Raw genomic sequence first — 142,761 nt, 5'->3', positions numbered from 1 at the left:
CGCGCTATATTTCGAGAACCCTTTGAGCTTTCGCAATGAAATTTTGCAAAGCAACTTCCTATGGCCTAAAGAAGAGCCCTATAGATTTCGAGGTGAAAAGGTCAAAGATCAAGGTCATAAATTCATAAATTCTATCTGTTTGAACACTTTCGTTCCCGCGCGATATCTCGAGAATCCTTTGAGCTTTTGCAATGAAATTTTACATAACAACTCCCTGTGACCTAAGGAAGAATCCTATTGATTTTAAGGTCAAAGTTCAAAGTCCTAAATTCATACATTCTGTCTGTGTGTAACACTTTCGTTTCCAGGCGATATCTCAAGAAGCTTTTGAGCTTTTGCAATAAAATTTTATTAATTTTATAATATAGCTCCCTATGGCCTCTCTTGCCCCTCTCAAAGTGTCCCGCCCCTTTTTTCTTATTTATCGTAATAAAAGTCGCTTGGCACAAGTTTTAGCACAGGGGCATGGGAGAGTTATTACGTATTATACAGGTTGTCGGTGGACTTTATATTCTAATTACATCTATTAGAACTGTTTATTAAAGGCTAAGTTAGACACCATGTATTGTGTAAAATTTTGACAATATCGAACTTGCATATAAACATTATATGTGACATAATGTTTGCATTTAATTTGCTGTTTAAACAAGTGCCTCCGTGGTCTAGGGGTTTGATTCTTGCTTAGCAATTGAGAGGTGCCAAGTCCAAACATATGATTAATATTCTATACAAAAAGAAACTTCTATACACATATTAAAGAATAAGCAATCAAATCTTTATATCCATATTGGCATTTTTTATTTGCTTCAATATACATGTACATGTATACATTTAATTATTCTACAAATCCAGGGGAGGGAATCCCCCCCCCCGAACTGTGCATGCCCTTTTTTCCCTAAGCGGGGGACACAAATTCTCTGAATTAGCTTGTCTTATATTAAGATTGAAAAACTTTTTGTCTTCCATTTAGGAAATAAAATTACGAATATTATAAGGTAGCGGATATCCTTTTATGGAAGTCTAGTAGAAATGGATAAACGCATTAAAACAAGAACTGCTAGTGTTTGTTAACTTTATGAACAGATCTAGTGTTATGGATAAGAAAAAGTGAAAGAGATATATTTGAATTGCATTAATGTTCGAAGTAAAATAATATGCAAACTTTTATATTTTAATTATTTTTTTTAATTATTCATAGTATAAAAACGTTGTGAAAGCTTAGTAGTACTTAGTATAGTATTTTATCTTTGTTTGTCATTGTTATCCTTTCATCATTTGGTGTATTTCTTTTTTTTAGAATAAAACGTGATGTTGTAAAATAAACAAGATGTGTTTGTGAAACACTGATGCCCCCGTATGGTAGCCTATGGCGAAGGTTAAAGTTTCTTAAATGCAAGTTAAACTCCAAGGTCAAGAGATCAAAAATGTTGTTTTCCAAGGAAAGGACTTGTACCAATGAAGAAAATGGGTCAAACTTTGAAGTCAATGTCAAAAATAGTTATACCCAAGTAAAGGCTTTGTCACAATGAAAACACATCTGAACTATGAAAGCCCTAGCACCAACTGTACAAAAGATATGGCCAGAGTTAATATTTACAGGAAATACAAGTGTGAAATAATAAAACCATAGATCCAACTAATCAAAAGTTATGGGCAAAATTAAAGTTTTTGCCTACAAACAGATTAACAGACAAACAGACGGACGAAGGGGGCAAAAAAATTTATACCCCCTAATCTTCGATTACCGGGGCAAAATTAAATTGTAGTAAAGTTTGAATATATATATGGTTGATAGACAATGAATTTTAGTTTACAAAAAGATTTTTTTTCGGCATCCTGCCAAAATACGCAATTCCTAAAAAAGTAAAGAATGGTCAATTATTAAATAATTGAAAGTAGAACAAAACATTTCATCTTTATAGGACACATACTGAATACAGAAAAGAATTGTTCTATAAGAACAACAAGTTTCTAATAAGAAACTTTAAGGAATATTACATTTTGCGTTATTACGTTTTGTGTTGATGTCAACGCAAAATCTAATAACGCAAAATGTAATAAGATAATTTTTGGATTATTATATTTTTTTGTTATTATATTTTGCGTCGATATTAAGCAAAACTCAACAATATAAATGTAAAAACACACTTTTTGGTCAGTTAGGTTGAGCATAATTTTAAGACCAATGATTAACCGCCACGGTAGCTGAGTCGGTGGAGCGCTCGTTCAATGATCGGAAGGTCGTGTGTTCGAATCACGGCCGTGACTGACCTAAGTCAATAAAAAATAGATAGCAACTGTTCCTTCGCCAAGTGCTCGGCACTTTGAAGTGAAAGTTGCGGGTTCTTCGGATGAGACTCTAAAAACCGAGGTCCCGTGTCACGGTAGGCGATGGCCGAGTTTAGGTCTAAATTTGAAGCCCTTCACCGATATATAGTGACATCTCTATATAAGCGAAAAATTCTCGAATGAGACGTTAAACAACAAACAATCAAACAATTAATCGCACCAATGATTATATATAATTGCTTTATTATAAGCCGTTTCCTAATTTATGAAATAATGCAAGTTCCATTTCAAGGGATCAAATACAATGTGCCGATTTCCTGGTTTTCAGAGATGACATTTTTTATTTCGTTGAAATGCAAAAGGACATGCCCATATCTTGTGTTTACGTATAATTGAGCAACTAGAATTTGATTCGCCAATTATATCATTGATTAGGTTCCACCGATTTTAAATCATCTTTGCGTTCAGTTCCACTAGTATTCAGTGGATATGCAATTTTATGATAGGAGCGTGCAATGCAAAAATTTACTAGGAAGCAAAAACTCAGAATTCTATGACACAAAGCTTTATTTATGCATAAACAAAGGAAAAATTATATAAAGGACCTCAAAGGCATTTCATACTCCTAACCGACACATCCACTTCGGCACAATACCTTTTTCATATTTTATGATATTAAAGATATGTTTAAATTAATTTTATGATGTTTTGCGTTGAACACAATACAAAAGAAAATATTTGTGTTGTTACATTTTTATTTTATTACATTTTGCGTTGCCCTCAACACAAAAATAAAATAACGCAAAATGTAATAAGCAAGAAGTACATTTTGTAGTTGTAAATATGTCATTTATTAATGACACAAAGGTAAGACATGAAAATCGGGAGATCCTGTGTTTTTCTACAATTTGTATATACACCTGGATTTGGATCTCCCAAAACTTAAAGGTACAGCATGATAGTGGTGAAAAAAAGGTGGCAACCAACAACAGGCCAACCAAAACCCAAATTTTCTCAAACACTTATGTTGAAAAATAAGGTGGTAACAAACAATAGGCCAACAAACAAATTGATAATAACATTATGTAAATTTACTACCAATGGGACGGTTGAACGCGGTGGTAGTGGGTATGTTTTTCTTTAAAAATTACAGCGTGCACAAACACTTGCAGCTTAAGCGTCTAACATTGATACTGATCACTTGATCCCACTGGAACTATTAACTAAACACCCCAAGATCCCTAAAACCTGAGACAATTCATTACATAACCTGCAAGTAGTTTACAAAGCCTAAGTTAACACATTACCTAATTTACAGATAGCTAAATTCTAAACACAAAAATGCAAAGATACATATGAATGCATAAAACATATTATTTCCAATTTATTTCCAAGATTATCGTATTATTACGTTCTGTGTTAATCTCATCGCAAAATATAATAACGCAAAATGTAATAATCCATAAACGTCCGTTTTTACATTTTGCGTTATTACATTCTGCGTTGATTTCGACGCAAAATGTAATAACGAAAGAGTAATAATCCCAGTTTATTACATTTTGCGTTGTTATTACATTTCGCGTTGTAACAGAGCTCACCAAATGATACGTCCGCTCCAATAGGAGTTTTCGTCCGGTCGAAGATGATTCTTTCAAAATATCATCGATATTCATTCGGAGTTAAAGAAGGAACTGCGTTAACAAAATGGATACTCCCTTTGACAAGAATAATGGCAAAGTCCATGGTTTGATACAAGAAATCCCAAATATCTTTCTGATCAAGACGTGAAATTAAAAGTGCACAAATAAAATAAAGGTTAAATATATGAAAATCTAATAAATTTTTAGTCAGTTGTATAGAAGAATTTCGAATAAAAGATGGATACTGGGAAACCCCGATTCCGATGGAAACGTAAAATATCAGGTGCTTATTATAAGGCAGTTTGTATTAAAGATTCTGTATTAAATAGCATAAATTTGCAAGAGGAATTGCGGATAAGGGATGTCCACCCCGAGTGTGCCGGATATACTGATGGCCAGATACACCAATCACTTTAATGTACATGTGCACACCCCCACCCACCCCCTCCCCACCACTTTTCAAGAGGAAGTAAAGTAAATGTTGCATGATCTTTTTGATATATAGTCCTTCCAATGATATGCTCAAATATTTCCTACATTTTTTATGTATGTGTGAATAACACTTTATATCGTTCTTCTCTTTCTATTTCATACAACTTAGCATAGCATTTCCATTGCTTACGATTAAGAAAAGCAATCTCCAATCATGCAAGACACTGTTCAAATAGAAACGTGAAATGAAAGTAACATACTTGACCTTTACGTCTTCTTTGATTGAAAAATAATTAGTCTTAAGGAGAAAAGGAGCGTATTTTCTCCGGAAATTGGGTGCTTTCGTTCGAGCGTACATTTAGATTTGAATTTTATCTTTTTAAAACTTTAAGGTGAATACAATGAAACTTTTTTAGCCTTTTTTAATCAGAGAAGACAATTTAATATGTTTAACAATATTTTGATCGGTAGTCAATCGGTGCCATTATCACAGGTGGTGCTGGGATTCTATAATTCGTTTCTGGTAACATAAAACATTTAAAATTTTAGATCAAGGAGGATAAAAAACTTAGTGTGAAGATTTCCTTAGGTCTAATTTGATCGTAAAACATCGTTTGCATAATTATCTTTAAAATATTTAGGTAAATGTTCGTAATTTATTACATTATGTAACTACGTGGAATGTATTTTGTTGAAACACGCAATCTCTTAAAAACAAACAAAACAAACAATAATATTCATAACTAATTTGATAATATTAACTTAGATAGCTATAAGTATCCTATCACGTACAAAGGTTTACTTTTTCATGTATTTTAAATGTTAACTTGTGATGAATAATATCGGCAGACAAAATATACTAACACCCCCCCCCCTTCACTTTTATTCGCAATTTTAAAAAAAAGTTTGACTCTAGAAAACTCTACGACCGGTCGAAAATGTATGAGAAGGGATGTCTCTTTCATAAAATATATCTTTCAGCCGTAGGTTATGTCGGTGCATTAAACTCGAAAAATAAGAGTCTTTTTCTAGGTTTGTCACAGTACTATATAGAGTTTGTTTTAGTTTTTTTTCTTTGGGGGGAGGGGGGGGGGGGTGTTCCTCAGTCTGCTTTAGGTAAACACTAGTTTTACAAGGATATACTATCGCAAGGTTTTTTTGTTTTTTGTTTTCGTCTTAATCGTAAAATAAAAAGAGGAATCTTTTGCATATGCAGAATCTGTAGAATTAAAAGTAAAATGTGGGTATGTTGGTAAAATTTATACTCTTCTTGTCATATAATTGCGATCATCCTTAAAATGGATTGCATCCCAATAAGATTACGAACCTCAACTGACGTTCGAAGTACAGGTCTAATGCTTGTGTTCTTATTGTTTAATTTTTTTAATTAATTTTTTCTTTATTTATCTCATTTCCTTTGAAGCAATATTTGCCGATAAAGCAATAAAAGCCGATATTTTTTAGATGGTTTTCTCAGGTAAGAGGAGGGACTTCGCTTTACATGCATGTTACCCCGAAGCATTGACGGTCGTACAGACCGTGCAGAGCACTAATCCCTATACACAGTATACATAGGAAGTCCATTGATTTTACCTGTACAGTTTGTCTGGCATACATTTCATCGGGATATCATTTAATTTCTATAAAATAATTGATTCTGATTGGATAAAAAATTCTTTTGATAACTGCATCAATAGAATTTGGAGTTCGCTTGCACTTAGCAGCCGGAACTACTTTGCCTGTCTTTACATGTGTATTTCCCGCTTCCAGAAGTTCATGAAGGAACAATTGAATACCTTTTCTCTAATAGATATATTCCTGAATTTCGAAACTTGTCCGTTACGTTCCTGACTTATTGTCTACTTTCGTTTCTTTTTGAATTATCCCCCTTTGCTAAACAAATCAGATCGTCTGCATGACAACAATACAGTAATGGGAAAGAAGGAAAGAAATCAGCATACCTATGTTAAATGTTTGACTTTGAGATAACTGGTATGAACAATAGAACTGTGAAGAAATGTTTTTATGCTACCAAAGCGGGGAAATGCCGTTAATCTGTTAATTCTTAGGAATCGAATGTTCGAGAAAAACGACACGGCATGAAGGGCGCTGCATGAATGAGGACGGAATTCTTTCAATGTTAAACAGTAGGCAACAGACTCTTTCAGATTTTACAGCATGGACAGGTTGTGTTACATATTTATATGTTCGGTTTGAAATTCAGATGAAGAGATGCGCAAATGAAATTCAAAATTTCTGTGACCTATAGAAAGAGTTGTTAGGATATCTGAGTAGCATCCCTTTAAATTTACGAACCGGGGAAAATATACCCATTGGGATATAGCAAAAAATTAATAACACAACAGGTAAGTTTTTTGTGTTAAAGAACTGTTAATTATTGTTAGAAAAGGTTGGTAGTGACACGACAATATTTGAGAACGTTGTTTCTTCGTTAGGCCTATAGCCATTTTGAATTTCAGCAACATTGTTGTATATATTCCTACGCACTGTTTTTGATGCGTAAATTTTATAGTAAACTGAGGGAAAGTTTCATTTTATTATTTTAAAATCATAATTAAATGATAAGAAATGAATGTAATATTTTTTTTCTTTGACCGACGTATCAAAGAAAAAATTTGGACGGAAAACGTTTTCATCAATGCGCTACGCGCATTGATGAAAACGTTTTCCGTCCAAATTTTTTCTTTGATACGTCGGTCAAAGAAAAAAATATTACATTCATTTCTTAAATAAAATTAGTAGATCTCTACATCGATAGAAAATATCAAAGTAATAATTTTATATTCATAATGAATATCAAAGGAAAATCCCAAGGCTTATCGATTTCTTTGAAAATATTTGAATTGTACTTTATATCGAGTTGAGTTTATTGTAAAAATTTATTGACTTGATGTAAATCTTTAAATGTAAGATACTCATCCTCACCTGTTTCCTTCAATTTTTAAAAAAATTTTCTTATTATTGTAAAGAACCTCGATCACAGCCATATTTAAAGTTACTTCTAGAGCTGAAACTAATGTTCGAATATTCGTGAATAAATAGTAAATGGCGAATATTCAAATGGAAATTTAGCATTCAAATATTCGGTATCATAATTAATACTTCAATGTTTACTTTGTTGATTAAACTATATTAGTAGTTTAACGATAAAAAACTTATAGTATTAAAAAGGACTTAACGCTACTGTTTCACTTGAACTGTCAACTACCTCTCGGGATTTTATTAGTTTTAGAAAGTACCGGAAATATGATTAGAAATTTAAACAAAGAATGCATGTAATTTTTCTCAGTGTAAATCCTTTTGAATATACGCTCAAGGTATTTCATTTTCATATTGAGTGTAATTCACGCCTACCAATTTCATCACTATCGATTGCATGGCCCCGCCATTTCCGTGTGGTTTTCTATCACGGGCGTCACTAAATCACAAATGCGTTTTCTTTTAAAAAGAAATAATCCTAAAAACTAATTACTGATTTTAATCTTTTTGAAACATGTTTATTTACAGACTGACCTTTTAAAATGTTATAAGCATGTTCAGTAATGCGTAATGTGAATACCCCGATAACGCACGAGGACTTTCGCACTTCCGACTTTTTCTACAGCGTATGTCATTCTAACTATAAACTGTGACTTTTCCATGCATAGATTTTTATAAATTTTAGCATGTAAAGATAGTTTCCCATTTTAGTATTACACACTTTCCCACCAACTAACCTTGCGTGATAAAATAAGGTCTATACTGTAAATAGAGCGAGATCCGCACCACCGAAAAAAATATCGTCTGTTTTTCATTTTCTTTGAAGAGAAGCTTTAACAATGGGCAGTTTAACATCAAGTAACTATATCGTTTTAAATTTCATTAATATATACGTATACAAATTTTCTTTGGTCGGCAAATGGTATAGGTATTATAACATTTTAAAAAGATATAGTTTAAAATAATATCGACGAATTTTAAATAATTATAACAATTTTAAACAAAATCCATATTTGTTATTAACATAAGTATTTCTATCTAAAAGTATTTGTAACACTCCGCTATGGCGGTAGCAGCCCACGCATCGAGAAATGCTGGGTAGGAAAAAAATACTCACAATGACTTATCCAAGTCTCTGTTTCAGGTATTTTTTTTTATCTTCGAAATCTCCGATCCATTACACACAAATAGAGTCGTGTAAGCAGCTTTTCTGTCTAATTTCATCGTTATTTTTCGCCATATCTAAAAAAATCTCCTACGGGTGAAAATAAGATTTCAGTCACCTACGTAATTATATTGTACATGGAATCGAAATTTACTTATTAGAAAAAATGTTATTATACACAAGCATGCTTTACTTACTGAATCAATATAAGATAAAATTTTCTTGAGTAATCAAGCTAAAATCTTTTGATATCGATACGGGTTCTTTATCACGCTGGTAAATATGCGGTAAATATTAAAAGACCGTAAGATAATTTAACGGTCGCCACGAGGGTCAAACAAGATTAACAAGTTATACACAGGGACTAATAATTAAATGTCAATCAATTACAAACACGCAATGATGGACCTTTATTCAATTCACTTGACTGACGGGGGTATATAGACCAGGTAAATTTGAAGGTGGTGTTTATTTCCTCGGACTTTAAAGGTTATTAAGGCCATGGCAACATTTAGCTAGCCGCTTCACAGTTGCTGATCTTGTGAAAGCACAGTTACGCAGGAAACAGATATAGCATTGACAAACAAAATTCAGTTACAGAAACAAGTGCTAGCAAAATAAGTTTCAAGTGATAGTGTCATAAGTTTCTCGAAAATAATCTCCCTATATTATATATATAACACAGTATGATCCAATATTGGTGCACTCATTAAAATGATGATGTAAATTCTGTTTGAAAGATAATTTTTGAAAGAAGACTTCTGTAAAAAAAAAAAAATGTACATGTATATATAAAAAAGATGTGTTTGTGAAACACTGATGTTCCCGTATGGCAGTTCATGATTAAAGCTTTTCAAAAGTAGATCAATCTCCAAGGTCAAAGGATAAAAAATGTTGGTGCCCAAGGGAAGATTTTGACACTATACTAGTCACCCAGGGAGATTTATTTGATGGTTTGACCCAGACTATGGAAAGTTCATGGGGATCTATCAACCGATCGTAATGAATGGGAGGTGGAGATGATAGTGATTAATTACGTCTAGACCGTAGCTAAGTAGAGCAGGAGGAGTTAGGGGGAGTAAGGGGAAACAACAGAGTATATACACGGGGTAATTTAATAATTAGTGGATTTATATTTAGAAATTATCTTTAAGGAATGTGTTATGGGATATTTGTTTTGGAGAATTTATTTAGAAATTGTTGTTTAGTGAATTCTTAAAGTGCCTTTCATTCATTTACAGTTTCCTTTTACTTTGTTTTAATATCTATATTTAATTTTACTTTAGATTTTAATAAACATTTTTAAAATGTTACTGTGTTTTATTACAAAGAGGAGGAAATTCTGAAATCATAAATATGCAAGGATTACCAAATAGATATTTTGCTGACATTGTATTTTAAACTACGTAAATATTACATAAAAGGAATTGATTTAGACAACTCGAAAAAGCTACACTTTTATGAACAAGTCTTGAAAAAATTGTGTGTTCAACGACTTGGTACATTTTAGCAAGACGATCCATCAACAATTCCTCATCAGTTCATCTTTGCACTGCATTTAATGAAAGAATACAAATGATTTTGAATGCCTGACGCAATTTCAGGCATTTTGCCCAAGATTATCCGATGTAATTTCGTTTTAATTTGTACGATACATTTTGAGTATGATAATACACCAAAGTGTGACGTGATTAGGATCTAAGCCTCATTTACAAATCTTTTTCCATGATAAGGAATTGAGTGTTTCTCAAGCGGAAATTTATCAATGCCTTTTCTTAAATCGGGGAGGGAATTTCCATCAAACAGATATTTTATAATACAGGTTTGTCATTTCACATTTCACAAATTCACTTTTCATATAAAATTTTCGATTTAAAAAAATGTAATTTTTGACTTGTCTAGCATTCATAGCATTTCACATTTTTAATTTAAAAACTCTTTTTTGGGAGATTTATTTTTTTTCCCCATATTTAACAGTAAAATGTTTCCTATATTCTTTTGCCGTCCAGGAACTTCTAGAGCAACATGGTCGTACTAACGTAATAAAACATATATAAAATTCCTGCTTCAAATAACCACGGGTGTTTTCCTGGAGGACAACCGCAACTGCAATTAATCGGACATTAAAAAAACTTCTTTTTGTATCAACAGCCTAAAAACGAGTTATATATTTTCACTTCAGTATATATTCCATATAAACTTTTCATACTAATATGCTGCTCTAGAGTCGATAGATTTTTTTCTAAATGCTTACGCTAAACTTTCAGTACACTAGGTGTAGATATGTAAAGTCATGAAAACGGTTCTAATGTATTCTTACGTATTAATCACATGTCAACATTTGCTTAAACTACGTTTAAGCACGCTTATGAAAAGTTGTAAAAACATTTGTAACGTATTTAAACGCAACTTTTTTGGTTATTGGAAGAAAAACTTCACAGAATTCTTGCATAATATTTTCTCTTAATATATCGCTACATAATACATATATGTAACATTATGTCTGAAAAGACTGAACTTGCTTAGTGAAGCTAAGTGTGTTACATAAGAGATCGAGATTAAAAAGAAAACATGCTTGTTATCATAAAGATTTCGTGGATTATGTAATGTGCAGTTTTTCAAAATATTTGCAAAATATCGATTATGCAATTTTTAAATCTATTTTATAAGAAAATTAAATCATGTTTATGGCCTCCATGTAAATCAATTGATTTTTCAATTATGTTTTTATAATTCTTAAGACGTTATTGAATAGTAAGATTTTGAGCAAAACCTCTGGCCGTTCTACGGTAAAACACTCTTGGCCAGATGAACCTGGATTTATATCCGTTTTATATTATATCACCCCTGGCTATTTTAACCGGTCTTTTTGTACGATTTATAACGTTAATGCCGTCAAAAGGATATTACTCTTCTGATATACGAAAGGAACATATTTTTCCGATATTGTGTTTTGATTTGCTGAAATATGCCTTGAAATACGGCTAAATAGATTAGTTATTTAGTACAAATTTCTACATTTTTATTCACATTTATCCAAAAAATTGTATTCTTTGGGTCCTCGCTCCCCGATTTTAAAACGTTATTTGTGTGCAGATTAACTCAAAGAAACGATAACAAATTTGAAAGAAATGGAGAAAAGGCTCAGATTATTAAAACTTAATTTTAATATATATATATATATTTAAGGAATAACTGTCTAATTTTTTGGATTCATGATGTGATCAATCGAGTGGCTTGCGTGATAATTTGCATAAACGCCGAAGGCGTTTATGCATAAAATTATCACGCAAGCCAATCGATTGATCATCGTCATGAATCCAAAAAATCTGACAGTTATTCCTTATATTTACATGCTCCTGATTCTGCAAATTCCCGTGCTAATAGCCCCGCTTCTGTCTCTATTTGTCCCGCCCCGCACGTGATTTTTTTTTTAACCGCGCCTATCGATGAACCAGTAGATTTATGTAGAAATAAAGTATTTTTACAATTTGTAATTTTATCTCTGACAAAGACATTGGAAATGTAAATATATATATATATATATATATATATATATATATATATATAATTGTTTAAATGTTGTGTTTCATTGTCGTTTCAAACCCAGTAACAGTAGGTAACTATGATAGCATAGTGGTGTACGCTACCTATCCATGACAACGAGGAGTCGATATGATTTCGATCGATCTTTGCCAGGGCGTTTATTATTATTATCAAACAAACAATCTAGTCCTTTGTCAGTTTGATTTAATTTAATACTGATTATTTTTTTTTTAAATTAGAAAATAAAATTAACTTTTGAATCGGTTGCATTAAAAAGCATTTACATTTATTCCAAAAATTATATACATTTGCTTTTATCTTATAATATGAATGCTGGTTATTAATCATGTGATATGTTACATATTTATTGTAAATGTTAGGACGTTAATGGTAACCAGCAACAATTCTTTATGATAAATGTGATGACTTTAGTTTTTCTATTGTGAACTTTCCTTATTTATGTAGCAGTATATCTTTATCACATTCATATGTAGTTTATGTCTCCCAGTTCTTTGATACACAAGAGCATGCTCTACGTAAGAGCAATTTCTAAGAGGCAAGCTATTGACAAACAAGTTGCTGAAACAAGGATATCGACAGTCTCGTTTGAAGTCAACATTCCACAAATTCTATTGTCGATACAATGATTTTGTCAGCAAATACAATCTATCATTAAGTCGCATGCTGCCCGAAGATTTTCATACTAATCGTTAGGCTAAATTATGTACGGATTTTCCCCTTTGTCCGATTACAGCATGGAGCACGCGACGGGTGTGACCGGTCGACAGGGGATGATTACTCCTCCCTGGCACCTGATCCCATCTCTGATGCTTTTAGAGGTCTGTGCTTGCTCCGTTTACGATTTGTATTGATTCACTAGACTTTTGAGCTTGATTACTGTTCGTTATCTCTATATTTCACCTACTAATGTCCCTATGGCTTATTAATATTCTTTCTCCATATGACCTCTAGTTTATTATAATATTGAATACATAAATGTCCCTACATTTTTGCAAATGTACAAATGTAATGATTTATACACAGATATCCTTTATTGTATTTTAATAATTTATACACACAAAGTCCCCTGAATTGTGTAGTGATGATTCAAACGCACATGTCATCGATTGATAAACGTTCCACTCTTGTGTAAGATATGTATACACTTTAAATTATAAAACATTTAAGTGCCTATAGAGACAGCGACCCTTATCACTGGTGAGGACAGTTGTATTTAGTGAATAAAAAGCACAGAAGAGATTATTTTATATATATTTTTTTAAAGTCCTCGTTTAGATACAATATTTCAAGAACTTGTGTGTCAATTTTAATGAGGTCCCCATTTGTGCTGTAAAAAGTACTTGGCTTAAAACTTCAGATATCAATATATTCTCATTTTATTTGTCACCAGTGTTATACATGTATGATAACTAGTATTTTTGGTAAAATGTCAATGAAATAACGAAAATAAAGAAATTCCCACTTTAACACAGTCTTTAACCTCTGTACCCGTTTGGCACGCTTCACATGTGTGTGGGGGGAGGGGGTTGTTGTTGTAAAACGATTTGGTACATTACAGCAAAACGATACATCAGCGATGTCTCAATAGTTCATATTTATACAATACTTAATAAAAGAATACAAATGATTGCCTCACGACATTTCAGGCTTTTTGCCTATTCAGTTATCCCATGTAGGTATGTTGTAATTTGTACGATACATTTTGAGCATGATAATTTAAGTGTGATATTAATAGGACCTAAACCTTATTTACAAATCTTTACCATGATAAGGAAATTGACTGGTCTTTCAACCGGAAATGTATAATTGCTTAATTACAAATCGTAAGTCACGCGGGAAGGGAGTTTCCATCAGAGACAGATATTTCATCATACAGGTTTGTCTATTTTATATCCAGATATACTTTTCATATTAAATTTTTGATTAACATAAGTGTATTTTTTTTTTACTTTTTTAGCATTCATAGCATTTAACATTTTTTTTTTAACAAAAAAAATCGATCTTTTGGGAGATCTATATTTTTATTATTAACAGTACAATGTTTCCTATATCCTTTCAACGTCCAGGCAGTTCTAGAGCCGCACGGCCGTAAAGTTACATAAACGTAATTAAACGTATATAAAATTCCGGGTTCATATATATAGCTAAGGGTGTTTTCCTGGAGGACAACCGTAACGTTTGTTTGTTTTGTATGTTGTTTAACGTCCCTCTCGAGAATTTGGGTTTTAAAAAGAAAAAAAAATCTTTTTACGTCAACAGCGTAAAACGTGTAATATATTTTCATTTCACTATATATTCCATATAAACTTTTCATAATCATACGCATTAATACGGATGTTCTAGAGTCGTTAGGTATTTTTTTCTTCTAAATGATAACGTTTAAATACACTACGGTGTAAAAATGAAAAGTCATGAAAACGCCTCTAACGTATTTCTAACGTAATAATCACATTTCAATTATTGTTTAAATTTCATTTCAGTACGCTTATGAAAAGTTGTAAAAACAGCTCTAAGGTATTTAAGCGCATTTTTTGGTTATTGGAAGAAAAACGACACAGTGTTCTTGCGTAATATTCTCTCTTGATATATTATTAATACATTACACTACGTGATACATCCATGTAACATTATGTTTGAATAGATTGAAGTTGTTAAGCGTAGCTTAGTGTGTTACATAAGGGATCAAGATTAAAAAAAAGAATGATAAACATACTTGTTATCAAAAATCTTTTTTTTTAATTATGCAATATGCTGTTTTTCTAATTATTTGCAAAATATCGATTATGCAATTTTTAATGTACGAGGGTTTTCCATAAAGTTTGTGGACAAATGCTATAATTTTCTTAATAAATACAGCACTGCCAAAAGTGGATGTATTTTAAAAAGAAATTTAAAACATGTAAATCTGTACTTTTTTTTAAATATGCATTCCGTCCATGTAAATTTGCGAGAAAAAACGATTGATTTTTCAATTATGTTTTTTTAGGGTCTTCCGTCTTCAGCGGAAGACCCTTCTATTATTCTTAAGTTTCTTTTTTACCTTTATTATTAAGGTATTATTGTTTTCGTTCGGTTTCTTTTTCCCTATTATTATTATTATTATTAAGGTCTTCCGACTTCAGCGGAAGACCTTACTGTTATTCTCAGGTTTCTTTTCCACTATTTTTATTGGGTTTTTTTTCCTACCGATTTTGTGCACGCGAGTTCTCGGAAACGGCTCGCCCGATTTTCATGAAACTTTCAGGTCTGATAGAGAATAAGAAAATCTAGATATATATTTTTTATTTTGATGACGTCACTTCCGGTCCGGAGATTTTCGAGATTTGGTGATTTTCGAGGGTTAGTTTGTCCGGGCATTTTCAAGAAAAGCACTTAACACAGGAACGTGAGATTTTCAGTGATGATAGAGCAACATATGTAGATTTGTACTTGGATGTTCATTTTTACCCGAAATACCAAACATCAACCTCCGCTACAGCCCAATTTTTTATCTTATTTTTCCTACTTGTTAATTTTGATGCCTCCTATCTCGCTTATTTCTTAACAGATTTTAATCAAAATTTCAGAGTTTATAGACGTTAAAAAACTCTAACAGAATGATATAACATCAAGATCCACTCCCGCTTTCGAGTTATTTCCCTTTAAGTGAAAATTTAGGTCTTTAATTTGCAGACAAATATTCCGAGACTACAAAAGTTGGAACATAAATACTACTGAATATAAGAAACAGAAGCAATGAAGTTGTGAACATTGCTTTTTGTTTTTTGATTTCTGCGTTCAAACTGCCGCTAGATAGGGGTCAAAAATTAGGACGCATAAAAGAGCAAAAATTGACACATGTTTTCCTTTGTATCTTTTAAATAAGAAATATTTTATTAAGACATGTAGAATAAAAGTTGTGTACAATTTAATTACCTTTTATTTGACACCACTAAAAAGGAGCTGGCCCCTTAAATTAGGTATCTATTGCCCTTGAAAGTTTTTGCTTTTTTAACTCAAAAACGAGAAAATATTTCGATATGGCTGTCGATAAAAAGTTGTTCCTTTATACCTTCTTTGTCTCATGAAAATATTATTTTGTTCGAGTCTTTTGTATGGTACGGAAAAAAAGCTAGAGCCGTAAACAAGGACCCGTTTTCATTTGGCTAGTACCGTTCACGGTAGCTCAGTCGGTAGAGCGCTCGCTTCGTGATCGGGAGGTCGTGAGTTCGAATCTCGGCCGCGACAGACCTAAGTCGATAAAAAATAGGTAGCAACTGTTCCTTCGCCATGCGCTCGGCACTTTGAAGTGAAAGTTGCGGGTCTTTCGGATGAGACCTTAAAAACCGAGGCCCCGTGTCACGGCAGGCGTTGGCACGATAAAGATCCCTCACTGCTCAATGGCCCTGAGTGCCGAGTAAAGGTCAAAATTTGAAGCCCTTCACCGGTATATGGTGACGTCTCTATATGAGTGAAAAATTCTCGAATGGGACGTAAAACAATATACAATCAATCAATCAATCATTTGGCTAGTGAAGAAGAACTCTTTATGCGTATAACTGAAATAAACTTGCCATAAATAATATATCTTTCAACGCTGTATCCTATTTTTTTTTAAATTAGGTTTTAAACGTGCTCTTTGGTTCCTATTCAGATTATTCGGTGACAACTTTCACTTTTTATTGTGTTTTAATATAAAGAACCTTCCAAGAGAGAAAGAGAGAAAACTGTACAAAAAAAGAACAAGTATCTTTTCTTTGTTTAAATATGAAAGCAAACAATATAAACGCGAAAAAAAACTTTTAATAGTCAAATAATTCACAATCATTAACTGCGTGATTCTTACATTCACCTGAACCCCAGATTCTATTCTGTTTACCGTAACGTAACCCATCCCTTGGTCACGCGCAGCCGAGAAGATCTAAAGCGATCCAACGCGTGTGAACCATCGACCCACAGTCGTAAACAAAATAAAATCTGCGTATTAAGTCTATTTTGTAAACACGACAATTAATGGACAATTATTAATATTGAATATTTGAGATTATGTTGGTTTATCTTTGTTTTAAATTTGATCATGATACATGTAGCCTTAATCCAAAACGTCTAGCCAGGTTTTGTGTTTGTTTACAATTACGCAACCATTCCTTCGATCGCTTGTGGTCAAAGTAGTCCATCGTGTGCATGTTAACCAGTGCGCAGTCATCAAACATTGTTGTTCTAAATCTTATTTACAAACACAACGACTTAGGGAAAATATTATTTTCTTTAAGTAAATCGAATCTTTCAAATAAATTATCTTAATATCTTAGATTTGATTTAAGTACAAAACGCTAAGCATTAAATCAGTCTTAAATTTGAAATGTTCGTTATCTCCATATTTCAATTGTTTTAACGTTACCAACAATTTATTTCCCAACCGTGTGTAATTTTACTTTTAATTTGGTAATTCATTGCGTATGGACTAGCGATCTGCGGTTACTTTAATTTAACTATTAAATGCACAAGCTTTGCGCTTTCTCTACGTTTTGAAACAGTAAATTAATCCGTTTTCAACACAAATATTTCCAGTCATATTTTTTTCATCACAGGTTTTTTTTTCATGATTATACCAACTTTAAACTTTTAAAGAGAATCTTCCGAATCATAAGGGTGACCAGTCTTACTTCAAAAATGATTCGCTATTTTATTGAAAAGTAAACAATGAAATGGATTCAACATTAATAGGTAACTCCGTCACGTGGCGAAGGTCTGAACTTCATAAGCGACTTCTGTGTTGCACTATGCCTATTTATATTACAGGGTTGATAGTTAATTTTAAATAAAATACATCAGGATTTTAAAGCAATGAATTTTGTTTTTATACTTAATTCAAAACCCGTGAATGATATTTTTTAAGTATAGTATGCTAACATCATAATTTTGTTGTTGGATTAAATATCGGTAGCGGGTTATACATGTAGATAACAATAAACCTATATCGTATGTCCAGAACTGTAAATTTCAGAATGCATATAACATTTTTTTTTTAAATATCAATTGGAACGGAAAAGGTACACACTGGGAAAATTTTAGAATCATTTGAATATCTAACTGCAGAACTGTACATGTAGCTTTCCGAGAAAAAAAAATAATTTATTGACGGACCGGAGTCTCTGGTCATCCATCCCATTTTTTTTTTCAGACCAGTGAACTTCAGTGCAGCTACTGAATATCACAAATTTATCATTCTTAATCAATACACTTTGAAAACTTTATTTCAATTATTAAAATCATAATCGGCAGCCTTTGTTTCATAAACTATTAAACTATTTGTATCGTTTAACGTATAGAATTGAGTATTTTCTTTCAAATAATTGACTTGTAACTTACGTACATTACCTTTCTGGGTTAGTTTTAAAAAATACGATCCAGAGAGAGAGAGAGAGAGAGAGAGAGAGAGAGAGAGAGAGAGAGACATTTGCTCGTGCACATATATATCAGATAGTTCTGTATCAGATATTGTTCAATTTTCTTAATTTTATTTACCATATCAATCATAATCTCTCTATTCTGTAAATCTATTTGTTGATTATTTTCAACTTCAATCACAATATGTAGTACTAAAATGAAGTCCATGCACGGGTGCTTTTGTACACCTGGAAATATTTTTTATTTAATCGTTCGTCCATGCTTTCCTTCTACACGGAAAAAAGATTAATTAATAAATTAACCGAACGAGGTTGAAAAAATGCCAGACTATTTTTTTTCTCAAATTAACTGGATTGAATATACTTTTTTCATTTCACTGTACACGTGTCCTGAATAAAACTGCGTGGTTTGGGTTTGTCAAAGTGTTTTTAGACCGAGATAAGTCAGTCGCAACTTCTCGGGCCTTTCTAACTAACGGAAAAAAACTTTGAATGTATTATGTAGACTCCCCCCCCCCCTTTTCCAAACTTTGAAATAAATGACTATTGAGTTTAACTTTATTGAATGTAAAGATATTACCTAAAATATACTAATTAGCTAGAAGGGACTTTCAACTCCGTCTATCCTTTATAAATAGGAAGCGACTCCATCTTGTATAAAATTTCAACATCCGGTAATGTTAAAACTTTTCCGACCTCTGACGGAAACGCCCGAGACGATGCGATTGCGGAATCAGGATTTTTAAACATCTTCATTTGATAGTTTCGCTTATTTTGCACTCCGGGGTTTTTGAAAAAAATGTGTTGATCGACATCCAAATAAAATGGTAATTAAATAGAGTGCCAAATATATCATGAGCGAAAATTTGTTTTATAAAAAGTGGTTCTTACAAATAGATCTATACAAGTAGATAACCCTAAATAGCTACAAATTTATTTGTTTTGTCTATAACAGATGTTAATTTAGTTCTTAGCTGGCATTAACTTACCTATATAAATAAATATAAAAGCCATGTAATTGTAACCAAATATTCCGAAGCAATCATTCATATTTATAGGAGTGATAGTTGATTAAATTTCCTCTCATCAGTACACATGTACGTATCCCCCCCCCCAAATAGATAAAATGCTTCCCTTCAGAGGCGAAGTTTTCAATCATTTTTTTTTGGGGGGGGGGTCAAAACGTCGATCTTAAAAAAAAATATTGAATATATAGAGAATAATACATGGCAAAATCTGTATCACACCCCATATCAACCCGAGACTCCAATATCAGCCCGAGGGCCGAAGGCCAGAGGGCTGATATTGGTCGAGGATTGATATGGGGTGTGATACAGATTTTGCCATGTATTGTTGTTTTTATTATATATTTGAAAACAGTGTCTGAAAATCTTAAATAAACTTGTCAATTAATTACCATTTTTTAAATAATCGAATGTGTTCTGTTGTAGTTGAATTTCCGTTTCTCATTTTTTTTTTCCAAATGCAATGCATTCGGCGATAAGAAATGAAATAATTATAAATTGAACAAATAATTATTTTGAATAGCATTAAGATATCTGATGAACTAAAATTACAATTTAAATAAACTTCATTAACAAATAGAAAAAGATCCGAGATACTCCAAATGAAAAAATACAGAAATGTTCCGAAAAGGTGTAATAAAGGGTGTGATAAAGGGTGAAATAAAGGGTGCTTATACAGGGTGTGTAATACAGGGCGTGTGCCTGAGTTCATATCAGGGATGCAAAAATCCTGTATTATATAACAAATATATAATAAATAAAAATAATTTCAATTTTTAATCAGTACCCCATCTCTCATGCCAAAGGCTAAGTAAGATTTTTTGCTCATCATTTGTTTGTTCTCCGACTTCGATGTTGGCTTTCTCAGTGTGAGCATAATCGACGTTGTAGCTGTAAACCTGGTACTTGTAATTTTTTTCTCATTCTTATCTTTTCAAGAATCACTGGGTCATTACCAACCAAACGTTGTTGATCAAATGAATGACCACATTCTCTTCCAACATAAGATAATTAAGAAATACAAGCATTAAAAATTGGAAAGGATCATTTAAAAAAAATTATTCTCTAGAAAACTGTGGGCCAGATTGAGAAAACATACTTATAATATCTCCCTGAAATAGTAAAGATTAATTTTTTTTTTTAGATCAGAATGTTCAAAATTTAACATAGGAATTAATATCCCCTGCAAACGTGTGGGGAAGGGGAGGGGGGATTAGGAATCATATTGTCCGTCTGTCTATCCAAGTTTGCCCAGGCTATGATTTTTTGGATTAAATGGAAGCTCATAGTTGTTACAAAGATTGCCAATGATCCTAGGGTGTGTCGTGGTCTTGATCCAAGGTCATTCCGGCAAATTCAAGGTCACTGGAGAAAGAATAAATGTTTTGTCCGAGCCATTTATTTGTAATTGAGAATCACTGGAAGCTCATTCTTCATACAGAGATTGATTGTGGCAAAAAGGTTGCTTCGACTTTGACAAAGAAAATTGTATGATTACGATCTAGGCTGTAAATTTTTAAGTTCGTACTTGGTACAAAGATTGCTTATGGTCCGCTGGCTTTAGATGACTTAAAATAAGGTTATTTCAGCAAATCCAGGGTCACTGGCAGAAAAAAAATTATAAAATGCCTGTCTGGGATATGAATTTCTAAGGGGGAATCACTAGAACCGCTTTCTTAAAACAGAGGTTGTTTGAGATTGATTGTATGTATTGACACCGATCAAAGGTTATTCCGTCAAGTTCAAAGATACTGACAGGAAAAATTGATTTCTATTTCATGCTATGATTTAGTAATAGAAAATCACTGGAAGCTCTTACTTGAAACAGAGATAGCTTATGAACGGAGGCTGTGTCATGACCTTGATCAAAGGTCTTTCTGGCAAGTTCAAGGTCACTTGCAGAGAAATAAAAAAACAAGTCCAGGCATAATTTTATTATTTTTTTCCCTACCGATTTTGTGCACGCGAGTTCTCGGAAACGGGTTGTTTGATTTTCAGGAAACTTTCAGGTCTGGTAGAAAATAAAAAAAATGTAGATATATATGTTTTTATTTTGACGACGTCAATTCCGGTCCGGAGATTTCTGCGATTAAGTGATTTTTAGAGGTTCACTTTGTTCGCTCTAAAAAGCACTTAAAATAGGAACTTGATATTTTCAGCAATGATAGAGCAATGTTCATAAATATGTACTAGGTAGTTCAATTTTTCCAGAAGTACCGCACTTTGACGCTCGCTATGCTCCAAAAATATTCTTATTGAGAATATCAAAATTTTTAGCATTTTTTCAAGAATATCTCTTAACTTGTAAATAGTTTGTTAAAACATATAGAACAAAAGTTATGCAGAATGGCAAGCTCTTTCATTCGATATCAACAATTAGGGGCTGACCCCTAAAATAAGGGATCTACAGGGGCTGAAAGTGTTTTCTCAAAATCTCAAAAACTATTGAGAATTTGTGATACATCAAAGAAGCAAATTTGTTCAAAATGACAAGTAGAAGTGAATAAGATTGTCAAAAGTCGTCAAATTATGTCACTTCCGCCCAAAACGGAAGTAATCAGAAAATGCATACTTTTGGCGTTTCGACATGTTATTGGTTAATTTATGTAACCAGAAGCGTCCAACCAAATTTATCATCCCTCAACATCACTTCCGGTCAAACCGGAAGTAGCCAGAAATAGCCTATTTTGCTGGTTTTGATGCAAAATTGTAATTTTAAAGTCACTGGAGACGTCGAAACTCCTTCCTTTCTCTTGTTGACGTCACTTCCGGTCAACACAGGACTGAAGACCTACTCGTTGCTTTGCAACGAGCTTTGCTGTAGTTATTATTATTATTCTTACCGATTTTGTGCACGCAAGTTCTCGGTAACGTCTTGGCCGATTTTCATGAAACTTTCAGATCTGGTAGGTATTGATCTGAACCTTATTGGAAATTTTTTCGTTGATGATGTCACTTTTCATCTCGAAATATTTAGGATTTTCTGATTTTCAGAGGGTCGGCTTGTCCTGGAAACTCCTCCGAAACGACTTAAGATATTGAGTCAAGATTTTCAGTAAAGGTAGGGGAAGGTTTGTAGATTTGCAGGCAGGTGTCCAAATCTCTCTAGCGCAAAAGGCGCCGAAGCTCGGTAGGGCTCAAAAAATGTCTCAGAAACAACTCACAAAGTTTTACACCTTTTCTTTCATATCTTCATACATGTTAAGAATTTGTAAAAACATATAGAAGAAAAGTTGTGCAGAATGATACGACCTTTCATTAAATATCAAGAAAAAGGGGCTGACCCTCAAATTAGGGGCTGAGAGGGGCCAAAAGTCTTTCATCTTTAACTCTTTAACGATCAATAATTTGTAATACATTACTGAAGCAAAGATGCTTATCTTTACGATTTACAACAATATATGATAAGATTCTGATCATATGTTACGTAATAAGGGGTCACAAGGGGCTAGAATGCTAAATCTTTGACGCTTTATATCTCGAAAAGTGAGAATATATTGATAAGCAATACTGAACAAAAGATGGTCAGAATAATGTTCTAAACAATATGCACCCTTTTATTTTTTGTCAAACGGCCCCATTAAGGACTTGGAGGGGAGGCCCCTAAATATTTCAATTCAGCATATCTCCACAACGAAAAGAAATCTCTGAATAGTTGTTGAACAAAAAGTCTTCAAAATCACAAGACCTTTCATTTGATATCAAGGAAAAGGGGCTGACCCCTCAAATTAGGGGCTGAGAGGGGCCAAAAGTCTTTCATCTATAACTCTTTAACGATCAATAATTTGTAATACATTACCGAAGCAAAGATGTTTATCATAACGATTTACAAATGTATGTGATAAGATTCTGATCATATGTTACGTAATAAGGGGTCACAAGGGGCCAGAATGCTTAATCTTTGACGCTTTATATCTCGAAAAGGGAGAATATTTTGATAAGCAATACTGAACAAAAGATGATCAGAATAATGTTCTAAACAATATGCACCTTTCAGTTTTTGTCAAACGGCCCCCTTAAAGACTTGGTGCGGTGGCCCCTTAATATTTCAATTCAGCATATCTCCACAACGAAAAGAAATCTCTGAAAATTTCTTAAACAAAACGTTTTCAAAATCACAAGACCTTTCAATTGATATAAAGAAAAAGGGGCTGACCACTCAAATTAGGGGCTCAGAGGGGACAAAAGCATGTCTTCTATAGCTCTTTGATAACGTTATATAAATCAAAAGAATGAAATCTGATTAGGGAAGTCTGTATATTATTATCTTTTAACAAAGATCATAGTCAAAATCATATCTCATCTTATCGAAAAATCGGACGGAAGACCTACTCGTTGCTCGCAACGAGATCTCATCTAGTTAGGGTCTTCCGTATTCAGCGGAAGACCCTTCTATTATTCTTCGGTTTCTTTTTTACCTTTATTAAGGTCTTCCGACTTCAGCGGAAGACCTTACTGTTATTCTCAGGTTTCTTTTCCACTATTTTTGTTATTGTTTTTTTTTCCTACCGATTTTGTGCACGCGAGTTCTCGGAAACGGCTCGCCCGATTTTCATGAAACTTTCAGGTCTGATAGAGAATTAAAAAATCTAGATATATATCTTTTATTTTGATGACGTCACTTCCGGTCCGGAGATTTTCGAGATTTGGTGATTTTCGAGGGTTAGTTTGTCCGGGCATTTTCAAGAAAAGCACTTAACACAGGAACGTGAGATTTTCAGTGATGATAGAGCAACATATGTAGATTTGTACTTGGATGTTCATTTTTACCCGAAATACCAAACATCAACGTCCGCTACAGACCAAATTTTTATCCTCTTTTTCCTACTTGTTAACTTTGATGCCTCATATCTTGCTTATTTCTCAACGGATTTTAATCAAAATTTCCGAGTTTATAGACGTTACAAAATTCTATCAGAATAATATAATATTTTTCCAAAAACCACTTCTGCTTTCTAGTTATTTCCCTTTAAGCGAAAATTTAGGGTCTTTAATTTCCAGACAAATATTCCGAGACAACAAAAGTTGGAACATAAATACTACTGAATATAAGAAACAGAAACAATGAAGTTGTCAACATTGGTTTTTGTTTTTTGATTTCTGCGTTCAAACTGCCGCTAGATAGGGGTCAAAAATTAGGACGCATGAAAGAGCAAAAATTGACACTTGTTTTCATTTGTATCTTTTAAATAAGAAATATTTTGTAAAGTCATGTAGAATAAAAGTTGTGTACAATTTAAATACCTTTTATTTTACACCACTATTGAGGAGCTGGCCCCTTAAATTAGGGACCTAGGGCCCTTGAAAGTTTTTGCTTTATAACTCAAAAACGGGAAAACATTTCGATATGGCTGTCGATAAAAAGTTGTTCCTTTACACCTTCTTTGTCTCATGAAAATATTATTTTGTTCGAGTCTTGTGTATGGTAGGGAAAAAAGCTAGACCCGTAAACAAGGACCCGTTTTCATTTGGCTAGTGAAGAAGAATTCTTTAAGCGTATAACTGAAATAAACTTGCCCTAAATAATATATTTTTCAACGCTGTATCCTAATATTTTTAAATTAGGTTTTAAACGTGCTCTTTGGTTCCTATTCAGATTATTCGGTGACAACTTTCTCTTTTTATTGTGTTTTAAAATAAAAAACCTTCCAAGAGAGAAAGAGAGAGAAACAGAAAAAAGTACAAGTATCTTTTATTTGTTTAAATATGAAAGCAAACAATATAAACGCGAAAAAACTTTTAAGGGTCAAATAATTCACAATCATTAACTGCATGATTCTTTCATTCACCTGAACCCCAGATTCTACATAATGTATTCTGTTTACCGTTACGTAACCCATCCCTTGGTCACGCGCGGCCGAGAGGATCTAAAGCTATCCACCGCGTGTGAACCATTGACCCACAGTCGTAAACGAAATAAAAATCGGCGTTTTAAGTCTATTTTGTAAACACGACAATTAATGGACAATTATTAATATCGAATATTTGAGATTATGTTAGTTTATCTTTGTTTTAAATTTGATCATGATACATGTAGTCTTAATCCAAAACGTCTAGCCAGGTTTTGTGTTTGTTTACAATTACGCAACCATTAACCATTCCTTCGATCGCTTTTGGTCAAAGCAGTCCATCGCGTGCATGTAAACCAGTGCGCAGTCATCAAACATTGTTGTTCTAAATCTAATTTACAAACACAACGACTTACGGGAAAATATTATTTTCTTTAAGTAAATCGAATCCTTCAAATAAATTATCTTAATATCTTAGATTTGATTTAAGTACAAAACGCTAAGCATTAAATCAGTTTTAAATTTTAAATGTTCGTTATCTCCATATTTCAATTGTTTTAACGTTACCAACAATTTATTTCCCAACCGTGTGTAATTTTACTTTTAATTTGGTGATTCATTGCGTATGGACTAGCGATCTGCGGTTACTTTAATTTAACCATTAAACGCACAATCTTTCTCTACGTTTTGAAACAGTAAATTAATCCGTTTTCAACACAAATATTTCCAGTCATATTTTTTTCATCACAGGTTTTTATTAAGGAATCACTGTCTAGTTAGTAGAGTATGCCAGGGCATCAACGATAGTTGGAAACGTGGGATAATTTGCATAACGGGCGAAGCGACTCCATCTTGTATAAAATTTTTAACATCCGGTAATGTTAAAACATTCGGGGTTGTTTTTCCGACCTCTGACGGAAACGCACGAGATGATGCAATTGCGGAATCAGGATTTTTAAACATCTTCATTGGCCAGTTTCGCTTATTTTGCACTCCGGGGTTTTTGAAAAAAAATGTGTTGATCGACATCCAAATAAAATGGTAATTAAATAGAGTGCCAAATACATCATGGGCGAAAATTTGTTTTATAAAAAGTGGTTCTTACAAATAGATCTATATATGTAGATAATCCTAAATAGCAAAAAATTTATTGGTTTTGTCTATAGCAGATGTAAATTTAGTTCTTAGCTGACATTAACTTACGTGTATAAATAAATATAAAAGCCATGTAATTGTAACCAAATATTCCGAAGCAATCATTCATATTTATAGGAGTGATAGTTGATTAAATTTCCTCTCATCAGTAAACGTATATCCCCCCCCCCGGAAATAGATAAAATGCTTCCCTTCAGAGGCGAAGTTTTCAATCATTTTTTTTTGGGGGGGGGGGGGGGGTGAGCGTCAAAACATCGATCGAAAAAAAAAATTGACTATATAAAAATAATTTCAATTTTTAATCAATACCCCATCTCTCATGCCAAAGGCTAAGTAAGATTTTCTGTTCACAATTTGTTTGTTCTCTGACTTCGATGTTGGCTTTCTCGATGTAAGCATAATCGACGTTGTCGCTGTAAACCTGGTACTTGTAATTTTTTTCTCATTCTTATCTTTTCAAGAATCACTGGGTCAGTATCAACCAAACGTTATTGATCAAATGAATGACCACATCTTCTTCCAACAGAAGATAATTAAGAAAGTAAGTAGTAAAAATTGGAAAGGTCAGTTGAAAAAAAATATTCTCTAAAAACCTGTGGGCCGGAATGAGAAAACATACTTATAATATCTCCCTGAAATAGTAAAGATTTAATATTTTTTTCAAATCTGAATGGGTGTTCAAAATTTAACATAGGAATTTATATCCCCCGCAACCGAAGTGTCTGGGCCGGGGGGAGGGGGATTAGGAATCATATTGTCCGTCTGTCTGTCCGCTTGTCTAGCTGCCCGTCTGTCCCTCCAAGTTTGCCCAGGCTATGACTTTTTGGATTAAATGGAAGCTCATACTTGTTACAAAGATTGCCAATGATGCTAGGGTGTGTCATAGTCTTGATCCAAGGTCATTCCAGCAAATTCAAGGTCAGTGGAGAAAGAAGAAAAGTTTTGTCCGAGCCATTTATTTGTAATTGAGAATCACTGGAAGCTCATACTTGATACAGAGATTGCTTGTGACAAAAATGTTTGCTTCGACTTTGACAAAGAAAATTGTATTATTACCATCTAGGCTTTAATTTTTTATGTTCGCACTTGGTACAAAGATTGCTTATGGTCCGCCGGTTTTAGATGACTTAAAATAAGGTTATTTCAGCAAATTCAGGGTCACTGGCAGAAAAAATTGTAAAATGCCTGTCTGGGATATGAATTTCTAAGGGGGAATCACTAGAACCTCTTTCTTAAAACAGAGGTTGTTTGAGATTGAGGGTTTGTCTTGACACTGACCCAAGGTTATTCCGTCAAGTTCAAGGATACTGACAGAAAAAAATTAATTTCTATTCCAAGCTATGATTTAGTAATAGAAAATCACTGGAAGCTCTTACTTGAAACAGAGATTGCTTATGAACGGAGGCTGTGTCATGACCTTGATCAAAGGTCAAGGTCACTTGCAGAGAAATAAAAAAAATGTCCAGGCATAATTTTATTATTGTTTTTTTCCCTACCGATTTTGTGCACGCGAGTTCTCGGAAACGGGTTGTTTGATTTTCAGGAAACTTTCAGGTCTGGTAGAAAATAAAAAAATCTAGATATATTTTTTTATTTTGATAACCTCACTTCCGGTCCGGAGATTTCTGCGATTGGGTGATTTTTAGAGGGTTACTTTGTCCGCTCGTTTTCTAAAAAAAAACACTTTAAATAGGAACTTGATATTTTCAACAATGATAGAGCAATGTTCATAAATATGTACTAGGTAGTTCATTGTTCCCGGAAGTGCCGCACTTTGATGCTCCGAAAATAGTCTTATTGAGAATATCAAAATTTTTAGCATTTTTTCAAGAATATCTCTTTACTTGTAAATATTTTCTTAAAACATTTAGAACAAAAGTTATGCAGAATGGCAAGCTCTTTTATTGATATCAACAATTAGGGGCTGACCCCTAAAATAAGGGATCTACAGGGGCTGAAAGTGTTTTCTCAAAATCTCAAAAACTATTGAGAATTTGTGATACATCAAAGAAGCAAAATTGTTCAAAATGACAAGTAGAAGTGAATAAGATTGTCAAAAGTCGTCAAATAACGTCACTTCCGGCCAAAATAGAAGTAGTCAGAAATGCATATTTTTGCCGTTTTCGACATGTTATTAGTTAATTTATGTAACCAGAAGCGTCCAACCAAATTTATCATCCCTCAACATCACTTCCGGTCGAACCGGATGTAGCCAGAAATAGCTTATTTTGCAGGTTTTGATGCAAAATTGTAATTTTAAAGTCAATGGAGACGTCTAAACTCCTTCCTTTCTCTTGTTGACGTCACTTCCGGTCAAAACAGGACGGAAGACCTACGCGTTGCTTTGCAACGAGCTTTGCTCTAGTTAGGGTCTTCCGTCTTCAGTGGAAGACCCTTCTATTATTTTTCGGTTTCTTTTTTACCTTTATTAGGGTCTTCCGTCTTCAGCGGAAGACCCTTCTATTATTCTTCGGTTTCTTTTTCACCTTTATTAGGGTCTTCCGTCTTCTGCGGAAGACCCTTCTATTATTCTATTGTTGATTTTTCACTTTTCTTTTTATTATTATTATTCTTTTTTTTTTTCCTTACCGATTTTGTGCAGAAGATTTCTCGGAGATCGCTCGATTGATTTGCTTCAAATTTTCAGGGTTAATGCGTTGCTATCTGAAATTTATAACGCCAAGTCAGTTTTTGAAAAATCACTTCCGGTCAGAAGTTATTGCCCTTTGATCGATTTTTAGATAGACCTTGTGTCTGCACAAAAACTCAAGAACGACAAATGCTAGAGTGTTGAAACTTTCAGTGGTGATAGAGGACATGTTCTAGATGTGCACCTTGGTTTTCAAATTTTCCGGAAGTGCGAAGTATGGAGGCTCGGTAGGGGTCGAAATTTAGGACGAAAATTTTGAGTGAATTTTAGAGACATTTCTTATAATAACATTTTAAATAAAAATATTTTGTTAAAATATTTTGAACAAAAAGTCTTCAAAATCACAAGACCTTTTATTTGATATCAAGAAAAAGGGGCTGACCCCTCAAATTAGGGGCTCAGAAGGGCCAAAAGTCTTTTATCTATAACTCTTTAATGATCAATATTTTCTTATAAATTACTGAAGCAAAAATGTTCATCTTAACATTCTGCAACTATATATTATAAAATTTTGATCTTATGTTACGTAATAAGGGACCCCAATGGGCGAGAATGCTAAATCTTTGACACTTTGTATCTCGAAAAGCAGAAATATTTTGATAAGCAATATTGAACAAAAGATGTTCAGAATAATGTTCTAAACAATATACACCCTTTTAATTTTTGCAAGACATCCCCATTAAGGACTTGGAGGGCTGGCCCCTAAATATTGTTATTCTATATATCTCTTAAACGAAAGGAAATTTCTGAATAGTTGTTGAACAAAAAGTCTTCAAAATCACAAGACCTTTTATTTGATATCAAGAAAAAAGGGCTGACCCCTCAAATTAGGGGCTCAGAAGGGCCAAAGGTCTTTTATCTATAACCTTTAAATGATCAATATTTTGCTATAAATTACTGAAGCAAAAATGTTTATATTAATATTTTGCAGCTATATATTGTAAAGTTTTGATCATATGTTGCGTAATAAGGGACTCTAATGGACCAGAATGCTAAATCTTTGACACTTTATATCTCGAAAAGGGGAAATTTTTTGATAAGCAATATTGAACAAAAGATGATCAGAATAATGTTTAAAATAATCATACTTTCAATTTTATAGACAAATATCTCAGTCAAGATCTTGATTAATCTCATCCAAAATCGGACGGAAGACCCACTCGTTGCTCGCAACGAGAACCATCTAGTTAAGGTCTTCCGTCTCCAACGGAAGACCTTATTGTTTTCGTTCGGTTTCTTTTTCCCTATTATTATTATTATTATTCTTTTTTTTTCTTACCGATTTTGTGCACGCGAATTCTCGGAAACTACTCGGTCGATTTTCATGAAACTTTCAGATCTGATAGATATTGATCTGAACCTTATTGGAAATTTTTTGTATTGATGACGTCACTTCCGGTCGTGAGATATAGACAATTATCTGATTTTCAGAGGGTCGGCTTGTCCTGGTAATCACTCCAAAACGAATAAAGATATTGAGTTGAGATTCTCAGTGAAGGTAGAGGAGGGATTGTAGATGTGCTTTTTTGCGTCCAAAACTTTCCAGCACAAAAGGCGCCAAAGCTCGCCTGGGCTCGAAAAATAGGCTCACAAGCATCTCGCAAAATTTGACAAGTTTTCTATCATATCTTTATACCTGTAAATATTTTGTTAAAACATATATCACAAAAGTTGTGCAGAATGATAAGTGCTTTCATTTTATATCAAGAAAAAGGGGCTGACCCCTCAAGTAAGGGGCTCAGAGGGGCCAAAAGTCTTTCATCTATAACTCTTTAACGATCAATATTTTGTTATACATTACTGAAGCAAAAATGTTTATCTTAACAATTTACAACAATATATGATAAGATTCTGGTCATATGTTACGTAATAAGGGGTCACAAGGGGCCAGAATGCTAAATCTTTGACGCTTTATATCTCGAAAAGGGGGAATATTTTGATAAGCAATACTGAACAAAAGATGGTCAGAATAATGTTCTAAACAATATGCACCCTTTCAATTTTTGTCAAACGGCCCCATTAAGGACTTGGAGGGGTGGCCCCTAAATATTTCCATTCAGCATATCTCCACAACGAAAAGAAATCTCTGAATAGTTGTTGAACAAAAAATGTTCAAAATCACAAGACTTTTCATTTGATGTCAAGAAAAAGGGGCTGACCCCTCAAATTAGGGGCTCAGAGGGGCCAAAAGTCTTTCATCTATAACTCTTCAACGATCAATAATTTGTAACACATTACTGAAGCAAAAATGTTTATCTTAACAATTTACAACAATATATGATAAGATTCTGATCATATGTTACGTAATAAGGGATCATAAGGGGCCAGAATGCTAAATCTTTGACGCTTTATATCTCGAAAAGGGGGAATATTTTGATAAGCAATACTGAACAAAAGATGATCAGAATAATATTCTAAACAATATGCACCCTTTCAATTTTTGTCAAACGGCCCCATTAAGGACTTGGAGGGGTGGCCCCTAAATATTTCCTTTCAGCATATCTCCACAACGAAAGGAAATCTCTGAATATTTCTTGAACAAACTTTTTCAAAATCACAAGACCTTTCAACTGATATCAAGAAAAAGGGGCTGACCCCTCAAACTAGGGGCTCAGGGGGGCCAAAAGCATGTCATCTATAGCTCTTTGATAATGTTATATAAATCAAAAGAATGAAATCTAATTAGGGAAGTCTATATATAATAATCTTTTAACAAAGATCATAGTCAAATTCATATCTCATCTTATCGAAAAATCGGACGGAAGACCTACTCGTTGCTCGCAACGAGATCTCATCTAGTTATTATTATTTTTATTCTTTTTTCTTCTTACAAATTTTGTGCAGACGATTTCTCGGAGATGGCTCGTTCAATTTCATTCAAATTTTCATGGCAGATGCGTTCACATCTGAAGTTAATTCCGGCAATTCCGTTAAGGGATATTTACTTCCGGTCGGAAGTTATCGCCCTTTAATCAAAATTTAGAGGACCTCCTTGTCTGTGATGGAACTCAAAAACGGCTTAAGCTAGAGCGCTGAAATTTTCAGTGATGATAGAGGACATGCTGCCATTTTGCACCTGGGTTTGGATATTTTCCGGGAGTGCCTAGTATGGAAGCTCGGTAGGGGTCAAAATTTAGGACATGAATCATGAGTTAATTTTTGAGACATTTTGTATCATATCTTTTAAAGTATAATTATTTTGTTAAAACATATTGAACAATATTTGTGCAGAATGGCAAGATCTGTAACATGATATCAAGAAAAAAGGTCTGACTCATCACATTAGGGGCCGATAGGGGCCGAAAGTCTTGAATCGATAACACTTGAACAAGCAATATTTTTGTATACATTACTGAAGCAAAATTATTTATCTTAACAAACTACAACTATATATTATGATTTTTACGTCATATGTTACATAAATAAGGGCCACAAGGGGCCAGAATGCTTAATCTTTGAAGCTTTATATCTCGAAAAGGGGAAACATTTTGAAAAGCAATATTGAACAAAAGTTGTTTAGAATGATGTTTTCAACAATGTGCATCCTTTGAATTTTTCCTAAACAGCCCCTATAAGGACTTAAAGGGACGGCCCCTAAATATTTCAAGTTTACATATCTCGAAAACGAAAAGAAACTTCTGAATAGTTGTTGAACAGAAAGTCTTCAGAATTACAAGACCTTTCATGTGATATCAAGAAAAAGGGGCTGACCCTTCAAATTAGGGGCTCAGAGGGGCCAAAAGTCTTTCATCTATAACTCCTTAACGTTAAATATTTTGATATTAAATATTGAAGCAAAAATGTTCATCTTCACAATCTGCATCTATATATCTTAAATTTTTTTTCAAATATTACGTAATTAGGGGCCATAAGGGGCCAGAATGCTTAATCTTTGACGCTTTATATCTCGAAAAGTGGAAACATTTTGAAAAGCAATATTGAACAAAAGTTGTTTAGAATGATGATCTGAACAATGTGCATCCTTTGAATTTTTCCTTAACAGCCCCTATAAGGACTTAAAGGGACGGCCCCTAAATATTTTAAGTCTACATATCTCGAAAACGAAACGAAACTTCTGAATAGTTATTGAACAGAAAGTCTTCAGAATTACAAGACCTTTCAAGTGATATCAAGAAAAAGGGGCTGACCCCTCAAATTAGGGGCTCAGCGGGGCCAAAAGTCTTTCATCTATAACTCCTTAACGTTAAATATTTTGATATTAAATATTGAAGCAAAAATGTTCATCTTCACAATCTGCATGTATATATCTTAAAATTTTCTTTAAAAATCACGTAATTAGGGGCCATAAGGGGCCAGAATGCTGAATCTTTGACGCTTTATATCTCGAACAGGGGAAACATTTTGAAAAGCAATATTGAACAAAAGTTGTTTAGAATGATGATCTGAACAATGTGCATCCTTTGAATTTTTCCTAAACAGCCCCTATAAGGACTTAAAGGGACGGCCCCTAAATATTTCAAGTCTACATATCTCGAAAACGAAACGAAACTTCTGAATAGTTATTGAACAGAAAGTCTTCAGAATTACAAGACCTTTCATGTGATATCAAGAAAAAGGGGCTGACCCTTCAAATTAGGGGCTCAGAGGGGCCAAATTCTTTCATCTATAACTCCTTAACGTTAAATATTTTGATATTAATTATTGAAGCAAAAATGTTCATCTTCACAATCTGCATCTATATATCTTAATTTTTTTTCAAACATTACGTAATTAGGTGCCATTAGGGGCCAGAATGCTTAATCTTTGAAGCTTTATATCTCGAAAAGGGGAAACATTTTGAAAAGCAATATTGAACAAAAGTTGTTTAGAATGATGATCTGAACAATGTGCATCCTTTGAATTTTTCCTTAACAGCCCCTATAAGGACTTAAAGGAACGGCCCCTAAATATTTTAAGTCTACATATATCTCGAAAACGAAACGAAACTTCTGAATTGTTATTGAACAGAAAGTCTTCAGAATTACAAGACCTTTCAAGTGAAATCAAGAAAAAGGGGCTGACCCCTCAAATTAGGGGCTCAGCGGGGCCAAAAGTCTTTCATCTATTACTCCTTAACGTTAAATATTTTGATATTAAATATTGAAGCAAAAATGTTCATCTTCACAATCTGCATCTATATATTTTAAAATTTTCATCAAATATTACGTAATTAGGGGCCATAAGGGGGCAGAATGCTTAATCTTTGACGCTTTATATCTCGAAAAGGGGAAACATTTTGAAAAGCAATATTGAACAAAAGTTGTTTAGAATGATGATCTGAACAATGTGCATCCTTTGATTTTTTTCCTAAACAGCCCCTATAAGGACTTAAAGGGACGGCCCCTAAATATTTCAAGTCTGCATATCTCGAGAACTGAATAGTTGTTGAACGAAAAGTCTTCAAAATTACAGGACCTTTCATGTGATATCAAGACCCCTTGAATTAGCGGCTCAAAGGGGCTTAAAGTTTTTCATCTATAACCCTTTTACAGTAATTTTCATCTTCACGATCTGTTACTATCAATATTTTAAAATCTTCATCAAATATTGTGTTTTTTGGTGCCATAATGATCAATATTTTGTTAAACATAACTGAAGCAAATTGTACTTTTTCACTATTTATATATTTATGAACAAATATCTCAGTCAAATTCGTATCTCATCTTATCAAAAATCGGACGGAAGACCCACTCGTTGCTCGCAACGAGATCGCATCTAGTTATTATTATTAGGGTCTTCCGTCTTCAGCGGAAGACCCTTCTATTATTCTTCGGTTTCTTTTTTACCTTTATTATTATTCTTTTTTCTTCTTACAAAATTTGTGCAGACGATTTCTCGGAGATGGCTCGTTCGATTTCATTCAAATTTTCATGGTAGATGCGTTGACATCTGAAGTTAATTCCGGCAATTTCGTTAAGTGATATTTACTTCCGGTCGGAAGTTATCGCCCTTTTATCAAAATTTAGAGGACCTCCTTGTCTGCGATGGAACTCAAAAACGGCTTAAGCTAGAGCGCTGAAATTTTCAGTGATGATAGAGGACATGTTGCCATTTTGCACCTGGGTTTAGATATTTTCCGGAAGTGCCTAGTATGGAAGCTCGGTAGGGGTCAAAATTTTGGACACGAATCATGAGTGAATTTTTGAGACATTTTATATCATATCTTTTAAAGTATAATTAATTTGTTAAAACATATTGAACAAAATTTGTGCAGAATGACAAGATCTGTAACATGATATCAAGAAAAAAGCGCTGACTCATCACATTAGGGGCCGATAGGGGCCAAAAGTCTAAAATCGATAACTCTTAAACAAGCATTATTTTGGTATACATTACTGAAGCAAAAATATTTATCTTAACAATTTACAATTATATATTATGATTTTTACCTCGTATGGCACATAATTAGGGGCCACAAGGGGCCAGATTGCTTAATCTTTGACGCTTTATATCTCGAAAAGGAGAAACATTTTGAAAAGCAATATTGAACAAAAGTTGTTTAGAATGATGATCTGAACAATGTGCATCCTTTGAATTTTTCCTTAACAGCCCCTATAAGGACTTAAAGGGACGGCCCCTAAATATTTCAAGTCTACATATCTCGAAAACGAAACGGAACTTCTGACTAGTTGTTGAACAAAAAGTCTTCAGAATTACAAGACCTTTCAAGTGATATCAAGAGAAAGGGGCTGCCCCTCAAATTATGGGCTCAGAGGGGCCAAAAGTCTTTCATCTATAACTCTTTAACGTTAAATATTTTGATATGAATTATTGAAGCAAAAATGTTCATCTTTACAATCTGCAACTATATATCTTAAAATTTTCATCAAATAATACGTAATTAGGGGCCATAAGGGGCCAGATTGCTTAATCTTTGACGCTTTATATCTCGAAAAGGGGAAACATTTTGAAAAGCAATATTGAACAAAAGTTGTTTAGAATGATAGTCTCAACAATGCGTATCCTTTGAATTTTTCCTAAACAGCCCCTATAAGGACTTTAAGGGACGGCCCTAAAATATTTCAAGTCTACATATCTCGAAAACTAAACGAAACTTCTGAATAGTTGTTGAACAAAAAGTCTTCAGAATTACAAGACCTTTCATGTGATATCAAGAAAAAGGGGCTGACCCCTCAAATTAGGGGTTCAGAGGGGCCAAAAGTCTTTCATCTTTAACTCTTTAACGTTAAATATTTTGATATTAATTATTGAAGTAAAAATGTTTATCTTCAAAATCTGCAACTATATATCTGAAAGTTTTCTTCAAATATTACGTAATTAGGGACCATAAGGGGCCAGAATGCTTAAACTTTGATGCTTTATATCTCGAAAGAAGGGAATATTTTGAAAAGCAATATTGAACAAAAGTTGTTTAGAATGATGTTCTCAACAATGTGCATCCTTTGAATTTTTCCTAAACAGCCCCTATAAGGACTTTAAGGGACGGCCCCTAAATATTTCAAGTCCACATATCTCGAAAACGAAACGAAACTTCTGAATAGTTGTTGAACAAAAAGTCTTGAGAATTACTAGACCTTTCATGTAATTTTAAGAGAAAGGAGCTGACCCCTCGAATTAGGGGCTCAGAGGGGCCAAAAGTCTTTTATCTATAACCCTTTTACAGTAATGTTCATCTTCACGATCTGCTACTGTAAATATTTTAAAATCTACATCAAACATTGCGTTTTTAGGTGTCATAATGATCAAAATTTTGTTAAACATAACTGAAGCAAATTGTACGTTTTCACTATTTATATTTTTATGAACGAAAATCTCAGTCAAATTCGTATCTCATCTTATCAAAAATCGGACGGAAGACCCACTCGTTGCTCGCAACGAGATCGCATCTAGTTAGGGTCTTCCGTCTTCAGCGGAAGACCCTTCTATTATTCTTATGTTTCTTTTTCAAGCTTCTTATTAGGGTCTTCCGTCTTCAGCGGAAGACCCTTCTATTATTCTTCGGTTTCTTTTTTACCTTTATTAGGGTCTTCCGTCTTCTGCGGAAGACCCTTCTATTATTCTATTGTTGATTTTTCACTTTTCTTTTTATTATTATTATTCTTTTTTTTTTCCTTACCGATTTTGTGCAGAAGATTTCTCGGAGATCGCTCGATCGATTTGCTTCAAATTTTCAGGGTTAATGCGTTGCTATCTGAAGTTTATAACGCCATGTCAGTTTTTGAAAAATCACTTCCGGTCAGAAGTTATTGCCCTTTGATCGATTTTTAGATAGACCTTGTGTCTGCACAAAAACTCAAGAACGACAAATGCTAGAGTGTTGAAACTTTCAGTGGTGATAGAGGACATGTTCTAGATGTGCACCTTGGTTTTCAAATTTTCCGGAAGTGCGAAGTATGGAGGCTCGGTAGGGGTCGAAATTTAGGACGAAATTTTTGAGTGAATTTTAGCGACATTTCTTATAATAACATTTTAAATAAAAATATTTTGTTAAAATATTTTGAACAAAAAGTCTTCAAAATCACAAGACCTTTTATTTGATATCAAGAAAAAGGGGCTGACCCCTCAAATTAGGGGCTCAGAAGGGCCAAAAGTCTTTTATCTATAACTCTTTAATGATCAATATTTTGTTATAAATTACTGAAGCAAAAGTGTTCATCTTAACATTCTGCAACTATATATTATAAAATTTTGATCATATGGTACGTAATAAGGGGCCATAAGGGGCCAGAATGCTAAATCTTTGACACTTTGTATCTCGAAAAGGAGAAATATTTTGATAAGCAATATTGAACAAAAGATGTTCAGAATAATGTTCTTGACAATATACACCCTTTTAATTTTTTTAAGACATCCCCATTAAGGACTTGGAGGGCTGGACCCTAAATATTGTTATTCTATATATCTCTTAAACGAAAGGAAATTTCTGAATAGTTGTTGAACAAAAAGTCTTCAAAATCACAAGACCTTTTATTTGATATCAAGAAAAAGGGGCTGACCCCTCAAATTAGGGGCTCAGAAGGGCCAAAAGTCTTTTATCTATAACTCTTTAATGATCAATATTTTGTTATAAATTACTGAAGCAAAAATGTTCATCTTAACATTCTGCAACTATATATTATAAAATTTTGATCATATGTTATGTAATAAGGGGCCATAAGGGGCCAGAATGCTTAATCTTTGACACTTTGTATCTCGAAAAGGAGAAATATTTTGATAAGCAATATTGAACAAAAGATGTTCAGAATAATGTTCTTGACAATATACACCCTTTTAATTTTTGCAAGACATCCCCATTAAGGACTTGGAGGGCTGGCCCCTAAATATTGTTATTCTATATATCTCTTAAACGAAAGGAAATTTCTGAATAGTTGTTGAACAAAAAGTCTTCAAAATCACAAGACCTTTTATTTGATATCAAGAAAAAGGAACTGACCCCTCAAATTAGGGGCTCAGAAGGGCCAAAAGTCTTTTATCTATAACTCTTTAATGATCAATATTTTGTTATAAATTACTGAAGCAAAAATGTTCATCTTAACATTCTGCAACTATATATTATAAAATTTTGATCATATGTTATGTAATAAGGGGCCATAAGGGGCCAGAATGCTTAATCTTTGACACTTTGTATCTCGAAAAGGAGAAATATTTTGATAAGCAATATTGAACAAAAGATGTTCAGAATAATGTTCTTAACAATATACATCCTTTTAATTTTTAAAGACATCCCCATTAAGGATTTGGAGGGCTGGCCCCTAAATATTGTTATTCTATATATCTTTTAAACGAAAGGAAATTTCTGAATAGTTGTTGAACAAAAAGACTTCAAAATCACAAGACCTTTTATTTGATATCAAGAAAAAGGGGCTGACCCCTCAAATTAGGGGCTCAGAAGGGCCAAAAGTCTTTTATCTATAACTCTTTAATGATCAATATTTTGTTATAAATTACTGAAGCAAAAATGTTCATCTTAACATTTTGCAACTATATATTATAAAATTTTGATCATATTGTACGTAATAAGGGGGCATAAGGGGCCAGAATGCTAAATTTTTGACACTTTGTATCTCGAAAAGGGGAAATATTTTGATAAGCAATATTGAACAAAAGATGATCAGAACAATGTTTTAAACAATCATCCTTTCACTTTTATAGACAAATATCTCAGTCAAGATCTTGATTAATCTCATTCAAAATCGGACGGAAGACCCACTCGTTGCTCGCAACGAGAACCATCTAGTTATTATTCTTTTTTCTTCTTACAAAATTTGTGCAGAAGATTTCTCGGAGATGGCTCGTTCGATTTTATTCAAATTTTCATGGTACATGCGTTGACATGTGAAGTTAATTCCGGCAATATCATTTTTTGAAAATCACTTCCGGTCGGAAGTTATCGCCCTTTTATTAAAATTCAGAGGACCTCCTTGTCTGCGATGGAACTCAAAAACGGCTTAAGCTAGAGCGCTGAAATTTTCAGTGATGATAGAGGACATGTTGCCATGTTGCACCTGGGTTTGGATATTTTCCGGAAGTGCCTCGTATGGAGGCTCGGTAGGGGTCGAAATTTAGGACACAAATCATGAGTGAATTTTTGAGACATTTTGTGTCATATCTTTTAAAGTATAATTATTTTGTTAAAACATATTGAACAAAATTTGTGCAAAATGACAAGATCTTTAACATGATATCAAGAAAAAAGCGCTGACTCAACACATTAGGGGCCGATAGGGGCCAAAAGTCTTTAATCGATAACTCTTAAACAAGCATTATTTTGGTATACATTACTGAAGCAAAAATATTTATCTTAACAATTTACAACTATATATTATGATTTTTATGTCGTATGCCACATAATTAGGGGCCACAAGGGGCCAGAATGCTAAATCTTTGAAGCTTTATATCTCGAAAAGGGGAAACATTTTGAAAAGCAATATTGAACAAAATTTGTTTAGAATGATGGTCTCAACAACGTGCATCCTTTGAATTTTTCCTAAACAGCCCCTATAAGGAGTTTAAGGGACGGCCCCTTAATATTTCAAGTCCATATATCTCGAAAACGAAACAAAACTTCTAAATACTTGTTGAACAAAAAGTCTACTGAATTACAAGACCTTTCGTGTGATATCAAGAAAAAGGGGCTGAAATCTCGAATTAGGGGCTCAGAGGGGCCAAAAGTCTTTCATCTATAATTCCTTAACGTTAAACATTTTGATATTAATTATTGAAGCAAAAATGTTCATCTTCACAATCTGCAACTATATATCTTAAAATTTTCATCAAATATTACATAATTAGGGGCCACAAGGGGCCAGAATTCTTAATCTTTGACGCTTTATATCTCGTTAGGGTCTTCCGTCTCCAACGGAAGACCCTTCTATTATTCTATTGTTTCTTTTTCACTTTTATTATTATTATTAGGGTCTTCCGTCTCCAACGGAAGACCCTTCTATTATTCTATTGTTTCTTTTTCACTTTTATTATTAGGGTCTTCCGTCTCCAACGGAAGACCCTTCTATTATTCTATTGTTTCTTTTTCACTTTTATTATTATTATTATTCTTTTTTTTTCTTTACAATTTTTGTGCAGAAGATTTCTCGGAGTTGGCTCGATCGATTTACTTGAAAATTTCAGGGAAGATGTATCTTTGTCTGAACCTTATACGTTTTTTTTATTTTTTTGAAATTCACTTCCGGTCGGAAGTTATCGCCCTTTAATCAAAATTCAGAGGACCTCCTTGTCTGCGATGGAACTCAAAAACGATTAAAGCTAGAGTGCTGAAATTTTCAGCGATGATAGAGGACATGTTGCCATTGATCACCTGTGTTTTCAAATCTTCCGGAAGTGCCTAGTATGGAAGCTCGGTAGGGGTCAAAATTTAGGACACGAAACATGAGTGAATTTTAGAGACATTTCTTACGATAACTTTTAACTATGAGTATTTTGTTAAACCATATTGAACAGAAATTGTGTAGAATAACAAGATCTTTTATATGATATCAAAGAAAAAGGGCTGACTCATGACATTAGGGGCTGAGAAGGGCCAAAAGTCTTTAATCAATAACTCTTTAACGATCAATATTTTGAAATGGATTACTGAAGCAAAAATGTTTATCTCAACAATTTACAACTATATATTATGATATTCACATCATATGTTACATAATTAAGGGCCATAAGGGGCCAGAATGCTAAATCTTTGACGCTTTATATCTCAAAAGAGGGAAATATTTTGATAAGCAATATTGAACAAAAGATGTCCAAAATAATGTTCTAAACAAGATGCAACCTTTCATTTTTTGCTAAACGTCCCCATAAAGGAGTTGAAGGGCCGGCCCCTAAATACTTCTTTTGCAAATATCTCAGAAACGAAAAAGAATTTCTGAATAGTTGTTGAACAAAAAGTGTTCAAAATCATAAGAGCTTTAAAGAGATATGAAGAAAAAGGGGCTGGACCCTCACAATAGGGGCTGAGAGGGGCTGAAAGTCTTTGAACAATAACTCTTTAACGATCAATATTTTGTAATGCATTACTGAAGCAAAAATGTTTATCTCAACAATTTACAACTATATATTATGATATTCACATCATATGTTACATAATTAAGGGCCATAAGGGGCCAGAATGCTAAATCTTTGACGCTTTATATCTCAAAAGTGGGAAATATTTTGAAAAGCAATATTGAGCAAAAGATGTCCAAAATAATGCTTTATACAAGATGCAACCTTTCATTTTTTGCTAAACGTCCCCATTAAGGAGTTGAAGGGCCGGCCCCTAAATACTTCTTTTGCGAATATCGCAGAAACGAAAAAGAATTTCTGACTAGTTGTTGAACAAAAAGTGTAAAAAAAAATCATGGGAGCTTTATGGTAATATCAAGGAAAAGGGTCTGACCCTTAAATAAGGGACCGAGAGGGGCCGAAAGTACACAATCAATAACTCTTTAATGATCAATATAATTTGTAATATATTACTGAAGCGAAATAGTTCTTCTTCACACACTTTGTCTAAATAACATGATGTTGATATCATATGTTGCGCAACAAGGGGTCTTTAGGGGGCCAGATTGCACAATCTTTGGTGCAATATGTCTCGAAAAGGAAGCATATTTTGATAAACAGTATTGAACAAAAGACGTTCAAAATAATAATCTGAACAATATGCACTCTTTGAATTTTTGCTAGATGTCCCCATTTAGGACTTGAAGGGCCGGCCCTTAATATTTCTTTTGCATATATCCCGAAAACAAAAAAGAATTTCTGAATAGTTGTTGAACAAAAAGTGTTCAAAATCATGAGAGCTTTAAGATGTTATCAAGAAAAAGGGGCTGACCTCTCACATTAGGGGCCAAGAAGGGCCGAAAATCTTTAATCTATAACCCTTTAATGACCAATATTTTGTTAAACATTATTAAAGCAAAATTGTTCGTCTTAACAATTTATTTATATCATTATATTTAAAAGAAAATCTCATTCAAACTCTTATCTCATCTTATCAAAAATCGGACGGAAGACCCACTCGTTGCTCGCAACGAGATCTCATCTAGTTATTATTATTATTCTTTTTTTCTGCACAAATTTTGTGCAGACGATTTCTCAGAGATGGATTGATGGATTTGCTTAAGATTTTCAGGATTGTTGCCAGGTTATCTGAAGTTAATTCCGGCCAAACAGTTTTCCGAAATTTACTTCCGGTCGAGAGTTATCGCCCTTTTATTAAAATTCAGAGGACCTACTTGTCTGCGATGGAACTCAAAAACGGCTTAAGCTAGAGCGCTGAAATTTTCAGTGATGATAGAGGACATGTTGTCATTTTGCACCTGGGTTTGGATATTTTCCGGAAGTGCCTAGTATGGAAGCTCGCTAGGGGTCAACATTTAGGACACGAATCGTGAGTGAATTTTTGAGACATTTTGTATCATATCTTTTAAGTATAATTATTTTGTAAAAACATACTGAACGATATTTGTGCAGAATGACAAGATCTTTAATATGATATCAAGAAAAAAGGGCTGACTTGTCATGCTAGGGGCCGAGAGGGGCCAAAAGTATTAAATCAATAACTCTTTAACGATCAATATTTTGGTATACATTACTGAAGCAAAAATGTTTATCTTAACAATTTACAACCATATTTTATGATATATACATCCTATGTTACATAATTAAGGGCCATAAAGGGCCAGAATGCCAAATCTTTGGCACTCTATATTTCGAAAGTGGGAAATATTTTGATAAGCAATATTGAATAAAAGATGTTCAAAATAATGTTCTAAACAATATGCAACCTTTCAATTTTTGCTAAACTTCCCCATTAAGGAGTTGAAGGGCTGGCCCCTAAATATATCTTTTGCATATAGCTCGGAAACGAAAAAGAATTTCTGAATAGTTGTTGAACAAAATGTGTTCAAAATCATGAGAGCTTTAAAGTGATATGAAGAAAAAAGGGCTGGCCCCTCAAAATAGGGGCCGAGAGGGGCCGAAAGTCTTTGATCAATAACACTTTAACGATCAATATTTTGTAATACATTACTGAAGCAAAAATGTTCAGCTCAACAATTTACAACTATATATTATGATATTCACGTCATATGTTACATAATTAGGGGCCATAAGGGGCCAGAATGCTAAATCTTTGACGCCTTATATCTCAAAAGTGGAAAATATTTTGATAAGCAATATTGAACAAAAGATGTTCAAAATAATGTTCTAAACAATATGCAACCTTTCAATTTTTGCTAAACTTCCCCATTAAGGAGTTGAAGGGCCAGCCCCTAAATATATCTTTTGCATATAGCTCGGAAACGAAAAAGAATTTCTGAATAGTTGTTGAACAAAAAGAGTTCAAAATCATGAGAGATTTAAAGTGATATGAAGAAAAATGGGCTGGCCCCTCAAAATAGGTGCCGAGAGGGGCCGAAAGTCTTTGATCAATAACACTTTAACGGTCAATATTTTGTAATACATTACTGAAGCAAAAATGTTCAGCTCAACAATTTACAACTATATATTATGATATTCACGTCATGTGTTACATAATTAGGGGCCATAAGGGGCCAGAATGCTAAATCTTTGACGCCTTATATCTCAAAAGTGGGAAATATTTTGATAAGCAATACTGAACAAAAGATGTTCAAAATAATATTTTAAACAAGATGCAACCTTTCAATTTTTGCTAAACTTCCCCATTAAGGAGTTGAAGGGCCAGCCCTTAAATACTTCCTTTGCAAATTTCTCCGAAACGAAGAAAAATTTCTGAGTAGTTGTTGAACAAAAAGTGTTCAAAATCATGAGATCTTTAAGGTGATATCAAGGAAAAATGTCTGACCTATTAGATAAGGGGCTGAGAGGGGCCGAAAGTATACAATCAATAACTCTTTAATGATCAATATTTTGTAATATATTACTGGAGCGAAATAGTTCATCTTCACACACTTTATCTAAATAACATGATGTTGATATCATATGTTACGAAATAAGGGGTCTTTAGGGGGCCAAATTGCATAATTTTTGGCGCAACATGTCTTGAAAAGGAAGAATATTTTGATAAACAGTATTGAACAAAAGACGTTCAAAATAATATTCTGAACAATATGCACTCTTTCAATTTTTGGTAGACATCTCCATTTAGGACTTGAAGGGCCGACCCTTAATATTTCTTTTGCATATATCCCGAAAACAAAGAAAGAATTTCTGAATAGTTGTTGAACAAAAAGTGTTCAAAATCATGAGAGCTTTAAGATGATATCAAGAAAAAGGGGCTGACCTCTCACATTAGGGGCCAAGAAGGGCCGAAAGTCTTTAATCTATAACCCTTTAATGATCAGTATTTTGTTCAACATTATTAAAGCAAAATTGTTCGTCTTAACAATTTATTTATATCATTATATTTGAACGAAAATCTCAGTCAAATTCTTATCACATCTTATCAAAAATCGGACGGAAGACCCACTCGTTGCTCGCAACGAGATCTCATCTAGTTATTCTTCTTTTTTTTCTCCTTACCGATTTTGTGCAGAAGATTTCTCGAAGATGAATTGATCGATTTACTTCAAATTTTCAGAGTTTATGTCTTATCATCTGAAGTTTGTACCGGCATTTCAAAATTTGAAAAATCACTTCCGGTCGGAAGTTATCGCCCTTTTATTAAAATTCAGAGGACCTCCTTGTCTGGGATGGAAGTCAAAAACGGCTTAAGCTAGAGCGCTGAAATTTTCAGTGATGATAGAGGACATGTTGCCACATTGCACCTGGGTTTAGATATTTTCCGGAAGTGCCTAGTATGGAAGCTCGGTAGGGGTCGAAATTTAGGACACGAATCATGAGTGAATTTTTGAGACATTTTGTATCATATCTTTTAAAGTATAATTATTTTGTTAAAACATATTGAACAATATTTGTGCAGAATGGCAAGATCTGTAACATGATATCAAGAAAAAAGGGCTGACTCATCACATTAGGAGCTGATAGGGGCCGAAAGTCTTTAATCGATAACTCTTAAACAAGCAATATTTTTGTATATATTACTGAAGCAAAATTATTTATCTTAATAAACTACAACTATATATTATGATTTTTACGTCATATGTTACATAAATAAGGGCCACAAGGGGCCAGAATGCTTAATCTTTGAAGCTTTATATCTCGAAAAGGGGAAACATTTTGAAAAGCAATATTGAACAAAAGTTGTTTAGAATGATGATCTGAACAATGTGCATCCTTTGAATTTTTCCTTAACAGCCCCTATAAGGACTTAAAGGGACGGCCCCTAAATATTTCAAGTCTACATATCTCGAAATGGAAACGAAACTTCTGAATAGTTGTTGAACAAAAAGTCTTCAGAATTATAAGACCTTTCAAGTGATATCAAGAAAAAGGGGCTGACCCCTCAAATTAGGGGCTCAGAGGGGCCAAAAGTCTTTCATCTATAATTCTTTAACGTTAAATATTTTGATATTAATTATTGAAGCAAAAATGTTCATCTTCACAATCTGCAACTATATATCTTAAAATTTTCTTCAAATATTACGTAATTAGGGGCCATAAGAGGCCAGAATGCTTAATCTTTGACGCTTTATATCTCGAAAAGGGGAAACATTTTGAAAAGGAATATTGAACAAAAGTTGTTTAGAACGATGATCTGAACAATGTGCATCCTTTGAATTTTTCCTAAACAGCCCCTATAAGGACTTAAAGGGACGGCCCCTAAATATTTCAAGTCTGCATATCTCGAAAACTGAATAGTTGTTGAACAAAAAGTCTTCAGAATTACAAGACTTTTCATGTGATATCAAGACCCCTCGAATTAGGGGCTCAAAGGGGCTAAAAGTCTTTCATCTATAACCCTTTTACAGTAATGTTCATCATCACGATCTGCTACTATAAATATGTTAAAATCTTCATCAAATATTGCGTTTTTTGGTGCCATAATGATCAAAATTTTGTTAAACATAACTGAAGCAAATTGTGCGTTTTCACTATTTATATATTTATGAACAAAAATCTGAGTCAAATTCGTATCTCATCTTATCAAAAATCGGACGGAAGACCCACTCGTTGCTCGCAACGAGATCGCATCTAGTTATTATTATTTTTATTCTTTTTTCTTCTTACAAAATTTGTGCAGACGATTTCTCGGAGATGGCTCGTTCGATTTAATTCAAATTTTCATGGTAGATGCGTTGATATCTGAAGTTAATTCCGGCAATTCCGTTAAGGGATATATACTTCCGGTCGGAAGTTATCGCCCTTTTATTAAAATTCAGAGGACCTCGTTGTCTGCGATGGAACTCAAAAACGGCTTTAGCTAGAGCGCTGAAATTTTCATTGATGATAGAGGACATGTTGCCATATTGCACCTGGGTTTAGATATTTTCCGGAAGTGCCTAGTACGGAAGCTCGGTAGGGGTCGAAATTTCGGACACGAATCATGAGTGAATTTTTGAGACATTTTGTATCATATCTTTTAAAGTATAATTATTTTGTTAAAACATATTGAATAATATTTGTGCAGAATAAAGAAATCTGTAACATGATATCAAGAAAAAAGGGCTGACTCATCACATTAGGGGCTGATAGGGGACCAAAGTCTTTAATCGATAACTCTTAATCAAGCAATATTTTTGTATACATTACTGAAGCAAAAATGTTTATCTTAACAAACTGCAACTATATATTATGATTTTTACGTCATATGTTACATAAAAAAGGGCCACAAGGGGCCAGAATGCTTAATCTTAGACGCTTTATATCTCGAAAAGGAGAAACATTTTGAAAAGCAATATTGAACAAAAGTTGTTTAGAATGATGATCTGAACAATGTGCATCCTTTGAATTTTTCCTTAACAGCCCCTATAAGGACTTAAAGGGACGGCCCCTAAATATTTCAAGTCTACATATCTCGAAAACGAAACGAAACTTCTGACTAGTTGTTGAACAAAAAGTCTTCAGAATTACAAGACCTTTCAAGTGATATCAAGAGAAAGGGGCTGACCCCTCAAATTATGGGCTCAGAGGGGCCAAAAGTCTTTCATCTATAACTCTTTAACGTTAAATATTTTGATATGAATTATTGAAGCAAAAATGTTCATCTTCACAATCTGCAACTATATATCTTAAAATTTTCCTCAAATATTACGTCATTAGGGGCCATAAGGGGCCAGAATGCTTACTCTTTGACGCTTTATATCTCGAAAAGGGGAAACATTTTGAAAAGCAATATTGAACAAAAGTTGTTTAGAATGATGATTTGAACATTGTGCATCCTTTGAATTTTTCCTAAACAGCCCCTATAAGGAATTAAGGGACGGCCCCTAAATATTTCAAGTCTACATATCTCGAAAACGAAACGAAACTTCTGAATAGTTGATTAACAAAAAGTCTTCAGAATTATAAGACCTTTCAAGTGATATCAAGAAAAAGGCGCTGACCCCTCAAATTAGGGGCTCAGAGGGGCCAAAAGTCTTTCATCTATAACTCCTTAACGTTAAATATTTCGATATTAAATATTGAAGCAAAAATGTTCATCTTTACAATCTGCAACTATATATCTTAAAATTTTCTTCAAATATTACGTAATAAGGGGCCATAAGGGGCCAGAATGCTTAATCTTTGACGCTTAATATCTCGAAAAGGGGAATCATTTTGAAAAGCAATATTGAACAAAGGTTGTTTAGAATGATGATCTGAACAATGTGCATCCTTTGAATTTTTCCTTAACAGCCCCTATAAGGACTTATAGGGACGGCCCCTAAATATTTCAAGTCTACATATCTCGAAAACGAAACGAAACTTCTGACTAGTTGTTGAACAAAAAGTCTTCAGAATTACAAGACCTTTCAAGTGATATCAAGAAAAAGGGGCTGACCCCTCAAATTATGGGCTCAGAGGGGCCAAAAGTCTTTCATCTATAACTCTTTAACGTTAAATATTTTGATATGAATTATTGAAGCAAAAATGTTCATCTTCACAATCTGCAACTATAAATCTTAAAATTGTCTTCAAATATTACGTCATTAGGGGCCATAAGGGGCCAGAATGCTTACTCTTTGACGCTTTATATCTCGAAAAGGGGAATCATTTTGAAAAGCAATATTGAACAAAGGTTGTTTAGAATGATGATCTGAACAATGTGCATCCTTTGAATTTTTCCTAAACAGCCCCTATAAGGACTTAAAGGGACGGCCCCTAAATATTTCAAGTCTACATATCTCGAAAACGAAATGAAACTTCTGAATAGTTGATGAAGAAAAAGTCTTCAGAATTACAAGACCTTTCATGTGATATCAAGACACCTCGAATTAGGGGCTCAAAGGGGCTAAAAGTCTTTCATCTATAACCCTTTTACAGTAATGTTCATCTTCACGATCTGCTACTATAAACATTTTAAAATCATCATCAAATATTGTGTTTTTTGGTGCCATAATGATCAAAATTTTGTTAATCATAGCTGAAGCAAATTGTACGTTTTCACTATTTATATATTTATGAAAGAAAATCTCAGTCAAATTCCTATCTCATCTTATCAAAAATCGGACGGAAGACCCACTCGTTGCTCGCAACGAGATCGCATCTAGTTAGGGTCTTCCGTCTTCAGCGGAAGACCCTTCTATTATTCTTCGGTTTCTTTTTCACTTTTATTATTATTATTATTATTCTTTTTTTTCCTTACCGATTTTGTGCAGAAGATTTCTCGGAGATGGCTCGATCGATTTGCTTCAAATTTTCAGAGTTTATGTGTTACCATCTGAAGTTTGTACCCGCATTTCAATATAGAGAAATTCACTTCCGGTCGGAAGTTATCGCCCTTTTATCGAAATTTAGAGGACTTCCATGTCTGCAATGGAACTCAAAAACGGCTTAAGCTAGAGTGCTGAAATTTTCAGCGATGAAAGAGGACATCTTGCCATTTTGCACCTGGGTTTGAATATTTTCCGGAAGTGCCTAGTATGGAAGCTCGGTAGGGGTCGAAATTTAGGACACGAAACAAGAGTGAATTTTCAAGACATTTTTTATCGTATCTTCAAAACTATGAATATTTTCTTATAACATATATAACAAAAATTGTGTAGAATCACAAGGTCTCTTATATGATAACAAGAAAAAAGGGCTGTCTTATCACATTAAGGGTCAACAGGGTCCAAAAGTCTGAAATCCTTAACTCTTTAGCGATCAATATTTTGTTATACATTACTGAAGCAAAAATGTTTATCTTAACAATCCACAACTATAGATTATGATATTTACGTCATATGTTACATAATTAAGGGCCAAGAGGGGCCAGAATGCTGAATCTTTGACGCTTTATATCTTGAAAATGGGAAATATTTTGATAAGCAATACTGAACAAAAGATGTTCAAAATAATGTTCTAAACAATATGCAGCCTTTCACTTTTAGCTAAGCGTCCCTATTAAGGAGTTGAAGGGCCGGCCCCTAAATACTTCTTTTGAAAATATCTCGGAAACGAAAAAGAATTTCTGAATAGTTGTTGAACAAAAAGTGTTCAAAATCATGAGAGTTTTAAAGTAGTATGAAGAAAAAGGGGCTGGCCCCTCAAAATAGGGGCTGAGAGGGGCCGAAACTTTTTATTCAATAACTCTTTAACGATCAATATTTTGTAATGCATTACTGAAGCAAAAATGATTATCTCAACAATTTACAACTATATATTATGATATTCACATCATATGTTACATAATTAGGGGCCATAAGGGGCCAGAATGCTAAATCTTTGACGCTCTATATCTTAAAAATTGGAAATATTTTAATAAGCAATATTGAACAAAAGATCTTCAAAATAATGTTCTAAACAATATGCAGCCTTTCATTTTTTGCTAAACGTCCCCATTAAGGAGTTGAAGGGCCGGCCCCTAAATACTTCTTTTGCAAATATCTCAGAAACGAAAAAGAATTTCTGAGTAGTTGTTGAACAAAAAGTGTTCAAAATCATGAGAGCTTTAAAGTGATATGAAGAAAAAGGGGCTGGCCCCTCAAAATAGGGCCTGAGAGGGGATGAAAGTCTTTGAACAATAACTCTTTAACGATCAATATTTTGTAATGCATTACTGAAGCAAAAATGTTCATCTCAACAATTTACAACTATATATTATGATATTCACATCATATAATACATAATTAAGGGCCATAAGGGGCCAGAATTCTAAATCTTTGATGCTTTATATCTCAAAAGAGGGAATTTTTTTGATAAGCAATATTGAACAAAAGATGTTCAAAATAATGTTCTAAACAATATGCAACCTTTCATATTCTGCTTAACGTCCCCATTGAGGAATTGAATGGCCGGCCCCTAAATATATCCTTCGGATATATCTCGGAAACGAAAAAGAATTTTGAATAATTCTTGAACGAAAAGTGTTCAAAATCATGAGAGCTTTAAGGTGATATCAAGGAAAAGGGTCTGACCCATTAAATAAGGGGCTGAGAGGGGCCGAAAGTATACAATCAATAACTCTTTAATGATAAATATTGTGTAATATATTACTGAAGCGAAATAGTACATCTTCACACACTTTATCTAAATAACATGATGTTGATATCATATATTACGCAGTAAGGGGTCTTAAGGGGGCCAGATTGCGTAATCTATGGCGCAATATATCTCGAAAAGGAAGAATATTTTGATAAACAGTATTGAACAAAAGACGATCAAAATAATATTCTGAACAATATGCACTCTTTCAATTTTTGCTAACGTCCCCATTTAGGACTTGAAGGGCCGGCCTTTAATATTTCTTTTGCATATATCCCGAAAACAAAAAAGAATTTCTGAATAGTTGTTGAACAAAAAGTGTTCAAAATCATGAGAGCTTTAAAATGATATCAAGAAAAAGGGGCTGACCTCTTAAATTAGGGGCCAAGAAGGGGCGAAAGTCTTTAATCTATATTCCTTTATTGATCAATATTTTGTAAAACATTATTAAAGCAAAATTGTTCGTCTTAACAATTTATTTATATCATTATATTTGAACGAAAATCTCAGTCAAATTCTTATCTCATCTTATCAAAAATCGGACGGAAGACCCACTCGTTGCTCGCAACGAGATCTCATCTAGTTATTATTATTATTCTTTTTTTCTGCACAAATTTTGTGCAGACGATTTCTCGGAGATGGATCGATGGATTTGCTTCAGATTTTCAGGATTGTTGCTAGGTTATCTGAAGTTAATTCCGGCTAAACAATTTTTAGAAATTCACTTCCGGTCCGGAGTTATCGCCCTTTTATCAAAATTCAGAGGACCTCCTTGTCTGCGATGGAACTCAAAAACGGCTTAAGCTAGAGCGCTGAAATTTTCAGTGATGATAGAGGACATGTTGCCATTTTGCACCTGGGTTTGGATTTTTTCCGGAAATGCCTAGTATGGAAGCTCGGTAGGGGTCGAAATTTCGGACACGAATCATGAGTGAATTTTTGAGACATTTTGTATCATATCTTTTAAAGTATAATTATTTTTTAAAAACATACTGAACAATGTTTGTGCAGAATGATAAGATCTTTAATATGATATCAAGAAAAAAGGGCTGACTTGTCATATTAGGGGCCGAGAAGGGCCAAAAGTATAAAGTCAATAACTCTTTAACGATCAATATTTTGGTATACATTACTGAAGCAAAAATGTTTATCTTAACAATTTACAACTATATATTATGATTTTTACGTCGCATGGCACATAATTAGGGGCCACAAGTGGCCAGAATGCTAAATCTTTGACGCTTTATATCTCGAAAAGGGGAAACATTTTGAAAAGCAATATTGAACAAAAGTTGTTTAGAATGATGGTCTCAACAACGTGCATCCTTTGAATTTTTCCTAAACAGCCCCTATAAGGACTTAAAGGGACGGCCCCTAAATATTTCAAGTCTACATATCTCGAAAACGAAACGAAACTTCTGAATAGTTGTTGAACAAAAAGTCTTCAGAATTACAAGACCTTTCAAGTGATATCAAGAAAAAGGGGCTGACCCCTGAAATTAGGGGCTCAGATGGGCCAAAAGTCTTTCATCTATAACTCCTTAACGTTAAATATTTCGATATTAATTATTGTAGCAATAATGTTCATCTTCACAATCTGCAACTATATATCTGAATATTTTCCTCAAATATTACGTAATTAGGTGCCATAAGGGGCCAGAATGCTTAATCTTTGACGCTTTATATCTCGAAAAGGGGAAACATTTTGAAAAGCAATATTGAACAAAAGTTGTTTAGAATGATGGTCTCAACAATATGCATCCTTTGAATTTTTCCTAAACAGCCCTTATAAGGACTTAAAGGGACGGCCCCTAAATATTTCAAGTCTACATATCTCGAAAACGAAACGAAACTTCTGAATAGTTGTTGAAAAAAAAGTCTTCAGAATTACAAGACCTTTCATGTGATATTAAGAGAAAGAGGCTGACCCCTCAAAAAAGGGGCTTAGAGGGGCCAAAAGTCTTTTATCTATAACTCTTTAACGTTAAATATTTTGATATTAATTATTGAAGCAAAAATGTTCATCTTCACAATCTACAACTATATATCTTAAAGTTTTCTTCAAATATTACGTAATTAGGGGCCATAAGGGTCCAGAATGCTTAATCTTTGACGATTTATATCTCGAAAAGGGGAAACATTTTGAAAAGCAATATTGAACAAAAGTTGTTTAGAATGATGTTCTAGCGGCTCAGAGGGGCCAAAAGTCTTTTATCTGTAACTCTTTAACAGTAATGTTCATCTTCACGAACTGCTACTATATATATTTTAAAATCTTCATTAAATATTACGTTTTTAGGTGCCAGAAGAGGGGACAAAAACCTTTTATTCATAACTCTTTAATGATCAAAATTTCGTTACACATAACTGAAGCAAATTGTACGTTTTGACTATTTATATATTTATGAACGAAAATCTCAGTTAAATACATATCTCATCTTATCAAAAATCGGACGGAAGACCCACTCGTTGCTCGCAACGAGATCGCATCTAGTTCTTATTATTCTTTTTTCTTCTTACAAAATTTGTGCAGAAGATTTTCTCAGAGATGGCTCGTTCGATTTTATTCAAATTTTCAAAGAAGATGCGTTGACATCTGAAGTTAATTCCGGCAAGTCTGTTAAGGGATATTTACTTCCGGTCGAAAGTTATCGCCCTTTTATCAAAATTCAGAGGACCTCCTTGTCTGCGATGGAACTCAAAAACGGCTTAAGGTAGAGCGCTGAAATTTTCAGTGATAATAGAGGACATGTTGCCATTTTGCACCTGGGTTTAGATATTTTCCGGAAGTGCCTAGTACGGAAGCTCGGTAGGGGTCGAAATTTAGGACACGAATCATGAGTGAATTTTTGAGACATTTTGTATCATATCTTTTAAAGTATAATTATTTTGTAAAAACATACTGAACAATATTTGTGCAGAATGACAAGATCTTTAATATGATATCAAGAAAAAAGGGCTGAATTATCATATAAGGGGCCGAGAGGGGCCAAAAGTATTAAATCAATAACTCTTTAACGATCAATATTTTGGTATACATTACCGAAGCAAAAATGTTTATCTTAACAATTTACAACTACATGTATACATTATAATATGTATGTCATATGTTACATAATTAGGGGACATAAGGGGCCAGAATGCCAAATCTTTGGCACTCTATATCTCGAAAGCGGGAAATATTTTGATAAGCAATATTGAATAAAAGATGTTCAAAATAATGTTTTAAACAATATTTAACCTTTCAATTTTTGCTAAAAATCCCCATTACTGAGTTGTAGGGCTGGCCCCTAAATATATCTTTTGCATATAGCCCGGAAACGAAAAAGAATTTCTGAATAGTTGTTGAACAAAAAGTGTTCAAAATCATAAGAGCTTTAAAGTGGTATGAAGACAAAGGGGCTGGCTCCTCAAAATAGGGGCTGAGAGGGGCCGAAATTCTTTCATCAATAACTATTTAATGATCAATATTTTGTAATATATTACTGAAGCGAAATAGTTTATCTTCACACTCTTTAACGATATAACATGGTGTTTACATCATATCTTATGCAATAAGGGGTAATTAGGGGTCAGATTGTATCATCTTCGGCGCAATAAATCTTGAAAAGGAAGAATATTTTGATAATATTTTGATAATATTTTAGCAAAAGACGTTCAAAATAATATTCTTAATAATATGCGATCATTCAATTTTTTTTCTAGACGTCACCATTTAGGGCCGGCCCTTAATATTTCTTTTGCATATATCTCGGAAACGAAAAAGAATTTCTGAAAAGTTGTTGAACAGAAAGAGTTAAAAATCATGAGAGCTTTAAGATGATATCAAGAAAAAGGGGCTGACCACACATATCAGGGGCCAAAACGGGCCGGAAGTGTTTAATCTATAACTTTTTAATGATAAATATTTTGTTACACATTACTGAAGGAAATTTGTTTGTCTTAACAATTTATATATATAACTATTTTTTAACGAAAATCTCAGTCAAATTCTTATCTCTTCTTATCGAAAATCGGACGGAAGACCCACTCGTTGCTCGCAACGAGATCGCATCTAGGTTTTTTTTTTAATAATTTTTAAACGTTATTTAATAGTAAGACTTTATGCAAAATCTCTGGCCGGTCTACAATCAAACACCTTTGGCTATTTGAAAGTGGAATATATACGCTTTATTACGTTGAGGATGTCTTTAAGGAAATCATCCTTGGCTATTTGAATCCGATGTTATATACTGTTTATTACGTAACTGCCGTCAAAAGGATATTACTCTTGAAGAACAGCAATGGCTACGGAATTTATTTATAGAAAACGATTTTAATAATGTCTGGGAAGAAGTATAAGTATATAATGTGTATGTTTATCATAAGAAGTCCTTCTACGATTGACATTTATTACTTATGGTGGCCTAAATTAATGAAAAAAACCTTTAAAAATATTCAGTAAAAATTGATATTTTATTTAACACGCATTAACAAGTAAACCTGAGATAAAAGAATGTTTGCGTTTCAGATTTCTGCTATTCAACTAATTGAAATACCTTCTACAATAGTCCCTAAACATTGATACAATTGATACGTATTAAAATGTAAACTAGAGATAAAGGACTGTTTGTGTTTCAGATTTCTGCTATTTAACTAACTTATGATACATCGGAATGCATCACATACCTCGACTGTCAGAAGCGATTTACGTAGGACTGTGTCGTAAAGTAGGGAGTCTAACAGAAGTGAGATTTAGGAGGGAAGTGATGGACACTAAGGAGATGGTGTGTAAACCTGTGTGCATCATGCGGGGATTGGACAAAATGAATAGTGGGAGTAGGCGTGAGGGATTCAGACTACCTGATTCAGATTTAGATGTCATGTATTGGTATCCTGACCACAAGGTTATATGTGATCTCTCACAGATCAATTTCTACCGTATCCCACAACACACCGTGATTCTGATGGATTGTGACGACTTATCACCAGGATTTACCAGGCTTAATCTTATGACTCCATCAACAGATCCACTAATCAGATCCTCCTGTATAATGAGCAATAACGAAGTTTTTATATCTAGTGTCTTATTTCGCGAGAACCATTTGCGATTAACGAAGTACAACCCTATCATCTCTATCATGACCACCTCTCCTTGGCCTCATGGTCCTTGTTCTACAATAATACTACAAGACGAAACAGAAATAGACAATGCATACTGTTTGCAGTCACAGCAATGGCCGACAGGCGCTATACCATGGATACAGCGATGTCGACAACAAGATTGGCCATCTGAAAATATTGTGTTAGATATATTAAGCGGAGGATTCCATGTTGTTCCCATCGGTAGCACACCTGAAAATGGAGAAGAATGGAGAATCTCATTCTCGCAAGCAGAACAAAAAATTGTTTATTCAATGAATCACTGTCAGTTTTTATGTTATGGTCTCTTTAAAATCTTTCTTAAAGAGGTAATTAATTTTCAGAACGTTACACCAGTTCTTTCTTCATATTTCATAAAAACAAATCTACTTTGGGTAATTCAGAATAAGAAGTTTTTGACTTGGACACCAGATAACTTGTTGCCTTGTTTCTGGGAATGCTTTAAACTTTTGATACACTGGGTACATATTGGAGAATGTCCCAACTTTTTTATTCCTCAGAACAATATGTTTCGACTGAAAGTCATCGGGTTTGTCCAAACTTCACTGTTCAGTAAGTTATATGATTTGTATTGTAAAGGGATATCATGTCTGCTATTAAGTCAAACCTTGAGACCTTTCCTCAGTTACGCCATATTAAACAGAGCATTGACAGTCTGTACAGAGGAAAACAGTATCATATCTAGCACTGCGTTAGATTATAGCTTTTTTACAGAATTGAACTTGAACGGGTGTATTTTTTATATTGAGGAGTTCTACGTTTTCATGAAACAAATAGAGAGTGCTATGAGGGGAAGGTTGACACAATATAAGATAGCTGTATTACAAAGGATGACATCAAATTTGTTACGGGACTCTACCAACTTGATACAGGAAGGTTTATATCCCAATAAAAATTGTAATAAGGTGTATTACAAAGCAGCTACTAAAGTATATGTATTGCTAAAACTGTCATGTTCATTTGGTTTCGTATCAGACATTCTGTATCTTGCTATGTACTTGTACAGAACACGTAGATATGAACATTCAATCAATGTTTTACATACAGCACAGAGTAGAATACCATTGCCATATAATATACATACTGGTGAAGTAAATGTAGATGTGTACAGACACTACTTGTTTGGGATGTCTTTGGGTAACAAATTAAGAACTCGAACAGCATGTATTAGGTTACAATGGGAGTTCACTTACGTTGATGAACTGGAATTAGAGCAGGAAATAAGTAAGAAGAATGGCATGCTTAAATTACTTATCCCACCCCTAATACTGTTACACATGTTGTTAATACTAAGTTATCACAGACTAGGTGACGTAATCCGATCTCGGCAATCTCTTCGGGATCTTCAGACTCTGCTGTTCTGTGATAATGGGTTTTATATACCCACTGAGTTAAAGGATATTTCTTGGCAAATATTTGGAATTTGCCAACAAATCTGCGGAGATGACTTTGGGTCTCTAGAGGCTTATCACCAATCATTACAGCAAGAACCATATCACAAGATTCAGGAAGCGACAATTATAAGGATGAACACACCTCAACATGAGATGATGTAATTTATATCTATGTCAGTGTAACTGTTTACAGATCATTTTTAATTTTCTAGAAGGAACTGTGTAATCATCCATTAATTGATATTCATTATTGTATCTTCTATTTTTAGTTGGTTACATTGCTAATATTTGCATGCTCTTGTACATGTTGATCTATGTTGATCGATATTTTACATGTTATTTCATGTAAGAGTGAATGTTTCTAAGTTTAATTTTGTTTTTAAATTAAGTGTTGATTTTAACTTGTCTTATGATGATGCACAAGGCGGAGAATGAATGGACAGTTCATAGTGTATCATGTTTCAATGCCAAACTTTCTTAAATGTCTGTAAAAGATATTTTTATCGTTTATAGTTGAAAAATATTTAAATATTTAATTTTAGATTACCTGTGTCACTTAGGTGGCATATTGCGACTTTTTTTTTTTAATTTAATCTTTCTATTTGTTGTCATCGTGCGTCGATTTATCGGTATAGAGCATTCATGGTAAAAAGAGATAAAAATTTTGATTTTTTTTTTTTTGGTTTCTGTCTCCTTGAGACCTGAGGGGCGGGAAAAAACCATCTATCAAAAATTTATGCAATCTACGACAACTTCTTTATTCCTGGACATCATGCAGTCAAATTGTTAGCATGGTTATGATAAGCAAATGAACCCTATACCAAAATTGGAAAAATCATGGCCTCTGGGTCCAGGGGCTCGTTTTACAAAAGAACTTACGACTAAGACCAAAATTTGATTCTTCTCATTACTTTCTCTTTTACATTAATTTAAAAATGGTTTTAATATTTTTAAAATAAATTGAATAAGATATTTATATGCTAGCAATTTTAAAAAGAATAATTAATTTTGCAAAATTTTACAAACAACTTAAGTTTTTGGTCTTAGTCGTAAGTTCTTTTGTAAAACAGGACCAAGGTTAAGACTCCAATGATTGACTTTCTTTGTTCAAATCATAGTCTCAGAGATCAGCGTTCAAGCCCCGAAGTGGGGCTTAGTTGGAAAATATGCATTATATCTTTAATAAAATCTTCTTCTCTACACATGTTTATCTACCCACTCAAACTGAGTACATGATTGTAATTTGTACTCGACTTTTTACCAAAATTGTGTAATTCATGACCATTGTGTTCTTCATTTGTAAAGGACTTCTCGTGGAAAAAATAGATTTTGTGATGACTATGAGTGGATACTCTTTTACCAAAAAGAACTGACTTTGTATCAATAATGTACATGTAAATGGAGAACAATTTTGAATTATACTAATTTCAATAAGGACTTTTTTTGCAGTATTAGTGCTGCCGAAATATGACCGAAAAAATGCTGACTCGGGCTTAACAATAATCAATCAATCATTCAATCAATATCAGTACAATTAATCCTTTTGATATTGGAGATTGACAACTTTCTATTGCATTTTCGAACATGTAATTTTATAGCTTTTCCAGATTCAACATGCATAAAAATTTATTTTTGAAGCAATTTAACTGTGAATGAGTGTGTCGTCTGACTCTTAAATGTCATAAAAATTTGTACATACATCTCCTTACTGGTGGTAAAAACATGAGGCAGAGACAAACAAGCCCCCTTAATACAAGGGGTGAGTGGGAGGGGCTTTCTTGAAAGTAGCGCTTTGGTTTAAATCTAGTGTGAATTTGTTCCCTATGACGATTCATATTGTACATATTGTCGTCGGTGACAATATGCATCTACCATCACTGAATACATTACCGTCCATTGACAAATATTCTCGCCGGTTGAAAATTCATATACATGTACATTTTAGGCGTGCTTGATTTAGCTTAACTTGGTGTACACCAGTGTACACCGGTGTGAAAGATGGTGGTGTATAATCAAGTGCATTTTACGAGGTGTAGTGTATATCGTGTAGTATACATGTATGTTTTGCATCTCGCCAGTGTGTGGCTAAAATTTTTTGTTTAAAGTGAAAAAAAATTAAAAACGTTAATAATTGACTAAATTATATAAAATGGTAAAAAAAAAATTATTTCAATGTCGTTACTTACACACAAAAGACAACTTCAATGTGATTTCTTATCCTTTATATTACATAAAACCATTTCTTAAATTTTCAATCGTACCATTCTCCGCCATATTGGATTCAGTGTACACCTTTCAATACATGCCCTAAATTCGGTATAAAAAAGTGTACACCGAGTGTACACCAAAAGTTTACACCCCTACACTTGATTAAGAAAGGTGTACACGGTGTAAGCGGTGTAAGTAAATCAAGCGCGCCCTTTGTCATCCCCCAATATGTTCCAACCTTCACTGCACATATTGTGACACCACAGTTAGGGTTTACTTAAGGAATGTTTAGCTTTAGTTTTGTTAATGTTATTGATGTTTAAATAAAACAAACTTGTCTAGTATGTATGTCGTGAAGCGTACATTTCTTCGTGTATATTATATGTAGTATGCGCGCGAGTTTACACGAAAATATTGTATTCAACACAATTTCAATTCACACTCGTTCAAAAAAAGCAGAAATGTAAAAAAATATATATATACGAGGGTTGTTCGGAAAGTTCGTGGACTAGCGTATTAAATTAAAACTGCTGTAGATACATCCATGAATTTTTTAACCTTTAATTAGCATCGTCTCTTTTATTTATATAATAAACTATACAGCATTAGTTTTATTTTTTTAAATAAATTATTGATGTTTTTGAAAGCAATGTTTTGCCCAGGCGGCGCAACCTCGAAAATTACGTTTTTTCTACCTAAGTGTAAGTGAGAAAAGACTTTTTTAGCTCACCTGAGCTGAAGGCTCAAGTGAGCTTTTCTGATCAAAATTTGTCCGTTGTCTGTCGTCGGCGTTGGCGTCGTCGGCGTCGTTGTTGTCGTAAACTTTTCACATTTTCATCTTCTTCTCCAGAACTACTGGGCCAATTTCAATCAAACTTGGCACAAAGTATCCTTGGGTGAAGGGGTTTCAAGTTTGTTCAAATGAAGGGCCACGCCCTCCTCCAAGGGGAGATAATTACGAAATAGCAAAAAATTAATGGCATTATTGAAAAATCTCCTTCTCAAGAACCAGTGGGCCAGGAAAGATGAAACTCATGTGGAATTATTGTCAGGTAGTGTAGATTCAAGTTTGTTCAAATCATGACCCCCGGGGATAGGGTGGGGCCACAATGGACGATCAAAGTTTTACATAGGAATATATAGGAAAAATCTTTAAAAATCTTCTTCTCAAGAACAGCAAAGCTATGATTGGTCATATTTATTTGAAAGCATCCTCAGGTGGTGTAGATTCAAGTTTGTACAAATCATGACCCCCGGGGGTAGGGTGGGGCCACATTGGACGATCAAAGTTTTACATAGGAATATATAGGAAAAATCTTCAAAAATCTTCTTCTCAAGAACAGAAAAGCTATGATTAGTCATATTTATGTGGAAGCATCCTTAGGTGGTGTAGATTCAAGTTTGTTCAAATCATGACCCCCAGGGGTAGGGTGGGGCCACATTGGACGATCAATGTTTAACATAGGTGTACATAGGAAAAATCTTCAAAAATCTTCTTCTCAAGAACAGCAAAGCTATGATTGGTCATATTTATGTGGAAGCATCCTCAGGTGGTGTAGATTCAAGTTTGTTAAAATTATGACCCCTGGGGGTAGGGTGGGGCCACAATGGACGATCAAAGTTTTACATAGGAATATATAGGAAAAATCTTTAAAAATCTCAAGAACAGCAAAGCCACGGTTTGTCATATTTATACGGAAGCATCCTCAGATAGTGTAGATTCAAGTTTGTTCAAATCATGACGACCACCCCCCACCCCCCCCCCCACTCCATTTTTAGGGTAGGTTGGGACCACTTATGCATTTAAGCTTTTCAATACTAAACTGATTTTTCCTTTTTTCCTAGCCACAGTGCTCAGGTGAGCGATGTGGCCCTTGGGCCTCTTGTTTTTGGATATGAGCATTTGTCATTCAAAAATCCCGTTAATTCACTCATGTGGTATGATACAATTGTACCGTAAAATTTGCAATTTTTACCCCATTCTGTAAGTTCTGTGAAATTTTATAGTAAATTTTATATGAAATGTAAAAACAATTATGGGGTTGTAATGACGTCAGAAAGGGGGTGGGTTTCTTTTTCCAACATTCTATAAAGTTTCACCCTCAGGAAAAACTGACATAGACCTAGGAAATATTTATATGGGCTACTGAAAAATAAAATGCATTCAGAGTACTTGTTTTTAAACGCCGAAAAAGATTAGAGAGACAAGAGATGTAAAAGTTAATGTCGATTTGTAGTAAGGGTGTTCAAAGTTTGTCATGTCGAAAAGTGACGTTGATCATGTGTGATAGATGTTTAAGTCCGACAAGCAAATATGCTGTTATAATCAAGTGAAAATCTATCAGATCTATTTACAATATTATATGCATTGAAATAGCTGTTTATGACGTTGTATTTTTTTTTAAAAGACGGCTTTAAATCTTTACTTAACTCCAAGGAAACTCGTACAAGATAAGTGTATGAGGTTAAGAATGCGGACATTGAAAAACAGTGACGTCATTAGACTAAATGGCGACAGCGCCGGGTGATCAAATAATGTCTTTTTTATTTTATGATAATTTGGTAAATAATCAAGGTATCAAGCTAAAATTTTCAAAATATCTTTAACTTTTGTTGTTTTATGTTCATTAAAAATTTTGTAAGTATAGACTACTAATAATTTTCCGATATTGGTTTTGATTTGCTAAAGAATGATTGAAATACGGTTAGATGAGTTATTAAGATTTTTCTGAGTCTGATATTTCTTACCATGCAAGTTATTTTTTATAACAGAAACAGACCATTTGTCAGAAATGGCCAAATCTCGGAAATAGGATGGGTGGATAAGGATATCCTTTTCCAGAATGAACATGGTGACCATTAAAACCCGAGTTCTCTGTATTAGGAACGTCGATTATCGAATATGGATATAGTATTGGCGCCTTCTTTTTATCATATCTGATATGTTTAAAGTCTATAGTAAACAATAATTTAGGGATCTAATAATTATATTATTGTTAAGATATTCAACTACTTTTCTAACTATAACTTGGCGATCTTTCATAACAAATTGCTCTACTAAGGACACATCTCTTCCTCAGCTTGCCTTCACTTGGCTACAAAACAAACACCATTTTAACCATCTCCCTTCCTTCACTAAAACAATCAATCTAATTATTGATTGAACCTCTGGCAAGTCTTTTGTCTTCATAAACCTTGCACAAAATATCATATGCTACTGGAAAGGAATTCCCAAGATATAAGTTAAACTTTACAGCCATTCGTTGCTCGAGTACGACTGAGTGAAACATTTTTTTAACAAGTCGCCTACATGTGAACATCATTTTCACATTGTGACGTCACATTATATAACACCTGTTATTTATAGAACATATGTATGACTATATGTGTGTCAAAATTCATTCTGATCCAAATTGTGTAATCATAGAGATAGTTCGCGGACTTTTTGATCATCCCTCGTAAGGTTTTTTTTTTTTTTCAAAAGAGTGTTATCTCTGGGCAGAGACATATAGTAGAGGGACCGCTGTCTCATTCGGGGCGCTTCTAGACTTTTCACTTTAAGTTGGGTACTTTAATTCCGAATGGAAAATGATGTTCCGATTTAGGCAGAGCCTTCACCGGGAGGCATAGAAACTATAAACAGTATGGCGTTATAACTTGGAATGGGTAGTTAACGTCGCTACAACTCCAATCTTAAGCAAAATTCACTCGTGGCATTAATCGTAGGGGGATTAGTTCTTTGACGACAAAGAATTGAGAACAAATTTATCTACAATAAATAGATGGAATCGATCTTCTAACCCCCACTCGAGTTGCGTTTGTTCACGAGGGCTTGCGAATTGTCCATCAAAATCAGTCTGTCTTCTTTACCACCTCAACACTAAGATTGATTGATTGATTGATTGTATGTTGTTTTACGTCCATTCGAGAATTTTTCACTCTTATACAGACGTCACCATATACAGGTGAATTGCTTCAAATTTTGACCTTTACTCGGCCATTGAGCAGAGAGGGATCTTTATCCTGCCAACGCCTGTCGTGACAGAAGGCCTCGGTTTTTAAGGTCTCATCCGAAGGACCCGCAACTTTCACTTCAAAGTGCCGAGCGCATGGCGAAGGAACAGTTGCTACCCATTTTTATCGACTTGGGTCAGTCGCGGCCGAGATTCGCTTTCACGACGGACTGATCTACCGTGAATGGTCAACACTAAGAAATACACTGTAAAAAGTATTTTTTAGTGTAAGATAAGAAGACCTTTTTGGCGAGCTCATTTGTTTTTTGCCCTGGAATGTATTATTTTATTTAGTAGTTAACTACATAAGTGCTATGTGTAAGGATGATGTATATATTTCCTGTATGCTTTTCTTTTATAGAAATATGTCTGTATATATTCATTAAAATTAAAATAAAAAAAATTGCTGAAATTATCTCTTTTTTTTAAATATCATATTGCTGTATATTAAACATATTATTATATTTTTGATTTTTTTTATAACATACTGTAAAAATCGCTTATTTTCGTGAGGTCAAATTTTCGTGGTTTAAGAAAAAAAAAATACGGGTTTGTTGGGATTTGATTTCTTGGATGGAGAATTATCGAGTAGTAAGATATGTGAACAATTGCATTTCGTGGTGGATTTGAATTCGTGAGTATTTTCAAACCTTGAAAACATCTAAAATTAAGCCCCCATAAAAATTCGTGAATTTCACAGTATCAAAAAACACAAAATACACCATCCTGATAACAAGCATAGATCATGACTTGTAATCTAATCGAGCAACTCGTAGATTGTATCAATTATAGTATTTTTAAACATTCTTACAAGGGCCATTTTGCCAAATAAGTCAATTGAAAAAAATCAACTTAAGTGATGGTGATCAGGAAAATCCTTTCTCAGTGCACTTGGTGTATGCAACTTAAGTAATACTAATGGTTTTAGGGGCCCTCTATGCATTGCACACCTTACACTTCTTATTATGTGGTACTTATATACAGGAAAACTGACCTTCTGTTAGTTCTACATTCTAATTAAAATAAAATAAATTGAAATTTTCAGTATATACAGTGTACATTGATATTAATCAATTCAAGCATTCATAACATTTATTAGGCCAAAATAAAATCTAATGAGTACTTTATTTACATGTATATCAGTCCTGTAAGCTGACACGACTTAAGAATGTTACAACCCTATATTTACTACAAAGTATATTCATATGTAACAAAGCTTTCTACAGTTTCAATCTGATGAATGTGAAAAAAAATCACAGAGAGGTCGAAAGAGACACTGTGAATATGTAGAGTTATTTTGTCTTTTATTAAAATCTAAATACGTAACCATGTACAAAAATGTACTTGTATGCACATAACATTGTACTATTAGTTACATAGTTTTGTAGTGACAGGGTACGGGATGATACCTGGTTAGTAAATTTCATACCTGGCGAGGCGAAGCCGAGCCAGGTATGAAATTTACTAACCAGGTATCATCCCGTACCCTGTCACTACAAAACTATGTAACGAATTTACCCCACCGATGAAATGTTTATGGTCTGTGGTTTGTAAAATTGTTTTTCTCCGCTATATGTTTCATCACTCATACAATGCCTATTATGACGTCACGTTGTGTTACGTAATGTTGTTTTGCGAGTGTTTCATAACGTACTGACAGTTTCGAAGACTTTTAGTAAAGTGAGAAAAAGGTTCCATCTCGTTACTTACGTTGATTAACTTTTTACTTATCAACAGACACCCGCAAACCTCGTGAACTCGAGTTGTTTGAAGTGTTACAAAAGAACTATAACTCCGCATCAACCATGTACTGATTTTCAAGCGACTAGGTATAAGTAATACACCCCCTTCACGTGACAGACTTCAACCAATCAGAAGCAAGGATTTCATCGAAAAATCATCAGAGGTGGGGTAAATTTATATACCCGGTATATGTACATGTATATACATGTACTTGAAAAACTAGGTGTTCAAAAAAGACAATAATATGCAACGGCTGAGTTAAGTTAGTTTTATTGTCACACATTTAGGCCTTGCAGTAAATTCCATTTTATATGCATCACATTGAAATTAAAATGTACATCACATATACATGTATGCATTTCTTTACTCAGAATTTACAGTCCAAGGAGTGGGAAAATATGTGGAAAAATATTTATCATTAAATTCCCAGAAGTCATAAATAACCTCTACAAACGTCCTGGAGTGAGAGATAGCTCAGATTTTACCATTAAAAGTTAAAGATATCATTTCACCTTTGCAGTATTGTTGAAAAACCACGCAACAGTAGTGTGATAAAAGCTAATGTTTGTTTCATTGGCGTTTCGAGTTTCGCCATGTTTGATGCAGCAACATGATACAATTTAAGCTTCGCAGCTTACTAAACTACTTATTCATTCTAGATCACACTTAAAACATCCTTATAAAGCAGGTCAAGGTCTTTTGAAAGACAACAGGAAACTTCAGTATCTTGTAAAATTAATCAGATCTGAAAATGTGAAAATGCAAAATCAATAAATAAAAGAATTTGACCATGAGATATACTTGTAAATCCTGGGTAAGGGCAATTGTCTATTATAAATATGTATAAGTATATTAAGAAAAACTACAGAGGCAGTTTAAAAAAAACAACCACCCCTGAAACAAAGGGCACCGCAAGGCGGAGCATCCCCTCGCAAAAAGCATACCTTCAATCAAAGGAACATTCGACATCGATCCCGATGCAAATTCTAGATGTTAACAGTTACGTGTAGCAGGTTGATACATTTTTTAAAGTCATTGTGACATTAAAGAAAGAAAATTGCCACTCACTTATTAAATTTATGGCGGTAGGAAAAAATCATACATTAAACTGAGCATTCTGTATTTCCACTGCTGGCAAGCTGTATCTGTTGCTGAGGAAAGTGCATGATTTCATACCTGGAGATTATATGAAGAACACATTTTCATAAAAATGATTAATGAGTACATGTTTACATAATGTAAAAAATTAACATGCTGATTATTCACTCTTAGATATACCAAAAAAATCAATCACATAACAGACTACATAAAACCATTCAATAATAAAATAATACATCCGATGACTATGATCAGGTCTCATGTTGAGAAACTCTCAGGCCTCATAGATGGGAAGGAATTTCAGTTTTTGGGACCCAACCTATATAAGAACATTTGGTTGAGGAAAAAAAAAATTGTCTGACTTTTTTAGAATGATAAAATTGATATTTTTTTTTAGGGGACACATTAAAATAACTGTAGTTTCTAATTTTTAGGCTTCGTATATACTCTGACATGTAACATGTAGTATCGAGGGGGGGGGGGGGCTTCCCCTTATCCAAACATACACTTTTACACAACCTTTCACTGTTGAAAATGTCCACTGAAACCTGCCCCCCACCCTCCACCCCGAAGAAATAGAATTTTCGGGTTCTGACAATTTTCCTTTTTTTTTTGCTTGTCCAAGATTTTTCAGATGTTGTCAAATAAAACTAAACCAATCCTCCCACACACACCTTCAAAAATGATACTTAACTACGTGTCTGTAAACTGGCAAAATTATTTTCCCCTTGCTCATCGGTTCTTACGGGCCTGAGTCTACAATTATCATGATGTTATAAGAGAGCAACTTTTATACAAGACAAAATTTTATCTCAGACGATTGTATCGATGATACCTTGACTTGCGTGTCAACATCTGATGATCAAAAATTCTACGTATTGATTTTATTTCTCGTTATAGCTGGAAAAATACATCTAAGAGATCCACCTTATGTGAACAGTTATTTACATACAGGCTATATATAATAAAATATAGAATATATTCGCAATATGTACCCCAAAGGTTGTGAAGACAACACAACAGCTGTTATGACAGGAAGTCTTTCTTTGCCTCCTGGTGGGGGCGCTGCGAAAACAGGAAGATAATATGGCGCAAAAATGAGTCAGCGGTTCTTCTGTTATACGTCTCTGCTCTGGGTCATCGCTCCATGATTTTTAAACGTTATTTGTGTGCAATTTAACTCAAAGAACCATTTGTAAAAATGGAGAGAAGACTCAGAACATATATAGGATGAATTCACCATGCATCGGACACCCTTGCACTTCAACAAGTTCTAGCGATATCGCTACCGACCGAATATTATCAAAATGGAACTTAACATGTAGTACGTGGTTAAATTATAAATTTTTGACACATTCGTGCCCTATTTATTGAGAAAATATCATTAAAAACCGATTTTTTCGAAATAAGTCAGAATTCAACATGGATCGGACAATATTCACCATGCATCGGACATACGATATTTATACCAGAAAAATATCATACCTTGATCTCGGTGCTTTAAAATTACTGATATCGAAACATTTTTATCTTTTATTTAAAAATTAAACTTCTAATTAAATTTGAATGACTATTTCGATCCACAAATATGAAGAGATTTTAGTTGCATCACATCGCCTTAGAAAGGCTTTACAATGCTAGTAATATGGCAACTCACGCCTTTGTCTCGTGGGTTAAAATCATCTAGTTTAAAGAAATAAATTGAGTCCACTTCTAGTCGTCATATATCAATTATCTGTATTTTCACTGAAAATTTAGAGTTTCTATTTTCTATTTCCGTAAAAAACAGCTGTCATTTAGGTTTTACATGAAAATGGAAGTGATTACCCATGCATCGGAAAGTGTCCGATGCATGGTTAATTTGTGTCCGATGTACGGTGAAATAAACATACTAGTAAAAGACAACTCTAAAAATTATTTTACAAACATTGAAGTAAAATTTTTGAAAAATTTCTGTAAAATTATCAATCATTGATAAATTTTACCTAGGTCCGACTCGTTCCGTTGAAGTCTATTTAAAAGAGCGACAACTCTAAAAATTGCAAAATCGTAAAATTCTGGTTACTCCCCTTTAATGATGCAAAATATGACGTAATTTCAAGGCCATTCTTGTGGTATTTTTATCACAACATGGAAATAAAAATCGGCATCACTAAAAAGTTTATATCTTTACCTTTAAGACAGAAACAAGTAAAAACACGGGGAGACTCGGGTTCATTGAAAGTTTATTGCTGAAAGTTGTCCGAAGCAAGGTATGTGTCCGATGCATGGTTAACTCACCCTACATCTAATTTTCCAAAAGAAAATAACATTGTGTAAATGCTGTGCTTCATTGTCGTTTTAAAACCCAGTAACAGTATGTAGCGATGATAGCACAGTGCTGTACGCTACAATGTACTTGTCCATCACGACCAGGAACGTTTACAGTATTTTCGCCGATGACAATGTGCACCAATATGTTAGGTACATTTTGTCGTCTATTCTGCAGGAAAAGAAAAAAAAAGCTCGACTGGACGCATATTGACACCGGTGTCAATATATACTTACCCTTGGACTTTGTGCAGTGAGGGTAGGTCCTTATTTTCCCCGTCAACAATATGTACTAGGCAACAAAATGCAAATTATCCCCCATATCATATCAACATCAACTTTTTCCAACTGTATTAGACTGATGCATATAGAAGCTGGTTGCATGTAAAAATGCTCACAATTGGAATCCATTTATGAAAAAAAGTGATTTAATATTATTTAATAATAAAAATCTGGCTGCATGATGGTGATTGTCACCATTTTTTTTCTTATAAATTAACTTTCTAAGCCTGAATCATCGACACCTACGTGTCTTAAAAACAAAAGTATATGTATAAATCTTAACAAAACTCATGTGATCTGTTTTTGAAAAAAACATTATTAATATTTATTATCATTTTAACATAATAATCATTTATAAAATGATCATCGGGATATCATTTTACATTTACGTCATCTTAGAGTTTCATTGCGTATAATTAATTTACATATGCAGCTGACATGTACATGTAGACACTGTCAGTTGACAAAAATATAAATAAAAAAGTAGAATAAATAAATAAATAAATAAATAGATAAAATAAATAAATACTTGATTGATTATTTACAAAATGCCGTTTGTTTGATATATCTTTTATAAATTTTATTTGTAAGATGAACATTTTTACTGTATTCATTTATTATATTGAATGAATCTTTATTCATATCCGTACCTTACGCAATGTAGGGCTACTTTGAAAAATAAGTTGTCATCTTCCAGAGAAAATTTACATGCTAGGTCATTTTTTTAATAATAAAAAAATACTGCTCAATACACGGTTTTTTGAAATATTTTTACAAATTTAAATTGTCATTATTTCAATAATTGAATAATGATTTCATGTCTACGTTTCCCACGTATAGGAATGTGCACTATCAGCAAAAAGTCATGTTTAATATTAAGTCAGTAATTGATGTTGACAGCCTCAGCCACTCGGTTTGTAAAATTGCTTAGTTATGTAGTTTTAGAATTAAAACATTGAACTGAATAAACGTGTTTTCATCATGAGTGTCTAGCGCACGATAAACAAGGGCAGTACATTGGCAACGAAGATAAAATTGCCCAATGGCATAGGCATTGCAGATACCTGCAATTAATCCGTTTGTTGTTAATGGTGACCAAGCCAGTGTTTCAATTAGGCGGGGCAGATGGAAGAAAACCTTTGAGTTTTACCTAACAGCGTCCGGCATTACCGATAAAGCGCAAAACGGGCTCAGTTTCTATTTCTATATTCCGCGGAAAGTATGGTTCAGGAAATATTCGATACCCTTGGTGACTCGGGAGACGGCCTGGACCGCGCTCAAAAAGGAATTTAATGAGTATTTCCAACCATAACTTCAAGCGTCATTTGTTCAGGAACGCAACACAAGGTGAAGCAGAACAAATTGATATTTTTCTTGCCAGATTGCGCAAACAGGCCATAACCTGCGAGTTTGAGAAGCCATATGGGTTACGATTTTTAAACAATAAACAGGTTCATATCATATCGTATCATCTCATATGAATAAATATTTAAGTAAAAAATAAATTCCCCTATTTTTTTTTCTTTTTATATCTTTTCACAGATTTTTTTTTTTTTTACATATTTTTCTTCATAAATAATTTAAAAAAAATAGCAGTTAATTTCTTTAAAAATACTCTATACAGGGAAATGTTCGCCCCTTTTTGTTTTCACCCCTATCGCCCTACTCACAGGTGGGAGAATTTAAAACGGGCGATTTAAAAAAAACACACAACATAATTTCTTCAACAGAATTCTGACTGGGCGAATTTTAAAACGAAGCAAAATTGTTTGCAAATTGCGAAAATAACACGAGGCGAAAGCAATCCTATATACAGTTCTATAAAATATTTAATAGATTTTTGCAAAATTTATTTCTTTCTTCAAACGAAAGTATTTTCATGAAATTGTTATTCAAAAAGATGATAAAATATAAGATATTCATATGCATACACAAATCAATTCAAATTTAATACCCTTGGTTCACAACTACAGTCACCCGAATATACAATTCTATAAACTATAAACATACGATTTTAGTGCACGATTAAAATATAAAGCATGCATATGCATACACATACTTGAAATCTGAAACTGGTATTTGAGATGTGCATAAAGTTCAAGTTTCCTGTCAGAGTGCTAAGCCCAGATACATGTACTAAGATTTAAGTGAAATACGATGTTTACAAACAGTTATGCTCAAAAGTTAATTAATACAAATTGCTAACATGTTGATAGGGTCAGGTGCCGTGGAGAAGTAAGCATTCCCTGTCGACTGGACACGCTCACCATGTACTCCCTGTCATTATCAGGTAAAGTGAAAATTCCATAGACAATGTGAAAATAATGACACAACAGTTTGCATCACGACTAACCCCAACCTCTCTAATGGGTGCGAGGACTAACCTAATGGAGTCTATCGTATTTCTCGAGTGTGTGCAAAGCTAATCCTGATCGGTTGAATAGTTTAACTAACCCTAATAAATAGTATTAAAGGACTCAACCTAGTCAGTCAAGTGGTGTTCAAGAATAACTCAAATCAGTCGAAAAGTGTTTAGAAGATTAACACTTATTTTATGGATTTTGAAAGTCGGGCATCGACAATGTCGTCGGTCTATCTTGACGTCATTAACATTGTTTTTCCCGCATCACTAAAAATATCAGACCATCAGACTTTATCGTGACCATCGGTCTTTTGAGTCTTACATATAGACGAGGTTTTATTTCAAAGTTTACTTACCCTTACTTTTGTACATTTCTATGTAAAATGTGCTACATATGAGAAATTTTTTGTCCTACCGTTTCTGTATCCCAAAAATTCAGAAATGTCTTGTGCAAAAAGTGGAATAAATTCATTTATTTAAAAATGCGCAAATGTAGAATGTTAATCTAAGCACACATCTATTCAGACTGACACAAAAATAATTTGCAAACTTTAATCGATGAAGCTCATTTGCGCTTAAAATTAATGGAAATAAAACTGGTAATTCTACAATGATTATAAAATGTTACAGAAATGATAATTATACAAAGTGAAAAATTAATATAATGAACATATTACAGACAGTTCCGTTGATTTACATGTAATAGGTTATGAAAATATTATTAGCGAGACAAAAATCAAAAACCAAATACAACTGGACATTTATTTTATTGTTTTACTGTTATGTAATTTTACTGTTATGTATATATTAATAATGTCAGTCAAAAGCTCATAAGAGCTTGTGTTGTCTTTTTAACTGCCATACTGACTTTAAATAAAGGTTATCTGGGTTTTTTTTTAAAAATCCTGTCAAGAAATGTTGTTGACTGCAAATTAAACATTTCGATATTTTAAGACTTAAGTATTAAAAAAACAGAGCTATCTAATTTTGCTGTTAATCATATTGAATGTAATTGTAATAGGAAAATGAATACAAATATTGAATTATTAATAGTGCCTTAGAAAATAGTTGTAATACGGAATATAGTTGAATGATCCTGACACTCTATAATATTATTTACATTATTTTGAATTTCAGATATTGCAATATCCTTACAAATTCAGAAAAAAGAAATAAATTGTAGGACTGACATCTTAGTTAAGCTTGCTTAAATGAAATGAAAACTGAGCTAAAATACCTACACATAAGGATATACAACAAAAACCATAAAAAATGTTCCTTGTTCAAGCAGGTTTTTTTTTTTTTTTTTTTTTTTTTTATCAAATTGAATAATCATTATATTACCCTTTTCGCAAACAAAAAGTAAATGACATCTTTCTAGACCCAGAATTGCAGTATTCCTTGTTTGTCAAATTGATGCACGTTTTCGATGGCATGCTTTGGACAAGGCCTTTGTCCTTTACCAGAGCTTGTTCCTACTTTCATAACGTCACTTTCACTAATAAAGAAATCTTCATCCTCATCTGTAATGTTTATGTCTTTGCAGTAATATCCAATTTCATATTCAATGTGTCTGTGAAAAGTTTGCGTTATTTCTGTAAGCAGACTCGCCACTGTTTTTCTGATCTGTACGACACATTGAGTCTGCAAATGCATCCCTTCGGGAGTAAACACTTGCAATTGGATGGATGTTTTGTTAACCGCAATGGCAATATAATGGCTAGCATCTTCTACCTTGTAAAATGCTGCGTTTTTATACAACTTCTTTTCTAGGGCCTCCCATTCCTTTAAGCAGTTTACAACCAGTCGAAAGAAGAAAAAATGAGGCAAATATGTTTTGAAACGGAACACCATTATTGAGGTTTTCTCTCTACTCTTGATTGTATCTTTAGGAAAATCAGTTCTGTTCATGCTTGGAATGTAATATATGTGTCCATTAGGATCATCCTGAACTTTTGTCATTAAACCAAGTTTGTTCATGTATGGTAAAATGACGTCTATATGTTTAATATAGTTGTTTTTAGAATTTTCCCATGTCTCTTTCAGCTCGTATTCTGTAATTCTCCCTGTGGTAAGTAAAATATTTTTGCTACCTTCTCTAGCTAGATGTTTTTCATCAGTAATGATGTATTTGAAGGCATCAACAAACCATTGAACATCAACAATTATCACATCCTTCATTTTCTCCTCAGCAAAATAAACGATCTGACCTATTTCGTGTAAGAACCGAAGGCCATCTTCAAGATCTTTATCGCAAGGTAAATCTACGTTTTTTAATTCTTTAAGGTATTGTACTGAAATAACCCTCTTTTTATTTTCCTTCATCTGATTTAGGACTTTTTCCAGATTTGCCCATTTCAAAGGAATCACCTCTCCCCACTGTGGCATACTTTCTACAGTTTTTACGATACATTTTCTGAGGCATTCAACTGAGTCCTGTTGTTCTGATGACAAGTTATTTGGTGGACATTCGATTTTAAGATATCTGTTCGGAGATATAAGGTGCTTCAAAGATTGTTCATCGGATAAGCAGTTTTCCAGTTCCTCGTAAAACATTTTCTGCAAATCCTCTTTCTGTTTTAAAAAAGATTAAATATTGTGCTTTCAATAAGTTTTTCTACAAAAGTAATAAAAAATTAATTAAATAGTAATAGCAGAAACAGTTACTGTACTATAGTATCATGTTTAAGTTCTAAGGTCAACCACTAATGTATCAAAATATTAGTGATCTAGGCTGCACATATTTGTTTTCTTTTTTGATTTTTAATTCATAGCATTTTTAGACGTTGGTATTGACCATTCATGATGTAAATGGGGAATTGTATCACTAGTGGGCGTACTGGTAGAACGTTCATTTTGGCATTAATGCAACATTATATAAAAAGAGACCCAAGGACATAACAGTCAAATGAGTATAATGCAACACTGTAAATGATCTATAGAAGTAAAAAACAAAATTAACTGATAGAAAAAGCAATGTTGCCCAAGAAAGTCAAAAATCTGGTAAAATACCCTTGCTTACTGTGACGTGTGAAACCTTAGCAATCTCCTTGGGATTGTACTTGGTTTTCCCAAGTCGTACAAAGATGATAGTGAATGCAATATATACAATTAAAATGGATTTTTACCTACTGTGTAAGGTATTCAACATGTAGAGATATGTTTTGTCACTTGCCTAGTGCTACAATTGAGTACTCAAAGTCTGATAAAACAATTCAAATTGTGAGCAGAGCAAACATGGACCTCTGAAAACAGAGGTAGGGTCAGGTGCCATGGAGGAGTGAGCTTTCACTGTCAACCGATTATACCTGCCGTTTGATTTTTGCTATGATCGTGTAAACATACAAATCCTTGAATATGAGGATGCTAGATCATGGAATAATTGTTTATTAAGCATCAGCAAACTCATTTTTTTGTATTTATAAATTTGTAGGATTTGTATTGTTTCTTACCACTTTGTCTGCATGAGAAGCAACAATAATAACAGGATGAAAGCTGCCTCTTGACTCTGCGCTTTCCTGGCTTGTGTGTGTTTTTCCGACATCACAGTATGTCTGTATTGATTGCAACCAGAAATGGAAATAGTCTGTAAAGATCAATAACTTATATGAATGTATGCAGTAAAGAAAATCCCCAACTGCAAAGACCACGAACGTATAATTTATGCACACGTTTAGGGTTTTATTTATGACAATGACATAATTAATGCAGCATGTATCTTTGTGTGTCGGTAAAAATTAAATGTAGCTATAGTCGCCTGCGTGGCGCAGTGGTAGAGCGTTTGCTCTAGAGTCGCGGAGTAAAGAGTTGATCTTTACGTAGCGGGTTCGAATCCCACTGTACCTGTGAGACGTGGAGACCGGTCCCTCGGATTAGACCGTATAAACTGAAATCCCATGTCGCGGTAGGTGCTGGCACGAAAAAGATCCCTAACTGCTCAATGGTCCTGAGTGCCAAGTACAGGTAAACAAAAGGCCCAAGGGCCTTAACGGTCACCTGAGTATAACACAACAATTTAGAGGATCCATAGAGTATAAAATGAACTGAAAGGTGAAGCTTTGTTGCCCAAAAGCAAGAAAAATAGGGTGATCAGGATCAACAAAATAATTAATCTAGTATTCATTGACAGTTTATAAATTAGGCTCTAATCTGTTCCCCATATATCACTATCGCTATACTGTATATTAAAATCCTATCAGTGCTTCTGTACTATTTTAATTTCTTGTTGAAATCTCTTACATTGGCCTCTTTTGGTCTTTGATGAACATTTAATAAGACAAGTTATTTTTGTTCCATTTTTATTTATCTATTACTTACAAGTTTACCTAATCATTAAAACTATGAAAATACTTTTTGTATTATACAATAAAAATTCTTGCATAATTCTCTTATTCTATTAACCTTTCAAGCACATTGTTTACAGTGATTAATTATCAAAAGTAAATGACAAAGGGGAATAACTCCTCTCAGTAGAATACAAATTAATAGAGCCCTGGCCAGGACCAAAACACTTGACCAAATGGTCCAGATGTTAAAAAATCTGGTAAAAATACCCTTCCTTATTAAAACTTTTAATCTTTTTGCCTCTGATATGCCCAAGTGCACAGAACATTTTTTAAAGAAATAATGCATTTTTACTACAGATTCAATATATTGTCAATAGAGCCCCCCCCCCCCTCCACCGAAAAACACTAGAGTCTCACCCTGGGACCAGAAGTTTGCTCATCATAAGTGATCATTTTGTTTATCTGCTTAACACTACGGAGCAGACAGGATTATTTAATAGAATTAATGCATTTTCAATATATTATCAAGAGCCCCACCCCTACACCAGCACATCTGACCCGGGGTCATGCAATTCACTACTCTGGAAAAAGCACTCTTGCTCATCATAACTATATACTTAGCTTCTTTGCTTTTTAACCAGAAGCAGAAATATTTTCAAAGAAATTTTGCTTTTTCACTACATAATCAATAGAGCCCCCCCCCCCCCTCCAACCTTTTCACTAGAACCCTTGACCCTGGGGCCATAAAATTCACAATTTTGGAAGAAGCATCCTTGCGTATCATAACTATGTATTTAATTTGTTTCAATAATAACTAGGGACAGAGAAGAAGATTTTCAAAGAAATAATGCACTTTCACTATATGATCTATATAGCCCCGCAATAGCACCAGAACCCCTGACCCTGGGGCCATGAATTTCACAATTTTGGTAGAGTCTCTCTTGCTTAACATAACTATGTATTTAATTTGTTTCAATAATAACCAAGAGTAGAGAAGAAGATTTTCAAAGAAATAATGCACTTGCACTATATGATCTATATAGCCCCCACCCCCTCTAGCACCAGAACCCCTGACCCTGGGGCTATGAATTTCACAATTTTGGTAGAGTCACTTTTGCTTATCATAACTATGTATTTAATTTGTTTCAATAATACCCAGGAGTAGAGAAGAAGATTTTCAAAGAAATAATGCACTTTCACTATATGACCTATATAGCCCCGCCCTAGCACCAGAACCCCTGACCCTGGGGCCATGAATTTCACAATTTTGGTAGAGGGCTCAATGCTTATTACAATCATGCCAACAGTTTGACTGCTTGATGTCCAGGAGTAAAGAAGAAGATTTTTAAAGATTGAATTAATTTTGGTGGTTTTAGCCCCATCCCTCAGGCCCCAGGGGGGCAGGGACCATGAAATGCACAATTTTTGTTCCCCTTTACCCATAGATGCTATATATCAAATTTGGTTGAAATTGGTTGAGCGGTTCTGGAGAAGAAGTAAAAAAATGTTCAAAAGTTAACGCGCGACGGACAACGCACGACGACGGACGAAAACGGATAGCAATAGGTCACCTGAGTGACTCAGGTGACCTAAAAATTTGCAGCTCTCCACCGGCAAGTGGTGGCGTCTCGTATGAGTGAAATATTTTCGAGAGGGACGTTAAACAAAAAACAAACAAAAAATATAAAATAAGACATTAGAAAAAATATCTTACATACTGATCAGGGGAATAAAATATACTAGCATATCTCCTTTTGATGCGTTACTTAGTTTTATTATACCTCTACTGATTTCCCCATCTATTAAATTAGATCGTTAGATGTGAATAACTCATTACAATCTCTGTGAATGGATTAATCCCCGTGCGTTGGTCAGATTAGCTAAGCCCTGCTTCCATAGCTAATTGCGGGTTATCCGTAATCTTCTAGATTTTATTTTTGTATCAGTATAATATTTAGATATACATGTATACTAACCCACGTGCGTAAGTCAAGTGAGCTAATCTCTCTTTCGAAAGCTAATTCCCGCTTACCCGTTATCCTCTATATTTTACTTTGTATCGGTATAATAAAACAATTAAAAAGTATATCATTTACGGAATTAATGAGATTCCAGTTCCTATACTTTAACTGTATACTGCTAAAGACTGTATATTCATAAAATAATCGAACTTTGCACAGGTAAATCTGAATGAAATTTCTTAAAATATACTGAGGAAGGTAATTATGTTATCTTAATCTTACCCATTAACACTAATACAGTTGAAAAATCTCTCAGTTTTGAAAGTCAAATTCTCATGATCTTCAAATATTACATGTAAAATGTCCTTTATAGATGAAAAGCTCATAAAATTAAATCATATGTAAATCAGGACTTATTATTTAATCACAGGATCATCATTCAGGATTTGTTTTGCATTGAAATCTGATATTTTTTACTTGTAAAATAGACACATTTATCTTTGTCTTGTTGAAACGTTTTAAACATAAATGATAAAAGGTACCTAAAGTTGTTATCATAATTGTCCTTTACTTTCTTAAAGTGGGTAATTGTATTTATAAATCTCTTTTCAGTAACCTGCGATTAGTTTTGTCTTCAAATGTTATACATCAATAAAAAATAACAACATTGTTAAATAAAAAAATGTATGTTGACTTATAATAAAACAAAGCGTTTCTCTAAACAGGTTATAGAACTTAGCCATGGTGCTGTAAGATCAATCTATTGTGGGTAATGGGATGGTTAAGTCAGTAAAATCGATAACATTAAACAGTGATTAATATTGGAATATAAATAATTTATTGCCCTATAAATGTTATTGATTTGGTATTAAAACATTTTAAAACTATTCATCGTTTTGATGAATAAGTTAAGGTTGTACATGTAAAATATTATAGAGGAAACATCCATTGATGTCTAGAATAAAAGGAAGAAAACATAGTTTGCTTTTTATGAAACTCACCTTTGTATTTCCAGGAATGGAACAATGACCCTTCTGGGTTATGGCGATCAGTGTGGTAAATTCTAACTTCCTCATCCAGACCCAAAGACATGTCAATGACCACGATATAAAACGCTCTGCTTGACAAGTAAACCTGGTGACATGCGTAATAAGCTACTTGTCCGGCAAAGTCTGTCATACTGATCAGCTTTGTACCACGGCTGCTGTGATGAAGAATGCCTTTGATAACCATTTTCTCTTCCTCTGTATTGTGCCGTAAGAATCTTGCAACAGGAATATCTTCATCATTAACGCTGAAATCTGATTAGATACAAAACAATAAAGTGCCTCGCCACAGCATGATACGCCCGTCAAATATTGTTCAATTATCATATTAAATTAAACAGTTTAGGGTGCAAGAAAATCATGTCAACCTTAATTCAAAGATTTCCTTGATTTTTCCATTCCTTATAATATTTGATGTTTATACATTTCCTGTAGTGCAGGCACTAATTACAATAAATTTCTCAACTGGTTGTGTTAGACCTTGACAAATGCCCATCTGCAGCCCCTCCTCCCCCCCCCCCCCCCCCCATCTATCATATTTATTTGATATTTTCAAAAAATTAAATAAAAATATCATATTTAACATTATCAAAATAGTCTTAACAATTTAATCTATACCAAATTAATTTTGAAAATAAAAGGCTGGCCATCAAGTGACATATGCTATAAACTGACAAGCAGTTTTTCTGTCTAATTCCCAAAGGATACAGATCAGAGCTGCTTGATCAGAGATGCTCTAACAGAAATGATTGAGACAGCTAGCCTTCCTATACATTGAACTCATTAATTATAATCTTTAACTGGATGCATGTCCATTACTCCCAAGGGATGAATGGATCTGCACTATCTGCTTTAATAGTCTGTATTCAATGTAATAAAAATGAATATTTATGTTATTATGTTGAAAACAGAGATTTTTTTTAATTTGTTACGAAGATTTATAAAAAGAAACAAAAACTTGTGTAATCTTGATGCAATATTTTTCATAAGGTTACTGCATGACTCTTAGATTTGTAGGAACTATCTACAATAAAACATTAAAAAAAAAAAATACTTGATAATTTTTTTGAGATTTAATGTCAGACTGGTGTTAAACTGCAGTTCATATTGACAAACAGACAAACCGACATGCTGATTCCAATATTCCCCCCCTCCCCCTGGGTATAATTAGTTTTAATTATATTATACAATATCAAATTAGTTTATTATACATTACCAAGTTAGTTTTAATTAATTTTCACCAAATTCATTTTAAAAGTTAAAAGGTTAACCAAATAGATTCATTTATTCATTTAATCCAACACTGATTCCTTTCCCCAATTCCCAGGAGATATAGATAACACCTGCTTGATCAGAGATGCTCTACCAGTTCCTCACACTAAAGTCATTAATTTCTCTCTAATTTGACATGTAATTTTCTGTTATCAAGTTCTCCTTGACCAGTGCTTGATGATTACACCCATGGGTGAGGCGGAATTTCTTTTATAACATTACATTTGTTATAGATTGCTGTAAAGTATATAATGAAAAAAAAAAAGAATTTTCTTGATTTAACATTTTTTTTTAATAAGAATAAGGTAACATTCTTACATTTTTGGGGATTGTGAAATTTAATAGTATAGAGACACAGTTTTTTTGAAAATTTCACTAAATTAAAGGTCACAGTGACCTTGAAATAGGTCGCGACAAATCTTCTACCTAAGATGCATAAATTGGCCAAGTTTGATGATTCTAAGTCTAATAGTTTTCTAGTTATGAGCCGGACAGGATTTTTCCATATTTGGCCATAGCATCTTAATTAAAGGTCAGAGCGACCTACATTTAATGCGCGACACACCTTCTACCCAAGACATATCAGCTGACAAAGTTTGATAATTCTAGGCCTAATAGTATTAAAGTTATGAGCCGGACACGAAAAAGCTAACAGACGGACGGACGGACGGACATGAAGGCTATAACATAATACGTCCCGTCTTAAGACGGGCGTATAAAAAGGGAACAATATATATATATATATATATATATGTGAAACAGTCCCTCCCAAATGTAAATGAAATGAAAGTTACTTCAAGCGCAATTATAAAATTTTATATATGTAGTATAAATGTGTTCTGGAATCAGTTGAAACTAAATTTGAAACACTGTTGATATGTAAAAATGAATTACCATATAAAGTGCCATCTTTAATTTCAAACAAATCTTCATGGACTTCTAGACCGAGTGTTGTCTCTGTAGTTTGATTTTCTTTTGTGTGTTTCCTTTGAAGCTTTCTAAGGAGAGTTGTTTTACCTGCACCTGCACATCCCACAATCATACCTCGTGCACGGAACATTTCTACTCTTCCATGGCGGAGACTCTCAGCAAATCTTTTTCTTGCATTTGTATCCCATTTCAAAATTTCCTCCGGTATGTTTACTAGATAAAAAATAATCGTATCTCTTTATTTGTTTCTATCATTAGCATTAAGTGACATCGATACCTAGTTTTCTTTCTGAAAAAGGATTCAATCTGCCTTTTTATAAATTCCATTTCAGTAACAGTGGACACGATTGGACTATGCTTAGCTGCATAATAATGTGCTAGTTATGATCTGGACATGAAAATTTATATGCATAAAAACTTTATTGAATATTTCCTAATATATGATTCTGACATACTTTTTGAATATGCAAGGCTTTCTTTTGACACACAAGACACATAAAGTGAATTCTTTGATGATTCGGGGAATAACTTTGGGCGAGATATAATCCGAATAAGAGTTGTTTTTGAAATACTCCCCTTCCAAAAAAAAAAACAAAACAAAAAAACAAAAACAAAAACAAAAAAAACACATACACACCACCTCCACCACTACCATAACCCCTTTTGGACTCAAGGAGAGGACATCATACAGTGTAACAAAGTTATATATACTAAGAAGGGGATCAAATTAATTAGTTCATGAAATTTTATAGCTTTTGCTTTTAATCTAATTCTGTAGAATTCTTGATGTTTCGTGAAAGCATTCTTCTGGACTCCATGCGATTAATATGCACAAATACAATCTAGGCGTCATAAGAAAGCGGAAAATGAAAAATGCCACCGGAAAAAGAATAAAAATAGAAGAAAAGCTGTCCCTTAAATGTAATAGTTTTTGACAGAGTAACAAGATCCAGGCACTGGAAGACAGAGGCTGATTTTTATTTAGTATCACATGAGTCATATTTTTTTCTGATTGTCACGGTGGTTCATATTTTAATTATTTTTCCCTCTTCATAGAAGCTTATTCTCCGGTGGTCGAAAGGTAAGCACAAGACGGCAAAAGTAGCTGTCTTTTCAGAACATATTAGACAGTACTAGCATATTTGTGCTCAGTGTTCGTTGTATACATGTAGACCAAGCAAATGAGGTGACTAGCAAGAACTAAGAAATACCAATCACTTAGTCCCAAATTAAATTTACCGACTGCGTTTCACAAAGTAGCAATGCTGATGTTGAAGTACAGGCATCATGCTTGGTAGCTCGGAATGTTTACTTCGGGCTATCTTCGGGAAAAAAGATAAGGAGAGGATTTAACATTGTAAGGTCAATGAAAATGGGTAATGTAGGTCTCGCAACATAGTTAATGCCACTTTGTGACAATGAGTGTGGGAAAATTTTACTCTGACGCCCACAAAACCGTTCTTTTCACAGAATAACTTTGCAATTTGGACAGAATGGATGTGGATGTATACTTTTTCTTGATCAATAATGTACGTAAAACATATCTAGTATGTTGATTATTTTCCAACATATTTAAGAAATATTATATCATTGCACTTTTCATTATAATGTCTTCTGCCAAAATCTGTTAAACATGAAATGGAGCAATTGGCTTTTTAATACAGTAGTGTGCATTCGCAAGTGTTTTTCTACATATTTTTGCCTCAGCCTTCCTTCAAACGTTGTAGTTTATTAATTTCAATTTTTACTTCCATGCATGCACTATATATAGGCAATTATCTGATCACTGTAGCAGGGGTGCGTTGTTAACATCGATTTCTCATAGACTATAGGCCACACCCCGTTTTGGCAAGCCCAATTTAATATGAGCACATTAATGTTTCAGGTTGTCCTAAATATGGTCACTATAGAGAGTTATATTCATTTAAATTCATGAAAGAAATTGAAATAGTCGTGCACTCATTTGTTATTTACAAAAAAGTTCAAATACACGGGTACTTGTCTCTATAGTAAAGACACCTTGTTTACAAATTTCAACCCGACTTTGACCTCATGAATAACGATGCACTGAACACGTGACTCAAACCTATTCACTTTCACCCTTGAGCACACCTATGCGACATCGTGTCTAGTGCCTGCAATCTATTGCTAGTCAAATCTTTTTTTCATCGGGTTTAATTCTTGGAGAAGACTTCTATTTTAAAATATACATGTATTAGATAAGTACATACTTGGAAAATAAAATATTTTTATTTTTTTACTGTTAAAACTGTCATTATGATCGGAAAACACCCATTCAACATGCCTAAATGTATAAACTGTGTTGTTTGTAGAAAAGCGCACAATTAATTCTAATCAAAGAACTCTTAAGAGAAATAACAAGAGGCCCATGGGCCACAACGCTCACCTGAGTCAATATGGCCCTGCTGTTCTTTGTCAGCAGATTTCTTCTTCTATATATTCATACGTAAAGCTTTGATCAACTGTTCTAGGCATAACCTATCCCCAGTTGCCATGTTTTGAATGAAATTGAATCTAAACTTTCTGAGGATGCTTCTATATTCATATAACTAATCATGGTTTTGCTATTCTTGAAACGGAATTTTAAAGATGTCTGCCATCCTACCCTGGGGGGGGGGGGGGGGGAGGAAGGAAGGGGGGTTCAAGATTTGAACAAACTTGAATCTACACTACCTAAGGATGCTTCCATATCAATATGACTAATTATGGCTTTGTTGTTCTTGAGAAGAAGATTTTTTAAGATATTTCTTATATATATTCTTTTGTTAAACTTTGATCCCCGATTATGGCCCCACCCTACTACTGGAGGATGCCTTGAACAAACTTGAATCTACAATACTTGGGGATGCTTCAATATCAAAATGACTAATCACGGCTTTCCTGTTCTTGAAAAGATTTTTCCTATTTATTCCTATGTAAAACTTTGATCTCCCATTGTGGCCCCACCCTACCCCTGGGGGTCTTGATTTCGACAAATTTGAATCTACACTATCTAAGGATGATTCCATATCAATATGACTAATTGTGGCTTTGTTGTTCTTGAGAAGAAGATTTTTAAAGAATTTTCCTATATATTCCTATGTAAAACTTTGATCCCCCATTGTGGCCCCACCCTACCCCCGGGGGTCATGATTTGAACAAACTTGAATCTACATTACCTGAGGATGATTCCATATCAAAATGACTAATTGTGGCTTTGTTGTTCTTGAGAAGAAGATTTTTAAAGAATTTTCCTATATATTCCTATGTAAAACTTTGATCCCCCATTGTGGACCCACCCTACCCCCGGGGGTCTTGATTTGAACAAATTTAAATCTACACTACCTGAGGATGATTTCATATCAATATGACTAATTGTGGCTTTGTTGTTCTTGAGAAGAAGATTTTTAAAGAATTTTCCTATGTATTCCTATGTAAAACTTTGATCTCCTATTGTGGACCCACCCTACCCCCGGGGTCATGATTTGAACAAACTTAAATCTACACTACTCTTAGGATGATTTCATATCAATATGACTAATTGTGGCTTTGTTGTTCTTGAGAAGAAGATTTTTAAAGAATTTTCCTATATATTCCTATGTAAAACTTTGATCCCCCATTGTGGCCCCACCCTACCCCCAGAGGTCATGATTTGGACAAACTTGAATCTTCACTACCTGAGAATGATTTCATATCAATATGACTAATTGTGGCTTTGTTGTTCTTGAGAAGAAGATTTTTAAAGAATTTTCCTATATATTCCTATGTAAAACTTTGATCCCCCATTGTGGCCCCACCCTACCCCCGGGGGTCATGATTTGAACAAACTTAAATCTACACTACCTGAGGATGATTTCATATCAATATGACTAATTGTGGCTTTGTTGTTCTTGAGAAGAAGATTTTTAAAGAATTTTCCTATGTATTCCTATGTAAAACTTTGATCCCCCATTGTGGCCCCACCCTACCCCCGGGGGTCAAGATTTGAACAAACTTGAATCTACACTATGTATCGAAGGTTTCCCATAAGTTTCAACTTTTCTGGCCCTGTGGTTCTTGAGAAGAAGATTTTTAAAAGAAGACACCAAATTTTCACTTATTCTTAATTATCTCCCCTTGGAAGAGGGCATGGCCCTTCATTTGAACAAACTTGAACCCCCTTCACCCAAGGATGCTTTGTGGCAAGTTTGGTTGAAATTGGCCCAGTGGTCCTGGAGAAGAAGTCGAAAATGTGAAAAGTTTACAGACGGACGGACGGACAGACGGACTACGGACAAAATGTGATCAGAAAAGCTCACTTGAGCTTTCAGCTCAGGTGAGCTAAAAACAAAGTACGGAGGACTGAATCGGGAAGTATTATCGGAGGAAAAGTCACTGGGGATGACCATTTTTCCAAAAAATTACCCTCAGTTGGAATAGAAGGAAGCTTCAGACTTCATTGGGCAATGTAGAAGTTAAAACATTTTACATCGGCACAAAGTCGAACAAATATTTTGCTATTTGCAGATAACGAAAAATGTCCATGAAAACTGTTTTTAAGGAAGCCTGTACAGAAATTATAAAGCATATATAATGTAATATTGCACAAAAAGCAGGGGTATGCCCCCTTCACATGTCTAATGAACGTAGAAATTCATTTTTAGATCCTTCCGCCCCAACCCGAATTGAACTCTCGATCTACGGAGTCTGTCTCCTAGCAGTACAGGAACAGCGTGTTAGATTACTCGACCATCTAGGCATTCTCGCGGCGCTGTCCTACGTCGAGAGGTACACCCCGGGTTGGGCTGGAAGTTGGCTCATGCATCCTAATAAAAGCGAATTTTTTTGTTCTTTCTATATTAATATTTCGTTACTCAGGGCAGTTAAGTTAGTCAATCAGAGCAGAAATATAATATGTTGACGGTGCGACCGTGAGGGCGAGCGCAGATACTTATTCAGATTTAATTTAGATCGGACTCGATCGTCAAACTGCAAGTGACATTTGGTGCGTCTAGACTCTGACGTCACACGACGTCGTATTTAAGTTGCATTACCAAATCTAAGCCTGAACATTGTTGACTATAATGAAGAACGTTTTATTTACTATTTATCTGCAATATGTCCATTAAATCAAGGCGAGTTTATTTTTTTGTTAAAGTTTTAATTGTTTTTATTCTCGCGAGAACGTAGCTTAAACAAGCTACAAACAACAAAACTTGAATTCATTTTTTAAATGTATTTTATATTTAAATTACTGCGCAATCTTTTAACCCTTTAATACACATGCATGAATTCTCATCTACAGGAACTTTGTCATATATTGCATGCATTTGAACTCTAATGCAGATTCAGGGATCGAAATTAACTTTTTGACCACTAGCAAATTTTAGCTAGTGGAATATTTTTTTACAAGCAATATTGAACTTTCACTGGCATTTTTTTTCTTCTCATAGTAATTAACATAGGAATTATTTGAATGAGTTCACAGAAAACTTATTTACACCCTGTGAGTATTAAGGTCATTTTATACAAGGAGAAACCTGATCGGATGAAGCACTAGCCCACAGACTACCCCAAGTAAAGTTACTAGCTCAAACGTAGGGGAAAAATAGTTTATCGTTGAAAAAGTCAGGGTCTAAAGGTCATTCTTTTTTTAAATTTAAAGTTTAATTATCACTAGTAAAATTGAATCGTATATAAATCAATTATGACTGAAAATAAAAAAAAATAATTTTAAAAATAAATTATTCTTTTTCATCTTAAATCATTAAATACTCTTGAAATATATTTTTTGAAAAATCACAGAAGACTTTTTCTCTAGTTGATTAAGTGATCGTAAATAATTAAATGGGTTATCTACATGCATTTACCATAAACAAAGGAATGAAGGAAATTCGGATTAGGAAAAAACGATCGTTTTTGGGAGTAAATAGGTCCGGTAGTACTGCAAAATGGATAAGATTATGGAGATTTACGAACAACGGGAGCATGCTACCTGGAAATTTTTCATTGTTTGAGAATTTGATAGCAAAAAAAGTGAATAAAATACCTGTAGGGCTTTTCATGTATTAGGCTACATGGGTAATCTTAATTTTTACTAGCCCGTGGGGCACCTTTGTGCATTGTAACGGGGATTGGATACGTCGGCCCGATAGCTCAGTGGTTAGAGCACCCGCACGGTTAGCGGGAAGTCCCGGGTTAGAGTCCCAGTCTGACCGACATTTTCCCCGCCTGTTACATTTGGCGCCCAACAATAAAACCCACGGGTAGTTTAGAAGAGTCTCTGTGAGGTTTTAAGGATGAAGAACCTCAAGAAAAAGGGGGGAAGAGTGTAACGGGTCCCAGTCTGGCCGACATTTTTCCTCGCCTGTTACAGCATAAAATCACTAGCCCTACCCCCAAAAATGGTAGCCCCGGGTGTGAGGCAATGCTTATCGCACATCTCTGGAATAAACTAAAAAAAAATCCGAAAAGGACTGATTTTATTTTACTCACAAAAGTTGGCGACCACAGGTCGCTTTTAAATAGCAATATCTGTTTTTAATTCGTATTTAGCGAGTATTTCCCGTTAATTTTGACCCCTGAGCTTGATTCAAATAAGCTAAGAATTGAATGTGTTCATATTTTTAAATGTACCAATAAAATTATAGGTTGATAACCTTGACATTCCATACGAATTGCAACTGATCAAATAGCGTAACTGCGGGGAACGGAGTTAAATGCAGATATTTCAAACACTGCTTTTAAATCACATTATTAAACTTATATTATATGAGAACTAATTCTTAGTAGTTTCTGAGAACAAAAACCTAACAGAAATCCAAAACTAGAGTGTTCCAAGGAACGCATGTGTCGCCTGCTTTTAGCTTCATTAAAGATGTAACTAAATCTAAAAGTGGTCAGCTATTTATTTGCTACCAGCATTTAGTTCATGCAAAAAAATCCAGGGATTGTAAGAGTGCAAGAGAATCTGACAATCAGATAGAAATACAAATACCCAACCCCTCAAAGCTGAAATGGATATTAATAAAATTTAAATTATAATAAATAATTATTTTTCAATTAATTTAATAATTAATATGTGATTTTAAACAATCTTTCAAGAGAGACTTCAGTCTGTCTTTACCGCAATTGTCAGTCCACACCATCCATACTGGAATACCAATCCCAATGTATTCTCATAGTTCTTAAATTTCATTCTTTTGTGGTTATTGTATTTTATACAATGTCAAAGTACATTGTCATGAGCTCATAAACATGTATAAATGCTAATTATCAAATCCCTGCCTCTCTAAATTCAAAAGACATAAGTTAAATTTTACAGTATATTTTGCAAAGTAGGTGAAAGGTCAAGGCAAAGTGGACTGTGACGCTAGTATTTTTCAAAATGTTTTATGACAAACAGTACATATGCTAAATAGCATAGACTTACCTCTTAAATGTCAAAAAGAAGTTAAAGTAGGTCAAAGGTCAAGTTCAAGGATAACTAGGTCGGTAATCATGGTAAAACACAAAAGCCATAGAGCCAACCTATATGTGTGCAAAATATCAAATACATATACCTCTTACAGTTCTCGAGATATAAGGTGTGACAGACGGACAGACAGACAGACGCCGGGTAAAGTGATCCCTAAGTGCCGCTCTGCTCTAGGCGACACAAAAATACTTCCTCAAACTTCGCTCTGAATTTACCGAAATTCATATATCTTTGAAAGTATCATCTTATTTAGTACAAAATATTAAATAAAATAATTTCTTATAGAACCATTATTCAGCATATACTACTTACAATTTTGAATGGAATTTATGTACAAGATTGATCAATGTTCCGCAGAAAATTTAGGAAGTGTATGAATAAAAATCCACGTTTATTTCCAAAGCAGGTATTAAATTGACTATATCACTACTTTCTTAGCAAATAGTAACTATGCTAAATTGATACTTACAACGTTTACTGATACTGCCATGAATCCCCCTGTCAGACACGGTACAGTGTGTGATGATGTCCAGCTGTAGTTTGTCTATGAAGAGGTCGTACATCTTATCCGGTCTGTCCGGTATATACAGACATCTCTCTCCCTCACTCCTCTCATACTTCCAGGACCTGCAGTATTCTGATATCACGTCACGTGACGCCGTGGCCAGGAAAAACTCCAGATCACTGTCCTCCACCAAACACTCCGTAACAAAGGCGTACATGACGTCATGTCGGATATCGTCTGATATAAAGGATATCACACCATTATGTGTTTCTGTGATCCCATCAGGAAGATCTACCAAGCCGTCATCAGTAATAAAAGTGAAAAATCTGTCTCTGATTTTGTCCCTTGTGATTCTGTAGGATTGTTCATTGAGATTCAGCTGATATTTTTCAGTTAACAGTAAGCTGTACAAAAGACATCTGACTTCCGGTGAAAAGTTATTGTATTCACCTAATAAAGAAAACAAAGGATAAAAAAAATCAAAAGTCATGTACAAGCAAAAATCCAATTATAACTTGTCATTATCTTTCATTCAACAACATTTCACAATTTTCTCCTTACATTCAAAATTCTCTTTTATTTAGTAAATACCTAAAAGATCTGAAATGAATGTAAACAAAGACATTGTTTGATTTGTATCTTCTTTTCGATTTGTGAAGATCGGGCTCGGTGTTAATTTGATAACGGGTTTTATCATTAGGGGTACATGTATGATGGAAGCCAAGGTTAATCCGATGTCGCTAGTGTATATAAGAGTGCATCCGAGGTGATATCGTCATTCTGTGTTTGGCTGTCTAAGAAGCAGGTATGGTGACTGTAATTAATGGGATGTTTTATTGTAAATACAACTGCCGAGTGTTGTATTGTGTTTTCTAGCTTATTATACATGTACAGTGGCGTTTAACAAGCCATGCAGGCCCGTAGGATGCAATTTCACTTTGAGGGGGCACAGCCATACATTTTCAGTTGGGGGACACTATCGACTACCAAAATTCCTTGACAAGCAAAAAAGGAAAAGGTCATCAGACGTTATTATTGAGGGGGCACAAGCATATAGTAGCTATGTTTTCTATAGTATTCTATACATCGGCAACATTATTAGGGGGCACAGCCCCCATGCCCTCCTTGGTTCCTACGGCCACGCGGTGTCTTAGTACCTGGCTGCAGCCTGTGATACATATAGGGATACAGCCGTCTTGTGACACGGCATAGGACAGATCCCTGGGACACATGGATATCGTTGACATCCTTACTCCCAGTTCTGTATATATCAATTATTTGCAAGATGAATGCTACATCTTAAGCTTACACACTCCTCGTTTTAAAGTCATTAGATACTCAAAGTCTGACGAAAGTGTTTTTATAAAATCATACATTTATATTTTGTTGCTTTTATGTTTATTTTTTTTTTCTTGGTAAGTGTAAATCTATCTAAGGAGGATTTTTTTCTTCCATGTTTTTGAATTGAATGTTAGAGTAGATATACATATATAAATTTGAGGAGAAAAAAAAATAAGACAGGTTTGTTACGCTGAACGTAATAATCCAAAAAAGTGTGCAATTATATTTTTGTTATTACATTCTGCGTTGATATCGACGTAAATTGTAATAACACAGAGTGTAATAAATCAGTTTATTACATTTTTATGGTACGTAAAACTTCTTTGATAGAGAAAGAATCGGGGGGGGGGGGGATAGGATGAGCCAATTGCCCATGCCTGTTTTGCGTTATGCATGAACGTATATAGGAAATATCTCAATTGTACGAATTTACCTAGGCATATAAATTTACAGAGTACTTGTCAAAATGGTGATATCAAGTTAAGATTCTAAACAAGCTAGACACTGCAGCTGACCTCCATTTTCTGCATCGGAAAGAGACTTTTATTATGTAATCTGTATGTTGAGTGTTTATACGTATTTTGTATATATTATTTATGTTCATACATTGTATATAATGATAGTGGTGATCTTTTGGTTTCGAACGCTTTTAGTAAAAATGATTTTTAAAAAAAAGTGAACATATTTATTCCGATATGTATTATAATTTTTATCCGGCATTTTAAATAATTTATGGTAATTATTATTTCATAAATACATGTATTTTTCTTATTTTCAGTTATTTTTTATTCATTTCTAAAGTAACATTTCAATAAAGTACAAGTCTATGTAAAAATCATGCAGAAGGTGATATCTGAGGGTTCCCAGAATTTAATGATTTTCCACACATAGATTTCTCTTGCCCTATGAACCATGTATCAGGCATTAATTATTTATAAGTGACCTTCAAAATTTAGGCCCCAGCTGGCTCCTAATTAAAAAATGCAAAGTTTTAGCAGGGACCTATATACTATCTATACTACTATATTAAAATAATAGACTCGAATTTTTGGCCTTTAATACCGACAAATCGGAAGAGTACTGTCTTTTGTTTTATATACTTTAAACATCATTGGTACTTGAAGATTACCAATTTGTTTTTATTTTTTCTCAATTAAGCTTCGCTAATTAATAATCAACGAAAATTCCTCAAAAAATTCCGGAAATCATCTGGATTTTTTGGATTTTACAATCTTGCGTGTGCGCATTACATTCACGCTAAATCACGGTGTTCAAATCAGAGAAGACAAAAGTAATTTGTACTAAGTAGATATACATGTATATTTATTATTTTATAATTTCTCTAATAAAAAATAATAAATATATATGAACAAAATATATAGCAAATTTCCAATGAAAATTTACACGTATTTAGGTCTTTCCACCTTTCTGTGGAAAGACCTATTGAAATTGTTCTGTTTATTATTATTAGGGCTTTCCACCTTTCTGTGGAAAGTCCTATTGAAATTGTTCTGTTTATTATTAGGTCTTTCCACCTTTCTGTGGAAAGACCTCTTGAAATGCTTATGTTTATTATTATTATTATTTTTCTTCCCGGACTTTTGAAACCGCAAGACTTATCGAAAAACTTTATAGTTCATGATACTGGATATTAAAAGTTATTCCGAAAAACGACCCCCCATGTTTGAACTTTGACCTCTTACGAAGTTATTGCCCCTTTCGCAAGAATAGCTTGTTATCGCTACTCCTTCGAAACCGTAAACCGTAGAGGTACGAAACCTTCACCAATGTCTTTGACTAATTGAGGGGATTCTTCAAACTATTCATTGCGAAAGAATTCGTTGACCACTTCAATGAGTTATTGCCCCTGAAAGTTTTTGATATTCATGAAAAATTAAAAATTTTCAAAACCATAAGTCGTAGAGACATGAAACCAACTGCATTGAATTCTTTAACATTTGACCTTGAAATTTATGTCAAGGTCAAAGGTCAAGGTCATTCAAACTATGAGATATTTATAACTCTCTTGTCTTTCAACATATACTATATGCCTTTGCATCTTTAATATGTCCTTCTAAAACTATTTCAAAGATTTCATTCTTGTCCCCTAGACTTAAACCCTTTGAAAGTTATTGCCCCTTGTGCGAAAAACCTTGTTATCGCTACTCCTCTGAAACCGTAGACCGTAGAGACATCAAACCTTCACTAATGTCTTCAGGGTCTTTAGACACAACTTCAATCTATTCAGTGCGAAAGGATCTGATGACCCTTTATATGAGTTATCGCCCTTTAACGGCTTTGCGCTTAATAGTAGGCCTTATAACTTTAAAAGTATAAGTCCTAGAAGCATGAAACTAATTGCAATGTGATTCTTAACCTTTGACCTTTAATGTGTGGTAAAGGTCAAAGGTCAAGGTCATTTCAAAATTTTCATTTTTTTCTATTTTCAAGCCATTACTGGATTCTTTTTGTATAAAAATTAACTTTAGAGAGTAAAATATGAAAATTAAAGAAATTTAAAGAAGGTGGAAAGACCTTTAACTCTTTAACTGCTACAGACGTATATTTACGTCCTTATCTAAGCCGCTCTCATACTCAGAGACGTATATTTGCGTCCGTATATAACTGCGCTGCATACTCAGAGACGCAGATATACGATATCGGCAGCCATGCTTGTATACTTGAAGACGTAAATTTCCGTCTGATTTACCTATGTAAAATAAGCGATCATTGGTCAGAAAAGCTGTCACATGACTTTATAAACCAATGAAAGGGATCAAGACAAATGTTGACTCGACCTATATACGTCATTAAATGCCAAATTTGGAAAGGGGAAAACCAAATACAGATGGGTGAAACACGATCGATATTTTGAGAAAGCGTGATGTAGTCAAGATGGTGGAAGTAGCAATGATAGTTCTGAGTTTTCTTTTGGATATTTTGAAACAGCAAATGAAAATTTTCAAGTTCGTGAAGTTGGAAGTGATATATCTGTGTCTCCAGTATCAACTCCCGAACTTTCTACTGCCGATTCTAGCTCGGAATCGGAGAGTGATGACGAGGATTTGGCATGGCGTTCAGTTTTACGCAAGCCTGTCAACAGGCCATTTACAGAGCCGGTAGGTGCCACATTTACTCTTGAAAAGGAGAAAGATGAACTTGATTTCTTCTTGAAGTTTTTTGATGACAGTTTGTTTACCAAAATAGTGGAGGAAACAAATTCTTATGCAGAAAAATGCCAAGAGACAAAGCCAGACCCTAAGTGGAAGGAAGTTGGACTTGAAGAAATGAAGGCATTCTTTGGAATCTATATTTATTTTTCTGTGGTGCAGATTCCAACATATTCTTTAGCGTGGAGTCAAAAGTGGCCCTTTGGATTTCAATCTATTCCAGAGATTATGACAAGAGCGCGCTTTGAACTTATAACAAAATACTTACATTGTAATGATGTCACAAATAATCCACCAAGGAGAACAGCTGGTCATGACAAATTATGCCATATTCGGCCAGTCTTAGATGATGTATTGCAAAAATGTCTGGACAACTATAATCCCCCTCGAGAACAAAGTATAGATGAAGGAATGATAGCCTACAAGGGTAGGTTATCATTCAAGCAGTACCTGCCAGCGAAGCCTACGAAGTTTGGAATAAAGGTTTGGGAGCGTGCGTCACCTCAAAATGGATACTGCCATGAATTCCAAATATACACGGGTAAAGTTGATGGTGGTACTACAGAAGAAGGACTTGGGACCAGAGTTGTAAAGGATCTAACAAGGAAAATAGTCCATAAAGGCCATCATGTGTACATGGATAACTTCTTCTCATCTCCACGACTTTTTACCGACTTGTATGCAGAGGAAGTTTACTGCTGTGGGACCGTTCGTGCCAACCGAAAAGGCATGCCCGAGGGAATCAAGTCATGTAAGTTAAAAAACCATGGTGATCATAAAATCCTCCAAAAAAATGAACTCTGTGCAACTGCTTGGAGGGACAAAAAGACTGTCTTTTATTTGTCAACAAATTCTGATCCAAATGAACACATCAATGTTCAGAGAAAACAGAAGGATGGCAATTTAAAAGAAGTTCCATGCCCAGTAATTGGTCAGCAATATAACAGGTACATGTTCGGAGTAGACAGGGCAGACCAATTGCGTATGCAGTACTCTACATGCCGCAAGTCGAAAAAATGGTGGAAGTATTTGTTATGGTTTCTGGTGGATCTAGCTATTGTAAATTCATACATCTGTATGAAAGAATCACCAAACCACAAACTGACGACAAAAAGGGGCAGAGAAATAACCAGGACACAACTCAGTTTCCGGATGGAACTTTGCAAGAAACTAATTGGAACTTTCCGTGGATCAAGGAAAAGAAAAGCAAAGTCAAATGTGGATAGTGAGGGCAAAGCCCACTGGCCGGTAAGACTTACTAAGCGAGGGAAATGCAAGCAATGCACTAAAGAAAAGAGGAGACATGAAGTGAACATTCAGTGCAAACAGTGTCAAGTGTTTCTGTGCATAGATAATGGATGCTTTGAAAAGTATCATGTGCAAAATATGTAAATTTCTAAAGGAAAATGTGAAGAATAAATCAAAAAAAACTCTCTCTACTGTAATTTTCTTTGTAAAAATTAATAAATTTATTGCTAAATTACAATTTTGTAAATAAAACATGTGTTAAGAATTATACCATATGTAAGATAAATATGTGAAGATCATTTTTTGTTATACATGTTTTTATCAATTATGCATAGATAATCAGATAATGAGCAATAAATGTGTTGACTGCTGCACTGTGTTTTCATTCCATCACAGCTTGAAATTATCTCTGGAAGTGAGCTAGTAAACCAGTGCTGGTAGGCAGCCTGAGTTCTTATCAGCAGCAGGCTATCTATAAATAGTGTGTAGCAGTTAAAGAGTTAATTGTTCGAGAACAATTAGTCTACTAGTTATTATTATTATTAGGTCTTTCCACCTTTCTGTGGAAAGACCTATTGATTTTCTTCTGTTTATTATTAGGGCTTTCCACCTTTCTGTGGAAAGTCCTATTGAAATTGTTCTGTTTATTATTATTATTATTTTTCCGCCGCGTGTTTTTGAGTTTCAAGATTTATCGAAAAGATTCATGGTCCATAAGAATGTACTTGGTAAAAGATTTTTGCAGTTGACCCTGCGTATATGAACTTTGACCCCTCAAAGAGTTATGAACCCTTTCGCAATAAAAGCTTGTTATCGCTACTCCTCTGAAACCGTAAACCCTAGAGTTACGAAACCTTCACCGATGTCTTCGACTACTTGAGAAGACTTTTCAATCTTTCATTGTGAAATGATAGTTGGAGCACAATGATGAGTTATTGCCCCCTGAAAGTTTTTGTTCTTTTACGTATAATGAAAATAATGAAACCGATTAATCGTAGAGACACGAAACCAACTGCATTGGATTCTTCATCATCTGACCTTCAAAATCTGTTCAAGGTCAAAGGTCAAGGTCACTCTAAATATGAGAAATATAGCTCTTTTTATATCTCTTTTGTCTTACAACATATATTACATAACATTAAATACATCATATGTCCTTTTAAAACTATTTTCAGATTTCACTTTTCAACCCCTAAGCCTGACGCATTAAAAAGTTCTTGCCCCTTGTGCGAAAAACCTTGTTATCGCTACTCCTCCGAAACCATTGACCGTAGAGATGCGAAACCTTCGACAGTGTCTTCGACTACTTTAGAAACTTTGACCTTGAAAATTAGGTCAAGGTCAAAGGTCAAGGTCATCCAAAATACGAGAAATACAGAATATATGAAAGGGGGGGGGGTGTTAAACCAATATAAATGTATGAAATAAACTATTCCACGCTTTAATTATCTTCTTTTCTTCTTAAAATGCATGTAGATCATTTTATTTATCATAGCTGCATTTAATATAACCCACATGGAAGCTTGTTTCATTCAGGAATCTTCTTACTGAGCCTGCAACAATCTTAGGATCCGCAGTCAGGTCGCTTTGAGTCCAGTCCATGTTTTCCTATATGACGACCTACATACCATTAGCCTCGAGTCCGATTTATTTCATCGGCACTTTTCTAAGTAGTTTAACTAAATCAGAACATTTAACACCTCAAATTAAACCTTCGAATGCACAGTGCACAAAAATAGAATTACGATATGCACAGTAAAACACATGTCATGCATGCATTGTACTTCCATGGTAACTATGTAAACAAATGCCATCAACACGGAAGCAAAAAGAAAAGAGAGAGAGAGAGAGAGAAAGGAAGAGAGAAGAAGAGAAAGGAAGAGAGAAGGGGAAAGAGAGAAAAATTGGCCCCTAAATCGCCAAAAAAAAAAAAAAAAAAAAAAAAAAACATCTTTTTTTGGAGCTGCGCGAAGACCTTTTGAACTCTACGGAGAAACGAGCCCGACTATAAATCTATAGCAAAAGACGAATTTTTGAGTTTATTTATTTTCTTGTATTTTTCTTCTTCTTTCTTTTGTTCTTTTGAAAGCCAAATGATATGGAAACATGTTTCTCAAAACTATTCAATTCCGATAACTATGTTGTACAACAATTTTTTTTAAAATTCCTAAATAGGTAGTTTACTGCATACATCTTCATCCGAATTCGTGGCGTAGTGGTTAGCGCGTCTGCCTTTCAAGCTAAGGGTTCTGAGTTCGATCCCTGCTGGAAGAACTTTTTTTTTTTTTTTTTTTTTTTTTGGCATTTTTCTTCTTTTTTTACAGCCCAAATTACATGGAAACACTTAAAAAGGTGGAAAGACCTCTAATTGTTCTGTGAACAATTAGTCTACTAGTTATTATTATTTTTCCGCCACGTGTTTTTGAGTTTCAAGATTTATCGAAAAGATTCATGGTCCATAAGAATGTACTTCGTAAAAGATTTTTGCAGTTGACCCTGCGTATATGAACTTTGAACCCTCGAGGAGTTATAACCCCTTTTGCAATAAAACCTTGTTATCGCTACTCCTCCGAAACCATAAACCCTAGAGTTACGAAACCTTCACCGATGTCTTTGACTACTTGAGAAGACTTTTCGATCTTGCATTGCGAAATGATAGATCCAGCACTTTGATGAGTTATTGCCCCCTGAAAGTTTTTCTTCTTTACGTATGATGAAAAAAATTAAAACGATTCATTGTAGAGACACAAAACTAACTGCATTGGATTTTTCGTCGTTTGACTTCAAAATTTGTTCAAGGTCAAAGGTCAAGGTCACTCTAAATATGAGAAATTTAGCTCTTTTAAAATCTCTTTTGTCTGACAACATATATTACATAACATTAAATACATCATATGTCCTTTTAAAACTATTTTCAGATTTCACTTTTCAACCCCTTAGCCTGACGCATTAAAAATTTCTTGCCCCTTGTGCCAAAAGCCTTGTTATCGCTACTCCTCCACAACCATTGAGCGTACAGATGCGAAACCTTCAACAGTGTCTTCGACTACTTTAGAAACTTTGACCTTGAAATTTAGGTCAAGGTCAAAGGTCAAGGTCATCCAAAATACGAGAAATACGGAATATATGAAAAGGGGGGGGGTTAAACCAATATAAATGTATGAAATAAACTATTCCACGCTTTAATTATCTTCTTTTCTTCTTAAAATGCATGTAGAACATTTTATTTATCATAGCTGCATTTAATATAACCCACATGGAAGCTTGTTTCATTCAGGAATCTTCTTACTGAGCCTGCAACAATCTTAGGACCCGCAGTCAGGTCGCTTTGAGTCCAATCCATGTTTTCCTATATGACGACCTACATACCATTAGCCTCGAGTCCGATTTATTTCATCGGCACTTTTCTAAGTAGTCTAACTAAATCAGAACATTTAACACCTCAAATTAAACCTTCGAATGCACAGTGCACAAAAATAGAATTACGATATGCACAGTAAAACACATGTCATGCATGCATTGTACTTCCATGGTAACTATATGTAAACAAATGCCATCAACACGGAAGCAAAAAGAAAAAAGGAGAGAGAGAGAGAGAGAGAAAGAGAGAAGAAGAGAAAGGAAGAGAGAAGGGGAAAGAGAGAAAAATTGGCCCCTAAATCGCAAAAAAAAACAAAAAAAAAACATCTTTTTTTGGAGATGCGCAAAGACCTTTTGAACTCTATAGAGAAACGAGCCCGACAATAAATCTATAGCAAAATACGAATTTTTGATTTTTTATTTATTTTGTTGCTTTTTTCTTCTTCTTCTTCTTTCTTTCTTTCTTCTGTTCTTTTGTAAGCCAAATGATATGGAAACATGTTTCTCAAAACTATTCAATTCCGATAACTACGTTGTACAACAATTTTTTATTCTTGAATAGGTAGTTTACTGCATAAATCTTCATCGGAATTGGTGGCGTAGTGGTTAGCGCGCCTGCCTTTCAAGCTAAGGGTTCCGAGTTCGATCCCTGCTGGAAGAACAATTTTTTTTTTCCTTCAGTTTTCTTCTTTTTTTACAGCCCAAATTACATGGAAACACTTAAAAAGGTGGAAAGACCTCTAATTGTTCTGTGAACAATTAGTCTACTAGTTATTATTAGGTCTTTCCACCTTTCTGTGGAAAGACCTATTGATATTCTTCTGTTTATTATTATTAGGTCTTTCCACCTTTCTGTGGAAAGACCTATTGATATTCTTCTGTTTATTAGGTCTTTCCACCTTTCTGTGGAAAGACCTATTGAAATTGTTCTGTTTATTATTATTATTATTATTTTTCCGCCGAATGATTTTTTGTTTCATAAGTTATCGAAAAGATTTAAAGTCCATAAGAATGTACTTCGAAAAAGATTTTTGCAGTTGACCCTGCGTATATGAACTTTGACCCCTCAAGAAGTTATAACCCCTTTCGCAATAAAAGCTTGTTATCGCTACTCCTTCGAAACCTTAAACTTTAGAGATACGAAACCTTCACTAATGTCTTCGACTAATTTAGTAGACTCTTCAATCTTTTCAGAGCGAAAGGTTGCATGAACCCCTTTAATTAGTTATTGCCCCTGAAAGTTTTTGATGGTTACGAATAATTTTTTTTTTTTTTAAACGATTAATTGTAGAGACATGGGACCAATGGCATTGGATATCTCAACCTTTGACCTTGAAATTTATATAGAGGTCAAAGGTCAAGGTCATTCAAACTATGAGAAAATTAGCTTTTTTAATATCTCTTTTGTCTTTCAACATATACTGAATATCTTTGCATCTTTAATATGTCCTTCTAAAACTATTTCAAAGATTTCATTCTTGTCCCCCGAGCTTGACCCCTTCAAAAGTTGTCACCCCTTTTGCAACAAAACTTTGTTATCGCTACTCCTCCGAAACCGTAAACCGTAGAGATTCCAAACCTTCATCAGTGTCTTCGACTCATTTAGTACTCTCTTCATTCTATCATTGCGAAAGCATTCTTTGGTCCCTTGTATGAGTTACTGCCCCTGAAAGTTTATGCTACTTACATTTAATGAACTTTTTTTTTTAAAACGGTGTTTCTTAGAGACATGGGACCAACTGCATCGCAATATTTGACCTTTGACCTTGAAATATAGGTCAAGGTCAAAGGTCAAGGTCATTTAAAAACATAAGAAATTCCTTATATATGTGTAAAATATAGCAATTCACCAAATGACCTTGAACTTTGACCTTGACCTTTGACCTTGACTTTGGGACAAATGGAAAAGTAAGGACATGCATTCAGCTCCAGTATCAGGTAAAAACTTAGAAAGTAAAGATTTCTTGGTTTTTTTGTTTTTTGTTTTTTTGTTGTTTTTTTTTTTGTAATGACCTTGACCTTTGAACCTGACCTTTGACCTTGACCCAAAGGTCACAATAAGGCTTAAGGATGTGGAAGTAGTTACAATTCTTAGTTTAAAAGAGGCATAAAATAAATAATTCACCCCCCCCTTCTTAAAAAAAAAAAAAATCACATCAACAACAACGTAGAATATTACTCTAGAATTCAAACCAGACCTCGGATCGACACCAAATTCGGTTTAAAATGTAGTATTGACCTCAGAGAAACTTTCTGGACAGTTTTACGGTGAGTCTTATAAGTTTATAGAAGTCCTGAAGTTTCACGGCAAAAACTACAAGTTCTGTTGTGTTTGAAATTTAAGTGCAGGTGAACGAAGAAATGATCTAAACCTTTTATCGGCTATTTCTTCAGATGTCGTTAGTAGCATTCAATTCTCCTGATATGATACGATATTTTAATATCAAGCATTCTCTCTTTCTTTTACATTTGGAATTTATTTGATTTTTATTTAGAATTAATCAGTTTCCAGAAATAGCGATTTTCGGTATATAAAAAAACAATTCTCGCTTTCATTGTCGTGTTTCCCTTCTAAAGATGCATGCTGGGAGTTTAATTTGTGCTACACATATTTAATTTAACCCAAAGAAATGCTTATTTAAATGTTTCATATTTATTTCAGGATATTCAGTCAGAAATGTTAAAATCCGAACCCGATCTTTTAAGCTTACAACAAAGCTATTTACAAAAAATTCAGCATGCTCACAATATCCATGAATCGGGCTACAGTCCATTAATACATTTTCATTAGGGAACAGTGTTAACATTTTCTCACGCAGCCCGTCCCTTGTTATTTTATATACTGCTTGCAAGTTCAGGAACTATTTCCTTTTACGGAACTTCTTTCTTCCCCTACCGATTCTAAAAATACGCTTGCATTTCTTCTATAGTCTTAAACAATTAACTTATGTATGTTATCGGAATGCGTGGCCGAATGGTTAGCGCACCTACCTTTCAATCCAAGGGTTTTGAGTTCGATCCCAGCTGGAGGAGCATTTTTATTTTTTTTATTTTTTTTTTTTTGGCATTTTTTGCATTTTTCTCCTTTTTTTCAACCCAAATGACACGGAAACACTTAAAAAGGTGGAAAGGCCTCTAATTGTTCTCTGAACAATTACTCTCCTAGTTATTAGGTCTTTCCACCTTTCTGTGGAAAGACCTATTGGTTTTCTTCTGTTTCTTATTATTCTTCTTATTTTTCCTCCGCAAGATTTTGAGTTTCAAGATTTATCGAAAAGATTTATAGTCCATGAGAATAAACTCCGTAAAAGATTTTTGCAGTTGACCCTGCGTATATGAACTTTGACCCCTCAAAGAGTTATTACCCCTTTCGCAATAAAACCTTGTTATCGCTACTCCTTCGAAACCGTAAACCATAGAGGTACGAAACCTTCACCAATGTCTTCGACTAATTGAGGGGACTCTTCAATCTTTTCATTGCGAAAGTATTCGTCAACCCCTTTTATGAGTTATTGCCCCTGAAAGTTTTTGATGTTTACAAATAATTAAACATTTTCAAAATGATAAGTCGTAGAGACATGTGACCAACTGCGTAAGATTCATTGACCTTTGACCTTAAAATATATGCAAAGGTCAAAGGTCAAGGTCATTCAATATATGAGAAATGAAGCTCTTTTTATATCTCTTTTGTCTTTCAACATGTACTAAATATCTATGCATCATTAATATGTCCTCTTTAAACTATTTCAAAGATTTCATACTTGTCCCCTAAGATTTACCCCTTTAAAAGTTATTGCCCCCTTTTCTGAAAACCTTGTTATCGCTACTCCCCCCGAAACCGTAAACCGTAGAGGCACAAAACCTTCACTAATGTCTTCAGGGTCTTTAGACACAACTTCAATCTAGTATCCGATGACCCCTTATATGAGTTATCGCCCTTTAACGTCTTTGCTCTTACTATTAAACCTTATAACTATAAAGCTAAAAGTCGTAGAAGCATGGGGTTAATTGTAATGTGACCCTTGGCCTTTGACCTTGAATATTTAATCAAGGTCAAAGGTCAAGGTCATTTCATTTTTTTTTAAATTTTCATTTTTTCCATCTCTCAAGCCATTTCTGGTTTCTTTTGTATAAAAATAAAGAGTAGAGAGTTAAATATGAAGAATATATGAAATTTAAAGGTGGAAAGACCTCTAATTGTTCGAGAACAATTAGTCTACTAGTTATTATTATTATTATTATTTTTCCACCCCCTGATGTGATTCTATGTTTCAAGATATATCGAAAAGATTTATAGTCTATAAGAATGTACTCTTTAAAAGATTTTTATAGTTGACCCTGCGTGTATGAACTTTGACCCCTTCAGGAGTTACAACCCCTTTCGCAATAAAACCTTGTTATCGCTACTCCTTCGAAACCATAAACCGTAGAGGTACGAAACCTTCACCAATGTCTTCAACTAATTGAGGGGACTCTTCAATCTTTACATTGCGAAAGTATTCGTGCACCCCTTTTATGAGTTATTGCCCCTGAAAGTTTTTGATGTTTACAAATAATTAAAAATTTTCAAAACGATAAGTCGTAGAGACATGGGATCAACTGCATAAGATTCATTGACCTTTGACCTTAAAATATATGCAAAGGTCAAAGGTCAAGGTCATTCCAAATATGAGAAATTAAGCTCTTTTTATATCTCTTTTGTCTTTCAACATATACTTAATATCTTTGCATCATTAATATGTCCTCTTAAAACTATTTCAAATATTTCATACTTGTCCCCTAAGATTTACCCCTTTAAAAGTTATTGCCCCTTTTACTGAAAACCTTGTTATCGCTACTCCTCCGAAACCGTAAACCATAGAGGCACAAAATCTTCACTAATGTCTTCAGGGTCTTTAGACACAACTTCAATCTATTCAGTGCGAAAGTATCCAATGACCCCTTATATGAGTTATCGCCCTTTAATGTCTTTGCGCTTACTATTAAACCTTATAACTTTAAAACTAAAAGTCGTAGAAGCATGGGGTTAATTGCAATGTGACCCTTGACCTTTGACCTTGAATATTTGTTCAAGGTCAAAGGTCAAGGTCATTTCAAAATTTTTAAAATTTTCATTTTTTCCATCTCTCAAGCCATTTCTGGTTTCTTTTGTAAAAAATTAAACAGTAGAGAGTTAAATGTGAAGAATATATGAAATTTAAAGAAGGTGGAAAGACCTCTAATTGTTCGAGAACAATTAGTCTACTAGTTATTATTATTATTATTAGGTCTTTCCACCTTTCTGTGGAAAGACCTATTGATATTCTTCTGTTTCTTATTATTATTATTTTTTATTATTTTTCCGCCGTGTGATTTTGAGTTTCAAGATTTATCGAAAAGATTTATAGTCCATGAGAATGTACTCCGTAAAAGATTTTTGCAGTTGACCCTGCGTAAATGAACTTCGACCCCTCAAGGAGTTATTACCCCTTTTGCAAAAAAGCTTGTTATCGCTACTCCTTCAAAACTGTAAAGCACAGAGGTACGGAACCTTCACCAATGTCTTCGACTAATTGAGGGGACTCTTCAATCTTTTCATTGCGAAAGTATTCGTCAACCCCTTTTATGAGTTATTGCCCCTGAAAGTTTTTGATCTTTATGAATAATTAAAAATTTTCAAAACGATAAGTCGTAGAGACATGGGACCAACTGCAAAAGATTTGTTGACCTTTGATCTTAAAATGTATGCAAAGGTCAAAGGTCAAGGTCATTCAAAAAATAAGAAATTAAGCTCTTTTTACTGCTCTTTTGTCTTTCAACATATACTATCTGTCTCTGCATCATGAATATGTACTCTTAAATCTATTTCAAAGATTTCATTCTAGTCCCCTAAGCTTAACCCTTTGAAAGTTATTGCCCCTTCTGCGAAAAACCTTGTTATCGCTACTCCTCTGAAACCGTAGATGGTAGAGACATCAAACCTTCACTAATGTCTTCAGGGTCTTTAGACACAACTTTAATCTATTAAGTGCGAAAGGATCCGATGACCCCTTATATGAGTTATCGCCCTTTAACGTCTTTGCGCTTAATATTAAACCTTATAACTTTAAAACTAAAAGTCGTAGAAGCATGGGGTCAAGTGCAATGTGACCCTTGACCTTTGACCTTGAGTATGTGTTCAAGGTCAAAGGTCAAGGTCATTTCCAATTTTTTAAAATTTTCATTTTTTTCTATCTTTCAAGCCATTTATGGATTCTTTTTGTACAAAAATTAACTTTAGAGAGTAAAATATGAAAAATATGAAATTTAAAGAAGGTGGAAAGACCTCTAATTGTTCGAGAACAATTAGTCTACTAGTTATTATTATTATTTTTCCACCCCCTGATGTGATTCTATGTTTCAAGATCTATCGAAAAGATTTATAGTCTATAAGAATGTACTCTTTAAAAGATTTTTACAGTTGACCCTGCGTGTATGAACTTTGACCCCTCCAAGAGTTATTACCCCTTTGGCAATATAAGCTTGTTATCGCTACTCCTTCGAAACTGTAAACCGTAGAGGTACGGAACCTTCACCAATGTCTTCGACTAATTGAATGTATACTAAGTATCTTTGTAACATTAATATGTCCTCTTAAAACTATTTCAAATATTTCATACTTGTCCCCTTAGATTTATCCCTTTGAGAGTTATTGCCCCTTTTACTGAAAACCTTGTTATCGCTACTCCTCCGAAACCATAAACCGTAGAGACACAAAACCTTCACTAATGTCTGCAGGGTCTTTAGACACAACTTCAATCTATTCAGTGCAAAAGTATCCGATGACCCCTTATATGAGTTAACGCCCTTTAACGTCTTCATGCTTACTATTAAACCTTATAACTTTAAAACTAAAAGTTGTAGAAGCATGGGGTCAAGTGCAATGTGACCCTTGACCTTTGACCTTGAATATTTGTTCAAGGTCAAAGGTCAAGGTCATCTCAAATTTTTTTTAAAATTTTCATTTTTTCTAACTTTCAAGCCATTTATGGATTCTATTTGAATAAAAATTAACTTTATAGAGTTAAATATGAAAAATATATGAAATTCGAAGAAGGTGGAAAGACCTATAATTGTTCGAGAACAATTAGTCTACTAGTTAGGTCTTTCCACCTTTCTGTGGAAAGACCTCTTGAAATGCTTCTGTTTATTAGGTCTTTCCACCTTTCTGTGGAAAGACCTCTTGAAATGCTTATGTTTATTATTATTATTATTATTATTATTATTCTTTTTCTTCCCGGACTTTTGAAACCGCAAGACTTATCAAAAAACTTTATAGTTCATGATACTGGATATTAAAAGTTATTCCGAAAAACGACCCAACGTGTTTGACCTATGACCTCTTACGAAGTTATTGCCCCTTTCGCAAGAATAGCTTGTTATCGCTACTCCTTCGAAACCGTAAATCGTAGAGATACAGAACCTTCACCAATGTCTTTGACTACTTGAGAGGACTTTTCAATCTATTCATTGCGAAATGATTTGTCAACCCCTTCAATGAGTTATTGCCCCTGAAAGTTTTTGAAGATTACAAATAATTAAAAATTTTCAAAACGATAAGTCGTAGAGACATGGGACCAACTGCATAAGATTCATTGACCTTTGACCTTAAAATATATACAAAGGTCAAAGGTCAAGGTCATTCAAAATATGAGAAATTAAGCTCTTTTTATATCTCTTTTGTCTTTCAACATATCCTAAATATCTTTACATCATTAATATGTCCTCTTAAAATTATTTCAAAGATTTCATACTTGTCCCCTAAGATTGACCCCTTTAAAAGTTATTGCCCCTTTTACTGAAAACCTTGTTATCGCTACTCCTCCGAAACCATAAACCGTAGAGACACAAAACCTTCACTAACGTCTTCAGGGTCTTTAGACACAACTTCAATCTATTCAGTGCGAAAGTATCCGATGACCCCTTATATGAGTTATCGCCCTTTAACGTCTTTGTGCTTACTATTAAACCTTATAACTTTAAAACTAAAAGTCATAGAAGCATGGGGTCAAGTGCAATGTGACCCCTGACCTTTGACCTTGAAAATTTTCAAGGTCAAAGGTCAAGGTCATTTCAAAATTTTTAAAATTTTCATATTTTCTATCTTTCAAGCCATTTATGGATTCTTTTTGCATAAAAATTAACTTTAGAGAGTTAAATATGAAGAATATATGAAATTTAAAGAAGGTGGAAAGACCTCTAATTGTTCGAGAACAATTAGTCTACTAGTTATTATTATTATTATTATTTTTCCGCTACGGCCTTTTGAACCAAAAGACTTATCGAAAAACTTTATAGTTCATGATACTTGACATCAAAAGTTATTTCGAAAAACTACCCAACGAGTATAACCTATGACCCCTTTCGGAGTTCTTGCCCCTTGTACGAAAAACCTTGTTATCGCTACTCCTTCGAAACCGTAAACTGTAGAGGTACGAAACCTTCACCAATGTCTTCGACTAATTGAGGGGACTTTTCAATCTTTTCATTGCGAAAGTATTCATGCACCCCTTTTATGAGTTATTGCCCCTGAAAGTTTTTGATGTTTACAAATAATTAAAAATTTTCAAAACGATAAGTCGTAGAGACATGGGACCAACTGCATAAGATTCATTGACCTTTGACCTTAAAATATATCAAAGGTCAAAGGTCAAGGTCATTCCAAAAATTAGAAATTAAGCTCTTTTTATATCTTTTTAGTCTTTCAACATATATTAAATATTTTTGCATCTTTAATATGTCCTCTTAAAACCATTTCAAAGATTTCATACTTGTCCCCTAAGATTTACCCCTTTAAAAGTTATTACCCCTTTTACTGAAAACCTTGTTATCGCTACTCCTCCAAAACCGTAAACCGTAGAGACACAAAACCTTTACTAATGTCTTAAGGGTCTTTGGACACAACTTCAATCTATTCAGTGCGAAAGTATCTGATGACCCCTTATATGAGTTATCGCCCTTTAACATCTTTGCACTTACTATTAAACCTTATAACTTTAAAACTAAAAGTCGTACAAGCATGGGGTCAAGTGCAATGTGACCCTTGACCTTTGACCTTGAATATTTGTTCAAGGTCAAAGGTCAAGGTCATTTCAAAATTTTTAAAATTTTCATTTTTTCTATCTTTCAAGCCATTTATGGATTCTTTTTGAATAAAAATTAACTTTAGAGAGTAAAATATGAAAAATATATGAAATTTAAAGAAGGTGGAAAGACCTCTAATTGTTCGAGAACAATTAGTCTACTAGTTATTATTATTAGGTCTTTCCACCTTTCTGTGGAAAGACCTCTTGAAATGCTTATGTTTATTATTAGGTCTTTCCACCTTTCTGTGGAAAGACCTCTTGAAATGCTTCTGTTTATTATTATTATTATTATTATTTTTCCGCTACCGCCTTTTGAACCGAAAGACTTATCAAAAAGTTTTATAGTTCATGATACTCGACATCAAAAGTTATTTGGAAAAACTACCCAACGAGTATGACCTATGACCCCTTTCAGAGTTCTTACCCCTTGTACGAAAAACCTTGTTATCGCTACTCCTTCGAAACCGTAAACTGTAGAGGTACGAAGCCTTCATCAATGTCTTCGACTTATTGAGGGGACTCTTCAATCCTTTCATTGCGAAAGTATTCGTCCACCCCTTTTATGAGTTATTGCCCCTGAAATTTTTTGAAGTTTACAAATAATAATTTTTTTTCAAAACGATAAGTCGTAGAGACATGAAACCAACTGGATAAGATTCTTTGACCTCAGACCTTGAAATTTATGTCAAGGTCAAAGGTCAAGGTCATTCAAAATATGAGAAATTAAGCTCTTTTTATATCTCTTTTGTCTTTCAATGTATACTAAGTATCTTAGCATCATTCATATGTCCTCTTAAAACTATTTCAAATATTTCATGCTTGTCCCCTAAGATTTACCCCTTTAAGAGTTATTGCCCCTTTTACTGAAAACCTTGTTATCGCTACTCCTCTGAAACCTTAAACCGTAGAGACACAAAACCTTCACCAATGTCTTCAGGGTCTTTAGACACAACTTCAATCTATTTAGTGCGAAAGTATCCGATGATCCCTTATATGAGTTATCGCCCTTTAACGTCTTTGCGCTTACTATTAAACCTTATAACTTTAAAACTAAAAGTCATAGAAGCATGGGATCAAGTGCAATGTGACCCTTGACCTTTGACCTTGAATATTTGTTCAAGGTCAAAGGTCAAGGTCATTTCAAAATTTTAAATTTTCATTTTTTCTATCTTTTAAGCCATTTATGGATTCTTTTTCTATAAAAATTAACTTCAGAGAGTAAAATATGAAAAATATATGAAATTTAAAGAAGGTGGAAAGACCTCTAATTGTTCGAGAACAATTAGTCTACTAGTTATTATTATTATTCTTCTTTTTCTTCCCGGACTTTTGAAACCGTAAGACTTATCGAAAAACTTTATAGTTCATGATACTGGACATTAAAAGTTATTTCGAAAAACGACCCCCCGTGTTTGACCCATGACCTCTTACGAAGTTATTGCCCCTTTCTGAAGAATAGCCTGTTATCGCTACTCCTTCGAAACCATAAACCGTAGAGATACAGAACCTTCACCAATGTTTTCGACTACTCGAGAGGACTTTTCAATCTTTTCATTGCGAAAAGATTTGTCAAGCCCTTTAATAAATTACTGCCCCTGAGAGTTTTTGATGTTTACGAATAATGACAAAATTCTCTAAACGATAAGTCGTAAAGACATGGGACCAACTGCATTAGATTTTGTGACCTCTGACCTTGAAATTTTTGTGAAGGTCAAAGGTCATTCAAAACATGAGAAAATTAGCTTTTTTAATATCTCTTTTGTCTTTCAACATATACTGATTATCTTTGCATCTGTAATATGTCCTTCTAAAACTATTTCAAAGATTTCATTCTTGTCCCCCGAGCTTGACCCATTCAAAAGTTGTCACCCCTTTTGCAACAAAACCTTGTTATCGCTACTCCTCCGAAACCCTAAACCGTAGAGATTCCAAACCTTCATCAGTGTCTTTGACTCATTTAGTACTCTCTTCATTCTATCATTGCGAAAGCATTCTTTGGTCCCTTGTATGAGTTACTGCCCCTGAAAGTTTACGCTGCTTACATTTAATGAACTTTTTTTTAAAACGGTGTATCCTAGAGACATGGGATCAACTGCATGGGCATGTTCGACCTTTGACCTTGAAATATAGGTCAAGGTCAAAGGTCAAGGTCATTTAAAAACATAAGAAATCCTTTATATATGTGTAAAATATAGCAATTCGCCAAATGACCTTGAACTTTGACCTTGACCTTTGACCTTGACATTGGGTCAAATGGAAAAGTTAGGACATGCATCCGGCTCCAGTATCAGGTAAAAATACAGAAAGTAAAGATTTCTTGGGGGTTTTTTTGTGTTTTTTTTTTTTTTTTTTGAATGACCTTGACCTTTGACTCAAAGGTCACAATTAGGCTTAAGGATGTGGAAGTAGTTACAATTCTTAGTTTGAAAGAGGCATCAAATAAATAATTCACCCCCCCCCCCCTTCTTCAAAAAAAAAAAAAAAAAATCACATCAACAACAATGTAGAATATTACTCTAGAATTCAAACCAGACCTCGGATCGACACCAAATTTGGTACAAATGTAGTACAGACCTCAGAGAAACTTTCTGGAGAGTTTTACGGTGAGTCTTGTAAGTTTATAGAAGTCATGAAGTTTCACGGCAAAAACTACAAGTTCTGTTGTGTTTGAAATTTAAGTGCAGGTGAACGAAGAAATGATCTAAACCTTTTATCGGCTATTTCTTCAGATGTCGTTAGTAGCATTTAATTCTCCTGATATGATACGACATTTTAACACCAAGCATTCTCTCTTTCTTTTACATTTGGAATTTATTTGATTTTTATTTAGAATTAATCAGTTTCCAGAACTAGCGATTTTCGGTATAATAAAAACAATTCTCGCTTTCATTGTCGTGTTTCCCTTCTAGAAATGCATGTTGGGAATTTAATTTGGGCTACACATATTTAATTTAACCCAAAGAAATGCTTATTTAAATGTTTCATATTTATTTCAGGATATTCAGTCAGAAATGTTCAAATCCGAACCCGATCTTTTAAGCTTACAACGAAGCTATTTACAAAAAATTCAGCATGCTCACAATATCGATGAATCGGGCTTACAGTCCATTAATACATTTTCATTAGGGAACAGTGTTAACGTTTTCTCACGCAGCCCGTCCCTTGTTATTTTATATACTGCTTGCAAGTTCAGGAACTATTTCCTTTTACGGAACTTCTTTCTTCCCCTACCGATTCTAAAAATACGCTTGCATTTCTTCTATAGTCTTAAACAATTAACTTACGTATGTTATCGGAATGCGTGGCCGAATGGTTAGCGCACCTGCCTTTCAACCCAAGGGTTTTGAGTTCGAGCCTAGCTGGAGGAGCATTTTTTTTTTTTTTTTTTTTGCATTATTTGCATTTCTCTCCTTTTCTTCAACCCAAATGACACGGAAACACTTAGAAAGGTGGAAAGGCCTCTAATTGTTCTCTGAACAATTAGTCTCCTAGTTAGGTCTTTCCACCTTTCTGTGGAAAGACCTATTGATATTCTTCTGTTTATTATTAGGTCTTTCCACCTTTCTGTGGAAAGACCTATTGATTTTCTTCTGTTTCTTATTATTATTATTTTTTATTATTTTTCCGCCGTGTGATTTTGAGTTTCAAGATTTATCAAAAAGATTTATAGTCCATGAGAATGTACTCCGTAAAAGACTTTTGCAGTTGACCCTGTGTATATGAACTTTGACCCCTTAAAGAGTTATTACCCCTTTCGCAATGAAAGCTTGTTATCGCTACTCCTTTGAAACCGTAAATCGTAGAGGTATGGAACCTTCACCAATGTCTTTGACTTATTGAGGGGACTCTTCAATCTTTTCATTGCGAAAGTATTCGTCAACCCCTTGTATGAGTTATTACCCCTGAAAGTTTTTGTTGTTTACAAATAATTAAAAATTTTCAAAATGATAAGTCGTAGAGATATGAAACCAACTGCATTAGATTCTTTGACCTCAGACCTTGAAATTTTTGTAAAGGTCAAAGGTCAAGGTCATTCAAAATTTCAGAAATTAAGCTCTTTATATATCTCTTTTGTCTTTCATTATATACTAAATCTCTTTGCATCTTTAATATGTCCTCTTAAAACTATTTCAAAGATTTCATACTTGTCCCCTAAGATTTACCCTTTTAAAAGTTATTGCCCCTTTCACTGAAAACCTTGTTATCGCTACTGCTCTGAAATCGTAAACCGCAGAGACATGAAACCTTCACTAATGTCCTCAGGGCCTTTAGGCACAACTTCAATCTATTCAGTGCGAAAGGATCCGATGACCCCTTATATGAGTTATCGCCCTTTAACGTCTTTGCGCTTACTATTAAACCTTCTAACTTTAAAACTAAAAGTCGTAAAAGCATGGGGTCAAGTGCAATGTGACCCTTGACCTTTGACCTTGAATATTTGTTCAAGGTCAAAGGTCTAGGTCATTTCAAAATTTTTAAAATTTTCACTTTTTCCATCTTTCAAGCCATTTCTGGTTTCTCTTGTATAAAAATAAATAGTAGAGAGTTAAATATGGAAAATATATGAAATTTAAAGAAGGTGGAAAGACCTCTAATTGTTCGAGAACAATTAGTCTACTAGTTATTATTATTATTATTATTATTATTATTATTATTTTTCCACCCCCTGATGTGATTCTATGTTTCAAGATATATCGAAAAGATTTATAGTCTATAAGAATGTACTCTTTAAAAGATTTTTACAGTTGACCCTGCGTATATGAACTTTGACCCCTCTAAGAGTTATTACCCCTTTTGCAATAAAAGCTTGTTATCGCTACTCCTTCGAAACCGTAAACCGTAGAGGTACGAAACCTTCACCAATGTCTTCGACTAATTGAGGAGACTCTTCAATCTTTTCATTGCGAAAGTACTCGTGGAGCCCTTTTATGAGTTATTGCCCCTGAAAGTTTTTGAAGTTTACAAATAATAATTTTTTTTCAAAACGATAAGTTGTAGAGACATGAAACCAACTGGAGAAGATTCTTTGACCTTAGACCTTGAAATTCATGTCAAGGTCAAAGGTCAAGGTCATTCAAAAAATGAGAAATTAAGCTCTTTTTATATCTCTTTTGTCTTTCAATGTATACTAAGTATCTTTGTACCATTAATATGTCCTCTTAAAACTATTTCAAATATTTCATGCTTGTCCCCTAAGATTTACCCCTTTAAGAGTTATTGCCCCTTTAACTGAAAACCTTGTTATCGCTACTCCTCCGAAACCGTAAACCGTAGAGACACAAAACCTTCACCAATGTCTTCAGGGTCTTTAGACACAACTTCAATCTATTCAGTGCAAAAGTATCCGATGACCCCTTATATGAGTTATCGCCCTTTAACGTCTTTGCGCTTACTATTAAACCTTATAACTTTAAAAGTAAAAGACATAAAAGCATGGGGTCAAGTGTAATGTGACCCTTGACCTTTGACCTTGAATATTTGTTCAAGGTCAAAGGTCAAGGTCATTTCAAAATTTTAAAATTTTCATCTTTTCTATCTTTCAAGCCATTTATGGATTCTTTTTCTATAAAAATTAACTTCAGAGAGTAAAATATGAAAAATATATGAAATTTAAAGAAGGTGGAAAGACCTCTAATTGTTCGAGAACAATTAGTCTACTAGTTATTTTTATTATTTTTCCGCCGAATGGTTTTTTGTTTCAAAAGATATCGAAAAGATTCATGGTCCATAAGAATGTACTTTGTAAAAGATTTTTGCAGTTGACCCTGCGTATATGAACTTTGACCCCTTAAGGAGTTACAACCCCTTTCACAATAAAAGCTTGTTATCGCTACTCCTTCGAAACCATAAACCGTAGAGGTACGGAACCTTCACCAATGTCTTCGACTACTTGAGGGGACTCTTCAATCTTTTCATTGCGAAAGTATTCGTGGACCCCTTTTATGAGTTATTGCCCCTGAAAGTTTTTGATGTTTACAAATAATTAAAAATTTTCAAAACGATAAGTCGTAGAGACATCGGACCAACTGCATAAGATTCATTGACCTTTGACCTTAAAATATATGCAAAGGTCAAAGGTCAAAGTCATTCAAAAAATGAGAAATTAAGCTCTTTTTATATCTATTTTGTCTTTCAACATATACTTAATATCTTTGCATCATTAATATGTCCTCTTAAAACTGTTTCAAAGATTTCATACTTGTCCCCTAAGATTTACCCCTTTAAAAGTTATTGCCCCTTTTACTGAAAACCTTGTTATCGCTACTCCTCCGAAACCGTAAACTGTAGAGGCACAAAACCTTCACTAATGTCTTCAGGGTCTTTAGACACAACTTCAATCTATTCAGTGTGAAAGTATCCGATGACCCCTTATATGAGTTATCACCCTTTAACGTCTTTGCGCTTACTATTAAACCTTATAACTTTAAAACTAAAAGTTGTAGAAGCATGGGGTAAAGTTCAATGTGACCCTTGACTTTTGACCTTCAATATGTGGTAAAGGTCAAAGGTCAAGGTCATTTCAAAATTTTGAAAATTTTCATTTTTTTCTATCTTTCAAGCCATTTATGGATTCTTTTTGTATAAAAATTAACTTTAGACAGTAAAATATGAAAAATATATGAAATTTAAAGAAGGTGGAAAGACCTCTAATTGTTCGAGAACAATTAGTCTACTAGTTGTATTACTGTTTCTGAGTTTATCCATGCAAATGTGATATTGTGGCCAGGTGGGTACAATCATTCGCCATCTCGAAGACACATTTATTGTTATTTATGTCTCTGGCCATCTCAACGGAGGCAAAAAGCTCATGATCGTAGAAGCAAAATTAATGTAACTACCCGATTTTATTTTATCCTTCCTTTCTTTTATGCTTTTTTTGAGGTGAAAGGGGGGGTGTTACAACTCCAGCTAGAATAACATCTAAGTGAAGTAGGCATTGTTTTTCCGCCAAAAATTACAATAACATTATTTTTATTTCTTAACTTTGAAATAAATCGAAATAATTAAATAACGTCAGTATAACCGATATTTTCAATTTGAAATGTGTCTAAATGATTGCAACTTGAATTTGTTCGCCATGTTTACTATTACCTTCACTGCTGAGATTTATAACTCCACCTCCAAAAATTTCTTTAACTTTAAAAAAAAGTGGGTGAAATATGTAAATTATTGTTATTGATCTTCAGTACGTTATGTAGAAGGGACAGCCTGTTCTTCTAAATATGCAAAGGTTGTCATCGTAACTACTCTTGATAGGTAGTCTGAAGTCAGCCCTTGCGGCCCGTACAGTTCATTCTATCAATGCTGCTAAAATATCGATCGTTTGTAAAATATAATCCATGCATAGTAAATCTCAAAACTATGAGGTGGGACAAAATTAAGATCGTAAAAAATATTTATTCAATGATGAAATGAATTATATTTAGCCGTAGCAAACAAACTTTATTAAATCGCCACAAGAAAAAATACACCAGCGTGAAAACAAGTTGTCCTCTTCAGGAGCCATGACAGTTCTCATGTGATGTTACGACTTTTGATTGAAAACGTTTAATACTGCAGTAGATTAATTTTTGTTATCACTAAACATATAAATGTTTTTGAGGTATGTATTTTATTTTTGCTGCATTATTTACGTATGACGTAAGAAAAATTCCCATATTCAGTTCAAGATCTGCTCCCAAATTCTCATTGGCTGTCCCAAAATAAAATCGGTCAAGGTCAGTAAACTTTAAAATTTAAAGTATTGTTGAATCATAAAAGATGAAAAAAACTTTCAAATTGGTTACTATTTATTTCGAATTTTCAATAACTATAACAACTGAAGCAAACATATTGTTTCCAAAAATCGAATCAAAATTATTCAAAAACCGAGGTTTTTGTTTTAATCGAATCGATTCAAAATATTACTAATTCAAGGATATTACATTAATTTTTATTAAAACAAACAGTCATGAGAGCATTTTCTTATATCATATATAAAGTACATTTGATATTCTTAATTTTTATAATGATCTCTTCAACAACCAGTATGTTTTTTTTTTTTGGGGGGGGGGGGGGATTTGCAAGATAATCTGTTCTGCTTCACATCTGCTAAATTGTGTAGAAATGTAGAAATACCAGTGTAGCACATTTGTCCATTTTCATTTCTGCTTTTACAGATTATATACATGTCTATTACCTGTGTATATATAAAGTATATATATTAGCAGTGCTTAACTCTTTTATTGTTGAGCTCATATTTTGAACAAGTTGAGACCTGCAGTGTTAAAATTGTTACAAAATTTTTTACACCTTTAGTTTAATTACTGATTGTGTAAAAATACCAGCTTAGCACATTTTCATTACTTTGCTTGATATGTATCAGCAGTGCTCAACTCTTTGTTGTTGTCATATTTTCAATAAATATCCATAAGTTCTTTTATTAAATTTGTTTGGAAAGGTGAAATTTATGTAAGCTCCGGCGTGATTCGAACTCATGACTTGATGTATAGATAACGGGGGGTCAAACCCATTCTGCGCTACGCCGTTACGCAACAATTTTGCCAAAAAAACAAAAAAAAACAAAACAAAAACCGAATTATATTCACATTCATTGTTTATTTCAAAAGTACCTTACAATATGAATGTGTCGATGTATCTATTTTGTAAATGTCCGATATGCACATGGATGCATTCATAACAATGTCAACTCGTGCACGCACTGGTCAAAGTCTAGTATACTATAAGTATATAGGTCCCTGGTTTTTGTCGCCAGACAAATTTTTCTTAGGTGCCAATTTTAAGAGCTGATATGCTGATATGAGTCCAAATAAAGATATATGGGGGTAGACACGGGAAGGGGTGTCTAGTGAGATAATCTTTGCCCCCCCCCCCCCCAAGTCGGAATAGTAAAATAAGAGATACAGTTACTAAGCAATGTTCAAAGTAGACATGAAAAAGACCGTTTTTGCTTTGCAATATTTTATCCTTGATTGAACCCCCCCCCCCATTCTATTCACTGTCCACATACAATCATTACATTCGCCAATAAATAAATAAATAAAATTTAATAATCTTCAAATCTTTGAAATTGTAAAGTAAAAATTACCTTATCATGAAATATACGCTAGTTAAATGCTAATTTTATTTTAACTTAGGCAAGCTTGAAAATTCTAGTATTCAAAATATAAATAAATAAAAAATTAGTAATCAATCATCTTTTTTAAGAAAGTTGGATCTTATGAAATACATGTAGTCTTTAAAGCTATAATAATATCGAAGGTTGTTTACTTGATTAATATAACATTGTATTCTCGTCCGTACAATTACGACCAAACACTACGATATTTCTAATGAGTGAGAATTTAACTGACAAACAACTGACCACATCACCCGTCTAATTTACTGAATTTCACAATTGTTCTTTCACAAGTCTGTTTTTCAATACTTGGACTCTCAGGGGAAATTTTTTTTATATAGAAAATGAAAGCCCTAAGTCTACTACTTTATATCGCTGTTCGAAATTGGACATTGGGACTTGGTCAGTTAATAGGCATATGGACAGGGCCATTTTATGGAGTTAGTGAACCTACCTCTTTATTGATTTTTATCTTTCATTATGTAGGCATATAATTCGGCTCATTCCCCAGTTTCTTCCATGATAACTATGTGTTTTACCATTAATAAAACAGGTTCAAGCCGTGTTACGAATTTCTGTGAAATAAATGTTTTGATTACTCCATATCGTTCTGTCCAAACCATAGGCTTGAGAGCAGCCAGTGGTATTTTATAGTCAAGCCTTTTGTCCCCTCCATTTTGAAGTGAGGCCCGATATATTAGTTCTGCTAAAATTTGTTGTATGTTCAATGTAGAATAAAATTCTTAAATAAAAGTATTGAATATGTATGACGTACTTCCTTTCAAGACTGTCTTTCTTTTCTTTGTAGAAAACAAAGACATTTTTGGTAATCTGCTGGTAATCTAACTAGCTCATGATTTAATAGCTGAAAGAGATGGTTAGCTAAAGCTTACTGAGATATAGTACTCAACATAAATATGGTGTGGAACATTCAAATTTTATGTGTTTCTGTTGGGGAGGGGGTCAAATATTTAACCATTTTCAAATCAATTACATGGACAGGTTCACCAGCTTAGATTACACTTTTGTTAGGCTACGTTTTAATGAACTTGATATAGAGGTATAAAACGAAGATCTTAATTCTGATTAGTAGAGCATAACCTAAACGAAAGGCTAATCATTCCTAATTACAAAGGACTAGACCTCGAACCATTTACTCCTTTACATTATCATGAAAAATTGTTACCAATAAAACTAATACCAAAATAGTGCAAAATAGTGCAACCTGGGCGGTACTATTGTATCTAACATGTGTAAGTTTACCTATTTTACAACCATGACAGAACGTGTGACTTTTGACACTTTTTTTTAATGTTGAGATGTGCTTTCATCTGGCAGCAAAGTCCCTCCAGAAAAGACTACAATTGTCTTTAGATCTGTTCGTATTTAACATAACATGTTTACATTGATACTAGTTGTTGGTTTTTTTTTTAATTATGAACCCAAATATTACGCTCCGTATTATAACACTGTACGGTATCTAATGAAGGACGTCTGATAAATCTAAGGACTGGTGTACTTAAGTCTGTTGAAATGAACGTGTATATTCTGTATAATTCAACTGTAAAACTGAACGTTATGAACCTAAATAAAACTAAATAGACTACAAATCTACTTACTTGGTTTCCTGTAAGCTTTGTTGTCGATGATGTTAATGTCCCAGTGTGGATGGAGGCCTATACAGGATCTCACGATGTCAGGTCTTCCGTATCTCCAGAGCCATGTCACGTGTTGTACACTGTCCTGTGATCTTCCTTTGCGATGTACCACCTCCCCTTCATTTCTTAAATCCATCACAAATTTTTCTCGTTCATCTATACTGTCCTTTTGTACACTTTTTTTAACATTCACTGTAGAAAAAGACAAACATTAATTATGTGAAATTTAATAAATCGAACAAATAAAATCAAGCTAGTATAGATATACACTTAGGTACATATATTTCTAATCACAAACGAGATTGATTAAAAAGACCATACAGTTTTTCTGTCAAAATACATTTACGTGTATGTAAACTTTGTAGCATCAGTGTAAGCTCCGCTGATTAACTATGAGCCAAATCAAAAATTATTTACAGTAATGCTGACTCTGTCTTATGTCTAAATATATCAAACTGCAGAAATCAATCAATGATTTGAAACATTTTCTGTATTTGGAAAATAATTACATTCCTTAACACTGACTTACATATCTGGTGTATGTCATCATATATATACGTGTCCTCCATGATGACGTGAGTCAGTATGTTCATCTGTAGACGGCGTATCAGTAAGTCATCACAGTAAGCAGTACTACTGACACACTTCTCTCCGGGTTTTCTGTTGTATCCAGATGATCTCAGGTACACACTGGCTGTGTCATAACTACTGTAAAAGAATGGTATAAAACTGTCTATTGATGCTTTCCTATACATTGTCTCATCCTTGGTGTCCTTCGTTATCTTGTCCTTATCTTCCCAAAGGAAATCACGTGACTTCAGTCTGTCCAGAGTCTGCTGTGCTTCCTCACTTGTTACAGGATTATATTTACCGTACACTATCTGTCGTATCACATTAAGCAAGTCCAGCCACTCTTTGTCAGTGAAGTCAGGAGGACTGGAGTCAGAACACAGAAAACAAAATAACACGGATACCTCGTCATCAGTCAGTGTGGAAAATTGATCTAAAAATGTAACGAAATTTTATAAGCATTATCAGCCCATTAGTGTTATCTCACATTATAGCTTAAAGGCTCAGAATTATTTTGTAGAAATTACTACTTTGTGAATATTTGATTTCTTATGTTTTCTTCTAATTCACCTCATGTTCCTTATTTCGTATAAAAGATTTGTTTTTAGTTACTTTTTCACTGCGAAACCAATGGTGAACCTGTTAATTCCTAGACAGTTTAAATGTGAATCTTGAAACCATTTAATATGTATGAATTTGTGACCTTGATCTCTCATCTCCTAAACTCTAAATCAGTTGGAATCTTCTTAAGCCATATAAGAGTTTATGATAAAAAGAATCTGACGTCGCCCAAAGAATTGGGGGGGGGGGAGTTTTTTAATGTCAAAATAGCATATTTTTTTTTAAACGCTTAAAGTTAAAGTACAAGTGTTGAAATATACATTACATACTTCATATTGGGAATAATTGGTTTGAAATTGCATGCCCCGATTGAATTAATTACAGTTAGACACTATCCATTGTCACCCAATCCCTCGGTGTCGTTTTCATAATCTTTAGCATTATGTTTCATCATGGGTGAAAAATATTTTCTTGTATTTAGGTACTGTGACATCCCATTCAGTAATGCTGACTTCTTTTAACGACCCCCCTCCTTTTATTATCATGTCTTCTTTCATTTTCTATTTTGCTTCTTGTGTTGTTTTGTACTCATCATTATTTTTTTTCCTGTGGTGACTGGTTTACTTAGTATATTGCTCTTTAATACGACAAGTGCGCACCAGGAAATCCATTTTTTGTATTATTTCTTACGTTTTCTTGGCATGCAAATGTTAAAAATTGAATGTCTAACATATTAGACTAGATATCCAATTTTTTTGCTGTTTTCTTTAAAAAGGTTAAACTCTTTATAATTTTAATATAAAATTGTATTAATTTGCACACTTTGAAAATAAGATTCTATCTCTGATAAGTCTTCTGTTTAAAATATCAAAGAACTCACGGGTCTCTTTGATATACATCTCGAGCTCGTTAAATATCATAACACAGTAGGCTTGCATGTAATTGTGCCACAGTAACAAAACTGACTAGACATCAAAATCACTACCAATATCTCCAAAAACTTGCTTATAACTTTTTAAAGAAACATATAGAGTACCGACCAGACACAACTTAACACCAGAGCGAACCCCAAAAGCGAACCCCGAGTTCGCTTTGTGTTTGCTCAGGGTACGCTATTTACCCGGTAAAAATCTGGTTCCGCTTTGAGTGCGCTCCGGGTTTGCTGTGCGTTAGCTCGGGGTCCCCTCTGGGTTTGCTAGAGCGAACCCGGCGTTCGCTTTCAATCAAGCGTGAAGCGGACCCCCGCTTCATCTTACCGCGTGTTAGCTCCGCCCCTTACATATTCGAATCCAAGTATATATTCAGTTGCTGAAACGATTCATTGATGTTTAGTGTCGATCGGAAGCACGTATATGATCCTGCAAGCGACAATAGGAGAACATTAATAAAAAGAACAGAATATCTCACTATATAGTTCAATTTATTAGCAGTACGCGATCAGACAGAGTTCTAAATAATTTTTGTGTTAAATGCAATAAGCATATTTATAATGAATGAATAAAGATGTCTGAAATCCAAGGTAATGTACAGGTAATTCTACTTTTAAAGGGCTAGGACGTGGTTTGATATTTTCTGTATAATGTGTACGAAGTCGTGTACCTCGCCTTTTACACTTACACTTACAACTTTAGGTATACAAATGTTTTGATTAACTTCACATGGCGTACTGCTTGCGCCAATTGGTCAACGCCGTAACTTGATTGACAGTTCTGTTACGTAATACCGAACGCCGGCATTCTGGGTGCGCTTCTGAAATCCTGGTTCGATACCGGCTTTCGCTCTGGGTCCGCTGCGGGTTCGCTTTGGGTTCACTCCGGGTTCGCCTGAGGTCAGTCCTAGCGGACCAAAACCGAACACGGAAAGCGAACCCGGGGTTCGGTTGGGGTCCGCTTTCTCTTAGTTTGTGTTTGGTCGGTACTGTATATACTTCTTCATTTGGACATTTCATTTAGCCCTTTAGGTTTATCAAATGAACTTGTTCCATAATAAAACTTCTTTACCAAATTTTCCATTTGTCCTTGTCAAAATCACGACATATTACGGAATGCTACTGTTTTTACGAACAGTCGGAATCGGTCAGTATTGGAAATTTATTTATGAATTTTTTATGACATCATCACAGGGCATTAAAGAAGTTATGTGCAAATTGACGGAAAAATTCTTGTGTCCAAAATGAAAAAAAAAAAAAAAAAATTAAAACTACTAGCGCTCATGTTTTAGTGTTGCACGATACGCAATTAAAAACACCAATACTTTGCAAAATCTTCGGAATTTTTAGAGATATTATTCGGAAACTTATGTCTATCTTTCATACTAAGAATAATAACTTCAGTTCTCTTTAAGGCTTTAATTATAGAACTCAAATGAGGGATCTTTTTAAGAGATGAATTTAAGATTTGAGAATTCATGAGGGCATTAACTACGACGCTTCACGCCGGCATATTTCTTGAAGGGCGTTAGTGCTTCATGATAAATATGCAGGCGTGAAGCGTTGTAGTTCATGTACGTCTTGAATTCTCAAAAATTAAATTCATATCTTATATTAACATTATTTTTCTGGTGACTTGCCACATATTTGTCATTCAACGATCATTTTTACACTATTTTTGACTTCAATCACATAACAATGGAAATATTCTTACTCATCTCACGGTAGTTCATGAGAACATGAACTTTTTCTAATTTGTAAAGAATCTTAAGGAAAAAATATTTTGAAATGTAGATATTCATATATGAACTTGTGACATTTTTGGTCTCAAAATCAATCGGAATCTCTCTGAAATTAATGAGAGTCCTCACTTTGAGTTTTATTAAAACCTCAAACAGAACTAAAGTTATCGTGTAGATATCATTGTATGCAATATATGGATATCTTAGATACGTATCTGTTCCTTTCAATAAATTTTTAGTCAGTTTAAGGTTATGATATAAAATTTCAATACAAATGTATTTTATTATATTTTCATTCACAAAGCGGAACGACTTTTTGATATATCATCCAGAAACCAAACAGTTACAGATGATCGGACGAAAGCACTGATGAATGAACAGGTCCAAATCTACACCCCTTTTTAACTAAAGAGGGAGAGAAAAATGTGTTCTTTTTAAGGTTTTATCATCAAGAAATAAATAGATCGCGATTATTTGACATCCGTATGTGATGCCATATATAGTGATACATGTAAGATGATTTTTGTACCAATGCTCTTACTCAGATTCTTAGTATCGCAGTGCGAGGTAAATCAGCTATACATATAATCGATATCGGTTTGAGTTAAGCTAATCAAAATGCCAGCTATACACATATCTTTTGTCAACGGATTTCTGTGTGCTGTGTACCATGCGTGGTTCTAGAGGAAAAACGGGGGGATGTGCTGGAATTTTTTCAGTCAGTAAAATTTATATTATAAAACAATAAAAAAAAAGTCCTTAATAATGGAATCACACCAAAAACGTACGGAGTGCAAAATACACTTTCTGAATAATGTTAACGCCATGAAGTATAGATAAGCTGCTAAAGCAATGAAAATTATGTACATGTAAATTTAAGGACTTTGAATTCTTTCATTTGAAGATATTAACATTAAACGTCTTTCATTGTGCATTAATAAAATATTATCTTCATGAATGTATGATTAGAAATTAATTTTAAGGAAAACATGTTAAACCTTAATATGATTAATTTCTTAGTCAGGACAGGTGCTCACCTGAAACATTTGTCTTCCATGTGTTGTAATCATCTAAGGTTTCGAAAACACCTACGAAAGAGCAAAAATAGCGGAATTATAAAAAAAAATCATAAATGGACATTCCAATTGTCTTATTATTATGTGTAAGATAAATATAAGAAAACAAATCTTGCTTGTCATACCGCACTACCACTTGTCATTGAATGAGCAAAAATAGCGGAATTATAAAAAAATCATAAATGGACATTCCAATAGTCTTATTATTATGTGTAAGATAAATATATGAAAACAAATCTTGCTTGTCATACCGCACTACCACTTGTCATTGAAAGCCTTATTGCCAATCATACAGTGTGTTGTATATATACTATTCTTTGAGCCTAAAGTTATTCAATTAAAACAAGTACCTTAGATAATTAAAATCCTCCGCTTTTGGAATCTTACTGTTGGTAAGTAATAAAGAAATAAAATACATATTTAAAGATTCATTGGAATATAACAATGAGGTTGGTCACGTGATCAAATCCTTTAACACCTGAAGGGCTTGTTACTACTTTCTACACCAATTACCTCCTAGATACCCAGGCGCAGAGAAGAATTTCGTATAGATAAAACATTTTAACTTTAAAGATTCAATACAGTCCCCATCTTAACAGCAGACGTCTGACTCCATGAAATTTCACAATTTTTGAAGATGCAAATTTTCTCAACAAAATGGAACACTTAATTTATCAGCTCAATATCCAGGAGCAGAAAAGATTTTCGAAGAAATAATGTCAGGGTTCTCCATCATTTCAGATTTAACTGTGGCGCAAGACTTAAGCGAAGTGCTAATATTCGCGTTCATTTCGCGACTGAATTCGCGAAGGAACCACGAAATAAATTGATAAACACACAACCCCGATGAATCAATAGTTTAATACACAGATGACATTTATTATTTGGCAATTTGATTTATAAATTTATTAATAAAAGCAATTAATCGATATCGATTAAACATAGTGTAAAACAAAAATAAGGATGTTTCTAAAATATATGCATACTGTGAAAAAGACCCCCAATCATAAAACCCTATTTTAAAAAAAAAACTGTTTACAAAAGGTAAATTATAGAATGTTTATGAAAGGGCAGAAGAAATTCTGGTAAGTCACACATTACGCTAACATCTATATATATATATTTGTAATTATCGGTCTGAAGACTGAAATATCTTCAAACATGTGAATTTAAAAAATGCTTAAGTAATTTAGTCATAAAATATTTTGGTGGATCTATCGTTAATTTTTCAACATTACAAAAATACATGATTACCATACACGTACGATGTTTTTCACTCGCAGTGCCAATGCAATTTTAGAGATGTGATTATCTGTAGAACTATTAAAGCATGAATTAATCAATATCAAAAATTTCATTTGCAATTATCGTGAGGTATGGAAAATATGGCTTGTCTCTTTTCATTCAAGTGTCCAGCGAGGACTAGAAGATAATTGCTTGTGCAAGCCAAACAATGGGCCCTAATTAGAGTAAATTAACGGTTTAGCATTAGAAACTGAAAAATGGTACATAATTTGGAGGTTCATTTGGTTTTTAAATTTATATATTTATCTTACTGACAACGACTATCTTACTGTGGCGCTAATATTTTAACTGTGGGGGAACTATGGCGTTGATTTTTTAACTGTGGCGCTAAGGAGTTTAACTGTGGCGGGGCCGCCACGTTAAACGGCCCATGGAGAACCCTGATAATGTATTTTCACTCTTAAAGAAATAGAGCCCCACACTAAAATCAGAACCGTTCACCCAAATCGGAGAAATTAAGAATATATGAAAAGGCACTCTTGCTCATCATAACCTAGCATTTGGCTTGCTTTTTTAAATACCCAGGTGCAAAGAAATAATACATTTTCACAACATAATCAACAGAGCCTAAGCCTAGCATAAACCCCTGACCTACGAGGATGCAATTTTCATGATTCTGGAAAAGGCATCCTTGCTTATCATAATTATGCAAATTTTCTGCTAAATATTCAGGGACATAAGAAGATATTTAAAGAAAATATGCAAATCATTATCTGATCTATAGAGCCCTGTCCTAACACTAGAATCCCTGACCAAAGGGCCATGAAATTAAAAATTTTAGAAGAAGAAGCACCCCTGCTCATCATAAACATGCACTAAGCATGTTCCCTGAATATCAAGGAACAGAGGAGATTTCAAACAAGTGATAGATAGATAGATAGATAGATAGATAGATAGATAGATAGATAGATAGATAGATAGATAGATAGATAGATAGATAGATAGATAGATAGATAGATAGATAGATAGATAGATAGATAGATAGATAGATAGATAGATAGATAGATAGATAGATAGATAGATAGATAGATAGATAGATAGATAGATAGATAGATAGATAGATAGATAGATAGATAGATAGATAGATAGATAGATAGATAGATAGATAGATAGATAGATAGATAGATAGATAGATAGATAGATAGATAGATAGATAGATAGATAGATAGATAGATAGATAGATAGATAGATAGATAGATAGATAGATAGATAGATAGATAGATAGATAGATAGATAGATAGATAGATAGATAGATAGATAGATAGATAGATAGATAGATAGATAGATAGATAGATAGATAGATAGATAGATAGATAGATAGATAGATAGATAGATAGATAGATAGATAGATAGATAGATAGATAGATAGATAGATAGATAGATAGATAGATAGATAGATAGATAGATAGATAGATAGATAGATAGATAGATAGATAGATAGATAGATAGATAGATAGATAGATAGATAGATAGATAGATAGATAGATAGATAGATAGATAGATAGATAGATAGATAGATAGATAGATAGATAGATAGATAGATAGATAGATAGATAGATAGATAGATAGATAGATAGATAGATAGATAGATAGATAGATAGATAGATAGATAGATAGATAGATAGATAGATAGATAGATAGATAGATAGATAGATAGATAGATAGATAGATAGATAGATAGATAGATAGATAGATAGATAGATAGATAGATAGATAGATAGATAGATAGATAGATAGATAGATAGATAGATAGATAGATAGATAGATAGATAGATAGATAGATAGATAGATAGATAGATAGATAGATAGATAGATAGATAGATAGATAGATAGATAGATAGATAGATAGATAGATAGATAGATAGATAGATAGATAGATAGATAGATAGATAGATAGATAGATAGATAGATAGATAGATAGATAGATAGATAGATAGATAGATAGATAGATAGATAGATAGATAGATAGATAGATAGATAGATAGATAGATAGATAGATAGATAGATAGATAGATAGATAGATAGATAGATAGATAGATAGATAGATAGATAGATAGATAGATAGATAGATAGATAGATAGATAGATAGATAGATAGATAGATAGATAGATAGATAGATAGATAGATAGATAGATAGATCGATCGATAGATCGATCGATCGATCGATCGATCGATCGATCGTCAATAGAGATTCTCCCCATCAACAGAATTGCTTACTCTTTGGCCACAAATTTCACAATTTTGGTAAAAGCACCCTTGCTCACAATTACTATGCATTTAGTTATCTGCTTAATATCCAGGAGCAGAGAAGAAGATTTTCAAAGAAATAATGCACTTCACTATATTATCAATAGAGCACCGCTCTAACAACAGAACCAATGACCCAGGAGCCATACAATTTGAAACTTGGTATGAGGAATCCTTATACACCATAACTATATACTAAATTTGTTTGTTTAATACTCAGGATCAGAAAAGAATGATTTTTTAATATCATGCATTTTTACTTTATTATAAATGGATCCCCTTTTCACATGGCCTCCAGAACCCTTGACCCTTTCACGCTGAACACTAGGGAGCAGAAAAATGATTTTCAAGGAATTATGCATTTTCACTTAAACCGAAATCAATTTTACAAATTTGGCAATTTTACTTAGAAATGAAAAGAATGGATGCACTAGTACGATTTAAAATTAATGATTAGATTTTCTCACAGAATTTAAATCTATCTTCAACCCATGATAATAAGATTTTCAATGTTGACATTTTCAGAATGTAGGGATGAAAACAAAAACAGATAAAGAAAAACGGAAAACAAACACCCCCATGTTTGAAGAATGACAAAACGCACAGTGTAATACATGAATGTGTTTAAAAGTAATTGTCATTCCGGTTAAAAATAAAAAAAAAAGACTAAGCAAAAGAAAATAAATATCCAAAGATGCCATGAAAAGACAAATCTATGTTAACTAGCAGAAAATGTTGAATTTTTTTCATATATAAAGGACAAGATAGGCTAAGACCCCTTTTTGGCTCCTGGTTTGGGGTTTCTTTTAGAATGATGCAACAGTTTATCAATAGAAACCTGTTGTCACCCTGCCACAAAATGAGCATTGGTTCTAAGTTATGGGATACACTTAGGTCACAGGAAGGTCAGAAAATATGTCAATTTCCGAATTCAATTTTACAGCACATTTTGTTTCAGAAAATATAATCAATAGAAACCTGTTGTCACCCTGCCACAAAATGAGCATTGGTTCTAAGTTATGGGATACACTTAGGTCACAGGAAGGTCAGAAAATATGTCAATTTCCGAATTCAATTTTACAGCACATTTTGTTTCAGAAAATATAGAACACAAGCTTGCCTATGTACGAAATTTATATATTTCATACACTAGTATCAGATGCATCTTATGCATAAAAATCTCAGATAGAAAAACTTGTGCTCTATGTTTCAATAAGTGAAAAGTATCTCAAACCTGACGAAATTCCACCGGAATTCAGGAAATTCGGGAAAATATCCTACTTTTACACACTCTTGTGGCCTCCGTGTAATATTTGAATTAAAATAAGTGCTGTTTTTTTTTTTTTTTTAAAAGCATCATTATAAGTTCTTAAGTATAAATTGTTATAATTTTAAATGTGTTCTGATTTTTACATCAACTAAGGGGCCAGATTCAACCGTTACCATACCTTGTCCTTTGATAATAAAAAAAACACTATATAAAAACAGAATGAATCGTATTGTGGAAAAGGATGCACAACTTCGGAGAAATGTCCACTCCAAAGTTGTCTGTCCCAATTTTAAAGTTTAGCAACCTGCAGCTCTATTGCAATTATCAAAAACTTAATTAACAACTGAAAAAATGTGCATCATCAAACATTGTGGGATTAATCAAAGAATAGACATGAATAAGAATGTTACATGTAACTATATCAAAATTAGCACCATTGATAAATATCCCTGGGTGGGCACTTTTATTATTCATGTAAGATATCATTGGCCCTTTTCATAAAACATCTTACGACTACGACCAAAAATTCTTCAATTTACCAAAAGCATAAAAGTGTACATGTAGTATGTCAAAATTTTTTTTATAGTACCTTAGATTACATTATTTTTAAAAGAAGTTAATATCTTTATTAAACAAAGATTAAATGAGTTTTTTAAATCTTTATTTCAATTGTAAGATTTTTGTTAAAAGGGTCACATGCAATGAAGTCCTGAATATTTGGGATGTCATCAGTATAGGGGGGGGGGGGATGTTACAACAAGATTCTATCGTTGTATAAACATCATTATTTTGTTTAACATCAGCACAGCACAATTTAAAGCTTACATGATTCAGATGCAATAACAAAGATAGCATTCTTGGATTACTATTAATCATAAAACTATTTAAATATCCGACTGTGCATAAAAACAATGAAACAGTGAACACCAATAGAGATAAATCTAATTTTAAAAAGTATCTCCAGTGCACAAAAAAATAATAATTACTCCGAATTTGTCACTCTCTAAGAATTTAGTTTGTAAAAAGACGTATTTCCAGTGCACATGGAGTTACAAAATTAATTCCCATTTTTCACACAATTAGAATCTTGCTACAAATGCACTTCTAATGCTCAAGAAAAATAACAATTTCTCCAAATTTTGCACACTTTTAGAATCCTGTCGTCAATGAAATATCCAATACTTATCCGATTTTTTTTTTTTACGGAAATGTGTCTGGTCCTAAATTTTGAAAGCATCAATTTTTGAAACGCTTAGAAATACAATTTCACCTTAAACCTTAGATCACTTCAGTTCCTGTTACTGATTATTATTTCATGGGTCAGTTATCAGGAAATCCTCTCAACTTATTCGAGCTTCATCTCTGTTCTCACACTTTTCGAACCTACTTCCAGAACAATTTAATAAATTGACAGCCAATCTATTTCTTTTACATCGTTTTTAGACAGATCTTCACATTGAATGTTTTTAAAGCAGGTTCCGCATAACGCCGATAATCTTCTCATCTGTTTTAGCACTATTAGAAGTATCAATTGACTGAAACTGCATAAGATTCCAACACTTTTCCGCAACAAAATTAATCATCATCTTATATGTAATGATAATGTCTTTTTATCAAAATTCTGGAGTTTTCTTCTCCTTCCAGGTCAAAAGTATTCAAAACACTATCTGAGCCCCTCTAAATACTTTATTTATAAAAATTTCTTCATCTGTTTCCATGACTGCTCAGTACAATGAAAAGGTTTGAAACGACATTTGGACCAGATTCTCAGTAATCCATGAATAAAAGGGTAAAAGGGGGTGTTTGACTAAGCTATTGTGCTTTGTCATTGTTGAATATATAAATGGATTAGACTTTATTGTATAACAACAACGTTGGATATATATGAATGGGTAAATGTTTCTTTGGGGTCCAAAGCGGGGAATTTTTAAAATTACGCTAAATAACTCAATAGTGATAAATAGTTTAGAGAAAACATATACACAGAGACCTAAATCAAAGTGATCGCCGACTTGTGACGTCATTAATGTATTTTCTCTGTAGCGAATCCTTGCCATTGCAGTGCGCTCACTGGGATGTCTAGAAACAAATTTCCTGTGAAAAAATCAGGATTGTTGCGTCACGAATTGTTGCATTTTTCTGGGGAAACACAATTACTGAGAGCCAACTATCACTTATTTAAGCTACCCTAGACTTTACTAATTCGGAGGTCAAAAGGTATTGCTACGGAGTCGAGCGATCGATTGATGCAGACATCAGCTGACCATGACGTGACAGGTTCAAAGCTGTACTCAATATATCTTGTTTTTATTGTACAAAATAATGACACAAATTTAACATAACATCAATATTTATAAACAAGAGGCCCATGGGCCACAAAGCTCAAATGAGTAACTTTGGCCCTGCTGTTCTTCACCAGATTTACCCCCATGGAATACCTCATGTGGCCCTCGACCCTAAGGACAGGATTTAAACAATTTAGAAACAACACTACCTCTGAAAGCTTCCACATAAGTTTCAGCTTTTCTGGCATAGTGGTTCTTGAGGGAAATATTTTTAGAGATTTTTCCTATATATTACAATGTAAAACTTGGATTCCGTGATGTTACCCCGCCCTATCCTCGGGTCATGATTTGAAATCTACACTATGTCAGGATGCTTCCAAATAAGTTTCAGTTTTTCTGGCACAGTGGCTCTTGAGAAGAAGATTTTAAAAGATTTTTTTCTATATATTTTCAATGTAAAATTGGATTCTCTTCTGTTGCCACATCCTACCCCCGGGTGTCATGATTTGAACAATTTAGAATCAACTCTACCCAGTGATGCTTCAACATAAGTTACAGCTTTTTGGCCCAGTGGGTCTTGAGAAGAAGGTTTTAAAAGATTTTTTTCTATATATTTCAATGTAAAACTTGGATTCCCTGTTGTGGCCCCAACCTATCCAGGGGGGTCATGAATTAAATAATTTAGAATCTACACTTCCCCAAGATGCTTCCACATCAGTTTCAGCTTTTCTGACCCAGTGGTTCTTGAGGAGAGGATTTTTAGAGGTTTTTCTATATATTTCAATGTAAAACTGGGACTCACTATTGTACCCCAACCTACTCCCAGGGGTCATGATTAATTTAGAATTTACACTACACAAGGATGCTTCCACATAAGTTTCAGCATTTCAGGCCCAGTGGTTCTTGATAAGATTTTTTAAAGAGTTTTCTTGTATATATTTCTATGTGAAACTTGGATTCCCTATTGTGGCCTCACCCTACCCAAGGGGGTCATGATTCGAACAAGTAAGAATCTACACTTCCCCAGAATGCTTCCAAATATGTTTCAGCTTTTCTGGCCCAGTGGTTCTTAAGAAGAAGATTTTTTAATGACAACACCCTATTTTTGTCTTTTCTTGATTATATCCCCTTGTAAGGAGGTCTGGCCCTTCATTTTACCAATTTAAACTTCCCTTTACCCAAGGATGCTTTGTAACGTACCAACTTTGGTTAAAACAAGGATGCTTTGTAACGTACCAACTTTGGTTAAAATTGGTCCAATGGTTCTTCAGAAGACGTTGAAAATGTGAAAAGTTTACAGATGGACGGACGGACGACGATGGACAACTGGTGATCAAAAAGGTTTACTTGAGCTTTCAGCTCAGGTGCGCTTAAAATATTGATCATTGATCACTGAACTGAAAATAAAAATAAATAGGGAATTCACTGTAGTAACCATTGTAAACTGGTGTATAGCTTTTTAAAAGATGTCCAATTGACGAACTTATTTAAGTCTCAATTTGTTTAATTTAAGTGAACTGAATATTCAGTGTTTCATAGAATTTTTAAGGATTTTGTTTTCTTTTCGAAAATTGAGTCTTTCTGCTTTTTGGATGACACCAAACTCTATGGAAAATGTTGATAAGATGTACATGTGGCATACCATGTACCATCCAGTAAAGAATAATTATGTAAAATTTAAAAACAAGAGGCCCATGGGCCACAACGCTCACCTGATTAACTTTGGTCCTGCTGTTCTTCGTCAGATTCCCCCCCTTGTAACACTCATTGTGGCCCCATCCTACTTCCGAGGGTCATACATGTAATTTGAAAAATTTAGAATCTACACTACCTCAGGAAGTTTCCTTATGAATTTCAGTTTTTCTGGCCATGTGCTTATTGGAAAGACTTTTCCTATATATTTCAAAATAAAACTTTGAATCCCTATTGAGGCCCCACCCTACCCCCCGGGGGCTATGATGTGAACAAGTTAGAATCTACACTACCTCAGGAAACTTCCAAGTAAGTTACACCTTTAATGGCCCAGTGGTTCTTGAGAAGATTTTTAAAGAACATGGTACTGTTTTAATACAAATCTTGCTCTGTTTTTCTTAAAAATGAAAGTGTTGTAAAAGATTGAAACTTAAGCTTTCTGAATTTTTGAAATTCCATACAGAAAGATAAAAAAATTCATTTTTCTCACATAACCTTCTGAATGCCAATTATGACATCATAACCTTGTGCATTTTCTCGTATTTTCTTAAAAGTTGTAGAAGACACCAATTTTCAAAGAATTTTACACAACATATCTGAAAATTAAGGTGGGCAAGGACTGTGGACACTTTTTCATAAGGAAAATAACCCTTGAAATGGGTCGTTTTGAGGCTTTTTCTGTTTAAAATAGAGAAATGCATCAAATTAATGACGTCATGTTTCCAGAATGGTACTCCTTCATGTCACATTCTTTCCTGATTTATCACAGTCATATACTCAACTAATATTTAAGCCAGTTTCAAAACTTTTTGAAAATAATAAATTTTTAGGGCACAATAAAGCTAAAACCGTACCTTCTTCTTTTTATAATTCAATATAATTTTTCGATTCCCTATTGTGGCCCGACCCTACCCCTGGGGGCATGATTTGAACAATTTAGAATCTATACTACCTCAGGAGGCTTCCACATAAATTTCAGCTTTTCTGTTCCAGTGGTTCTTGAGAAGAGGACTTTTCAATGATTTTCTATGTATATATTTCAATGTGAAACTTTGAGACATTAAATTGTTTGTAATGTTCATTCAAAGGCAGACTTGGCCTCCCATTGTTTCCTGTAGTAAAATAAAATTCTTCATTGTTAATATATGATTTTTTTTCTTGTTGAATAATATTTTAAAACCCTAATTCCTTCCTTCCTAAAAAAAAAGGAGGATTTTCGTTTTTAGTTAATTCTCTTCTTCTTTTTTTTTTTGCTTGTCAAAGAATTTTCATGTCAGTTATTTTTCCTCTCCGCCCTCTCCTTACATACCATGATTATAGCATGATAGAATGCTACATCCATGGCCTGTTGTTGAAATTGAATAAGGATCGTCGGATTTTTATAATTATTGCTAAAAATCAAAAGATAAGTGCGATCAGGAGACGTAGGCAATCAAGATTTGTTTCTTTAAAAAAAAATGCCAAAGGCTTTTTTTCAGTGAGTTGCACCTTGTTAAACCTTCTCGAATTTTGACAGCTGTTCTATCTTATCATGCAACTTATATACCGTCGAGTTTATTAGTCTATTTAACAAATTAGAAAATACCTCAACAGCTTCTTCAATATGGAGGGTAATCGTGTTCAAAAATCCAGACTTGTAAGTTTGTAAATCCAAACTTGTAAGTTTGTAAATCCAAACTTATAATCGTATCAGTTTCATAGTCTACAAATGTAAGTAGGTAATTCCGACATCCTAGCATGTAGTTCCGAACATACAACTGTGTTGACTTTGAGTTTATACTATGAATGTGTGTATTTTTGATGTTGTAAACTTTGTTTTCCGGAATTTATATTTCCGCGCTCTGAATAAAACACAAATACAATTGACAAGTCTACAAATGTAAAGTCTACATGATTGTCGAATTTTGATTATGAGAAACTATGGAGAGGCATCAGTGTCACATTTTTTCCCTTTTTTTATTCTAACTTCATCTTTTTCCAACTGAAATAAATTATTTAGATTTTATTTTTTTTTATTCTAATTTCCAATTTTATATTAATATTTTCATTTGAATTCGTTATTTAATTTTAATTCTAACTTTTTGTTTATATATTCCAATTTTATTTTATCTTCTTAATTTTATTTTATTTGACGATGTGACATGAATCATTACCCGCTTATTCACGGCTTGCGCGGATCTAGAGGGGCTTCGGTTTTTAAGGTCTCAACCGAAGGGGGGGGGAGGGGGATCCAAAAAAATTGACGATGAAATAAATAAATAAACTGCCCAAACTCCTCCTTCGTGGGAGGCGATGTTTAGGATATCTTTAACTTTTCAGTAACTTTTTTTTCAACGCAAGAAGTTGCCAGAGTTTAATGATACTGCAAAATAAGGGGGATGGGGGGTGGGGTAGTTGGGCATAAAGCCTATAAATGAATTTTCATATTAAAACAGCTGCAAAGGATTATTCTCCACACAAAAAAGTTGGGAGCCTTTCGATCCCTCCTACTTCGGACCTGAGATTTGTTAGTGAAAAAAAAATTTTCTCTGTCCTACTTTAAAAAAATAACTTAAAGATACCTGATATTTGTGTACCATAAGCGGGCAATCAAAAATGGCGGTCATATTTATCATATTTGAAACATCTTGCACCAGGGCCATAAAACTTAGACGGGCTCATTTTTGATCACAGTCTCACATTTACCAAAGGAATTAATAGTATGTAGAAAAGAGAGACTGGGATCATAAGTGAGCTCATCTAAGTTTTATGGCCCCGAACCAGGTCCGTAGGTAGCAAGTGGGGTGAGGGTGCCAGTATATATTATACCAATTTAAAAAAAAAAGCAATTTCTGATTGTGCCCCCTCAATAATTTTGTCGGTAAATACATAAGAAAAGAAATAAGGCTAATTCATCGTTGTGCCCCCTCAACAGGAATGTTTCATTGGGGGGGGGGGGGGGCTTATCAAGAAAGTTTTGTTTTGTGCCCACTGCTACCCCCCCCCCCCCCCAATGAAAATGCTTCCTACGGGCTGGAAACGAGAGAAAACACGCAAGAATGACATCATATGGTTTTTAAAATGAAAAAAAAATGTTCCATGGAAATGTTTCTACGTTTCGTATGTTTTGTAGCTAGACTGTTCGCCAAGATCTATGTGTACCTGTACATAAAAGACCGTAGCGCCCCTTTTCGTTTAAATTTTATTCGGATTTCTTAGTTTAACTCTGTAAGTTCTATTTTTTTAAACAAACTTTCGATTTTGCATATAGTTATTACCAAAAAAAAAAATTAAGTATTAAGTTAGGTGAAGTGAAACATAATTGAAATTTTAAAATAGAATCAAAATACGAAAGGAATCAAAATTGCCATAATAAAATAAATAAAATAAAATAAAACTGGAAAATATAAACAAGAACAGGCACGGATCCGGGGGGGGGGGGGGGGGGGTACCATCCCAGTCCAAAAAAATCCAACCCAGAAATTTCTTGACAAGCAAAAAAAAAAAATAATAAATAAATAAACTCCTTTCCCAAGCATGAAAACCCTATTTCGCGCTCGCGTGCGTGTGTGTGTGTTGGGGGGGGAGGGAGGAACGGGGGGGGGTAGTCGTCAACTTAACACAGATCAGCGTTTTCGAGGGGGATCCAAGGTCACTTTTAGTTCGTTTAGTATAAACATTTAATAAGTCTGCAAATTTCAGGGGGAGGGGTGGGGGGTCCGGACCCCCTTCTAGATCCGCGCCTTCAAGAAGTAAGAATTGAAATAAGAAATAAAAAATGAAGAATTTAATTTGGAAAACAAAAAGATAGAATAAACAAGAAAATAAGACCATTAAAAATAATTGTGGCACTGATGACCCTCCATAGGTTCTCATATCAAAATTCGACAAACGTGTAGACTTTACATTTGTAGACTTGTCAGTTGTCTTTGTGTTTTATTCAGAGCGCGGATATATAAATTCCGGAAAACAAAGTTTACAACATCAAATCAAAAATACACACATTCATAGTATAAACTCAAAGTCAACACAGTTGTATGTTCGGAACTACATGCTAGGATGTCGGAATTACCTACTCACATATGTAGACTATGAAACTGATACGATTACAAGTTTGGATTTACAAACTTACAAGTCTGGATTTTTGAACACGATTACCCTCCATACTTCAATGAACTCTTTAATGTCTTAACCAAAACTTTTGGTAAATACCCCAATAATTCAATACATTGAAGGCTATAATATCTTGACAAGGTAAATGAAAACGTCAAATTTCTAATGTTTGAAATTTTCTATACATCCCACTGAAGGCGCTGCGAACGCTGGAACATATTTTTCCGCAAAGCAAGTCAAGATCCCTTTGCTTTAGGTAGTTTATACAGACTCTCTCTCTCTCTATATATATATATATATATTTATATATATTATCATATTCACCAGCCTTTGTTCCACCATAAACTCTTTCTTCTATTTCACTATTGACACCGGCCTCAATAACATTAGTCTCTGTGTTACCATGGCTTCTTTCTTCTGGTTTACTATTGAATTCAGCCTCTATGACACCGTGCACTCCTTCCTCTGATTCTCTATTGATGCCAGCCTTTTGAAAACCATAAACGTTTCCTTCTGGTTTACTATTTACACCTGCTTCTGTGTCACCATGGGTTCTATTCTCTGGTTTACTATTAACACTAGCCTCTGTTACACCATGGTTTTTTTCCTTTGGTTTACTACAGGTATCAGCCTCTGTGACATCATGGACTCTTCTCTTTAATTCACTTTTGACACTAGTCTCTGTGAAAACAAGCTCCCTTTTCTCTAGTCCGCCTGTTTTCAGTATCGTAACTCTTGCTAAATGAAATGATTTATATTCCTATCATATTTATTTTAAATTTGAAAAACAAATTTCTTATTTTAAATTTGGTATTTTATAATTTAGTGAGACACTTACATTATTTCTTGTAAAGATGCTCTGATATTTTGTACTAATTGGGTTTATTAACCAATCACAAACTAAGAAATGTAATTATTAATATTTTCTACAGAAATATTTAGATAAAAATATAGATTGTATACACAAACATAATACGTAATACTCATTCTTACCAGCATCGTCAATATTATAAGTTGGCAGCAATGGTGTACTAAATGTACAATCATCAAGACTACTGGTGCATCTTTGGTATGAGTCACTTTCAGAACCGCTTTCCTTTTTTTCTTCAAAATAATCTGTGTCTACAATGATTATACTAGAATTTTATTTGAATAACATTCAGTTTTAGAAACGCTCTACGCTATATTTAAAACAAAGGTAGAACATGTCTTTTCTGTTAGTAATTTTAACTGTTTACATAAAAAAGAAAACAGTTTTAGGTATCTCCTTTTTGTTATAAGACCATTCTTAATATAATATAGTCAACCATCCACGTACAGATGTAGGTACGTTTTGATATTGAAATCATCAAATGCGATTTTTAAAAATACACAAAGACAGTAATCCAAAAATTTTCAAATCTTTATACTTTTCGAATTTCAACTATATTTCGTTCTGCAAAAGATTAAAAATGAAACAATCAAATACCTTGATTATTCATGCCATTCACATTGCATTTCAGAGTATTACCTATCAGTGTGGTTTTTGTGAATAGGTGAGTAAGAATGAGAGAGACACTTAACAGAATCATAACTCAAGATAGCATTAATTCCTTCTAATACATGTATATATTTTGTCTAATATCAACAACTAATGATATTATATGATTGAATATCTCCTAGGCCTGGATAATATCAAACATTGTAGAAAAAATACTACGATGTGTTCACCTGCATATGACCTTCCTGGTGAACAAAAGGATTTATCAAAATAGATAAACTTGAAAGTGACACAAATGACTTTGAAACTTTGAAAAGTTATTTCACTTGCACCCGAAATCCACTCATGTGTACAATATATTCAGGCTCATAGAATCAGGATGGGAATGGGTCGTTTGTTATTGGTGTTGCAGGGGGCCTGTACTTGATTTATATCATTTTATCATTGAATCGTATTATAAAACGTTTGGGCTATATTATACTTTGAAGGTGACTAAATCATCGAATTGACCTCAGGAAACAGCATTAAAATGTATACAATCGTTATACATGTATACAGAACCGACCGAACACAACCTAACACCAGAGCGAACCCAAAGCGCACCCAGGGTTCGCTTTGGGTCCGCTACGGGTTCGCTTTCAGAAATTTTGGGACCGCTCTGGGTGCTATTCGGGTTCGCTCTGCGTTAGCTCGGGGTCAGCTCTGTGTCTGCTCGAGCGAACCCGGCGTTCGCTTTCCGGGTTCGCTTTACGCACTCATGCGTGAAGCGGACCCCGCTTTAATCTTGCCGTCAGTAAGCCTCGCCCCTTGTATATTCCAAATACAGTGGTGAAATCGATCATTGCTGTTTTTATGGCGATCGAAACATGTACATGTAAGTGACAATATGGAGAACGTTGATAAATTTTCAAGAATTTCACTGTACATTCGACGTAGAATTATCACTTTTATTTTTGTTAACTTACAAGTACATATATATCTCGAAAGAAAAAAAGGTGTTGAATTTATTTTCGATGTATAGGATGGAGTGAAATTGATAAGAGTATCTTAACAAAAAAGCTTTCAAATTCATTTGTTTACATTATTCATGCGTGAATAGTTTTAAAATCAGTTGGATCTTCCAATTGTAATTGCAATTGCTAAATCGTAATTTAAATGTTTGAAAGACAAACAACTGAATTATGATCTTATCTATGAAATAGCTGAGACATACATGTATATTTACTAAATTATAACATTCAAATAAAGCAATGTATACCTGGATCTGGTTCTTTAGTCTTGTTTTTCCTCCTTTGTTTTCTTCTCCACAGAAGAACTCCTAAGAACAGGAGGACGATGAGGAGAATCACTCCAGCACAAAGTCCCCCTACTATTGCACCAATATCGGCGGTTTCGTACTCCTGGATTGTGATCGTTTGATTATTTATTTTCGTAGTGTTGTACACGTCAAGGTCTAAGTTTATTTCAGTTGTAAATACCCCTGATCTGTAAAAGATATTCTGTGTTCTGTTTGAAAAATTTTATTGATCATGTAATGCTAACCCCATACATACATGTGAGAGCACGTTTGATGAATGTATTTCTTTTACTTACGTTACTGCACAGGAAGGGTCGGCAAGATAGCATCGGTCTTGTGTATTTATTCGTTGACATGCAGGATCTAAATCAATTATGAAAATGGAATATTCGTATAGTGGTTAAGTGTTATCAAAATATAAAACAGAAAAAACTTATTTTTTCTCTTACAATTGTAATTTTCATTGCTCCTGAAAGCATCATCTGGACAGCCTGATAAAAACCCTGAGCAGTCGCTTTGGAACAGTTTTCCCTCAGCTGTTTCCAAACAGATTCCTAAAAAAAACACATGACTGATTTTGTAAAAAAAAAAAAAAAAAAAAAAAAAAATGAAAAGATTCTTACAAGTGTAACAATAAAATATGGATCGTTATTTTATGTTTACTTGGGTTCTTGTCTTTGATTCATGTCTTTGATAAGTCGATTATTTATTGGTAATTGACTCTTGTATAAATTCCATGATATCATTGGTCTTTGTTAAACCAAAACTTTTAATTGCTCACCTCTTTGTACTATCCCCATGATTCCATTATGACATAATTCTACCAGACCGGTCTTCTCTACGTTTGGAAGACATATATACTGATCATTACCATACTTGTCACGACCACAGCCCAGTCTTGTAGATGCATTTCTAATATCTGTAAGGTTTTGTGGACAAGACTCGACAATACCATCCATAGCTGCACAGGAAATGAAGTCGATAGAAACTTAATCGGATTATTAAATTTTAGAATATGCAATAATACCATAAAATAAATATAAACTGCAATACTCTCCTTTATTAAAAGCTATATAAGTAATAAAAATAAAATCGATGAGGTCTTGTGGAGATATCTCTTTTTAACAAAACTTTCTGCCTTAATGTTTCAAATAGAAAAGCAAATAAGCAAAATGTCAAAACTTCTATAGCACGTATTGCCATAACAGGTTGGTTGTACCGATTGAAAAAGCGCTCAGTTTAGTATTTTGCATTCGCTTTGTCTTTAAAATGTTACATCATATGAACAAAAATGATATAATTGATAATGCTTAAACAACCTGAAAATACTTGGACTACACTTCAACAGGACGTATGTTAAAAAGATGTGTAAAGCCCTAGGATGGCATAGGTACACAATATGACTAATATATAGTTACTGATAATTTTTTTAACGAACATGTAAGTGAAATATAAAATAACTCTCATAATAATTGATGCATTTGGCAATTTATTCTTTTTTTCTGAGATTATAATGATTTCTAAGTATAACGCTTATATGTCTATAAGTGTTCTTAATTTTGATATAAATAGTTTTTATATTCATCCCAGAAAACAATTCAATTTCAATTGGATAAAAATTCTTAGGTGACGTTTTCAGATATACTGAAATGATAATTTGTCTGTCATGTTATAGTTAAACACATATGAAGGAATGTTAAATTGTTTATTTAAAAATGTTTTCTGCATGACATATATCATTGTTTAAATCTACGTTTCCAGAATCAGAGATTTTCAAGATAAAGATATGGTTATCAGTAATGACTGGTACTGACTTACTGTGTACTAGTTCTTGGAAAACTGACATTGAAATATTGAAAATAAGAGAACTAGAAATTAGGATTAAGAACATTATCATATAGAGTTTGTTTTTATATAATTCAAGATCATATGTGAGATTTTTTGGTTTGCATTGACAGTGCGCGGAAATATATTATAATGTTCTACAGGCATGCTTGCGAAAATTTCTTATGATGTGTCTTAAAACGTGTCTACGGATATTTCTTAGGACTATCTCAAGATACGACTTCCTTGGAGTTTAAAATGAAAGCATCTTAAGGAGGTTGGGTCTTGCCATCCAAAGTAATGAGAATTTTTTATCAAGTATATTTTTAGAATTTATACACATAGCTTAATTAAAAATCAAAACAAAAAATGGGGGTCAATGCGCTTTTCTTTTGGCGCTACAGAGCATTTAGTTTGACCTTTTTGCACTGTAAATACGTCTTACACATAAATCAATTGTTAAAGTTTTTCCTCCAATATTTTTTGTTCAAATAAATTATGGGAACAAACACAGTCTTATTTCATCTTGAATAGACACATTAAAATTTGTGACAACGAAATTTTTCTCAAATTACTCCGCATGTTCAATTATTGACCTTTTTGCACTCAAAAAATTCATTTTTCTGGCATTAAAAATTTAACAAGCAAAAAGTAATGACATTTTACTGAATTTAAGAAGAATGGTTAAAAGTATCTTATATATTCAGAAAAGAAAACAAAAAGTGGGGGTCTGTGATGTTAATTTTAAGATATTACTAAAATAGTGCTAATTTTAAGCTTAAAATAGGGATATTTTTTCTTGATTTTCACAATATATTCGTTATATTTATCAAATATGATGATAGAATTCATGATAGTTTATTTAATATATAATTTAGGACCAGTATAAAATTCACTGCATAAAATAACTCTGTGTGCAGACTGCATGTAAAAATAGGAATCCAAACTTAACATACTTTAAATACTTCGAGAGAGAAAAAATGATCATTTTCTTCTAAAAAACCTTCCGCCACAAAATATAGTTCCTCGCTTAATGCTTTTGGTATGGAATCTAATCATGGAGTTTTAACTGAATATAGTTTAATTGGCATTGTAGAATCCAAAATTATTGTAGAATTGAAACTTTTACGCAGAATTTTTGAAATATAGGTTAAGATGTAAATCTGCTCAAAAGCTCAGGAGCGAACCTCGTTAAGAATGGATGTTATTTTCATGTACACTATACATAGTAAAATATTTTGATGAAACATAAAAGTACCTGTACTTACAAAAGTTTTTTTTTTTTTTTTTGCACCATTGTGATAGATAAAAAAAATATCAGACAGAAGGAAGTTTCAGATTCCATTAGGTCAGAAAATGGAGGGGGTACTATCTTTTGATATTGTAGTTATGTTAAAGATACTATGCCCTCCTAATCCTCGCCAATAACCCACCCTTAAGGGAATTAAAAAACAAGGATTTTTATGTTAATCTTTAAAGGATTTAAATAAACCTACTTCAGAGATTTTTCTTAACTGCTAGCTGTTTAATTATAAAACAATTTTGTTCCACTCCTGACTGCAGTAAAATTAAAAAATAAAACCATAGAACACAAAAATTCATAAAGTGTTGGCAACATCATGTGGAAACAAAATAGTGCAATATTTATAGTCCAATACTTCTTATTAAAACACATGAAATATTTTAACCAGGCATTATCTCTTGAATTATTCCCTATTTATTTAAAACAAAAATGGCTAAAATATATATTTAGAAAATAAAATATATTTTATAATATATTTTCCTTCACAGGAACCAAAAACATTCCAAAATAAAATTCAGAGAATCATATACTGATAAAAGTTTTTTCATGCTGGGGAGCAAAACATCAAATGTTGCACTCCTGACATTATTTGGTATGCACAGATACTTGACTTTCATTAACTTAATTCTGCTTCTGATTTATATAACATTTTTAAATCTAAAATTGTATATCAGTTATTGTTTTACGCTTTGAAAATTCTTTTTTCACTTATAATAATTGTCTTTCAGATTTTCAAAATTGATGTTTTTTTATTAATATTATTATTTTATTTATTTATAAATATTATTATTATTTTGCGACAGTACATCTTTTCTGTTGCATTCCTGACATGATAAATCATTTTTTTCCAACCAATTTGGTCAAATAAAAGTTTCGACAGTCTACATTTAAAGCTCATTACTTTGAAAATTATCAGGAAAGTCTCTATTTCAAACATAAACCATTATTATTTATTTCACATATTTTCCAAAATAAGAATAAATTTTCAAAATGTCACAGAAAGTGCTGCACTCCTGATATTTTTAACTTTTTTGTG

The 142,761-nt window shown here is 33.7% G+C and overlaps 1 protein-coding gene and 1 long non-coding RNA gene across 2 annotated transcripts; both read right to left on the bottom strand.

Moving 5' to 3' along the window:
- Positions 1-72,913: 72,913 nt before the first annotated feature.
- Positions 72,914-136,820, bottom strand: LOC133201424 (uncharacterized). Its single transcript, XM_061337227.1, has 10 exons — positions 136,815-136,820; positions 136,146-136,581; positions 122,892-122,942; positions 118,583-119,056; positions 118,015-118,245; positions 89,019-89,504; positions 81,058-81,306; positions 78,847-79,146; positions 75,051-75,184; positions 72,914-74,172 (listed from the first exon to the last, which is right to left on the bottom strand). Exons 1-10 carry the CDS (start codon positions 136,818-136,820, stop codon positions 72,976-72,978), a joined length of 3,564 nt encoding a protein of 1,187 aa, XP_061193211.1. The 3' UTR covers positions 72,914-72,975.
- LOC133201397 (uncharacterized) lies at positions 136,821-138,951 on the bottom strand. The gene is made up of 3 exons (XR_009723084.1): positions 138,895-138,951; positions 138,560-138,786; positions 136,821-136,943 (listed from the first exon to the last, which is right to left on the bottom strand). It is a non-coding gene; the product is annotated as an uncharacterized LOC133201397 (long non-coding RNA).
- Between the last annotated feature and the right edge of the window lie 3,810 nt (positions 138,952-142,761).

The sequence above is a fragment of the Saccostrea echinata genome, unplaced genomic scaffold, assembly GCF_033153115.1.
Source record: "Saccostrea echinata isolate AGI-Se365-2 ecotype Australia unplaced genomic scaffold, CSIRO_AGI_Sech_v1 ptg000044l, whole genome shotgun sequence".
NCBI classification, from domain to species: domain Eukaryota; kingdom Metazoa; phylum Mollusca; class Bivalvia; order Ostreida; family Ostreidae; genus Saccostrea; species Saccostrea echinata.
Note: the sequence above shows the minus strand (reverse complement) of the source record. Positions and strands in the feature narration are given on the sequence as shown.

Excerpts from the sequence above, each read along its gene's own strand:
- LOC133201424 (XM_061337227.1), bottom strand. Across the intron at positions 122,943-136,145 it reads TTATGGTGGAACAAAGGCTG|GTGTTTTCGAAACCTTAGAT; the intron begins GTGAATATGATA and ends GCTCTTTCGTAG. Across the intron at positions 75,185-78,846 it reads CCATTCCTGGAAATACAAAG|ACTATTTCCATTTCTGGTTG; the intron begins GTGAGTTTCATA and ends TGATCTTTACAG.